The sequence below is a fragment of the Salmo trutta genome, chromosome 24 (genome assembly GCF_901001165.1).
Source record: "Salmo trutta chromosome 24, fSalTru1.1, whole genome shotgun sequence".
NCBI classification, from domain to species: domain Eukaryota; kingdom Metazoa; phylum Chordata; class Actinopteri; order Salmoniformes; family Salmonidae; genus Salmo; species Salmo trutta.
In genome coordinates, this window is record NC_042980.1 from 14,708,074 (window position 1) to 14,852,252 (window position 144,179).

General features: G+C 43.1%; 3 protein-coding genes across 14 annotated transcripts; all 3 read left to right on the forward strand.

Moving 5' to 3' along the window:
* Positions 1-9,511: 9,511 nt before the first annotated feature.
* Positions 9,512-60,776, forward strand: LOC115160763 (rap guanine nucleotide exchange factor 4-like). 9 transcript variants are annotated; one of them, XM_029711140.1, is made up of 31 exons: positions 9,512-9,708; positions 11,997-12,139; positions 12,240-12,328; positions 13,179-13,325; positions 32,173-32,248; positions 32,683-32,747; positions 38,557-38,607; positions 38,731-38,837; positions 38,976-39,097; positions 39,210-39,393; positions 39,569-39,653; positions 41,280-41,340; positions 41,574-41,650; positions 41,868-42,014; positions 45,079-45,182; positions 46,192-46,277; positions 50,014-50,092; positions 50,372-50,522; positions 50,803-50,891; positions 50,984-51,014; positions 51,178-51,256; positions 53,248-53,394; positions 55,423-55,520; positions 55,885-56,010; positions 56,412-56,590; positions 58,117-58,207; positions 58,368-58,418; positions 58,647-58,734; positions 59,595-59,659; positions 59,743-59,797; positions 59,917-60,776. In XM_029711140.1, the coding sequence occupies exons 1-31, from the start codon at positions 9,548-9,550 to the stop codon at positions 60,042-60,044; spliced, it is 3,162 nt and encodes a 1,053-aa protein (XP_029567000.1). In that variant the 5' UTR covers positions 9,512-9,547; the 3' UTR covers positions 60,045-60,776. The 9 variants fall into 9 exon arrangements, with proteins under 9 accessions (XP_029567000.1, XP_029567001.1, XP_029567003.1 ...); XM_029711142.1 differs by lacking the exon at positions 9,512-9,708 and adding an exon at positions 11,463-11,652; XM_029711141.1 differs by lacking the exon at positions 38,557-38,607.
* Positions 60,777-61,085: 309 nt separating this feature from the next.
* LOC115160765 (mitogen-activated protein kinase kinase kinase 20) lies at positions 61,086-114,748 on the forward strand. 4 transcript variants are annotated; one of them, XM_029711151.1, is made up of 20 exons: positions 61,086-61,298; positions 63,236-63,429; positions 66,327-66,414; positions 89,724-89,825; positions 90,225-90,290; positions 90,465-90,493; positions 90,620-90,757; positions 94,934-95,020; positions 95,469-95,543; positions 97,600-97,706; positions 101,062-101,197; positions 109,709-109,753; positions 109,866-109,896; positions 110,012-110,148; positions 110,286-110,348; positions 110,439-110,537; positions 112,573-112,689; positions 112,969-113,043; positions 113,301-113,454; positions 113,602-114,748. In XM_029711151.1, exons 2-20 carry the CDS (start codon positions 63,271-63,273, stop codon positions 114,291-114,293), a joined length of 2,400 nt encoding a protein of 799 aa, XP_029567011.1. In that variant the 5' UTR covers positions 61,086-61,298; positions 63,236-63,270; the 3' UTR covers positions 114,294-114,748. The 4 variants fall into 4 exon arrangements, with proteins under 4 accessions (XP_029567011.1, XP_029567010.1, XP_029567012.1 ...); XM_029711150.1 differs by having other exon boundaries at positions 61,087-61,298; positions 110,009-110,148; XM_029711152.1 differs by lacking the exons at positions 109,709-109,753; positions 109,866-109,896; positions 110,012-110,148; ... (4 more) ...; positions 113,301-113,454; positions 113,602-114,748 and adding an exon at positions 103,338-105,154 and having other exon boundaries at positions 61,101-61,298.
* Positions 114,749-115,094: 346 nt separating this feature from the next.
* LOC115160766 (cell division cycle-associated protein 7) lies at positions 115,095-118,706 on the forward strand. Its single transcript, XM_029711154.1, has 10 exons — positions 115,095-115,203; positions 115,929-116,060; positions 116,174-116,293; positions 116,403-116,615; positions 116,708-116,782; positions 116,929-117,117; positions 117,293-117,427; positions 117,524-117,673; positions 117,773-117,909; positions 118,006-118,706. The coding sequence occupies exons 1-10, from the start codon at positions 115,183-115,185 to the stop codon at positions 118,034-118,036; spliced, it is 1,203 nt and encodes a 400-aa protein (XP_029567014.1). The 5' UTR covers positions 115,095-115,182; the 3' UTR covers positions 118,037-118,706.
* The last annotated feature ends 25,473 nt before the right edge of the window (positions 118,707-144,179 follow it).

Below are 144,179 nucleotides of genomic sequence, written 5' to 3' on the forward strand. Positions count from 1 at the left end.
ATCTTCAAATCAACGGAAGACAGGACATTGTACAGGCAACAAAGCACTCTAAAGTTATACTACAAGGTGAACAGCTTACATGATATCACGAAGATGTTCAGTCCACTGAGGGGCCAGGAATCACAACAGATACGTTTGAATCATAGCACAGCTGCAACACATTTTTCACTAGGCCTATAAACTGCCAAAATAAACACCAACGTAACGTTTTTTAATAGGGAGTTGGGCTATCACAAGCCGCCAGAACAGCTTCAATGATTCTACAAGTGTCTGGAACTATATTGGAGGAATGCGACATCGCTCTTCCACAAGAAATTCCATAATTTGATGTTTTGTTGATGGTGGTGGAAAACTGTCTTTGGCAACACTCCAGAATCTCCTATAGGCTAAAGCCTTGTTCATACTGCAGGCATTAATGCTCAAATCCGTTTAGGACAACTGACTGCCCATACAGCAAATTATAAGTGACCAAATCGGATGTGAGTGTGTTCAGACAGCAGTCACTTTCTGACAAGGCTACGCTAGTTGTCATTGTAACAACGGGTACAGTTGAAGTTGGAAGTTTACATACATCTTGGCCAAATACATTTAAACTCAGATTTTCACAATTCCTGACATTTAATCCTAGTAAACATTCCCTGTTTTAGGTCAGTTAGGATCACCACTTTATTTTAAGAATGTGAAATGTTAGAATAATAGTAGAGAGAATGATTTATTTCAGCTTTTATTTCTTTCATCACATTCCTAGTGGGTCAGAAGTTTACATACACTCAATTAGTATTTGGTAGCATTGCCTTTAAATAGTTTAACTTGGGTCAAACGTTTTGGGTAGCCTTCCACAAGCTTCCCACAATAAGTTGGGTGAATTTTGGCCCATTCCTCCTGACAGAGCTGGTGTAACTAAGTCAGGTTTGTAGGCCTCCTTGCTCGCACACGCTTTTTCAGTTCTGCTCACAAATTTTCAAAAGGATTGAGGTCAGGGCTTTGTGATGGCCATTCCAATACCTTGACTTTGTTGCCCTTAAGCCATTTTGCCACAACCTTGGAAGTATGCTTGGGGTCATTGTCCATTTGGAAGACCCATTTGCTACCTAGCTTTAACTTCCTGACTGATGTCTTGAGATGTTGCTCCAATATATCCACATAATTTCCCTTTCTCATGATGCCATCTATTTTGTGAAGTGCACCAGTCCCTCCTGCAGCAAAGCACCCCCACAACAGGATGCTGCCACCCCCGTGCACGGTTAGGATGGTGTTCTTCGGGCTTGCAAGCCTCCCCCCTTTTCCTCCAAACATAACAATGGTCATTATGGCCAAACAGTTCTATTTTTATTTCATCAGACCAGAGGACATTTCTCCAAAAAGTAAAATCTTTGTCCGCATGTGCAGTTACAAACTGTAGTCTGGGTTTATTATGGCGGTTTTTGAGCAGTGGCTTCTTCCTTGCTGAGTGGCCTTTTAGGTTGTCGATATAAGACTCGTTTTACTGTGCATATAGATACTTTTATACCTGTTTCCTCCAGCATCTTCACAAGGTCCTTTGCTGTTGTTCTGGGATTGATTTGCACTTTTCGCACCAAAGTATGTTCATCTCTAGGAGACAGAACACATTTTCTTCCTGAGCAGTATGGCGGCCGGGTGGTCCCATGGTGTTTATACTTGCGTACTATTGTTTGTACAGATGAACGTGGTACCTTCAGGTGTTTGGAAATTGCTCCCAAGGATGAACCAGACTTGTGGAAGTCTACCATTTTTTTTCTGAGGTCTTGGCTGATTTATTTTGATTTTCCCATGATGTCAAGCAAAGAGGCACTGAGTTTGAAGGTAGGTCTTGAAATACATCCACAGGTACACCTCCAATTGACTCAAATTATGTCAATTAGCCTATCAGAAGCTTCTAAAGCCATGACATCATTTTCTGGAATTTTCCAAGCTGTTTAAAGGCACAGTCAACTTAGTGTATGTAAACTTCTGACCCACTGGAATTATGATACAGTGAATTATAAGTGAAATAATCTGTCTGTAAACAAATGTTGCAAAAATGACTTGTGTCATGCACAAAGTAGATGTCCTAACCGACTTGCCAAAACTATAGTTTGTTAACAAGAAATTTGTGGAGTAGTTGAAATACGAGTTTTAATGACTGCAACCTAAGTGTATGTAAACTTCCGACTTCAACTGTATGTGAGCAGCGGTGTAGGCTGATTGGTGGTGGTGCTCATGCTTCCTATCACTCAGAAGTTATGTAGCAAGGTAAGATGACAACAATACCTGCCATGGATGTTTCCCAGTTCAATCAATCAATCAAATGTATAATGCTCTTCTTACATCAGCTGATGTCAAAAAGTGCTGTACAGAAACCCAGCCTAAAACCCCAAACAGCAAGCAATGCAGATGTTGAAGCACGGTGGCTAGGAAAAACTCCCTTGAAAAGCCAGAACCTAGGAAGAAACCTCGAGAGGAAGCAGTCTATGAGGGGTGGCCAGTCCTCTTCTGGCTGTGCCGGGTGGAGATTATAACAGAACATGGCCAAGATGTTCAAATGTTCATAGATGACCAGCAGGGTCAAATAATAATAATCACAGTGATTGTAGAGGGTGCAACAGGTCAGCACCTCAGGAGTAAATGTCAGTTGGCTTTTCATAGCCGATCATTCAGAGTATCTCTACTGTTCCTGCTGTCTCTCGAGAGTTGAAAACAGCAGGTCTGGGACAAGGTAGCACATCCGGTGAACAGGTCAGGGTTACATAGCCGCAGGCAGAACAGTTGAAACTGGTGTAGCAGCACGACCAGGTGGACTGGGGACAGCAAGGAGTCATCAGGCCAGGTAGTCCTGAGGCATGGTACTAGGGCTCAGGTCCTCTGAGAGAAAGAAAGAAAGAGAATTAGAGAGAGCATACTTAAATTCACACAGGACACCGGATAAGACAGGAGAAATACTCCAGATATAACAGACTGACCCTAGCCCCCGACAGAAACTATTGCAGCATAAATACTGGAGGCTGAGACAGGAGGGGTCGGGAGACATTGTGGCCCCGTCCGACGATACCCCCGGACAGTGCCAAACATGCAGGATATAACCCCACCCACTTTGCCAAAGCACAGCCCCCACACCACTAGAGGGATATCTTCAACCACCAGCTTACCATCCTGAGACAAGGCCGAGTATAGCCCACGAAGATCTCCCCCACAGCACGAACTCAAGGGGGGGCGCCAACCCGGACAGGAAGATCACGTCAGTGACTCAACCCACTCAAGTGACGCACCCCTCCTAGGAACAGCATGGAAGAGCACCAGTAAGCCAGTGATTCAGCTCCTGTAATAGGGTTTGAGGCAGTGAATCCCAGTGGAGAGAGGGGAACCGGCCAGGCAGAGACCGCAATGGCGGTCCAGTGCTCCAGTGCCTTTCCGTTCACCTTCACACTCCTGGGCCAGACTACACTCAATCATAGGACCTACTGAAGAGATGAGTCTTCAATAAAGACTTAAAGGTCGAGACCGAGTCTGCGTCTCTCACATGGATAGGCAGACCATTCCATAAAAATGGAGCTCTATAGGAGAAAGCCCTGCCTCCAGCTGTTTGCTTAGAAATTCTTGGGACAGTAAGGAGGCCTGTGTCTTGTGACCGTAGCGTACGTGTAGGTATGTACGGAAGGACCAAATCGGAAAGATAGGTAGGAGCAAGCCCATGTAACGCTTTGTAGGTTAGCAGTAAAACCTTGAATGTTCAAAACAATAGTGTAAGAACACTTGTATAGCCTCTGAGAATAAGAGGATCCAACTTTCAAGTCATTTTGTCTAGCCACAGCAGTCAACTGGTTAGCTAGGTAGCAGTTTATCTTCATAACAAATTCACTAATGTGTTTGTAAACAATTAACAAGCTAGTTAGCTACCACAATTTTTGGTCAAACTGTCAACAGAGTAGCTAGTAGGCAACAAGATATGGCAAATAACAGTCTAAAAACCACTTGAGGGCAAAATAAATCAGATTTGTATTGGATTTCAAACCACCTTGTGGCTTGACCTATCCCATCCGTGCTTTTTGGCTGTTCAGACTGCAGGAAAAATAAGAGATTCTTATCGGATATGCAAATAAATAAGATTTGTGTCACTTCAAACTGCCAATGTGAACAGGGTTTTAGTGGTCAATTGGGTTGAGATCTGGTGACTGAGACGCACCCTTAAATTCCCCTATGCTCCTTTGAGATCCCTCTTTCAAAGTCAATGACAGTGTCTGAATACCCATACATACCGTTTGAGTATGTGGGAAAAAAATAACGTTTCATAGTATGTGACATTTCGAAAACCGAGTATACTTTAAATGCCCGGATGTCATACTCATTTTAGCTTTGACAGCAGCTAATAATCAGATATGGCGATGTGCTACCGATATTAACCAACAACGCAATCGTGCATGACGCATTCTCAGTATTGGAAAATATTTCAGGATTGGAAATGTAAAAAAAAATCTAGTATGGTTTAATTGCCAAGATGTTATACTCATTGATAGGCCCTAGTTCTCTTCAAGTAGCCAAACAACAAAACTAGGCTACTTAATTGGGAAGATACAGAATAGCAAAGCTTCTGCCGTGGTGTTCAAATGTAGACTAAGTCGTTTTTGATCACGAGTAGGCCTATTCCGTCGTAGTCTACATCTTTGAAAAAGTTTTTCTTACCCAAAGTAGATTTTTGTTTTCTCATTGAAAAGTGTTTCTTGTAATCTTGGCCTTCGTCAGAGCTTGTTAACATCATACAAACGGGGACAGCTTGGTCTGACGAGGAAATCACAACTATTGTGAAGTCCTTGCAGAGAAACCACATTATAAAAATCACATCCATTAATTTGTGTGAAATCAAAGAGGGTTGCAGTCCAAGTAAGCTTCAAACAGGGAGCTCACCCCGCAAAGCACATGGCAAGATCAGTGACATAACATCAAAACAGGAAAAAAAAGTTAAGGTTACATAATGCACTGTGTGAAATTGTGATGGAAATGTGCATACTATGTATTGGTGCATCAAAATACATGAAGTTGCCAATATTATGTTTCAATAGGCCAGCATGATGGAGTAGCTAAAGTGGAACAGTATTTTTTTTAAACATTTTATTTAACCTTTTTTTTAACTAGGCAAGTCAGTTAAGAACGTGAATTCAGAAAACGTGGGAGACTTTTTCCGTTGAAATCTTCTGTAACCTCTTCAGATATCGATCCAACATAGCCCAACTCATGATGCATTTCTGAAATCCTCAATGCTTCCTAATCAAACAAATTGAATTGTCATTGGGGTACAATTAGGACTATAATGGTGTCCCAGTTTATCTATCCTGCTGTCTACCAAATCCAAACTGAAAATATGTTTTTTACTCAGTGCACGCAAATGGGTGTGTCATGCCTCCTGTGAATATGATATCAACATTTGTTTTTGTGTGTGATTTAGGAAATATCTTGAGGATTTCAGAAATGTATATTTTTTGGGGATAATATGTTGGATAGATGTCAAAAGAGGTTACAGAAGATTGTCAATGTAAAAAGGGTCCCACTTAGTCTTAATACACCGTATTAGAGGAGGTGTCATAATGCCCATGAAACCTAGCGGTCAAACAGGGAAATGGTTCCAATTGTTTTTCCACCAATTATTTTTTCCATAGGGAATTTTAGAAATACTCAAATAAGGGCTGCTTTTCGTGTAGGCTTACCTTGGTGTGACGTTTTGATAACCATGCAAATCTCTCTTGGACAAGGTGACTTTTATCAATATATTAGTCTATTTACGCTCAGATTTGAAAATGCTAATTAGCATCAACTACAAATCCCTGCACGTCATCTCTAGCTTATACCTTTGTGTCAATTTAAAACTTGCACAAGACAGTTCACTACTAAATTTAACATTAGATAGTTAATCCAGAGACCCTTTTAAAATATATATATTTGTTGTTTATTTTGTTAAAAAAAATTGACAACTTTTCCTTCCCAATTTTGTGGTATCCAATTGGTAGTTACAGTCTTGTCCCATCGCTGCAACTCCCGTACGGACTCAGGAGAGGCGAAGGTCGAGAGCCGTGCGTCCCCCGAAACACAACCCAGCCAAGCCGCACTGCTTCTTGACACAATGCCTGCTTAACCCGGAAGCCAGCCGCACCAATGTGTCGGAGGAAACACCATTCGCCTGGCGACCGTGACAGCGTGCATTGCGGCCTTCCTGCCACAGGAGTCGCTAGTGCGCGATGGGACAAGAACATCCCTGTCGGCCAAACCCACCCCTAACCCAGACAACGCTGGGCCAATTGTGCGCCGCCCCATGGGTCGCCCGGTCGCGGCCGGCTATGAAAGATCCTGGACTCGAACCAGGATCTCTAGTAGCACAGCTTGCACTGCCTTAGACCACTGCGCCACTCGGGAGGCCAATAATGTACAGTCTTATGGCAAGAAAAGAAACCAGATATGCCTCAATCCATTTACACAGGCAGCCCAATTCTGATATTTTTTCAACTAATTGGTCTTTTGACCAATCACTTCAGATATTTTTCAGAGCTGATCTAATTGGTCAAAAGACAAATTAGTTTAAAAAAAATCACAATTGGACTGCCTGTGTAAACGCAGCCCATTGAGCAGAGGCCCTCTCGAGTGAACTACTTTCCATGCCAGCACCACAGATTTTTGAAATGGCCTGTTTTCTGTTAAAGTTCTTAGTCATGTTATACAAATCTCTGAGGTCTTCACAGATCAAATCTCTGAAGTGTTTACTGATTGTTTTCCTCAATGTTTCATATCTGCCAGAAATGATATTATATTCCATCAGTCAAACTTCACAGACCTCATCCAGATTTCCACTTTTGACTCCATGACTGGAAATATGTACCATATTGAGACTTTAATGTTACATTACATTAATCAAATCATATATTATATTAATTCTGAACACAGTATGTCCTCAGCAGTTCACTGTGTTATCAATGGGTTATTCATTAAGCCATTTTTTACATGATTTTGTCTATACTGTATTTTAAACATAATATATAATATGTAACAATGTGGATAAATGTCTTATTGAAAATAAAAACTTGTCGACAGTAGCCACTAATTCTTAGCCTATAGGGAGTGTGGCGTAGTGTTAATTGGCAGGGTGTGTCTTTCATATGGTGGCATGTTGCAGCTGGCGGTATGCAGTATTAGCGGAATGTGTGCTGTGTCCACGCTCTGCACGCCTGAGCAGGAGTAGCTCATATGACCCCATCCTCCTGACCAATTCCAAATTCCACCTCCAGAAGAGAGGGTGTAACTATGGTGATGGCAGCAGACTTCTCTTCAGATGATGGCAATTACAGTTTACAAACACAAACTGTGGTTTGTCACCACCGCAGATAGACCCAATCTCTATAACAGTGGATCAAACTTGACAGTGGTATGTGAGCTGTGGCCTGTGCGCAGTTGGATAAGTATACAGTATTCAAAAGTTGGAAATTAAAGGATGTCATGATGTTACTGGACAGGATGCACGCTGAATGCTGCCATCTTCTGACAGAAAAGTAAATGGCTGTGAACAAAAGGTGAGAGCAGACATTTTCCTAAATAAAATCAGCACTGTGATGATAATCGCATGTCAAAATAGTAGCTTTTAAACAATGTATACTGTGTTCCCCACATTGTTTTTATTCCCAATTCAGTGAGGTCATTATGGAGTAAAAGCAGTAATCGGATGGCACTTTCAAACATGAATTACAGTCTTGTTAACAAACACATAGTGGATTCAGGAAAATACTGCCACAGCTAGTGAGGCAAGATAAGATAGCCATTACTTTTACATTCCCATGTCTCAGTTTGTTACCAAGGCAACTCTAAAGGGAAAGACAAGAAACAATCTATGTAATAAAAGTTTAACTGTATTTGAACTGAAAAAAATACATTCTATGGCCAAAATAGCAGCCAAAGTGCACTAGAGCAGGCATAAGGGAATGTTATTCCCTGTCTGTCCTCGCTTCCTGCTACATGACTTCAACGCATGGAGCTTCAAATGTCACACTATACCCCTGCCTGCATAACATACTAATATCCTGCAGCACAGAATTCCCCTGATGTGCTGACTGGCCATTTAAATCATGCTGTTTGGCACATCTGTCTTCAGCAGCTGCTGCCTCTTGACTCCCTGGTTATAGCACACACACACACACACACACACACACACACACACACACACACACACACACACACACACACACACACACACACACCGTCTGGACTTCGGATATTGTATATGGGAGACGTGTGGAACGTTCCCCTGCTGCCAATCCATAGACCCAATTGGGCTTGAGTTGCTTTTTCGGTGTTGTAGTCAGTGTGTTGAATGAGAGTGACAGAGCCTGCAGCTAGCTACCGTAGGGCTCCTATGGCTCTTTTTCATCTGAATGTCTGAGCACAGAGTGCAAGAGGTTCTCCAAATCAATCAGAGAGATGGTTGGAAACCAGAGTACTCTGGTTCACTCAAATCAATGTTAATGAGTGATTTTTGCTAAATTACAAAAACAGAAATCTCTCTCGGGTTGCCAATTGAATAGCACCATAATTGTCCTGTGATCCACAGCTACCAGTGTGCAATTCCAACAGTGACTATTCCACTCCCATGGGCAGACTGCAGGTATTTTCTTACAGTGGATATAAAAGCATTTGACTGTTTCCTCCCAATCATTTTGCTGCAGTGCTGTCACTGTAGTGACTGGCCTTCACAGCTCCTGTGCTGTTTATCGCTTGTCTGCATTGCTTTGTATTTAGTGTGCTTGTATAATCTACTGCAATCGAACCTCCATAGTCATAATGGCTTTGTAGCCTATTCCAAAGTCTGCACATATCCGAGCTACAGTAGCTTCCTTTCCGGAGGAAATAGCTGCCTTTAGGTCTCAGGTAAGGTTATCCATCATCATTAAGGTGACAGACAACCCAGGACATTACCTCTGTTACATTCACCCTTCTATTCACCTTTGGTTGACCTCCTCCTCTCCCTATCAACACCAACAGCTGACTGATACCAGCTCTCTGGTGATAGGAGTCAAGGCACCACTGTAACCGATTTCCATCAAACCTTGGTCATCAGGCAAGGTTGCACACCACAAATGTCTGGATTTAAAATGTGGTCGTCCCCCATTACTTTTGGTTAACAGTTGAGGGGTGGTTCTGCAGATATATAAACATTCTCAAATTCATAGACAGAGCTTCAGATGCAAGGACTGACCATCTATCATATAAAAAAATTATAGTTCTAACCATGTTTTGATGCTATGGACTATACAGTGTTTGTTTACAAGCAAAAACTCCCAGGTCTGTATTGCTTTTGGAAACCTGCCAAATGTACAGTTGTAATTCATAGCCCAAAAAATATTATCGTATAAATATTTTGTTTTTAGAAAACACCTCCTAAATATCAGCTTTTTATATATATATAAAAAAAGATGCTTCAAAATGTTCCACTCAAGTAAACTATTGCGCTATAAAGATCACGAAAGGGCACCTTGCATGTTAGACTGACCGAGTGAACAGGGGACGGTTCAATTCAGCGATGCATCAGCACCTCTTTTTATTGGTCTATATGCCCCTTTCGCTCCTGTTCTTTAATGGAAGTCTTTATTTCACCAAGTCTATGATCTCGCCGAAAATGGTAGCAGCGCACACTGGCCATTCCTCTGCGTCTGCAGAATGGATTATTTGCCTTGATAAAAGGTAATTTCAAATTTCTTTCAAATGTTTTTTGGAAACCAACTTCTCACTTTTCACAATACTCAATTTATTTGTAGGCATTTCCTTCCAATGGGACCAGTGAAGGCTGTGTTTACTTGCATTACAAAACTAGGTTATCATCCACATTGCCATATGTTGCCGAACTAGTGAATTTTATACGTAGTCGTAATTTTATACGTAGTCGCTTGGTTTCTGCCTTTATAAATTGTCTTCACAAATATGTCGTCTGAAACACTGCTCTAGGCTCCGTTTTTATTTTATACTTCCAGCCCATTTATTCTTAAACAGATATGAACGGACTCAGCGTGGATGTTCATTCAGTTCTCATTAGCATATTACAGTACTAGCTGATGATTCTGAAATAAATAGTGGGCCAGTAGTTTACATCAAATGTCACAAGGAGATCGACAAGAACCAGTTTACAAACTGCTAAGGTCCCAACTGTTTGTGCACTCCGTGAAGTCAGTTGAGTGACTAGGGAGCGCCACTGGGTGAATGATTTAGATGGAAATATCAGTCATTGAGTGTTGAATGATCGTACTATATTTAGGACTGATACAGCAGGTTTCGCCATGATGGTCACTTGACCATGGGATCGTCCCTTTACAAATCAATGTTTCCTACTACTACTGCACTACTCTTCACGCAGATTATAACCTTTGGTCAGAAATACATGACTCATTTGATTCTTATAATCAAGTGAGATTTGTAAATGCAAGGGAATACCTCCTGGACTATGTAATGGAACAGCATTGTAAAGGTGAAGAACCTGTCAGGAAAATAGAAAGGATATGTATTGCATCAGCTATTAGGTGATACAGGTGAGAGGTTGTGCTGTTTCACTGTTGATTTGCTCTAGAGCTTTAAACTTGCCATTCTAGCTTTGCCCAGAGTAACATGATACAAAGCTACCTGTCTGAAAGATTATTTCTAACACAGAGAGATAAGGCGGGGGCAGACATGGTTGGCCCTCAGGCGGCTGCTCTGATTACTGAGCTGTGGATAAGGCTGCAGGAGACCGGAAGGAGAAGAGGCCCCAGCGCGCCAGGGAAACCTCCTCTGTGGTCTCTCCATTGGGCACTTTCACCTCCATGAGAGAGAGAGTGCATTAAGCCACACGGCCGTGTGACTCGCTTGCCAAATGTGTTTACACAGTAAATGTCCCTTTGTCACTGTAGAGCGTACTAGGCACATTAGGCAGCGCAGCTTAAACGAGTTGCTTTTGGTGTGGCTTATCGTCACCTGCAGGCAAACATGGCTCACCTGATGATGTAGATGTTTGACATTTACAGCGCAGACTTTTTGACTAAATTTTGGTTGGTTGTGTAATTGTAAATTCGTCTGTCACTTTCCACACCAAATGTACGCGCAAATACAATGTGAATGGCTAAATATAGCGTTTCATATTTTCATTGATCTACTCTTGCATTAACGTAACAGGAAGAAAAATGCCTATACCAACTACAAAGACAGGTAGTCTCACAAATATGTATTATGTGATACAATGGTTGGCTAGTAGGTTACAGAATAAGCAGCCATAATATGTCATGATGAAAAGTTTTAACTCACGTGATACAATTTGGCGCCGTTTCGGAAGGGAATGACAGGAAATGGGAATAGCTGAATATGCAACTGTGTCCTCACATTTAGGAAGTATCTTTCTGAATCTGCCTCCAGGCATCTTGTTACACTTTATCAGTGTGGGGAGAAGTTATCTCAACGTCAGAGAGTTGAAAGTGTGTCAGAATGTGGAAAATAGTTGTAGTGAACACGTTCTTATTTACAATGACGGCCTACACCGGCCAAACCCGGACGAGGCTTAGAGAACACGGGGACAACATATCACTACAGCCATCCTTAAATGAGCACCCTGAACAGGTTAAATGCCCAAACCCATCTGGGATATTCCAAAATGCACCTAAACAGGTAGGCCTATTTCATCAATTAACATGAATTTCTCACTTAATAATGCATCCCTTTCACTCGTTTCAATATCAATGGCCAATACATAATACATTTGAACATATCAGGGCATAAAGTCACTTTTAACGATACAGATATAGGAAAATGCTTGAAAACGTTAGCAACGTGAACAAACATTAGCAGACATTTGCAATCTGTTTTTTGGCACTAAACGAGAGGATATGAACGGAGTGGAATGTTTAAGGTGACAGGAGTTCGCCGGTGCTCAGCGTCACACAGGGTTATTTTCCTATTTCTCTAATGTTGTGCTGAATAACTGACTGATAGGACATTTCCTCTCCGTTCAGACCCGCTGAGCGCTCTGGGGAAGATGTGGACATCATACTGGCCAGGCTGAAACGTGTGAAGGCCTTTGAGCGGTTCCACCCTAGCCTCCTACAACAGATATGCCTGTGTGGATACTACGAATGTCTGGAGAGAGGCGTCACATGTAAGTCTTGCAATTATGTTCAAAGACCAGTATGTTAGCAAGACTCTTACTCTGTGCATATCTACAAATATGTTCTCACATCATGTATTTTCTTCTGTAGTATATCGTCAAGGAGATATTGGTACCAGCTGGTATGCTGTCCTCTCTGGCTCACTTGATGTCAAAGTGTCAGAGACAGTAAATCATCAGGTAAGAACAGTTGACTATTCCTGTAATTATACCCCTTTTAATGAAAAGCAATAGTATTTATTGAGTAGATGCCATAAACAGTCGATGGCGTAAAATATTGCAAATGAACAAGATTGCAAAACGAAATGGCATATTAAAACCACTTCCCTGACTTACTGTGAATTACTTTCCTGTAGAATATAAATCACTCGCCCCGTAGCCAATCGATTCGTTGGTTCCAAAAATAAATTGCCCTATAGCTAATCTTCATATTTTTTCATACAATCGTTAAATACCAAATAAAATAGGCATATCAGAGGTGTCCACTTTCCTGCAAAAAAATAATTGGTATTCCTTATGTATTTCCTGAGATTGGCGAAAATCTTTCCAATAAGCCTACCTTTAGTTGTATTAGTCTCCTCTTGCGTCAAAAAGGATGAACTGCTCTGTAGCATGTGCATGAGGAGATCAAGATGCACATTAACCCTGGAGCTCATCTGAAGAGCCAACTAGAAAGGGCACTTTACTTCACAATGATTTGAGATTGCTAACCTTGGGAACACCAGGAGTCTTTTCCTATCATTACCAGTGACCCGTATGTCCAAGTCTGCCTGGCCCTGTGTTGATTGGAGTGATTTTAGAAGCTCTTTGTCTAATGCAAGTGTTCAGTGCTGCTAGATTGCGCCCCACCGTTGGGTGTGATCTGATCACTGCCCGTACCTAGCACTTTGAGTGCCTCTCAATGAGGCCCATTTTTTAAGGGAATAAACACATTTGATTAGCGTAGTCCTCCCTACTTCTTCCCTGTCTCCTCCTATTGCAAACAACCAGGAACCATCCAAGAAGAGATGCTTTTTGGTGTCTCTTGTAGGATGCGGTTACGATTTGCACTCTGGGGATTGGGACAGCGTTTGGGGAGTCGATCCTGGATAACACCCCTCGGCACGCCACCATTGTCACCCGGGAATTCAGTGAACTCCTCCGCATCGACCAGAGGGAGTTCAAGTCTCTGTGGGAGGTAAGCACCTCTGCAGTACTCCTCGCTATTGTGGATTCATGCTTTCAATACACCATCCAGTATGACTTACCTAGATAGTAGCTGTAGTTAAGTATCAGTGGACTGATAATACCCACGCTGAAAATAATGAGGCTTTGTGGGGCTTCTATATTCTGGCATTTTCTTTGATCTTTGCAGAAGTGAGCGTGCAGAATTGTTGGTAAGTTGTTTACCCTTTGAGGTGTCTCTGAGGCATTGGTTTTTACTTGTGTTTATACACTGTGTATAGATCACATGAGCAGGACATGAATGCTTAAAGTAGACCACAAGAAATAGCCTTTTTTTTATATATATTTTAATTGGGATAGTATTTCTTTAGTGGTAGTTCACGAAGCGTCTGTTTTAAAGTTTCATTAGACCTTTTGACCACTAGGGGGAAGTGCAGTGTTATAGAGATTCTGTGCACTTCTTCATATTGTGTGGATACATTGAGGATTGTGGTTAGATCGCTCGCTTCATCATTTAAGTCAACATTTGGAGCCATTCTCCTCTTCAATTAGTCTAGGAAAAATAGTACCCCTGCGAAGATTCTTTGCCCATATCTGTGGAACATTGTTCCTTGTACTCAGGGCATAATAATTCCATGGGAAATTATTTTTTGAAGAGCAGTAATGATATCTGAATGTCTCCGCAGCAGGTTAGACAGTTATATCCCTTGCCACTGTGTCCCTTCCTGCCCCACTGAGCCCCCCCCCCCCCTCCAACCCCCCAGCAGTACAGGAAGGTACTATGCACTGAGTTGGCCGGGATGGAGGTGCCACACTGTCCAGAGGCCCCTGTCTGTCCTGGTGGAGCCACTACACTGGCTTCCTGAGTGAGAGAGCTGGTTTCCTCTGAGAGCAGAGGGCAGGCAGGGGGCTGTTAGTGTTAAAGCTATGGACTGTATGTCACTCGCTGGTCCTCCTCACTTGAACTGGAACCTGAGCCTTGTCTGGATGTAGCCTACTGTGTTTAGGCTGTGGACAACCACATGGAAATACTACTCTCTCTATCCAGAGAATAAGTTCTTCTGAAAGGTTGGTCTGAGGTGAGCCTACCGAAAAAGGCTTTTAACTGCCAGGCAGGAACATTATCATTTTACATTTGCTCATGCTTCATTGATTGGGCATGTTTTTGTTCTGTCTTCAGATAATATTTTCTACCCACGGTTGCAGTTAGCTTTTTAGAGCAGGAATAAAAGGAGTACTGAGTGATATAATGACCGACTATATAGTAGGCAGTTTGATTTGAAGATGGTTTCAGCTCAGGACTTTGGATGACTATGTCGTTATGTTAAAGGAATTTTCGTTTCAAACTATTTCCGCTTTACAATGATATCTACGGATGAATCTACTTGTTTGATGAGTTCAAACTTTTCAAATGGGAAGGAAGCTTGTGATGTTAGTGATGGTGAAACAACAGCGTGTCTCGGCATACAGCATTTTTGGCTGTTATCAAATCTGATTGGTCACATACACATATTTAGCTGACGTTATTGCCGGTATAGTGAAATGTTTGTGTTCCTAGCTCCAACAGTGCAGTAGTATCTAAGAATTCACAACAATACACACACATCTAAAAGTAAAAGAATGGAATTAAGATATATAAATATTAGGACGAGCAATGTCGGACATTCTTTACGAACATTCTTTAGTGTCTAGAGATGTCTGCATCTCCCCCGCTATGATGTAAATGTTTTGTTTCGTTGACTTTTTCCTATTACTAAAACAGCCTAGTCATTGGAGGTAGGAGCTCACAGCTCCATGCTTAAAGAGATGATCTGATACTTTTGTATACCTTTGAGCCAGTAATTCTGAAAGTAGTACTCATGAGCCATAAGTGGTCCCTCAAAATTGCGTACTATGTCACGTGCAGATATGTGCACCACGTCATTCCCCTCTCTCTTGCTCTCTCTCATCCCTCTCTCTCTCTCTCGTCCACTGAGCTGTTGGGCCCGGCCCTGCAACCTCATTGGATAACGCTGGGAGGCTTCTTGCTAGCTGTCACTAAAATGCGAGGGGCTTAAGCTCATTGGCTAGAACTCGACTTGAAGCTGTGCCACGCCATTTTCCCAAAATTTCCCGGGAAATGTAGGGAAAATGCCATGGCACAGCTTCAAGAAAACTATTTTGTGGCTACTTGAGGTAAGACAGTAATTCTGCTAATAGATTAATCATGTATGAACTACACATTGACACATCCAGCCCAAAGCTGGAGGTTTGAAAATACTTTCTTAGTCACCAAAGTACTGGAGCATGTCTTTAATTGCTGTAAATAGTGTTCAGTGATAGCAATCTCCTTTGCTCTAGCCACTCCAGCCAATGCCAATGACAGACCTTGGGTTCAGCAAAACAACACTCCATCATGACTTTGTTGCTTGACATGCTGAGTTAGCTATGTCACACAAGCTGTGAATGACTGAACGGCGATCAAAAGTGAACCCTGTGAGCTTTCCCGTTGACGAGCTTTAAATGAATTATGTTGTCAGCGTGTCTGTCGTATGGCCCTATACGACTTTGGGTCCTATACTGTATGCTGTCACTCAGCATTTTGCTCACGTTCACAGAACATAGATTGGAACCAGATTGAGTTCATCCCTTTCAGTTCTTTTGAGAATCTCCTCTCTCCTATGTGTCAAGGTGCTAGACACATCTTGTTATAGGAATATTCGGCCCTGCTTGTGCTTTCCTGTGGAGCCTTGGTTTGAGACGGTCCAGGGGTGCCTATTTATTTCTGTCAGACATGCCGCAATTCAGAAAGTGCTCCTGATATCCTCTTACTAGTAGCACAGGGCTGTATAAATTCTTAGTTTTCTTAGTTGTTTATACCCTGCCTGTTTACGATATCTCTCTTGTACTGTGCTGTAATTGATTGTAAATGCAGACTAACTACCAGCGGCATAGGCAACCTGACTTGACATTGTGTGTTTTTTGTTGTTGTGATTGAGTCAAACACAAAGCTCATTAAAAGGCAAATGGTCTCCCTCAAGCCATGACTTAAAAATGATTGAGCAGCGTATTATCTGTATTTAATGATTTGTCTGAAGAAACAAAGAGTAGTAGTTCCATTAGGAGTAGCTCCTTTGGGAGTTGATGAACAGACAGATATGTGTGTGAGAGAGAGAGAGAGGTCACGTTGAGGTGATGCTGACCGGAGTTGTCCTAACCCAAGGTCCATCCCCCGAGGAACAAGATGCTTAGGGTAAGGGAGGGCCTTGACACGCATGAACACACACACACACACAACTCCACCCACACATCTGAGATCACTCTCCCTGCAGAAAGCCTTGGCCTCAACACCCCTACAGACTGAGAACAGCACAGCCTGAATAGGCTGACTATTATTTATTCATGGCTGCCATGTTAAGTATTCAGAACACACTTTTCATCCAGTCTCTGAATTCAAAACATCACAAAAAAAAAGTCCAGGCAGTATGTGGATTTTCACTTCAAATACCTTTATACAAGTATTTCTACTGATGGCCTTTGCTCCCCGTTTGAACATTTTTGCTCCGTCAATCTTCTTCAAAAGCGTTGCATCCGTTCATGCTGAGGGGAATGGGACACAAACCATTTGTGATTATGGTTTGATATACTGTCCCGCTCAGCTTGACACTGAAGGTGGTGGCAGTCACAGAAATGTTGCTAGAACATGCAATGTTGGTTTTCTCTACTCCCCTGACTCCCGCCTTCAACAACAATGTCAACTGTCACTGCTATCAGGCATGGCTCCCGCTCTGCACATCCAAGTCTGGCTTATGTTATTGGGAGAGGCAGGCATGTGCTTGTTTATTTAACATATCAGACATGGGCTGTGCTCTGCACACACAGGAACACTGGCTGAGGCTCCAATGACCTGATCATCAATTTACCCTATACTTTTGTTCTCTGCTTCCGTCGGTCATCGAGAATGAAACAACACAATTGTGATTTGTGCTTTGCTTTCTTGCATGACAGCACGATCTAGATCAGTAGCCTCTAACCAGCAGATCCCTGTCTCTGTTCTGTGTGCTTGTGGTGCACATAGGATTCACTTTCATACCCAGGATTTTATTGTAGCCCACTTTTCTGTTATATTATACGCTGTACATCTGTGCTGAAGGGTAGTGGAGCGACAGTGTTCAAAGGCATGCCTAGTTAGCGTTTGTGCATGACGGGCAAGCCCATGCAGTGTTGAGGAGAGGCTCTGTTGGAGGCAGGACAGTGGGTGGGGTGGTGGGCGACCACTTTGAGCTCACTGGCTTTGGGTGCTGACCTGTAAAGTGTGGAGTCATCCGCATACATAGGCAGTGTAAGACCGGTGGCAAGTGTGTGTGTGTGTGTGTGTGTGTGTGTGTGCCCGCGCGCGCAAACACTCTTACTACATCTAAAGGCCAGCAGACCCAAGTCATTCCCAGAGAACAGTGCATATACACATAAGTAAAGAGCACTGAGATTATCGTATCAACAACACTTCTATTTATCTCCTTATCTGTTCTCGCAGTCGTTGTATAGTTATAAACGTTAGAACAATGATTTTCAACCTGGAAGAGAATCAGCTTTTCATGACTGATTTTGTTCAATCAGATGGAACCATAAGTGATCAAAGGGATTACATCATCTGTATATTCACCATCAGATGTGCACATTCATTGCGCTCACTCACTCTCTCACTCTCTCACTCACGCTCTCTCACACACACTCCAGTGGATGATGTGTAGAGAGGAGAATTGCTAAATCTGGCACTCTCTCAGTTTTCTTGGTTGCATTTCATTGTTTTTGCACTTAGTGGTGTAGTCGGGGCTATGTGAATTGAATATCCATGCACTGTTATTACATGAGGAGAATAGAAATGGAGGACATAGAATTACTAATTTAGTTTATTCACAATGGCCCATTATTCACTGCATTGTAGACTTCACAATTCCTCATGCACTATTTCAGTCTCTGAAAATGTGGATGTAACCCAACCTTATCTAATAAATTACTTTGTCACAAACAAAGTCTGTACAGAACTGTTCAAAATCGAGCTTTGTGTTCCCTGTCATGCCACGTTCCCAATCTTTTACAAACACATTATTGTAACCTCCCAGAGCGTTTGTCTAAAGCTGACTGAAAGTGTACTAAACCAATTTAGACAGGCCAGGCTTGGGTCACCGATCAAAGTGTGAATTTTGGCCCATTGAAAACCAAAAACAAGTTGTGATTTACAATTACATGATTATATATGTCATCTTTGTCCAATCAATTCAGGATTCTTCTGTTTCCCCAAAGCAGCCGTGACAGACCTGTGCGGCTCAGCGGCTGGATATGAGGTGTCCACATTTACCAGAGCTCCTCCACTAACACACATGCATCTGCACCTGCTCATCTCCTTGCCTCTCCCCCTGTTTCACTCCAAGCCAACTGACAGAGTGGCCATTTCACACAGACACTTCTCTCCAATTTGACTGTCTCTCTTTTAGCTGATTCAGGGTTAACTTGGCTGCAGTTGAGCAGTTATGCAACACTGGCAATACTGTTGACACCCTGGGGCTTTGGTCTGTTCTCCCAGTCACACCAATAAATTGACATTCGTTATTACTACCTCACTGCAGTAGTGGGGGGGGGATAGTCCATGTATCCAATTATTACTTTAATCTTTGATATATTTTTCTGCAGTGGTCAGCCCTCAGATACTAACATATTTACAACCTGGGTAAATCTAACCTTCCATACATATTTGCCCATTTTGTAGAAGTGCTGAATACACCTGAATGCCAAAACATTCAATGTGCTCAAAGTTGACCCATTTTGCATACCCCACCATAACATGAGACATCCATGTATTAATCTCTGGAAAAGAGAAACGGTTGATATCATTTTAAAAGCTTATAAACATGTGTCTCAACCGATGGTGGGCAGAACACAAAAACCTCAGCTAGAACTCATGCAAACATGAATGAAAATCGGCTTGCACATGTTTTTAGATAATTGACTTTAAAGTCGCAATCAGCAGTTGAAACAATAACAAAGTGTACTCCCCATGCCTGTTTCAGTAAAAAAGCTGAAGTGATAGGGCTGGAGATATGTAACCACTCTCAAATTCACGGACAGAGCTATGGATACATGGACTGACTATCCATGAAATCAAAATTAGCGTTTTAACCATGTTTTTTTAGGCTAAAATAGTTTTTGTACATTTAATTTGTTGATAAACATTGGAGTGAAACAAGCTTATATTTTGGGTTCTGATGACAGTTGAACAAAGCTCATGAGGCAATGGGTACATTTCATTCATTTGGAAGTCCAAAAATGGATGAAGCAACTGCCCCTTTAAAGGGAAAACAAAATCTGAATTATTATAAAATAGTTTGACAACCCTGTTTGTAATTTTTTTAAATATAATTAAACTCAACCATTTCTCTTTTCCAGTGATGAAGACATGGATGTCTCATGGTGTGGTGGGGTATGCAAAAAGAGTCAACTTTGGGCACCTTTATCTCTTGAATGTTTTGGCATTCAGGTCCAAAAAGTCACTTTCTGACCATTTCTTCCATGGGCAAACATGTATGGAAAGTTTTTTGTTTCAGTAAAAAAGGATGCAGTCAAAAAGTGATTGAATTCAAATGGATTTACCCACGTAACAATGTTGTCAAAAACACTTATTTGTCTGTTTGGCTACAAGGCCAGAGCTAAAAAGCTGGAGGCCTGTGTGGCTCTAATCAGTTGGAAGGTCAAAGATTCCATCTGCCTACTGACCTTGATGAAATGAAGAGAGGCTAAGAAATAGAACCCGGAGTACTGAATGTACAGAACATTTTAGGGTCAGAACTCACTAAATAAAGGAGAAAGTATTCAGGGCATCAAAAAGGATGTTTGTTTTATGGCTCCTCTGAAGAATCGGAGGCCAAGAGCGATTGGAGTCCAAAAAGCTATTACTCCAGTTGGCTTTCTGCTTTGTTCTGGATGTAATGTCACGTAATACCTTGCTATAGGCCCAGTGTGCCTGGACAATACAAGACTGGCAGATTCATTTCCTTCCAACTGTAGGTATGAACATGCAATTTTGAATAATTCATTTCATGAATGCCCTGCTTGGGAAATGGCGACATGGGTGCTGTTGAAGGTGTAACATTGAAGGGTAGGTAACTGCATGGAAGATGACACAAATTGTTGGTATCCTTTTGTAAAACTATGCTGAGTGTTCTCCCAAACCGTTGTTCCAGTGTTATGTATTAACTTTGTATTATTTTCAAGACAGGGGAGCACTTAAAATACATATCTGTGTTCTGTGTAAACACGACTTAATGGTTTAAATAATAGAGCAAAACCCCCCTATGTCCCTGCCTTTTGGGACCACATGAGCAAGTTCCAACTGTGTCTGCGTGTAGTGTAGTGTAGCTATGTGCCGCTGCAACGGAGAGAGCGTCCGCTCATGAGCGCATGGTGATTGGAGGAGTGGAGTGATCGCCTAGCAACTGCTTCATGGGGGAAATCAACTGGCTGGGAGGCAGGGACTCTACTGGGCACAGGCAGGCTGGGTTCATCTCACTCTGCTCTGAGAGAGGGATGAAGGCTGGGGCACCAGGACTGGACCACACTGACAACCAGGGGATGTGAGGGAATTCAGACCAGTTACTGACACAGGGACTCTGAAAGGTGGATTCTACTACTGGGAGTGTAGAATCATCTCATGAAGATAACTAGACTGGGAACACGTGTAGGTGAGTCTTGCTTTATCAAACCTTTGTTTAATGCTAATGTGGAGTTTAGAAATGGGATAAATCTCTAGGCAATTAATACATTTTTAATAAATGACACATTTTGAATGTGTCTTTTGACTTCTACAGAAACCTATCACAAGGATAAGCATGCTTAACTTATGACTATAACTTAAGCTATAATGTTTTGGAAAAGTTTGCATGAAATGTCTCTGTTTGCTGAAAGGCTTATGCTGCTTCCCCAAATAGTTTTCGAAGCAGCCTGAAGTCTGCCAGACAGTGGAGGGTATGGACTAGTTAAGGAAATGTCTTGAGAGCAGGCAGCAGTTTGTATGATGTATGTTATGTCATCTGGGATGAATTATTCAACATACAACATCCATGCATAATGATGCTCAGAGCGCACAATGTGCAGAGGAGCGAGAACATGAGCTGTGAATTTAGTAATGTGACAAGTTGTCATATTTTTGTATTTCAAGACTTTGATTTTAAAATCCAGTATTACTGTAGATCCCATGCTATACATATGATCACTGATATATGTTCAATGCATGTCAGCATTATTTTAGAAATGTTACTGTATGTTTTGACAAATGTATAATGTTATTTTAGAGTGTTTTAGTATATTTGTCATGCCCTGACCTGAGAGCTGTTTTATTTCTCTATTTTGTTAGGTCAGGGTGTGGGGTGGGCATTCTATGTGATGTATTTCTTTGTTTTGGCCGGGTATGGTTCCTAATCAGAGGCAGCTGTCTATCGTAGTCTCTGATTGGGATCATACTTAAACAGCCTTTTCCCACCTGTGTTTGTGGGTAGTTGTTTTCTGTTTAGGGATTTTGAGTAAGTGTATGTTAACTCTTCGTCACGGTTTGTTGTTTTTGTTCATTCAGTTTATTTTGTATGTATTGCATAGTTTCACAGTTCAATAAAATATGTGGAACGATAATCACGCTGCACTTTGGTCCGCTTCATCCTACGACAACCGTGACAGAATCTCCCACCACCAAAGGACCAAGCAGCGTGGTCAGCAGGACAAATGGACATGGGAGGAAATCCTGGACGGGAGAGGACCCTGGAGGCAGGCCAGGGAATATCGCCGGTCAAGGGAGCAGATGGAGGCTGCGAGAGATGAACGGCGAATATATGAGGCACTATCATGGCAACAATGGAAGCCCGAGAGGCAGCCCCAATAATGTTTTGGGGGGGGGGCACACGGGGAGATTGGCAGTTTTATTTCTCTATTTTGTTAGGTCAGCGTATGGGGTGGGCATTCTATGTGATGTATTTCTTTGTTTTGGCCGAGTATGGTTCCTAATCAGAGGCAGCTGTCTATCGTTGTCTCTGATTGGGAATCATACTTAGGCAGCCTTTTCCCACCTGTGTTTGTGGGTAGTTGTTTTCTGTTTAGTGATTTTGAGTAAGTGTATGTTAACTCTTCATCACGGTTTGTTGTTTTTGTTCATTCAGTTTATTTTGTATGTATTGCATAGTTTCACAGTTTAATAAAATATGTGGAACGATAATCACGCTGCACTTTGGTCCGCTTCATCCTACGACAACCGTGACAATATTAGAAGCATGCGTTTGTAGAATTAGTAACATAGAGAAGCCACAATGGTTGGAGAGGTGGAGCAGAGCCTGTGTGTGTGAACAACAGTGTGTATCAGAGTGGTTGAGGCAGATCAGATAGTAGCTGCCCTGACAGAGAGAAAGCGAATAGACACTGCTGTCATTGCGTTGATAAAGCCTCGGTTTGTATGATGGGATAAGTGATGTTTAGGATGAGTCACAGAGGAATAGTTGCACTCCTGTTATTATGAGTGTATTATTATATAGATATGGGGTGTTTTGGGCCTGTGTTTATACTTGGGTCTTTATTTAATTGCATAGAAGAGTTTTTGGCACTATATGATACAGTAGTAGCTTTTATTTATGTAATCCAGGTTTGTGCATTGGATTTTCTCCACCACAGTAATTCACGATTCTTCTTTCAGATTCAAATCCCAGGTAACTTCCTGATCTGGTCCTAACATGTCCTCCAGTTCAGAGAACAGAACACCAAAAAATCCCTGCGTATGCTTTTAAATCCTTCCATTCCACGCTAACAATGCTTCTTATCACAACCTCCCAAGATCACTGCTATAACGGGATCACAAACTTTTTCATTATCTGGTAAAAGTAATATCAGATAAAGAGTGAAGCGTTTGACTTAAGCTATTGTTTTGGCTGTTGCCTAGTTGTAAAACTGTCTTCAAGGACTTCTTGACAGGGATTATCTCCATAGACTGCCTTTACTTTGAACGGGGATTACCAATCCTGTTGACTCTGCTTTGTTGGGGGGGTGAAGGCGTCAGTGACTGTGACCCTTCTATGTTAACCCAATAGGAAACGTTTTATTTTTATTTACATTTGGCTATAGATAATTCAAACAAATGACCCTTTAATGTGGAAACAAGTTCTTAACATCTTCTGGATGATCTGCTGACGTTTGCACCAGTCTAACACTGTGGGATGGATAGGTTTTAGCATGTAGTCCTATATCTCCTCAATCTCATCTAGCCTTAATACTACTCCTAATGGACAGCGGGCAGGCAGCCTCTCTCAGTGAAGTGATACAGTAGGGCTGGCTAGGTAATCTGACATGGTGATTAGGACACTTCCTTTGATGCTGTGGTAGGTGTGTCAGGCAGGCCATCAATGAAGCTCTGTTGACCTGTCACATCACATTGCGTCAAATCTCTGCACACACACGGTTTGATGGTTGTGTAGTGCCTCCCATTTTCAAATGAGTCAAATTGATATCTATCTGGTGTGACTGAATGAGACTTGCGGTTAAAACAGAATAAAATCATTTTGAAAGGTGCATAACTTCCCACGTAATCGTTCAGTTGTTATGAAATATTGAAATACTGTTTTTCTTGAGCAGCCATGCCCTTTGTGACCGCTTTACCTGCAACAAATGCTACAGAGCTTTGACCATTGTGTTGTTTTTCCAACCCTGATCACTCTACAGTAACTGGTGTGTGTAAAAATGAGTCGATACTATACATATAATCGTGTGAGTGTTGAAAGTGCTCATTGTAATGACAGTGCTGAATCTCTGCTAATGGGATTTGGGCTAACTAATAAACTCAGCAAAAAAAGAAAAGTTTTTCAGGATCCTGTCTTTCAAAGATAATTCGTAAAAATCCAATTAACTTCACAGATCTTCATTGTAAAGGTTTTAAACAATGTTTCCCATGCTTGTTCAATGAACCATAATCAATTAATGAACATGCACCTGTGGAACGGTCGTTAAGACACTAACAGCTTACAGACGGTAGGCAATTAAGGTCACAGTTATGGAAACTTAGGACAGTAAAGAGGTCTTTCTACTGACTCTGAAAAATACCAAAAGAAAGATGCCCAGGGTCCCTGCTCATCTGCGTGAACGTGCCTTAGGCATGCTGCAAGGAGGCATGAGGACTGCAGATGTGGCCAATTGCAATGTCCGTACTGTGAGACGCCTAAGACAGCACTACAGGGAGACCGGACAGACAGCTGATCTTCCTCGCAGTGGCAGACCATGTGTAACAACACCTGCACAGGATCGGTACATCCGAACATCACACCTGCGGGACAGGTACAGGATGGGAACAACAACTGCCCGAGTTACACCAGGAATGCACAATCCCTCCATCAGTGCTGACTGTCCGCAATAGGATGAGAGAGGCTGGACTGAGGGCTTGTAGGCCTGTTGTAAGGCAGGTCCTCACCAGACATCACCAGCAACAACGTCGCCTATGGGCACAAACCCACCGTCGCTGGACCAGACAAGACTGACAAAAAGTGTTCTTCACTGACAAGTCGTGGTTTTGTCTCACCTGGGGTGATGGTCGGATTCGCGTTTATCATCGAAGGAATGAGCGTTACACCGAGGCCTGTACTCTGGAGCAGGATCGATTTGGAGGTGGAGGGTCCATCATGGTCTGGGGCGGTGTGTCACAGCATCATCTGACTGAGCTTGTTGTCATTGCAGGCAATCTCAACGCTGTGCGTTACAGGGAAGACATCCTCACTCATGTGGTACCTTCCTGCAGGCTCATCCTGACATGACCCTCCAGCATGACAATGCCACCAGCCATAGTGCTCGTTCTGTTTGTGATTTCCTGCAATACAGGAATATCAGTGTTCTGCCATGGCCAGCGACGAGCCTGGATCTCAATCCCATTGAGCATGTCTGGGACCTGTTGGATCGGAGGGTGAGGGCTAGGGCCATTCCCCCCCCAGAAATGTCCGGGAACTAGCAGGTGCCTTGGTGGAAGACTGGGGTAACATCTCACAGCAAGACCGGGCAAATCTAGTGCAGTCCATGAGGAGATGCACTGCAGTACTTAATGCAGCTGGTGGCCACACCAGATACTGACTGTTACTTTTGACCCCCCCCCCCCCCGTTTAGGGACACGTGATTCCATTTCTGTTAGTCACATGTCTGTAGAACTCGTTCAGTTTTCGTCTGTTGTTGAATCTTATGTTCATACAAATTTTTACACATGTTACGTTTGCTGAAAATAAACGCAGTTGACAGTGAGAGGACGTTTATTTTTTGCTGAGTTTAGAATGAAGGGGTTCACGTGACAAATTAGGGAAATGGACAAGAGTCGATTGCATTGTCGAGAACAGTCTATTTTTCAGTTGTCCCACAACTGTGTACTGTTGTAAGATGGGCTGATATCTATCTATATGTATGTATGTATGTATGTATGTATGTATGTATGTATGTATGTATGTATGTATGTATGTGTATATGGGTGTGTGTCTTAGTCAGCTGATTAATTGATTTTCACAGATGAAGAACAATCAAATATACATTATCATTCGAGCATATTTCAGGTAGACTATAATATGGCTGCCCTGGCAAAAGGAATCATTGATGTCTGATTGTTCCTCATCTGTATAGCTAGAGGCTTCCTATAGAAGCGGGTGCAGAGTACAGTAGGTCACAGAGGGGAGACTGTAGCGTTGTGAAAATGGAGTGTTTTCTGACACTCCTGCCATCAGCACTAATCCCCATCTAAAACAACACCCTTCTAAAACAACACCCCACCCTCCGTCTCTCCACACCCCACCCTCTCTCCTTCAGCCAGCCAGTCCCTCAGGGGAGAGACTTATTGGTTCAGTAGGGTCATTTAAGTGTTGGAGGCGTCTCCTGTGCACTGAATGCTCATTTGTTGCTCAGTTTAAGTGCTACTCTCAAGCCCAAGCCCTTTAATTGTCAACAAAGAAAGATGGGCATGTTTACAGTAACTGATCCTGAAGGCTTATTTCTGTGGTACTAATGTACATTGAATAATTAACCGAAAAAGCATGCTGTTATATAGATTGTTCCACGAAATGAGTGCCTTTTGCATCCCTTTGATATTTTAAGTAGAAATTGTGCAGAAATGTAGAATTTTAAAGCCTATCATATTAAACGAAGTGCCCTTTAATATAAACCACATGGAAAATTCTATAAATCAGATTTTTAATATGAATAAAGTCTTGCTAAAATGCCAAAAGTCAGCCTTTTGACATGTCCCTCTAAGCATCCTCTGTGACTTCTTAGGAAGATTTTAACCTACTAACGCCAGCATTTCTCCAAGCTTTCACCATTGTAAAGCCCTAGTTATTTTTTTGCTTTGACAATAATCTTCAGAAATGACTATCTATTTAATGTGATTAGTGACGAGTTTAAAAAAAAAACAACAACCTGTCCCTTATTTTAAGGTCGACCCTGTTACATGAACTTTAACTTTTTTTTCAAAAGAAACATTGAACGTCTGATAAATATCATAGTGTAAAAGCAGGTGAGCTGGTTCTACACTTTTTGACAATTTTCTGGTGTTTTGTGCTGGAAAACTGAGCGAGTCGAGTGTAACACGTCAACCCTGTTACCATTAGATAGGCTAGAAATGTAAATGTAAAAAAAAATTGTGAAGCTTGCATTCAAGTGAAGCTTGCACCCCTCCTTGTTGCACACAACAAGCTTCCCCCTGTCACAAGGGGATTATGGACGATTTAAGATGAAGTCGTCAACCCTGTTATGGTCAACTCTGTTATGGTCAACCCTGTTACAATCAACCCTGTTACTTTATTTGGCACCTAATAGGCACTTACTGTAGTCATTTTTTTATGTAACCTCTTGAGATGGGAAAACGTGTTTATCATGTAGTTGAACATGTGCTCTTTATGACAGAATGTACATTTTTTTTTTTTTTTTTTGCACTAGTCAAAAGGCACCTAATTGCTGGAATGACCTATTCTTTTTCAGACAAATGTGATGATTAAGGTAAGTTCTAAGATTGAATACACGCTGATACAGTATATAGTCTCATGGTTTATGATATCATTTTTGCTCATATTTCAGCAACACTCAGAGAGCACAGAGTCAATTAGCGTTTTGGACTACGTTAAGGGGAAATGCTTCTAAAATCAGAGGTCATTGAGCCATTTTCAAAAGGCTTCTTAATTGAGCGAAAAAGCGGTTTGCCTCTTATGGGATCATAAAGTGATTAGCTGTGGGTATAATTCAATTTAGAATTTGACCTCTGGGAGCAAATTGCCATCCGGTAACAAATGACTCTGTAGGTTGGGCTTTCATTAGGTCTGTAGTAATCAAAAGATTTAAAAAAGGATGCCAGGCAGCATCGATATGTTGCTAAATGCCCCACCCTTCATTTAGGCTCTTAGCCCATTGTATTATGCTTGTGTCCATTTACCTGTTTTTGGAAGCCCTGTAGCACATGCTGGTATAGGGTATTGATTTAACAGCAATCCATTTCAGGGATTTTGATGTGTTTGATTGATCACAATGGTTTTGTGACGTGCAGTATTGAGTAAGTAACTAGCCAATCCAGTTAATATTAGTGAATTTGCATAAAGTGTTGATCTAAATGACCCTCTTCTTGATTTTTTGTTGTTGTGCGGCTAAGGTCTAGTAAGGCACAGTACACGCCTATGAAAGATAGACACTCTGTTTGTTTTATTCTACCAGACAAGCATAGCTTTACTACACTCTCCTTGATATGGAAGCTCTTCACATAGAATTACACATGCAAATGGTTTCATACATGTTTGGATTATTGAAGTGATATTCCTGTTAATGTGCCCTTTGACCCCTACAGGCCCGTATTGCGTTGTCATGAGCTAAGAAACGGCATTTACATTGACATGGGTATAACGTTTGTTACGTAATGGTCATGCTGCAAGGCACAGCTGCAGTATAAGCCACTAATGGCCTTATTGTCATGCTCTGATTCCTCAGAGGATCGCTCTCTACATGTAGGATGGGTGCACTAATGCTCACAGACCGATATGGGTCGAGGCGATGCCCAGTAGTAGGAGTCTGGGGAGCATATAGAGAGAGGCCTAATCTACAGTGCACCAGAAAACCACAGGAACCCAGCTGTTCCTGTGCTCTGATGGGAGGGACTATGCAGTGTAAAGAGATCCAGACAAATTTTCAGAGGTTTGGATGCTTCCCTCTCGTGTGTGTGTGTGTGTGTGTGTGTGTGTGTGTGTGTGTGTGTCCTTACGAAAAAAACACGTCAAATTTCCACTTTCACATGTGAAATAGCTGTTTTCACACCTTGAGCTTAAATTTCACATGTGAAACCATATTTTCACATGTATTCAATTTAGAGTTCACATGTTAACACCACCTTTTCACGTGAGGAGAAAAAAAAACATTTCTCACCTCACTTGTGAATTGCGGTTGCACGTGAAATTTGCGGATTCACATGTTAAAATTGGATATGCACGTTCACATGTAAAAATCAAACACACGTGACAATCTAAATTGCAGTTTCACATGTTAGAAACATTCACATGTGAAAATCGAACTTTCACAGATGGAATTGCAAGTTCACATGTGGTGGTGAAATAGTGTTATTCTCCTCACGTGTGAAGGTGGTGTTAACATGTTGCAGCAATGATTCCACATATGGAATTGCAAATTCTGTAATGCCATTCTGTAAAAGGTAACTTAGCCTACCTGAGTATAATGATTCAAGTGTCTTAAAAATAAAGATGTATTATTTCTGAGCCATCCATTCAGAGTGTTACTGCTGGTGTTAACATGTGAACTCTAAATTTAATACACATGAAAATATGGTACATATCATAACGACTTAGTTTCACCATCAAACATTGTCCACTATCATCATTCAAAGCACTGACTTAAAAAAAAAATCATATTGTCTGAAAGCGTTGAAAATGCACTGAAAACATTCACATACATAATCTATCCAGCTAAAAATAACAATGCGATGTCAAAACAAGTTGACTTTGAGGTTAAAGAAAGTATGTTTAACAATTTACCTGATTTTGCTAACCTTTGGACAAAATCAAAACAGCAAATTATGAATTTGTGATTAATCACAACAAATCGTGCAATACATGGGTTTTTTTATGTTTCATTTATTCCCGTTAAAATGTGAAAATGCACATGTGAAAGTGTAGCGGACATGAGTCGGTCATGGTCACGTGATGAGGTAGTCCTGCTTGGGACTTCAAAATGTGTGTTTGCCCTCTTGGTCGAATGATCAAGACGTTGGCTTCTCCCATAGGAGTCCTGGGTTCTAATCCCGCCAGTTACAAAAGCATACATGTTAAACTTATAATATCACATGTGCGATGTTGGGAAACCACATGTGTCTCAGTCATGTGAAAATGTGAATCTTCACACGTCTAAAAACCACATGTCTGTTTTTCCCACGTGACATTTTTCCAAATGTATTTGTTCACGTGAAAAATGAATGTGAAATATCACAAGTGTCTGAAAACCATGTGTTCTTTTCACCTGTGATTTATATATACACTGCTCAAAAAATTAAAGGGAACACTTAAACAACACAATGTAACTCCAAGTCAATCACACTTCTGTGAAATCAAACTGTCCACTTAGGAAGCAACACTGATTGACAATAAATTTCACATGCTGTTGTGCAAATGGAATAGACAACAGGTGGAAATTATAGGAAATTAGCAAGACACCCCCAAAAAAGGAGTGGTTCTGCAGGTGGGGACCACAGACAACTTCTCAGTTCCTATGCTTCCTGACTGATGTTTTGGTCACTTTTAAATGCTGGCGGTGCTTTCACTCTAGTGGTAGCATGAGACGGAGTCTACAACCCAACAAGTGGCTCAGGTAGTGCAGCTCATCCAGGATGGCACATCAATGCGAGCTGTGGCAAGAAGGTTTGCTGTGTCTGTCAGCGTAGTGTCCAGAGCATTTCGGCGCTACCAGGAGACAGGCCAGTACACCAGGAGACATGGAGGAGGTCGTAGGAGGGCAACAACCCAGCAGCAGAACCGCTACCTCCGCCTTTGTGCAAGGAGGAGCAGGAGGAGCACTGCCAGAGCCCTGCAAAATGACCTCCAGTAGGCCACAAATGTGCATGTTTCTGCTCAAACGGTCAGAAACAGACTCCATGAGGGTGGTATGAGGGCCCGACGTCCACAGGTGGGGGTTGTGCTTACAGCCCAACACCGTGCAGGACGTTTGGCATTTGCCAGAGAACACCAAGATTGGCAAATTCGCCACTGGCGCCCTGTGCTCTTCACAGATGAAAGCAGGTTCACACTGAGCACATGTGACAGACATGACAGAGTCTGCCTGCAACATCCTCCAGCATGACCGGTTTGGCGGTGGGTCAGTCATGGTGTGGGGTGGCATTTCTTTGGGGGGCCACACAGCCCTCCATGTGCTCGCTAGAGGTAGCATGACTGGCATTAGGTACCGAGATGAGATCCTCAGACCCCTTGTGAGACCATATGCTGGTGCGGTTGGCCCTGGGTTCCTCCTAATGCAAGACAATGCTAGACCTCATGTGGCTGGAGTGTGTCAGCAGTTCCTGCAAGAGGAAGGCATTGATGCTATGGACTGGCCCGCCCGTTCCCCAGACCTGAATCCAATTGAGCACATCTGGGACATCATGTCTCGCTCCATCCACCAACACCACGTTGCACCACAGACTGTCCAGGAGTTGGCGAATGCTTTAGTCTAGGTCTGGGAGGAGATCTCTCAGGAGACCATCCGCCACCTCATCAGGAGCATGCCCAGGCGTTGTAGGGAGGTCATACAGGCACGTGGAGGCCACACACACTACTGAGCCTCATTTTGACTTGTTTTAAGGACATTACATCAAAGTTGGATCAGCCTGTAGTGTGGTTTTCCACTTTAATTTTGAGTGTGACTCCAAATCCAGACCTCCATGGGTTGATAAATTGGATTTCCATTGATTATTTTTGTGTGATTTTGTTGTCCGCACATTCAACTATGTAAAGAAAAAAGTATTTAATAAGATTATTTCTTTCATTCAGATCTAGGATGTGTTGTTTAAGTGTTCCCTTTATTTTTTTGAGCAGTGTATATATATATATATATATATATATATATATATATATATATATATATATATATATATATATATATATATATATATATATATTTGTAAGGGTGTGTCTTTGTTGATTCTTGGTATAATCTGTTGTAAATCCTTTTAATCTGTATAGACTACATATTAAGGGAATTTGATCAACTCTTGCCGCACTGACTGAATCTACTCATCTCCAATGATGCCATCATTAGTAAAATAGGGCATGAAAAGCATAGATACTGTAGTTGAACATTTGCCCATTTCCCACATCAATTCCTTACTATAGTTTTGGAAGCATGTTGTCCTGTATACACGTCTGCTACTGTGGCCTACAGCAATAGGCTTTTACTTCAAATGAAGCTACATGAAACGTGTATTTTGTTCCTGCCCTTTGAAATGCACTGGTTTGTGAGATGAAGGCTCATTTAAATGAGGCTGCAGCAGTTGTGACGCTTCTGAGTACTCATAACTGCCAGCTGGGAGTCTCAGCTGTGCATTTACATAGTCCTCAATAGACACGTTGATTAAGAGATGCGAGTATAGGGGAGAGACGCATAATACTACAATCCAAATGATTCCATGGGTTATCACCTGACATAAACAGGTGACCGTAGTTCACAATGAATTACATCGTTATCTTGAATTGAATTGCATCGACACACTGTATAATAAACCTTGTGGTGTTGAGGATTTGGCTTGTGGCTTGCTCCACCATGTCTAATAATAAGACTTCTCTTCTGTCTCTCTGTAGAAATATCGTCAGTGCATGGCTGGACTGCTAGCCCCATCTTATGGAGTTATGGAAAGTGGTGGACCCAGCCCTGACAGTGAGTACAAGACTATAGCTCCGTCAGTAATGTCCATCTACAATGCTCCTTACTGGCCTACCTCTCACCTTTTACTATGGAAAAAGTGATATCAGCAGTCTGAAAGTCATGTCTAAGAATTGGGGTAATTTCCCCTCCAGAAAAGGTTTTGAAGTGTAATAACTAATTGTGTTTTTCATGAGGGGAAAAAACATCACCCTCTTCTTACTGTAGAAATCTCCCTCGGCGATTGATGACGTTATGTCACTCCTCAAGGAGATTTTAGTTGACACATATCTACATTCAACATAGCATTGAGATGATGTATTAACCTCAAAGTATATTTGTGAAAATGCACCAATTGTTGCAGAGAAATAAGTAGTGATGTATTGGCTTTCAACTCGGTCTTAATGTTTTACCGATGACTGACTACATATTTAAACATTTTCATTCAGGAATGCCGGACAAAGAGAACATAAGCAACAACTCATTTGGATCCATCTCTAAACATCTGAGTAAGGTACAGTAGAACGTCCTGAACACAAAACGGAGACTTCATCATTACATATCAGAATGACTTAGTTTCACCATCAAACATTGATTTTTGGATGATGATAGTGGACATTCAAAACGCACTGTGACTATGGCAGTAACCATGTGATCTTGGCAACCCAGAGACAAAAGCTAACATAAATGACCAGCTACTCATCTGTGTACGAGAGATCAGTAACCACTTTATGTGAAGTGAATATCATCCAGATTGAACACTGTTGTGAATGGAAGCGTGACGGCGGGTGGTAAAGGGATGGTTATTTACTCCTATTTACATGCTGCTTGCGTGGGCCCTGATCTAACAACATCCTCTTTAGTTACCAGAAGCTCAAAATAAGTCTGGAATGTCGAGCTTGTTTAAAGTTTGACTAAATATAAACAGGCAGCTGAGACCTAGCTTCCGTTGGTGTGCAGCATGTCCTTAATAGTTCCCGTTCCACCTTAATTTGGTTGTGACTTCCTTTCCTCCGTACAGATAACATGGTGCTACTCTGGGGTTTCGTGATTTATTACGGCTTGGGCTTTGTTCCTGTTTTTGTTCTTCTCCAGACCAGCCAAAACATGTGCACTATAAATAACTACAATAAAAATTGTAATTTTGTTGTTCTTTAGCAAATCCCCCCTGCGGTTGAATTGTTGGTAAATATTTGCCTAACTCGAAGGCTCTACATATTGTAGTCACAACAACAACAAAAAATGCAGTGCCTTTGGAAAGTATACAGACCGCTTGACTTTTTCCACATTTTGTTAGGTTACAGCCTTATTCTGAAAATGATTAAGGCAAAAAAAAAATGTTTTAATAAATCTACACACAATACCCCATAATGACAAAGAAAAAAATGTTTTTTAGAAATGTTTGCTAATTAATATTTTTTTTACTGAAATCACATTTACATAAGTATTCAGACTCTTTACTCAGTACTTTGTTGAAGCACCTTTGGCAGCGATTACAGCCTCAAGTCTTTTTGGGTATGACACTACACACCTGTATTTGGGAAGATTCTCCCATTCTTCTCTGCAGATCCTCTCAAGCTGAAAGGTTGGATAGGGAGTGTTGCTGCACAGCTATTTTCAGGTCTCTCCAGAGATGTTCGATCTGGTTCAAGTCTGGGCTCTGGCTGGGCCACTCAAGACTCAAGGACATTCAGAGACTTGTCCCGAAGCCACTCCTGCGTTGTCTGGGCTGTGTGCATAGGGTAGTTGTCCTGTTGGAAGGTGAACTTTTGCCCTTTCATCAAGGATCTCTCTGTACTTTGCTCCGTTCATCTTTGCCTCAATCCTGACTAGTCTCCCCGGTCCCTGCTGCTGAAAAACATCCCCACAGCATGATGCTGTCACCACCATGCTTCACCGTAGGGCCAGGTTTCTTCCAAACGTGACGCTTGGCATTAAGGCCAAAGAGTTCAATCTTGGTTTCATCAGACCAGAGAAACTTATTTCTCATGGTCTGAGAGTGCTTAACATGCCTTTTGGCAAATTCCAAGCGGGCTGTCATTTGCCTTTTACTGGGGAGTGGCATCTGTCTGGCCACTCTACCATAAAGACCTGATTGGTGGAGTGCTACAGAGATGGTTGTCTTTCTGGAAGGTTCTCCCGTCTCCACAAAGGGACTCTAGAGGTCTGTCAGAGTGACCATCAGGTTCTTGGTCACCTCCCCGACAAGATCCTTCTCCCCCGACCGCTCAGTTCGGCCGGGCAGCCAGCTCTAGGAAGAGTCTTGGTGGTTCCAAACTTGTTCCATTTAAGAATGATGGAGGCCACTGTGTTTTTGGGGACCTTCAGTGCTGCAGGCACTTTTTTTTTTACCCTTCCCCAGATCTGTGCCTCGACACAATCCTGTCTCGGGGCTCTACGGACAATTCCTTCGACCTCACGGCTTGGTTTTGGCTCTGACATGCACTGCCAACTGTGGGACCTTATAGACAGGTGTGTGCCTTTCCAAATCATGTCCAATCAATTGAATGTGCCACAGGTGGACTCCAATCAAGTTGTAGAAACATCTCAAGGATGATCAGTGGAAACAGGATGCACTTGAGCTCAGTTATACCCAGATACAAATAGACTTCCAGTCACTGTGCTAATGCTAGTTAGCATTGGCTTGCGACACTATCTCTAACTTCCTTCATACTAGACATTATTTCCAAAATTCTGAAGTATCCCTTTAAGCATCTATGTAAGTATTGTTCTTGGCTGTGAGAGAAATTACGTTAGAAAGGAGGTGTTAGAGTTTGAACAGCCGTCGTCATGTCCGCTTTATAGTATAGAGTGCTGCTGTATGTATAGTTCAGTTTGAATCTTCTCTGCTGTAGAACTCATGAATATCACATCCATACATGACTTGTTCAAGGTGGGTTCTGTGCTGTGGGTCCAAGGGTTGGGATGTAAGCACAGACAGACACCAGCTGTTGATTTAACTTCCGATATAACAGGGCCCTGTTGACAGTGTTAGCATGGTTGTCAATTGAGTATGGCCCAACACCAACAATTTAAAATGGGCTACTGAAATCATTCCAATCCTGATTTTTAAAGGCAAATGCAGTTTAGCAGTATTAGCAGGCTGACTTTAGGACCATTGGAATGCCTGGGAGTGGGAGGGAAGGCTGTTTGTATGGCTGGCTGGCTTTTTGGAGAGCGCATCTGTACAGCTGTCATTTTGCCATACCCTAGGTTTATCTGAAATTACGCCCCTGGTTGATAGTGGTAAAGGCTACATCTTCACAAGGGCCTAATCTCTGTCATCATTGATAGGGAGGGATCTGTGGCCATTCACTGAAGTCTGTATCGTGTGTCATACAATCTCAAATGTTCTTATCATCCTTGTCCTTCACTTTGTGCTTTTATTTTGAAATCCATTTTTAGTTGTTTTATTTAACCAGGTAGGCCAGTTGAGAACAAGTTCTCATTTACAAGTGCGACCTGGCCAAGATCAAGCAAATCAGTGTGCGACAAAAACAACAGAGTTACACATGGGTTAAACAAACGTACACTCAATAACACAATAGAAAAATCTGTGTACAGTGTGTTCAAATGAAGTAAGGAGGGAAGGCAATAAATGGGCCATAGTGGCAATGTAATTACTATTTAGCAATTAACACCGGAGTGATAGACGTGCAGATGAGGATGTGCAAGTAGAAATACTGGTGTGCAAAAGAGCAGAAAAACAAACACATATGGGGATGAGGTAGGTAGATTAGATGGTGTAACGGTTGTCGTCGGGAATAGAGGACCAAAACGCAGCAGGAATGTGGATGCTCATCTTGATATTTATTTTAAAGAGAACACCAAAACGAAGAAAGCACGAACAACAAAACAGTCTTGTCATGCTCACACAGGCAAAACAAGAAACAATCTCCCACCAACACTTAACCAAACACATACCCATATATAGGACTCTCAATCAGAGGCAACTAGAAAACACCTGCCTCCAATTGAGAGTCCAACCCCAATAAACTAGACATAGAAATACAAAAGACTAGAGACCACATAGAAATACAAACCTAGAACATAACCCCAAAAACCCAGAACTAACTAAACCAACACCCTACTAAATAAATCACCACCCCGAACCACATAAACAAAATACCCTCTGCCACGTCCTGACCAAAGTACAATAACAAATAACCCTTATACTGGTCAGGACGTGACAGATGGGCTATTTACAGATGGGCTCTGTACAGCTGCAGCGATCAGTAAGCTGCTCTGACAGCTGATGCTTAAAGTTAGTGAGGGAGATACAAGTCTCCAACTTCAGTGATTTTTGCAATTCGTTCCAGTCATTGACAGCAAAGAACTAGAAGGAAAGGCGGCCAAAGGAGGTGTTGGCTTTGGGGATGACCAGTGAAATATACCTGCTGGAGCGTGTGCTATGGGTGGGTGTTGCTATGGTGACCAGTGAGCTGCGATGAGGCTGAGCTTTACGTAGCATAGACTTATGGATGACCTGGAGTCAGTGGGTTTGGCGACGAATATGTAGCGAGGACCAGCCAACGAGAGCATACAGGTCGCAGTGGTGGGTAGTATATGGGGCTTTGGTGACAAAACGGATGGAACTGTGATAGACTGCATCCAATTTGCTGAGTAGAGTGTTGGAGGCTATTTTGTAAATGACATCGCCGAAGGATCGATAGCAGTGGTTCTTAACCTTGTTGGAGGTACTGACCCCCACCAGTTTCATATGTGCATTCACCGAACCCTTCTTAATTGGAAAAATGGCTCTCTTCACCTTGAATTCAGCGAGCGTTGTGTTCTTGTATTGTTCATCTCCATGCAGCTTAAGGAAGTGTTCTCTTAGTTTTGCCGGTGCTAGACTAGAATTGCTCAACTTGGCATTGCAAATCATGCAGTTAGGACGCTGACTCTCATCACGTTCCGTTATACATGTGAATCCATATTGTACATATTCGTCCGAACACTTTCTTTTTTTGCTCGACATAGTATGAAGGGATTAAAATATTAAGAAAGAAATCACACGACGTACCATCACGACAGTCACAATTCGACTACTGAGCGCGCCAAATTCCCTGCAGCACAGATAGGCCAAGCGATGTTGCGTGATCACCTGCAGCCAATGATGGCCAAGCGGGGCGTGTCATCACGAATCATATGAGTCGGGTGTGTGTCTTGACCTCCGCCGAACCCCTGAGACTGACTCACCGAACCCCTGGGGTTCGATCGAACCCAGGTTAAGAACCACTGATCGATAGGATAGTCTGTTTTACAAGGGCATGTTTGGCAGCATGAGTGAACCAGGTGAGGCAGTCATTAGAGAAACCAAGGCTGTTGAGTCTGCCGATAAGAATACGGTGATTGACAGAGTCGAAAGCCTTGGCCAGGTCAATGAAGACTGCTGCACAGTACTGTCTTTATCAATGGCGGTTATGATATCGTTTAGGACCTTGAGCGTGGCTGGATTTGGGAGAAGCGGGGGTGGGCTTGGGCCAGTTGTTGCGGGGGGTGCAGAGCTGTTGACCGGGGTAGGGGTAGCCAGATGGAAAGCAAGGCCAGCCGTAGAGAAATGCTTATTGAAATTCTCGAGTATTGTGGATTTATCGGTGGTGACACTGTTTCCTAGCCTTAGTGCAGTGGGCAGCTGGGAGGAGGTGCTCTTATTCTCCATGGACTTTAGTGTCCCAAAACTTTTTGCAATTAGTGCTGCAGGATGGAAATTTCTGTTTGAAAAAGCTAGCCTTTGCTTTCCTAACTGACTGTGTATATTGGTTCCTGACTTCCCTGAAAAGTTGGCTCAGTTGGTAGAGCATGGTGTTTGCAACGCCAGCATGGTGTGTGCAACGCCAGGGTTGTGGGTTCGATTCCCACGGGGGCCCAGTACAAAAAAAAAAACGCATGAAATATATGCATTCACTACTGTAAGTCGCTGTGGATAAGAGCGTCTGCTAAATTACTAAAATGTAAAATGTAAAAGTTGCATATCGCGGGGACTACAACAGGGTGTTTTTGTGCTGGTTAAGGGCAGTCAAGTCTGGGGTGAACCAAGGGCTATATCTGTTCTTAGTTCAACATTTTTTGAAAGGGGCATGCTTATTTAAGATGGCGAGGAAAGCACTTTTAAAGAACAACCAGGCATCCTCTACTGACGGGATGAGGTCAATATCCTTCCAGGATACCGGGGCCAGGTCGATTTAGAAAGGCCTGCTCGCAGAAGTGTTTTAAGGAGTTTTTGAAATCCATGATGTTTCCGTATGTATGTATGTGTGTGTGTGTGTGTGTGTGTGTGTGCGTGCGTTTTCCAGTCATTGTCATGTCATTTTACTTTTCAGAAATCCTTCACAGAAAACCCAGCCAAACTCCATCCTAAATCCATTTCTCAGGTAGTAAAGACCATCACACCAATAGAGGCCATCTCATCTGTATCTGTCCATTGATCTCCTTTTCTCTCCTCTATTATAAGGCCTGGCCTCTCCTCTATTATAAGGCCCATTTTCTCCCCACAGGTCCCATCTGAGAAGATCATGCGAGCAGGGAAGGTTCTACGTGATGCCATCCTCTCCAGAGCTCCCCACATCATCCGAGACAGGAAGTACCACCTGAAGACATACAGGTGGGTTGGAATATCCCCTGTACCATGTACACCTGGTACACTCATATCACAGTACGTGTACATCTGTCTGTTTGTGCATTGGTTATGTTTGTTTTTTGCTGTATGTATTTCCTGATGTGATGTGTGTATCTCCTGCAGGCAATGCTGTGTGGGAACAGAGCTGGTTGACTGGCAGATGCAGCAGAGCTCCTGTGTTCACACTCGCATTCAAGCAGTGGGCATGTGGCAGGTGCTGCTGGAGGAAGGAGTTCTCAACCACGGTGAGCCAGAACAGTCCAGTAGACCATGCTAAGAGTAACCTCTCTGTCTGTGTGCATGTGAAAGCCGGTCCATTTCTAAACCCTCTGTGTTCTCTGTTTGTTGGGGTTGCAGTGGACCAGGAGCTGACCTTCCAGGACAAGTATCTGTTCTACCGTTTCTTGGATGATGAGCAGGAGGACGCTCCCCTGCCCACTGAGGAGGAGGCCAGGGAGAGCAATGAGGAGCTACAGGATACTCTCCTCCTCCTCTCCCAAATCGGCCCTGACGCACACATGCGCATGATCCTGAGGAAACAGTAAGATCACAGAGATCGCCACCTGCGGGTAGGATGTATGCAGGTCTGGAGAGTTTGGGTTAGGCAAGATGAATAAGATATGTAAGCAAAGTGCAAAGCTGATGCGAAGGTCCTGTTTAAAGTTAATACATTTAAAAATGATTTGTTTTATTGGTGCATGTTTCCCCTTCTCCAGGCCAGGACAGAGGACAGCGGATGATTTGGAGATAATTTATGAGGAGCTGCTCCATATAAAAGCCTTATCTCACCTATCCACCACTGTGAGTACAGATTCAGTTACATTCATAATTCATTGTCGGCCGTATACAGTGGCTTGCGAAAGTATTCACCCCCCCTGGCATTTTTCCTATTTTGTTGCCTTACAACCTGGAATTAAAATAGATTTGAGGGGTTTGTATCTTTTGATTTACACAACCTGACTACCACTTTGAAGATGTTTGTTTCACAATAAAACATATTTTACAAGACAAAAAAAACTGAAAACTTGAGCATGCATAACTATTCACCCCCCCCAAAGTCAATACTTTGTAGAGCCACTTTTTGCAGCAATTACAGCTGCATGTCTCTTGGGGTATGTCTCTATAAGCTTGGCACATCTAGCCACTGAAATTTTTGCCCATTCTTCAAGGCAAAACTGCTCCAGCTCCTTCAAGTTGGATGGGTTCCGCTGGTGTACAGCAATCTTTAAGTCATACCACAGATTCTCAATTGGATTGAGGTCTGGGCTTTGACTAGGCCATTCCAAGACATTTAAATGTTTCCCTTTAAACCCCCCGAGTGTTGCTATTGCAGTATGCTTAGGGTCATTGTCCTGCTGGAAGGTGAACCTCTGTCCCAGTCTCAAATCTCTGGAAGACTGAAACAGGTTTCCCTCAAGAATTTCCCTGTATTTAGCGCCATCCTTCAATTCTGACCAGTTTCCCAGTCCCTGCCGATGGAAAAACATCCCCACAGCATGATGCTGCCACCACCATGCTTCACTGTGGGGTTGGTGTTCTCGGGGTGATGAGAGCCGTTGGGTTTGCGCCAGACATAGCGTTTTCCTTTATGGCCAAAAAGCTCAATTTTAGTCTCATCTGAACAGAGTACCTTCTTCCATATGCCTTTTGGCGAACAACAAACATGTTTGCTTATTTTTTTCTTTAAGCAATGGCTTTTTTCTGGCCACTCTTCCGTAAGCCCAGCTCTGTGGAGTGTACGGCTTAAAGTGGACCTATGGACAGGTACTCCAATCTCCGCTGTGGAGCTTCAGGGTTATCTTTGGTCTCTCTGATTAATGCCCTCCTTGCTTGGTCCGTGAGTTTTGGTGTGCAGCCCTCTTTTGACAGGTTTGTTGTGGTGCCATATTCTTTCCATTTTTTAATAATGGATTTAATGGTGCTCCGTGGGATGTTCAAAGTTTCAGATATTTTTTTATAACCCAACCCTGATCTGTACTTCTCCACAACTTTGTCCCTGACCTGTTTGGAGAGCTCCTTGGTCTTCATAGTGCCACTTACTTGGTGGTGCCCCTTGCTTAGTGGTGTTGCAGACTCTGGGGCCTTTCAGAACAGGTGTATATATACTGAGATCATGTGACACTTAGATTGCACACAGGTGGACTTTATTTAACTAATTGTGTGACTTCTGAAGGTAATTGGTTGCACCAGATCTTATTTAGGGGCTTCATAGCCCACTTTTCAGTTTACATTTTTTTTTCTTTTCATTTCACCAATTTGGACAGTTTTGTGTATGTTCATTACATGAAATCCAAATGAAAATCCATTTCAATTACAGGTTGTAATGAAACAAAATAGGAAAAAGGCCAAGGGGGTGAATACTTTTGCAAGGCACTGTATGATGTCAACCCTGTAACCTAGCTGTGTTTTCCCCCCCTGCTTCTACAGGTAAAGAAGGAGTTAGCCGGAGTCCTGATCTTTGAGTCCCATGCCAAAGCAGGAACCGTGTGTAAGTAGTTTATCACTGCCTCCATGTCCAGAGTTCAACCCCTTTTAACTTGATCAACTTTGTACGCTATTCATTGATTTATAAGTGCATCATCTATATGGAGGCAGAAAGAAAATCCCGGATTAAATAGTAAATCCTTTGCGGTTGTTTCTGTAAGTTAATGCATTGAGATGCATTCTTGGAAATGTTTTGTTGGATAATATCCATTTTGATATGTTATCATTTTCACTTAGTGTTCAATCAAGGGGAGGAAGGCACATCGTGGTACATCATTCTAAAAGGCTCTGTAAACGTTGTCATTTATGGAAAGGTAAAAAAAAAAAGATTGTTCAAATGTTATTTGAATCTGGCATGTCATACGACTCATCCCCATTTGATCAGTATTCAGCTAATCACTATAGCCAATTATAGAAAATATGAGAGTGGATAAATTACATGCAGATGTAAAAGTATTGTATGCTTGTCATCTTATGCCCTTTAAGGCACAGCCGTTCTTTGTTTGCTTATTCTTGTCCTGTTTCACATAGGGGGTTGTTTGCACGCTGCATGAGGGAGATGACTTTGGGAAGCTTGCCCTGGTCAACGATGCCCCCCGCGCCGCCTCCATTGTTCTACGAGAGGATAACTGCCACTTCCTACGTGTGGATAAGGAGGACTTCAATCGGATCCTCAAAGTGAGTTATCTGGGGAAGTCCTGTTTGTCCTCACAGGAGATGGCATGGCCCCCTTCACCTCTGTCCACTAAGCTCAGTGAAATTCCACTTTATCTGTATTCAACGGTATAGTCTCCCTCTATTGTTTGAGATTCGGATTCAACATCGCAGAGGTGTAAACGTTCATTAGAATGATGCATACATTAACCAGTTGTACCAGTTAAGAGTCAAGTCCCCGTTTTCGTATATAATTGTTTTAATGATAGACTACTATCAACTTTGTGGTTCATTGGAGACAGTTGTCTATAGGAGAGGTACGGTATAAACGCTAAAGCCAAACTGTCAGCTGTCAGTCTCTTAGCCCACTGGCCGGCAGATGGCGATATTGAGTCGTTGCCATCTTACCGTCCAAACGCTTGTATGCAGCTGGCAATACACTCATATCCCCGTGGACCGGTTCGTACCTAAAACATTCTCCATTCAGGCTGCAAATGCATCAATTTGCTCCTGAACTAGATTTGACGGTGAGAAGGTGGGAAAAAACAGGGGAAATATGCATACTTTCTTTATGAAACACCATTTTCCACCACCATGCTAAAGTGGTTAATACCTAGGAAGGAATGCTAGTTCCGGATGTTGCCTATCGCGTTCAGCCAATCAGGCTGCAGCATTCTGCATGCAGGGCGCAACATCAGGAAGTAGCATTAGCCATAAAGAAAGCACACATATTTCCCCCTTTTTTTCCCCCTCGTCAATAAATCTAAACAAAAAAAGAAACGTCCTCTCACTGTCAACTGCGTTTATTTTCAGCAAACGTAACATGTGTAAATATTTGTATGAACATAACAAGATTCAACAACATAAACTGAACAAGTTCCACAGACATGTGACTAACAGAAATGGAATAATGTGTCCCTGAACAAAAGGGGGGGGTCAAAATCAAAAGTTACAGTTAGTATCTGGTGTGGCCACCAGCTGCATTAAGTACTGCAGTGCATCTCCTCCTCATGGACTGCACTAGATTTGCCAGTTCTTCTTACCCCACCCTTCCACCAAGGTACCTGCTAGTTTCCAGACATTTCTGGGGGGAATGGCCCTAGCCCTCACCCTCCGATCCAACAGGTCCCAGACGTGCTCAATGGGATTGAGATCCGGGCTCTTCGCTGGCCATGGCAGAACACTGACATTCTTGTCTTGCAGGAAATCACGCACAGAATGAGCAATATGGCTGGTGGCATTGTCATGCTGGAGGGTCATGTCAGGATGAGCCTGCAGGAAGGGTACCACATGAGTGAGGAGGATGTCTTCCCTGTAATGCACAGCATTGAGATTGCCTGCAATGACAACAAGCTCAGTCCGATGATGCTGTGACACACCGCCCCAGACCATGACGGAACCTCCACCTCCAAATCGATCCCGCTCCAGAGTACAGGCCTCGATGTAACGCTCATTCCATCGACGATAAACGCAAATCCGACCATCACCCCTGGTGAGACAAAACCGTCACTCGTCAGTGAAGAGCCCTTTTTGCCAGTCCTGTCTGGTCCAGCAATGATGGGTTTGTGCCCATAGGCGACGTTGTTGCCGGTGATGTCTGGTGAGGACCTGCCTTACAACAGGCCAACAAGCCCTCAGTCCAGCCTCTCTCATCCTATTGAGCACTGATGGAGGGATTGTGCGTTCCTGGTGTAACTCGGGCAGTTGTTGTTGCCATCCTGTACCTGTGTGATGTTCGGATGTACCGATCCTGTGCAGGTGTTACACGTGGTCTGCAACTGCGAGGACGATCAGCTGTCCGTCTTGCCTCCCTGTAGCGCTGCCTCCCTGTAGCGCTGTCTTAGGCGTCTCACAGTACGGACATTGCAATTTATTGCCCTGGCCACATCTGCAGTCCTCATGCCTCCTTGCAGCATGCCTAAAGCACATTCACGCAGATGAGCAGGGACCCTGGGCATCTTTCTTTTGGTGTTTTTCAGAGTCCGTAGAAAGGCTTCTTTAGTGTCCTAAGTTTTCATAACTGTGACCTTAATTGCCAACCGTCTGTAAGCTGTTAGTCTTAACGACCGTTCCACAGGTGCATGTTCATTAATTGATTATGGTTCATTGAACAAGCATGGGAAACAGTGTTTAAACTCTTTACATTGAAGATCTATTTGGATTTTTACGAATTATCTTTGAAAGACAGGGTCCTAAAAAAGGGACGTTTCTTTTTTTGCTGAGTTTAGTTCAGGAGGAAATCGATGCCTTTGCAGCCTGAGTGGAGAATGTTTTAGGTATGAACCGGTCCACAGGGGATACGAGTGTATTACCGGCTGCATACAATACGGTTGGATTGTAAGATGCAACCATCAATACTAGATCAATATCGACATCTGCCTGCGTTTGGGCTGTCAGTCTCTCTACATTCTCCCTCCACAGCCTATTGTTTAGCTCCGCCCACGTGCAGCTTGCGTTGGACTTTGATAGGACATCAGGGTCTTGATTGTGTCTACTGAAAAGCGGATGGATGATGGACATCTGTGTGATCCACAGAAGCAGACCCTTTGTATGCGGCTCATTGAGTCCTCCTCCTCTGTAAATCTCCTGTTGGCTTTGGACTGATGGGCTTCTGGGCCACATAGTCTGCTTCCCAAATGGCACCCTATTCCCTATAAAGTGCACATCCTGGTCAAAAGTAGTGCACTACAAAGACAATAGGGTGCCATTTGTGACTCCGCCTCAGTCAAAATGCTGACCGCCCAGTCTCCCTGTCAGTTGTACTAGCAAACTAATCCACCATGCTTACAGTACCATAGTTCTGATGGGATGATGTAATGTAGTGCAGCCTCCATGTTAACTACCAGATGCCACTAGAGTCGGAGAGAGAAGTCATCCCAGCAATTTTGATGGTCTACTCTGCAGGATTTGCTACAGCACTATTCGGTCGGGAATGTATTTATTCATTTTCAAAATCTTGTAATCCAGATAACAACCACTTGTAGTCATTAGGAATGGCATGGAATTTGATAATAAAACATAACTACAGTACAATGATATAATGATCAGTTGTGTGTGTGTGTGTGTGTGTGTGTGTGTGTGTGTCCAGGATGTGGAGGCCAACACGGTGCGTTTGAAAGAGCATTATCAGGATGTTCTGGTCCTGGAGAAGAGCCCCAGCAGCAACAGCACCACCTCCTCCTCACACTACAAGTACTGAGCTAACTCTATCTGTCTCACCCAGTCATCTCCTCACAATATGATTGAACTACTTTCTGTAGCAGCACTGTTCAATAGAGGTAGAGTTCTATAGGAAGTTAAAAAGGGGACCGTGGGTGTGTGAGATTCTCTCCTGTTGGGAGGGTCATGTGTGTGATAATGTCTCTTGACGTTAGATTCATAACAGAGAGTGAGGTTAGTGTGAGAGACTCTTGAAAATGTGCACAGAGTGAGTGTAAAAAGTGGGTGAGTTTGTGAGCTACCCTCGGCTAAAGAGTGTATAGTAGTGCGGATCTGGTGGCCCGGGGGTAGAAGTTCTAGTGTAAAGCCAAGACTGAGGCTACAAGGCTGCAGACGTCTGTTAGCTACTAGCTAGTCTTAATGGCAGCTGCTGTTAGTGACCGCGGCTGCAGTAATGGAGAGAGAGACATTAATGGTAATGACTGAGAGATGGGCTCCCGGGGAGAAGGCAGGCCCTGCGGGTCACAATCACTCCGCCAGGGTTGGCCTCTAATCAACCACAGCGCCAGTCACATGAAGAGTGTGAGGGTGTCAAGCTCCTCTCCTTCCCCCGTGGAGTGCCTGGCACACACCGCCTGCGTCCCAAACGGCATCCTTTTCCCTACTTTCTATTTACCAGGGCCCTATAGGGAATAGGGTCCCATTTGGGATAGACACGCCTCGTCCTCTGTCTCCCGTTAACTAGCCAATCACAACAAGCCTGGCTGTAGCGTGTTGATTCTTATGTTGAGTGGTGGTCTCTTCCTGTGTTTTACCTATGGAGAGGCTTCCACACCCTTTCTCACCCAGCCATCCCCCTAAAACCTACAGCAGTGGTCAGGACCTCTTTGACTGTTTGTGGATTATTATCTAATGTAGTAATCACAGCCAGGTATTCAGAGGACACAGGTAATTGAAGTGTGGCATAGGAACAGTAGTGAGCACTAGCAGTAAACTTGTCTTGATTAATGAAGTAGGTGATTGATTGACACTGCCATTCCAGATACACTGTGATGTCCGGGACACCGGAGAAGATTCTGGAGCACTTTCTGGAAATGATGCGACTGGACTCTCACCTCAACGAATCAGGTAGAGTAGTGCACTCTGTCACTCCAATAACATCTCTCGCCACTGTGGACCATTGTATTTCTGTGTAAGGACCATTAAAAAAAAAAATGTTTACCTTTATTGAACTAGGCAAGTCAGTTAAGAACAAATTCTTATTTTCAATGACAAATATTTCAACACTGATATTTTTTAAAATTTATATTATATATATATATATATATATATATATATATATTTTTTTTTTAAAGCTGCCGTCTTATCGGCTCTTAACCAACCATGCTATTTTGTTTGTTTTTTCGCGTTGTTCGTAACTCGTTTCGTACATAATATTGCTGCTACCATCTCTTATGACCAAAAAGTGCTTCTGGACATCAGAACAGCGATTACTCACCTCAAATTGGACGAGGAGTTCTTCTTCAATGAGTCAGACGAGAGGGATATACTACGGACACCCGACCAGGCCCAGATCCCCGTGATTCGCTGGAAAAGAAAACGTAGGTTTCGTGGAAAGAGATCAGGATGCCTTGTGAGGATCAGGCGATGAGTGGCTAATCTGCCCTTGCCTTCCGTTCCGCTAGTTAACGTTCAATCGCTGGAAAATAAATGGGACGAACTGAAAGCACATAGGTCCTACAAACGGGACATTTAAAAACTGTAATATCTTATGTTTCACCGAGTCGTGGCTGAATGACGACATTAATAACATACAACTGACGGGTTATACTCACTATCGGCAGGACAGAACAGCAGCCTCTGGTAAGACGCGTGGCCTATGCACATTTGTATACAACAGCTGGTGCACAATATCTAAGGAAGTCTCAGGGTTTTGCTCACCTGAGGTTGATGAGCTGTAGACCACACTATCTACCTAGAGTTTCATCTGTGTTTTTCGTAGCTGTCTACATACCACCACAGACCGAGGCTGGCACTAAAACCACACTCAATGAGCTGTATTCCGCCATAAGCAAACAGGAAATCGCTCATCCAGAGGCGGCGTTCCTAGTGGCCGGGGACTTTAATGCAGGGAAACTTAAATCAGTTTAACCTAATTTCTGTCAGCATGTTAAATGTGCAACCAGAGGGGGAAACAATTCTAGACCACTCCACACACAGAGACAATTACAAAGCTCTCCCTCGCCCTCCATTTGGCAAATCTGACCATAACTCTATCCTCCTGATTCCTGCTTACAAGCAAAGATTAAAGCAGGAAGCACCAGGGATTCGGTCTATAAAAAAGTGGTCAGATGAAGCAGATGCTAAACTACAGGACTGTTTTGCTAGCACAGACTGGAATATGTTCCAGTTCCGATGGCATTGAGGAGTACGCCACATCAGTCACTGGCTTTATCAATAAGTGCATTGAGGACGTCGTCCCCACAGTGACTACGTACATACCCCAACCAGAAGCCATTGATTAAAGGCAACATTCGCACTGAGCTAAAGAGTAGAGCTGCCGCTTTCAAGAAATCCCGCTATGCCCTCTGATGAACCATCAAATAGTGTTTGCAAACTATTACAGACCACAAAAGGAAGCACAGCCGAGAGCTGCCCAGTGACGAGCCTACCAGACGAGCTAAATAACTTTTATGCTTGCTTCGAGGCAAGCAACACTGAAACATGCATGAGAGGATCAGCTGTTCCGGACAACTGTGTGATAACGCTCTCCGCAGCCGATGTGAGTAAGACCTTTAAACAGGTCAACATTCACAAGGCCACTGGGCCAGATGGATTACCAGGACGTGTACTCCGAGCATGTTGACCAACTGGCAAGTGTCTTCACTGACATTTTCAACCTCTTCCTGTCCGAGTCTGTAATACCAACATGTTTCAAGCAGACCACCATAGTCCCTGTGCCCAAGAACACTAAGGTAACCTGCCTAAATGACTACTGACTCGTAGCACTCACGTCTGTAGCCATGAAATGCTTTGAAAGGCTGGTCATGGCTCACATCAACACCATTATCCCAGAAACCCTAGACCCACTCCAATCTGCATACTGCACCAACAGATCCACAGATGATGCAATCAGTATTGCACTCCACACTGCCCTTTCCCACCTGGACAAAAGGAACACCTATGTGAGAATGCTATTCATTAACTACAGCTCAGCGTTTAACACCATAGTGCCCTCAAAGCTCATCACTAAGCTAAGGACGCTGGGACGAAACACCTCCCTCTGCAACTGAATCCTGGACTTACTGACGGGCTGCCCCCCAGGTGGTAAGGGTAGGTAACAACACATCCGCCACGCTGATCCTCAACACGGGGGCCCCTCGGGTGCGTGCTCAGTCCCTCCTGTACTCCCTGTTCACTCAAGACAGCACAGCCAGGCACGACTCCAACACCATCATTAAGTTTGCTGATGACACAACAGTGGTAGGCCTAATCACCGACAACGATGAGACCGCCTATAGGGAGGAGGTCAGAGACCTGGCCGTGTGGTGCAAGGACAACAACTTCTCCCTCAACGTGATCAAGACAAAGGAGATGATTGTGGACTACAGGAAAAGGACTGAGCACGCCCACATTCTCATCAACGGGGCTGCAGTGAAGCAGGTTGAGAGCTTGGCATCCACATCACCAACAAACTAACACAGTCTAAGCACACCAAGACAGTCATGAAGAGGGCACGACAAAACCTATTCCCCCTCAGGAGACTGAAAAGATTTGGCATGAGTCCTCAGATCCTCAAAAGGTTGTACAGCTGCACCATCGAGAACATCCTGACTGGTTGCATCACTGCCTGTTATGGCAACTGCTCGGCCTCCGACCGCAAGGCGCTACAGAGGGTAGTGCGTACGGCCCAGTACATCACCAGTGCCAAGCTTCTTGCCATCCAGGACCTCTATACCAGGCGGTGTCAGAGGAAGGCCCTAAAAATTGTCAAAGACTCCAGCCACCCTAGTCATAGACTGTTCTCTCTGCTACCGCACAGCAAGCGGTACCGGAGCGCCAAGTCTAGGTCCAAGAGGTTTCTAAACATCTTCTACCCCCAAGCCATAAGACTCCTGAACAGCTAATCAAATGGCTACCCAGACTATTTGCATTGCCCCCCCCCCTCCCCCCTGCTGCTGCTACGCTGTTATTTTCTATGCATAGTCACTTTAATAACTCTACCTACATTTACATAATTACCTCGACACCGGTTTCCCTCCGCACATTGACTCTGTACCGGTACCCCCTGTATATAGCCCTGCTATTGTTATTTACTGCTGCCCTTTAATTATTTGTTATTCTTATCTCTTACTTTTTTAGGAATTTTCTTAAAACTGCATTGTTGGTTAAGGGCTTGTTAGTAAGTATTTCACTGTAAGGTCTACACCTGTTGTATTCGGCACATGTGACAAATAAGATTTGACTATAATGTAGATGGTTGTGTTCGTCATGGCTGTCGTGTTTAGATCGTCTCCTCTGTATCATCAGAGAGAGGGAGCGAGCGAGCATCCGGCCTCCATGCTGCTGCTGACCTGTTTGTTCATGTTTATAATTAGCAGCGCATCACAGGGCTGATCTAATTACGCTTGGACTCCAAGCTGCTTTCATGTCGCAGCCGTCTGCGGTGACAGAGCCAGCAGCCATGTGTGATCAGGCCTGTAGTACTGTCAGCCTGCTGGCCTGGTCTGGCATCCTTTCATCTGACATCACAGGTGCCCCTCTCTCTCTCTCTCTCTCTCTGTCTGTCTTCTGCTCTCTCTTTCTCTCACACTTTCTCTATCTCTCTTTCTCTGTCGCTCTCTCTCTGTCTCTGTCTGCCCAGATCCAGCTCTGGACGACTTTGTACTCATGCACTGCGTCTTCATCCCTAACAGTCAGCTGTGTCCGGTGCTCATGGCCCAATATCCTTTCAGTCACTGAAAATAGCAAATAATTACCGTATGTTTTTGTGTATTTCTACTGATTTAGTATCAGTATCCCTTCTATGTATTAAAAATTGCAGATCAGGATCTAGGATCCGGTCCGCCATGTCCAAAAAATCATATTCATTGTGACTTAAATTGCAAAACGGATCCTGAATCAGAACTTCTACTCTGAGACGCTTGCTACAAACAGCCCCTGGACTAGATGTGAGTCAGTGAAGATGTAGCGATGTGTTTCTGTCCTTAACTGCCCTGCACCTACCATGCTGAGGCGTCCCAGGGCTCCGAACAGGAGCGTCTGGACTATACCCTGAACAACAAGAGGAGGGTGATCAGGCTGGTGCTGCAGTGGGCCTCAGTACATGGTGATCACCTGCAGGAGGAGGATGCCTCCCTCGCCTTCCTAGAGGTCAGTGGATGCATACCAAGTACTACCCTATTCCCTATATAGGGCATAGGGCCCTAATCAAAATGAGTGCCCAATGAAGAGAATAGGTTGCCATTGCAGAATAGGTTGCCATAACCAGTGTCTTCCTCACAAACCTTTATTAATAGGCACACTTATTCAGCTTGTTGCTTAAACATGTACTGTTTGCTGTAATAGTATAGTATTAGTGATTTGTCATTTGATAATCCAAATTAGTTTGGGCTCATTAATCTCTCCTCATTGAGTGCGTTGTGTTTCGCAGGAGTTCTTTGTGTCTGTATCTGATGATGCCAGGGTGATTCCTGCTCTGAAATATCAACTCCCAGAGTTAGAGAAGATAGTTAAAAACACGTAAGTGTGTGAATGTATTGTTACTGCGTTGCACTTATCTTTAGCGTCCCCGGCTTTAGCATGATGTAATCTCATTTTGTTTACCTTCTCAGCTCTGATGACGCCAGATCCTCTCAACAAAAGGTATGTCACCCAGCTGTGACCCAAGCACTGCAGTCATATTCTGTGCTTTTGTTTTCGTTGTCAGCCCGAGCTACATTTCCCCAAGCTACATCCTACTCCCACCCATGGTTTTGTTGTCATGTTGTTGAACTAACACACTTCTGTCTGTCCTGTTCTGTTCTAGCACAAAGTCCTGTTGAGGCAGTTCAGCATGGGGGATGAGAAGCTGCAGAAACGACAGGCCATCAAGAGTAATGATGAGAGTAAGTATGGCATTGTGCAGGGATTTCCAACTGGCCAAAAATATATATCATATTTGACTAAAACAATAATTTCAAACCTTTTGATTATACACTGCTCAAAAAAATAAAGGGAACACTTAAACAACACAATGTAACTCCAAGTCAATCACACTTCTGTGAAATCAAACTGTCCACTTAGGAAGCAACACTGATTGACAATAAATTTCACATGCTGTTGTGCAAATGGAATAGACAACAGGTGGAAATTATAGGCAATTAGCAAGACACCCCCAATAAAGGAGTGGTTCTGCAGGTGGTGACCACAGACCACTTCTCAGTTCCTATGCTTCCTGACTGATGTTTTGGTCACTTTTGAATGCTGGCGGTGCTTTCACTCTAGTGGTAGCATGAGACGGAGTCTACAACCCACACAAGTGGCTCAGGTAGTGCAGCTCATCCAGGATGGCACATCAATGCGAGCTGTGGCAAGAAGGTTTGCTGTGTCTGTCAGCGTAGTGTCCAGAGCATGGAGGCGCTACCAGGAGACAGGCCAGTACATCAGGAGACGTGGAGGAGGCCGTAGGAGGACAACAACCCAGCAGCAGGACCGCTACCTCCGCCTTTGTGCAAGGAGGAGCAGGAGGAGCACTGCCAGAGCCCTGCAAAATGACCTCCAGCAGGCCACAAATGTACATGTGTCTGCTCAAACGGTCAGAAACAGACTCCATGAGGGTGGTATGAGGGCCCGACGTCCACAGGTGGGGGTTGTGCTTACAGCCCAACACCATGCAGGACGTTTGGCATTTGCCAGAGAACACCAAGATTGGCAAATTCGCCACTGGCGCCCTGTGCTCTTCACAGATGAAAGCAGGTTCACACTGAGCACATGTGACAGACATGACAGAGTCTGCCTGCAACATCCTCCAGCATGACCGGTTTGGCGGTGGGTCAGTCATGGTGTGGGGTGGCATTTCTTTGGGGGGCCACACAGCCCTCCATGTGCTCGCCAGAGGTAGCCTGACTGCCATTAGGTACCGAGATGAGATCCTCAGACCCCTTGTGAGACCATATGATGGTGCGGCTGGCCCTGGGTTCCTCCTAATGCAAGACAATGCTAGACCTCATGTGGCTGGAGTGTGTCAGCAGTTCCTGCAAGAGGAAGGCATTGATGCTATGGACTGGCCCGCCCGTTAACCAGACCTGAATCCAATTGAGCACATCTGGGACATCATGTCTCGCTCCATCCATGCTTTAGTCCAGGTCTGGGAGGAGATCCCTCAGGAGACCATCCGCCACCTCATCAGGAGCATGCCCAGGCGTTGTAGGGAGGTCATACAGGCACGTGGAGGCCACACACACTACTGAGCCTCATTTTGACTTGTTTTAAGGACATTACATCAAAGTTGGATCAGCCTGTAGTGTGGTTTTCCACTTTAATTTTGAGTGTGACTCCAAATCCAGACCTCCATGGGTTGATAAATTGGATTTCCATTGATTATTTTTGTGTGATTTTGTTGTCAGCACATTCAACTATGTAAAGTAAAAAGTATTTAATAAGATTATTTCATTCATTCAGATCTAGGATGTGTTATTTTAGTGTTCCCTTTATTTTTTGGAGCAGTGTATTTTTAGATGATCACGTGTCTCACATGGGAATACTTGCACAGATTTCCAAAATTAATATCACTTGGAGCTGATTTCCTGGTGTTTTTACAGTCTTTTATGTCCAGCAATGAAAATTAAAAAAAATATATATATAAAGTGTGTGTATGTGTGTGTGAAAGCATGCAGGATATGCGTTAGAAGAGAGCTAGCTATAAGCTATAGAAAAGCACAGTTTAGCAGTCATGAGCCTTTTGGCCTTGCAGCCAGGAGTGACTCAGTGTTTTCTAATCTGTTTTGAATCTCTACCATGGCAAGGCTGATGCACTTGGCCTCGGATCTGTCTTCCCAATAGCCATCCTTCAATCCTAAATGTTAAGGGACCTGCATTGTGCTCTCTCCCCATGCAGTCCTGTTCAAAGTGTACTGCAGCGACCACACCTACACCACCATCCGGGTCCCCATGGCCGCCTCGGTCAGAGAGGTCATCAGCGCAGTGGCCGACAAGCTGGGGTCAGCGGAGGACCTTCTCCTGGTCAACCTCAGTTCGGCCGGAGGTGAAAAGGGCCACAGCTATACGCTAATCAAACGATGGTGGTTGACAGTCTTTCCACACATGGCCTGCTATTTACAGATGCTATGATGCTCATTAATCAGGCCTGATTTACTAGAAATGATTGGGTGTTGGTGCTGGATTAGTCTGTTTCAGTTACCCGGTGTATGCTCAATATAGGGACAGGAGGGCCATGGCCTGCAGTAGAGCAGCATAGAGAAAAGGTCGGGGCAATATTGCTGCAAGCTTGCTTCAACTCATAAGATTCTACACCCGCATGTTGCCGCCATTGGCTGGGACTTGCTGTATGGATATTCCAGTGTCTCTGCCAGGGTTTACTAACCCACCTCTTTCTCTGGCCTATGTTTGACCTGCACTTCACCCGTACCAAGTAGTAAATGAAGCCAGAAGCACTGCTCCTTTTGTCTCTGAGATCCTAATCCTATTGCCCATAAATCTGTTATTTACTAGCATTTGTTTTGCTGCTAAGAATCTGGGCCCAATTCTCTGCTGAGTATTCAGAGGAAGATGGATGCCCCCGTCTGTCATGATCAATGCAATATTGCCAGTTCTAATGTTATCATAAATGCACCCTCTTCAAAGTATTTTTGACAACTTTCTTTGATGATGAAGTTAGAGGACGACTCTGGGTAAAACTGACTAGGCAATCAGGATTGAAAATTAACATAGTTGCAGCAGTGTATGTGAAGAGTGGGAAAGTGTGTGGGAAAGTGTGTGGGAAAGTGTGTGTGTGTGTGTGTGTGGCGTCAATATGCATATGTGTGTGTTTTGTGGGTAGAGTCCAGTGAGCGTGCGTAGAGTCAGTGCAAAAAAGGTTCAATGCAAATAGTCCGGGTAGCCATTTGATTAAATATTCAGCAGTATTATGGCTTGGGGGTAGAAGCTGTTCGGGAGCCTTTTGGCTCCATTACGGTCTTGTCGTTGTGGATGGGGGGGCGTGACCCCTGAGGTACCCCCGTGTTCATGGTCAACGTGGCGGCAGTGTTGTTAAATACAACCTCTCCCTCAACGTGATGAAGATAAAGGTGATGATTGTGGACTACAGGAAAAAGAGGACCGAGCACGCCCACATTCTCATCGACGGGGCTGCAGTGGAGCAGGTTGAGAGTTCCTTGGTGTCCACATCACCAACAAACTAACATGGTCCAAGCACACCAAGACAGTCGTGAAGAGGGAACGACAAAACCTATTCCCCCTCAGGAGACTGAAAAGATTTGGCATGGGTCCTCAGATCCTCAAAAGTTTCTACAGCTGCACCATCGAGAACATCCTGACTGGCTGCATCACTGCCTGGTATGGCAACTGCTCGGCCTCCGACCGCAAAGCACTACAGAGGGTAGTGCAAACGGCCCAGTACATCACTGGGGCCAAGCTTCCTGCCATCCAGGACCTCTATACCAGGCGGTGACAGAGGAGGGCCCTAAAAATTGTCAGACTCCTGCCACCCTAGTCATAGACTGTTCTCTCTGCTACCGCACAGCAAGCGGTACCGGAGCGCCAAATCTAGGTTCGAGAGGCTTCTAAACAGCTTCTACCCCCAAGCCATAAGACTCCTGAACAACTCCTGAACAAGACCCCCCCCCCCTTTACACCACTGCTGCTCTCTGTTACCATCTATGCATAGTCACTTTAATAACTCTACCTACATGTACATACTACCTCAACTAACCGGTGCCCCCGCCCATTGACTCTGTAGTCTCGCTATTGTTATTTTACTGCTGCTCTTTAATTACTTGTTACTTTTATCTCTTATTCTTATCCGTAGTTTTTTTAAACTGCGTTGTTGGTTAGGGGCTCGTAAGTAAGCTTTTCACTGTTGTATTCGGCACATGTGGCTAATAAGATTTGTTTTGAATTGGTCGGGAGCCTGTAAAACGGCCGATATCCACTGCAGCGCTATCTTTTCCTTACCCTTGTTATGCTTCTTCAGAACAGACCATAATAATATGCTAATGTCCTGTATTTAATATGATCATGTTTTAATTATCGCTCGTTTGTTGTTTTTCTTCAGATAAAGTGGTGCTAAAACCCAACGATATTTCCGTCTTCTCCACACTCAGCATCAACGGCCGTCTATTTGTCTGTCCCGGGGATCAACTGGATTCATTGGTGCGTAAATACCCCTCAGAAAAACATATTGCCCAACAAATTAACAATGAAGAAAAACAAGCATTCAGACCCACCCAACTAATTCCCAGAGGTTTTCCTACAAGCTACATCTCATGCAGCTGTTACTATGAAGCATGTTGCGTCTCATGTTGTGTTTCTCTAATGGAATATATTTGTTTTAATCGACTGACATATGTTCACTGGCCTGAGGCTACTGTTGCAATTCGACTTGTTATAGTTGTATAACTGTCATTGTAGCTATCAAAACAGTCCTGTATTTCATATCAGTGTTAATTGTATGATGAATAATGATATACAGACAACTGTAAATTATACAGTATATTACGTTTGCGCAATATTTCAGATGCCCTTACCAGAGCAGGAAGGACCCTCCACAGGCTCCCTGGGCAGCTTTGAGTTGATGAGCTCGAAAGACCTGGCCTACCAGATGACTCTCTACGACTGGGAACTCTTCCACTGTGTACATGAAGTGCGTCAGACCAATGACGAATGAGGAATTACTTGATTCTATGGCTGCGTCCTAAATGGCACCCTATTCCCTATACATGTTTCGTGCACTACTTTCGACCCCTGCCCTATGGGGAATAGTGTGCCATTCTGGGTGCAGGCTATGTCTTCCTACACTATTCGGCTGTACCCATAGGAGGTAGAACCCTTTTGGGTTCCATGTAGAACACTCTGTAGAAAGGATTTTGCATGGAATCCAAAACGATCTACCTGGAACCAAAAAGGTTTCTTCAGAAGGTTCTAGATGGCACCTTTTTTTTCCTAAGAGTGTATCAATCAACTATTATACCAATGTATTGATACATTATAATGGAAACTATCAGGGACACGGTCATTGACTTTCTCTCTTGCCCTGTTCTACAGCATGAGCTGATCTACTATACATTTGGGAGGCAGAACTTCAAGAAGACCACGGCCAACATGGACCTGTTCCTCAGGAGGTTCAATGAGATCCAGCTGTGGGTGATCACAGAGATCTGTCTGTGTGCTCAGCTCAGCAAGCGTGTTCAGCTGCTCAAGAAGTTCATCAAGATCGCTGCCCAGTGAGTGGCCCTTGCCTTGTCGCCCTCTCTCTCATGCACGCACACATGCACGTTTGCGCACACACTGTCTCCCCTGACTGCAGAGCTGTAGTAGTAGAATTGCATACCTGTGTCACTTAGCTGTAGGGTACAGTCAACCCTCCCAATCAATCCCTAAAGGAAAAGGTTTAAGTGTCAAGATTAACAAATGTGTGAATGGCTGAATGTGCGGTGCATTCGGTAAGTATTCAGACCCCTTGACTTTTTCCACGTTTTGTTACGTTACAGCCTTATTCTAAAGTTGATTAAATAGTTTTGTTTCCCCTTATCATTCTACACACAATACCACATAATGACAACACAAAAATAGGTTTTTAGAAATGTTTAGAAATGTTTGCAAATGTATCTTTTTTTTTATACTGAAATAAGTATTAAGACCCATGTTGGCCGTGGTCTTCACATTTTCATAAGTATTAAGACCCTTTACTCAGTACTTTATTGAAGCGCCTTTGGCAGTGATTACAGCCTCGAGTCTTCTTGGTTATGACGCTACAAGCTTGGCACACCTGTATTTGGGCAGTTTCTCCCATTCTTCTCTGCAGAACCTCTCAAACTCTGTCAGGTTGGATGGGGAGCGTTGCTGCTCAGCTATTTTCAGGTTTCTCCAGAGATAGGTTCAATGCAGGAGTGGCTTTGGGTTCAAGTCCGGGCTCTGACTGGAGGCTCAAGGACATTCAGACACTTGTCCCGAAGCCACTCTTGCATTGTCTTGAGATGTTTGTCCTTATGGAAGGTTCTCCAATCTCCACAGAGGAACTCTGGAGCTCTGTCAGAGTGACCATCTGGTTCTTGGTCACCTCCCTGACCAAGGCCCTTCTCCCCCAATTGCTCAGTTTAGCCAGGTGGCTAGCACTAGGAAGAGTCTTGGTGGTTCCAAACTTCTTCCATTTAAGAATGATGGAGGCCACCGTGTTCTTGGACCTTCAATGCTGCAGAAATGTTTTACTACCTTTCCACAGATGTGTGCCTCGACATAATCCTGTCTCAGAGCTCTACGGACAATTCTGTCGACCTCATGGCTTGGTGTTTGCGCTGACATGCGCTGTGAACTGTGGGACCTCATATAGACAGGTGTGTGCCTTTCCAAATCATGTCCAGTCAATTGAATTTACCACATGTGGACTCCAATCAAGTTGCAGAAACATCTCAAGGATGATCAATGGAAACAGGATGCACCTAATCTCAATTTTGAGTATCATAGCAAAGGGTCTTAATAACAACCAGTTTTCGCTTTGTAATTATGGGGTATTGTATGTAGATTGAGATGTATTTATTTTTTTATCAATTTGTAACGTAACATTTGCTGTAACGTAATAAAATGTGGAAAAAGGGAAGGGCTCTGAGTACTTTCCCGAATGCACTGTATATGTATCATTTTGGTAATGACAAGTGTTTCCTTCATGACCCCCTGTGATGACTTAAATTAGTCACATGTAACATGTTACCTTATACTGATAAATCTTTGGACTACTTTCTCTCTGTAACAGCTGTAAGGAGTATAAGAACCTCAACTCCTTCTTTGCTATTATCATGGGCATGAGCAACCCAGCCGTGAGCAGACTGAGTCAGACCTGGGAGGTGGGTGTCTCTGGCTGTCTTTCTGTCTCACTGTTTGTCCGTCTGTGTGTCTGTCTGACATTGTGCATCTGTCTGTCCAACAACACTCACATGTGTTTAGCACCTGCCCAAGAATATAATGATTTCAACTATCTGTTAACTTTCCCTGTTGTGTTGACAGAAACTACCCAGCAAATTTAAGAAGTTTTACAGCGAATTTGAAAGCTTAATGGTGAGTACTCTAAATTATTTTTAGTCCCATAACAACCATTCATCCACTCTCACAGTCTCTAGCCTTGCTTTCTAAAGCTTCAATTTATTCAAATATTGAATTGAAACGTCACATTCTTGCATGGTCATTTGTCATCTAACAATGTATGTGTTGAGCTTGGCTGTGACTGTGATGTGCCCACTTAACATGGTTGTGGCAGATCTCAGAACAGTGTGAGTGTTTCCACAGGACCCGTCCAGGAACCACCGGGCGTACCGGCTCACTGTGGCCAAGCTGGACCCGCCCATCATTCCCTTCATGCCGCTGCTGATCAAAGGTCAGTGCAGCCCAACACAGCTCTCTCCCACCGTCTACATGACCCACCATGTTGTTTTACCCAACACAGCTCTCTCCCACCGTCTACATGACCCACCATGTTGTTTTACCCAACACAGCTCTCTCCCACCGTCTACATGACCCACCATGTTGTTTTACCCAACACAGCTCTCTCCCACCGTCTACATGACCCACCATGTTGTTTTACCCAACACAGCTCTCTCCCACAGTCTACATGACCCACCATGTTGTTTTACCCAACACAGCTCTCTCCCACTGTCTACATGACCCACCATGTTGTTTTACCCAACACAGCTCTCTCCCACCGTCTACATGACCCACCATGTTGTTTTACCCAACACAGCTCTCTCCCACCGTCTACATGACCCTCCATGTTGTTTTACCCAACACAGCTCTCTCCCACCGTCTACATGACCCTCCATGTTGTTTTACCCAACACAGCTCTCTCCCACCGTCTACATGACCCTCCATGTTGTTTTACCCAACACAGCTCTCTCCCACCGTCTACATGACCCACCATGTTGTTTTACCCAACACAGCTCTCTCCCACCGTCTACATGACCCACCATGTTGTTTTACCCAACACAGCTCTCTCCCACCGTCTACATGACCCACCATGTTGTTTTACCCGTTATCTTACCTATTGATTGACTAATGAGAGGTTTATCCTCACTGCCTCTTGTGTGAAGAAGTTATTATCAGCAAGTTTTGATCTCTTTTTGGAGTGTCAGCCTGCGACACAGTGTAACTAGCTTCTATATTGTTTGCTCTTGTCAATTCCAATCCTTATTCTTTTGTCTATGTTCTATGTGTGCAATCATATTGCTATTATCTTTCCAGACATGACTTTCACTCATGATGGAAACAAGACGTTCATTGACAGTTTGGTCAATTTTGAGAAAATGGTAAGGCCCTCCCTCCCAGAGGATATTGATTTTGACATGATATTAGATTGGAAGTCTAAAGTTTTTTTTTTTTTTTTTTTCAGCGAATGATCGCTAATACAGTGAGAATAGTGAGACACTGCAGAAGTCTGCCATTCAGTAAGTAAACATAACTGTCTTTTAAAAGTCTTCACTTGGCTGGGAAGGTTTCTAAGTGCTTGGGCATACAGGATACTGTTATAATAAAGGTGGTATTTCTCTTTCATATCGTCTCTCAGGTGCAGAACCATCTCAAACCAGTAAGAACCACCCGGATGTGAGGAGCTATGTGCGCCAGCTGACTGTGATTGACAACCAGAGAACACTGTCTCAGTTCTCCCACAGACTGGAACCACGCAGGACCTGAAGCTTGGACGGACACTGGACCTGTCACATGCTGCTGCTCCACTGCCAACAATAAGCTTGCTTTATATGTTGTACCAGTACACACACATATCCACTTTGCTACATGGAACTTCACCTTATTATACATACAGTATAGTCAAGTAAGCTACAGCTGCAGAGTTCATCAGCTCCGCCTTCAACTGTATTTCAAATGTCAGTATCATTTCTGCTTCTTGTTTTCTTTTGGGTATTGTTTTCATTTTTTGTTATCAATGGGCAGCAGTCACACTTAAATTTCACCAAGTATTTTCAAATTCATCTCATTCTCATGTCCCTGAAGCTCTATTTGATTCTTTGAAGTCACCAGCCCCGTGAAAAGGACACAATCTATAAAGCGAATTATCTTTTGGAAATCATCCATTTGATTGTTGTACAATAATCTGTGAAGTTTATGTTAAACAGATGGGAACATTGGCTCTTACTTCACTCTCCAACCTCCTAAATTCCAAATCCTGATATTCAGATGTGGTTTCCGATCTATTTTCTAAATCAGATTTGATGCTTTTTATTACACATGTTGTACAATGTGTTCATATATGTATTATGACCTCAGCATGCAATGATTTCAGGTGTTGGGCTGGGATATAAAGTATGTGAGCACATTCCTCTTTGAAAGTCTAAGGTAACTGTTTTCTGCAAATATTTTAGCCATGTGTATTCTGTAAATATTAAAAATGAATTTGATGTATCTGCTGATGATGCTGTCCATTTGATTGTCCATTGATTATTTTGTTAATTAGTTAGTATAATAACTCATTATGAGCTGAGCAGAAAATATATTTACAGTAGCCTAAGATATTTCAAATACACTTTTATGCTGTCATAGTATGTCTTTTGATAACAGAAAAACGAATTCCATTCCCTATTATTGCAGGTGTTGGTTATAACATAGACTGCTACTTCAATTAATGGTGTCGTTGGTGTACCGGTTTTGCCCATTGAGTGGCGCTGTTGTCATCAGAATTTGTGAAGCTCTTTGAAAGATGTTGGGATACTTCCCTGGTTTTAATGTCTGGCTATTTCTCTATAGCGTTCAGCACTCAGCCTGACTCAAGGAAGAAGTTGTGTAACTAGAAATCCCGGTGTGGTGAAATCAGAAACGTCACGCCCGGTTTCCAGGAAAGTGCGTTCTTTACAGTAGTTCATCTGCAGAAGTTAAACTACCCATTGGATCTGTCAAACTGAATGTTTCTATTATTTGTTTAAAAATTCAAAGGTAGGCTATGCACTAATATCGCATTATGTTTCAGTGAGTAGGCCTACGCGCCATAACGTTTTCAATTACATACTTTTTTGAAAGTTGTGAATAACAAATTCCATTGTTTTACAGTTGTCTATGTTTGGCAAAAGCTTTGGTCTCATGCGTGTCATCTGTCATCGCAACATGCGTGTCATCGAGGATATTGGTACTCTTGCCTTCAACTCCTGTTGATCCTGAACTGCTGAAGTGTCATAATCTTGCTAAATTATATTTAACACAATTTACACTAGCCTATACATATTTTGTGTGGTGTATATATGCAGCATAAACAATAGACCATTCCCTGGTTGAATTATTTACTGTAAATGCCTGCAGGCATTTTGATTGTCAGTAACAGCAGTGGGACTTCTATTTAGTTTTGTTTCGGAGTGGTAGTTTAAACACCGCAGCTTCGCTGGACCTGAAGTTTGTACTTCCTGATGGGACACAGTATGTAATCATATCCGCCACCGGGATAATATGAATGGGTAAAACTGACGAGGTTAACTCAATACATTTGATTATTTCTGCTGCATTTTTACATTTTCATCTGTAGAGCTCTGGCAGGTATCCACTTGCCTGTATATGTTCACATGGGTATTGGTCCCTTATTTCAGTGTCTGGGGCAGAGTGTTTACTTTCCAGTGAGGACAGGCAAAAACGAGCTCCAATATCCCTGTAACCCTTCGGGGTTAAGTGTCGGAGCTGCTCGTGTACTGAAAAGATTGGTGTGAAGCTAAGTATAGCATCAATAGCCGTAAATCAGTAGAGAGAATTGGCACCCCTCTGTGACAATGGAGGCATTTCCTGCTGGGCTGGATAGCAATCCTGATTTAGGTCCAGGTAACAGCCTCTTAAAAGCCATAATTGCTGAGCAGTAAATGGGAAACTTCTGAACAATAACCCGAGCTACAATTTCCTGTAATGAAGGGATTCTTTCTGTACAAGATGCATTTAGGTTGATATTTAAAAACAAAGGGAAGTGTGCGTTAATTGTAGTCTGTGGGCAAAAAGTTTATGGTTTGGTGTTCCCTCTACCTATTATTGCACTTTCATTTATATACATTAGGAAGACCTAGTCCCTGTTCTTTGAATATAGAATTAGAGGTGTGTAGCACCTTTGGGTTTGTTTTTTAAAACAAGTGTGTAGTGATGGTGTGTCATGAAAAGTTTGCAGTGATTCATGCGAGACTAGAGGATGCAATCCCTTTAAGATCAAATCAAATCAAATGTATTTATATAGCCCTCCTTACATCAGCTGATACCTCAAAGTGCTGCACAGAAACCCAGCCTAAAACCCCAAACAGCAAGCAATGCGGGTGTAGAAGCACGGTGGCTAGGAAAAACTCCCTTTAAGACCTTTGTGTGTCTAGCTTTGCAGCCTTACATGTACTGTACAGACCACTCTACACTCTGCTGGAACAGTCGGTGACTTTGGCCGTGTGTATTTTGTGCAAAGTGATCACAGTAGAGGGAGAATGCATGCCAGGGATGCCATCCATAGTCCTTAAACAAGCAGAGGATCCTGGGAAACTCACTTAGTGCTTACTGGTACTGGTGACTGTGTGGCGTAGGTCTGGGACAGGCGGGCTCATGGAATGTCCCGTAAATCACTGGCTGAGATCAGGGATATCACGGTGCCACTCCGGGCAGACATAGCCAATGACACAGAGGCCTCCCTGGGGTACTGTTAGCAGCACATCCAGCTTCCCAGTCACACGCTCTAAGGGTGTGCTCAAGTGTACAGCTGCTCTCAGTTGTGTCACTGGTGCAGGACTTTTACTTTGAGGAATCAGAGGTTTTTTGGGGGGTGGGGGGACAAGTCTATGACAGATTCGGTTCTAAACTGCTTTTTAGTGAACTTCTGTGCTTATTTTTCCTCCTCCGCTATCTCCTTCCATGTGGTCCTCCAGACAGACGTTGAGTTGGGGCTGAGTGTTATTATGAGATGTTGCCTCTCAGTGCCTCCTTCGTGCAAATCAAGTTTGATGACATCCGCTTCTACGAGAACTGCGGCGGCGGCAGCTTCGGGAGCGTGTACCGAGCCAGGTGGATCTCTCAGGACAAAGAGGTGGCGGTGAAAAAGCTGCTCAAGATCGAAAATGAGGTAGGAGTCCTAATTGCTGAGGCTTTTCATATACTTTTTAATTGTCGGTATAGTAATCATTTTAATTGCTACCCCATTTAGTGGGTTGTGGTGACTTTTGGTACCCATCAGTCATAGTCATTATACTCCCCCTCGCTTTGTGCACAGAATGTCACATGCTGTATGCTTTAAAGAACGGCTATTGCCAAATGAGGAATCATATTAGGCCCAATTAAAGTATGGGTGATTCTGATTCTGGAGATTTCTTGTAAGTGACAAAAATACATCTGATATACACTACATGATCAAAAGTATGTGGACACCTGCTCGTCAAACATCTCATTCCAAAATCATGGGCATTAATAGGGAGTTGGTCCCCCCTTTGCTGCTATAACAGCCTCCACTCTTCTGGGAAGGCTTTCCACTAGATGTTGGAACATTGCTGTGGGGACTTGCTTCCATTCAGCCACAAGAGCATTAGTGAGGTTGGGCACTGATGTTGGGCGATTAGGCCTGGCTCACAGTCGGCGTTCCAATTCATCCCAAAGGTATTCGATGGGGTTGAGGTCAGGGCTCTGTGCAGGCCAGTCAAGTTCTTCCACACCGATCTCGACAAACCATTTCTGTATGGACCTCGCTTTGTGCACAGGAGCATTGTCATGCTGAAACAGGAAAGGGCCTTCCTCAAACTGTTGCCACAAAGTTGAAAGCACAGAATCGTCTAGAATGTCATTGTAAGCTGTAGCGTTAAGATTAAGGTGCCTAGACTGAACCATGAAAGACAGCCCCAGACATTATTCCTCCTCCACCAAACTTTACAGTTTTCACTATGTATTGGGCCAGGTAGCGTTGTCCTGGCATCCGCCAAACCCAGATGGTGAAGTGTGATTCATCACTCCAGAGAAGGCTTTCCACAGCTCCAGAGTCCAATGGCGTCGAGCTTCACTCCACTCCAGCCAATGCTTGGCATTGCGCATGGTGATCTTAGGCTTGTGTGGTGCTGCTCGGTCATGGAAACCCATTTCATGAAGCTTCTGACAAACAGTTCCTGTGCTGACATTGCTTCCAGAAGCAGTTTGGAACTCTGTAGTGAGTGATGCAACTGAGGACAGATGATTTTTATGCACTACGTGCTTCAGCCCTCATCGGTCTCATTCTGTGAGCTTGTGTGGCCTACCACTTTTCAGCTGAGCTGTTGTTGCTCCTAGACATTTCCTCTTCACAATAACAGCACCTACAATTGACGGGGCAGCTCTAGCAGGGCAGAAATTTGTCAAACTGACTTGTTGGTAAGGTGGCATCCTATGACTGTGCCACGTTGAAAGTCACTGAGCTCTTCAGTAAGGCCATTCTACTGCAAATGTTTGTCTATGGAGATTGCATGGCTCTGTGCTCGATTTTATACACCTGTCAGCAACGGGTGTGGCTGAAATAGCCGAATCCACTAATTTGAAGGGGTGTCCACATACCTTTGTATTTATGGTGTACCTTTTCATACATATTCTGTTTAATATGCCTATTTTGAGGCCTGCAGAAATATCTTCACTGATATCCTACACAATTCTACACAATTTAGACATCAGCTACAGTGCCTTCAGAAAGTATTCATACCCCTGTGATTTATTCCACATATTGTAATATTACAGCCTGAATTCAAAATTTATTAAATATTTTAAAAATTCACCCATCTACACACATTACCCCATAATGACAAAGTGAATACATGTTTTCAGACATGTTTGCAAATAAATTGAAAATGAAATACAAATAAATGTACATAAGTATTCACACACCTTAGTCAATACATGTTAGAATCACCTTTTGCAGTGATTACAGCTGTGAGTCTTTCTGGGTAAGTCTCTAAGAGTTTTTCACATCTGGATTGTCCAATATTTGCCCGTTATTCTTTTCAACATTCTTCAAGCTCTGTCAAATTGAATGGAGATCATTGCTAGACAAATATTTTCAAATCGCCATAGATTTTCAAACAGATTTTGAATCAAAACTGTAACTCGGCCAGTCAGCAACATTCACTGTCTTCTTGGTAAGCAACTCCAGTGTAGATTTGGCTTTGTGTTTTAGGTTATTGTCCTGCTAAAAGGTGAATTCCTCTCCCAGTGTCTGGTGGAAAGCAGACTGAACCAGGCTTTCCTGTAGGATTTTGCCTGTGCTTAGCTCCATTCCGTGTCTTTTTTTATCCTGAAAAACTCCCCAGTCCTTAACGATTACAAGCATACCCATAACATGATGCAGCCACCACAATGCTTGAAAATATGGAGATTGGTACTCGGTAATGTGTTGTAATGTTTGGGGCAAATCCAAAACACTTTGAATTCAGGACAAAAAGTGAATTGCTTCATTTTCTTTGCCACATTTTTTGCAGAATTACTTTAATGCCTTGTTGGGAACAGGATACATATTTTGGAATATTTTTATTCTGTACAGGCTTCCTTCTTATCACTCTGTCAATTACATTAATATTGTGGATTAACTACAATGTTGTTGATCCAGCCTCACATCCATTAAACTCTGTAACTGTTTTAAAGTCATCATTGGCCTCATGGTGAAATCTTTGAGCGGTTTCCTTTCTCTCCGGCAACTGAGTTAGGAAGGACACCTGTATCTTTGTAGTTACTGGGTGGATTGATACACCAATGAAAGTGAAATTAATAACTTCACCATGCTCAAAGGGATATTCAACGTCTGCTTTTTTATTTTTTTACCCATCTACCAATAAGTGCCCTTCTTTTTGAGGCATTGGAAAACATCCCTGCTCAATTTAATCTATTTTAAATTCAGGCTATAACACAACAACATTTGGAAAAAGTCAAGGGGTGTGAATCATTTCTGAAGGCATTGTAAATATTCAGTATATTTTGTTTGTGAATTCTACGTTTGCCTGTGTGTCCCCTGTTCAGGCTGAAATCCTCAGTGTACTGAGCCATCGGAACATCATTCAGTTCTATGGGGCGATCCTTGAAGCACCCAACTATGGAATTGTCACTGGTAAGTCTCTACAACCCTAATCTTGCTAGTTTGTCATGCAATAGTAACCACAGCTATTATCTCCCCAGCCGATTCAGACCACGTTTATATCTATTGTGTTAATGGAAAACCAACAAACACCATCTGTTCATACTTGTTTCACAGCTATTTTGTTTGCTTAGAACTGAATGGTGCTGTGGTCTATATTAACACATTAGTTATTAGATGGCTTTATGGTTCAGTAAGATTACATGTTGCTGGCTTTTTGTTAATGTTAGCGACTGAGATGTTTTTAAAAGTTCATACCGTGTGACAGTCCTCACCCTGTGGTATGGGGAAACCCCTCCCTGCCCATATTCTGAGTATCACATCACATGGCGGTCATTGGCAGACTCAATACTCCCATGGTTAGGATGTTAGCTATTCACTTTTCAGCCATTGAGTGGTGAACGACACTGCCGTTGATAGAAATAGTGCTCACTAGACATCTATTTACTGTATTGATTTCTACTTCATGGATTTTCACCTTTCATTTACTAATAGGAGTTTTACTGCTTAGTGTACGCCTCCATTTCCTCCCTTATCTCTTCCTTAGGGGTTTTTAAGCATGCAACTGCACTTATGAACTCTTGTCTGCAGCCTTGCCTTAGACATGATTCTTTCTTTGTTCTCTATAACTCATTTTTTTGGGCAAGCTTGAAGGACAATAACACTCAAGAACAATCTTTTGGTATTTGTTTCATTAATGAAGTTTTCAAGATATAGAACTTTCAAAATGCAGAAAGTGATGATGTGTCCAAACACCCTCTGTGTTTTGAAAGTTATATATCTTGAAAACTTGATTGCTGACATGAAAAACATGGTGGGACTGTATCAACAGTGGACTAATGAAACAAAGAAAAGTGGTATTTTCCTTTAAGTTTTTGCAGTTTGGCCTTAAAGTGACGTAAGCAATCAGGTTATTTTGGAAGTGTCCAACCACTACTTTTAGGATGATTTCCACAAATGACATTTAACTACATGTACTCTTTCCCATTCAATGTCAGACCTCCCACTCCCATGCATACTCCACCTGCTCCTGCTCTGCTCCCATAGATCGTGGAACGTTGTTGTGTGGAAACATGCAGCCCTAGTTTTAAAAAAAAAGGAAATCACATTGTATAAGCATTGTGAGACTTCATGGATTGAGGAATTGGAAAATATCTTTGTTAAAATCAGGTATTGCTCGGACAGGAAAGCAGATGCCTCTGATGTTTCCTCTGTCTGTTTATGTCTTATAATACAGTCATATTTGCCCTTTTGTCGCTACGAGGCAGTAATGTTCAAATCTTTCACAGTGTTCTCCGACATTACATTTCACTCCTCCAGCCAGTGTTACATGAGTGCAAGAGATGGGGTTGGCTCAGTGTTTCCGTTGTAGTCGTTTTGCTGTGCCTCTGCTCCATGGCAAAATCATTGCCTCCTCGCCAAAAAAACAAGGAACATGAAAAAATATTTCTGCCGAGGCGCCCTTTGAAGATAATAGAACAGTCCACATGTACTTTTCCTCTGCAAACAAAAGGAGTAATGAATAGAAAAATCAGACAACCCCATAGTAGAATAGTTGATCTATTTACCTTGTTGTTGTGTGTTCTATGCTAGATAAATATTAATCACGAGGTGCATTCAAGTTACGAGTGCCATATGGATGGAAACATGCATTCTGACAAGCAGTCAATGCACAACAATTCTTGCAATTTGCGAAAACAGCAGTTTTAATGGCCTTTATTAAAAGAGGGGGCTCCCAGCTTTCCATTCTTGATTGATTTATTTCTCAACCCCTAAATATGCTCCAACTGCACCATTTTAAACCCAGAGACTTTAGCAGCTGCATGGTTAAGCAGGTTACTTCTCTGCAATTCACTGTGAGTGCACAGGGGAGAGTGGGGCTATATGTAACAAATCAAAACACGGGTCAATTGTAGGGTAACTTTGGGTAAAATGCCACCCTACCTAAAATCATTTTCTTGGAGGGACTTAAAACATTGTGATGAGACAGATGACATTTTTTGTTGAGCAAGAGTAGTGGCAACCAGGGTGACATGATGTGGTTTCTGTAAAAAGTACAGGTGGGGGGGTTATACCAGTAGGCGTTATACCCCGTTATATTATATTCACTGTTTATGCAAGTTGTTTGGGACATAAAATCAATCAATAGGATGCTCGATGGGCTAAATGTAGATAGGTAACCTCATGCTTCAGCCTTTTTATTTATAGCCACTATGCTGCATCAGTTGGGCTACTGATGATAATGCTCATTGCTAATAGCATACCTGATAATATGCATGGTCCAATATGTTAAAATCATTTTACCAATATGTAATTGGGCTCATTTCTAGAGGTGGAAATTACATTTTACATGGTGTCAGCTTTGGATTAGAATGTTATTTTAAAAAGTCACCAGAACTGAGCTTTTCAGTTCTTATACACAACCCACCCCCCCACCCACCCACAATATCCAAATGAAACACTGGGTCGGCTGGTTGTCAAGGAGCTGCTGTCTCTATTTATCAAAGCAGAATCTAATTAGCACCAGATAAAGGAAAGTGTTTTATGACAATGCTGATCATACATTTCTCCTGTCTGCTCATATATCAGGGGCTGGAGTCTCAGCTATCTAACAAACAACGTCTATCAGGAAATGACATTTGTCTCGGCTGACCCACGTGGCATCGTGTTTGTCAATAACTACCTACATTTACTGGAGGAAAGCACACTTTTTTATGTCATAACACCTTATATCGTTATTTCTTTGAGTTTATGATTCATACTCACTTTGAGGGGGCTATACTGTGATGGACAGCAAAACGTTGTATGATAAAAGCAGTTCAGGAAGTTGTATTATCTATTAAATTTGCCACTCTTAGAAAAAAGGGTTCCAAAATGGTTCTTCGGCTGTTCGCATAAGTTCACTCTTTTTGGTTCCAGGTAGAACCCTTTTGAGGTTATACCTGGAAAGGTTGTAGGTTTGAGGTTTCCCTCTTTGGATAGGGTTGTATATGGAACCCATAAGGGTTCTACCTGGAGCAAAAAGGGTTCTGCCTGGAACCAAAAAGGGTTCTTCAAAGGATTCTCCTCTGGGGACAGCTGAAGAACCCTTTTAGGTTCTAGATAGGCCATTTTTTGAAGAGTGTAGTATACTTTTTATACAGTACCCAAGACAAATCTGTGAGTTAATTTGACCTTTGGATAAAAAGCTACTGCTTATATACTGCAATGTGGGTTGGATTGAATTGAGCCGCTGATCTTCATTTTCAAGGTGATGATTGCACTTTTCTTCCCAACCCAATACCGCAATAAATGTGAGTCCACATTTCAAAGATTTATTTTGCGCTCCATGGGGGATACGAACTTACACTGCAAGTGCAACACAACCTCACACTCAATTCGTGCAAATATATACAAAAAGTATTTCAGCAGATTTTGTGCGTTTTTAATTCCTTTGAAAATACACACATTTTTGTGCGACTTAATTCATAGGAAAATACGCAACTCTTTGTGCGACTACATTCATAGGGAAATACTTTTTTGGGGGGCAAACTTCGGAACAATATTTTGAAAGTTATTGGAGCTGTCTTTTTTTGTATCCCAAATGTATTTATATAAAAAAACTATTTCACAACCCAATATTGTTAATAAGCCAGGTTGTCACCGAAATACTTATAATAAGCCTTAATTTTTCATTTTTATTAATGCCAATGCTGTTTTCTATGCTTTTTTTCGCTTAATAGTTTGGGATACTGGTGCTATGTCGGCTCTTATGAGGGTTGCCAGATTAGAGTAAAAAGCTGTGTTTGTCTGTTTTAATTTTTTGGTGGTATCGATGAAGGTATTTGATTTGGGAATGGGGATACATTTTCACGATGGGAAATGAATGAATCAATAAATGTGGGCAAACAGAAGACCTGCAAAAAAAAATCAGTTTGGTTTAAATTCCCCTGTTGCAACTGCATGGGATTTGCAACTATAACGAGTCTGGACTATGATTAATTAAGCCATATCAATGCAGTTAAACAGGTTAATGTAAAATAATGAATTATGTTGACTTACACTTATGGCACGTCATGATGATAATTACGGTCGTGTCAATCATGTTATATACGTAGGCTATTGTAACAGGACATATGCCAGCATTGTAGGCCTACTGCCTCTGCCCAGAGGACTATTAGGCTTTCATGGCAACGTCCGTGAGAGCTCACTTTGCCATGTATGAGCCCTGGTTAGAGTCCCTGTTGCGGCTTTCACTTTCTTCCGCCACATTGGTGGCAGTGTTGGGAGCACGTCCAGCTTACGTCAAGTTATGTGATCTAGTAGTGGGAAGCATTCTGTTCCTGACAGAGCTGGTGTAACTGAGTCAGGTATATAGGCCTCCTTGCTCGTACACGCTTTTTCAGTTCTGCCCACAAATTTTCTATAGGATTGAGGTCAGGGCTTTGTGATGGTCACTCCAATACCTTGACTTTGTTGTCTTTAAGCCATTTTGCCACTACTTTGGAAGTATGCTTGGGGTCATTGTCCATTTGGAAGACCCATTTGCGACCAAGCTTTAACTTCCTGACTGATGTCTTGAGATGTTGCTTCAATATATCCACATCATTTTCCTCCCTCATGATGCCTTCTAGTTTGTGAAGTGCACCAGTCTCTCCTGCAGCAAAGCACCCCCATAACATGATGCTGCCACCCCCATGCTTCACGGTTGGGATGGTGTTCTTCGGCTTGCAAGCCTTCCCCTTTTTCCTCCAAACATAACGATGGTAATTATGGCCAAACAGTTCTATTTGTGTTTCATCAGACCAGAGGACATTTCTCCAAAAAGTACGACCTTTGTCCATATTTTGCAGTTGCAAACCGTAGTCTGGTTTTTTTATGGCAGTTTTGGAGCAGTGGCTTCTTCCTTGCTGAGCAGCCTTTCAGGTTATGTCGATATAGGACTCGTTTTACTGTGGATATAGATACTTTTGTACCTATTTCCTCCAGCATCTTCACAAGGTCCTTTACTGTTGTTCTGGGATTGATTTGCACTTTTCGCACCAAAGTACATTCATCTCTAGGAGACAGAACGCGTCTCCTTCCTGAGCGGTATGACGGCTGCGTGGTCCCATGGTGTTATACTTGCGTATTATTGTTTATCATTTATTATTTATTTATTTACTAATGGACCAAAAAAATATTTTTCTTCCAAAATCAAGGACATTTCTAAGTGACTGCAAACTTTTGAACGGTAGTTTATATATTCTCCAATCTGGAAACCCTCATAAAATTCAACATAGCCTTGTATAAAATGCATTATGAAAGAAATGGTGTAATGTACACAAAAAGTGTAGCCTTGTATTAAATGCAATATGAAGAAAATGGTATAATGTAGGCTCCAGAAAATATGAAATGCGTTATGAAGAAAATCGTGTAGGCCTACTGTTGCCTACATGAAAAAAGGGCCTCTCTGACTGCAAGTGTACCAGTATCCCAAAGTGTTAAACAAAAAACAAGCATAGAAAACAGTATTGGCATTAATGAAAAATAAATAAAAAAACGTAAAGCTACTATTATAGTGTAGAACACCATTGCCCATCATGCATTGCTCTAATAATGTTCAAAAGATTGTTCCGAAGTTTGCCCCCAAACATTTTTTTTCCTACGAATTAAGTCAAACAAAAATGTGTCTTTTCACACGAATTAAGCCACACAAAAATGCATTAAACACACAAATTCTGCTGAAATACTTCTTGTACATATTTGCACGAATTAAGTGTGAGATTGTGTTGGCAAGTGGCAATAGATGTCAGGAACTTAGTGCCTTACCTGTCATGGATCCCTCCGGAACTGTCATTACGCACACCTGGTCCCTATTCCCTTTGATTAGTAATTGTATAAGTGTGCCCTTTGGAACAATAATCGACAGGACAATGGTGAACAATGTCCATTGGTTCGTGTGAGTACCTGTGCTATGTTGTTTTGGCTTTCTTGCAACGTATATTGTGCAGATAATTACAGGTCGCGTCTCATGTGATAATCATTGTGCAATTGTGTATTTATTCGATGTATTCCTCACTCTTTTGTTTGGGTTTCTACCCTATGTTTTGTACAGTGAGAGAAAAAAGTATTTGATCCCCTGCTGATTTTGTACGTTTGCCCACTGACAAAGAAATGATCAGTCTATAATTTTAATGGTAGGTTTATTTGAACAGTGAGATACAGAATAACAACAAAAAAATAAAGAAAATCGCATGTCAAAAATGTTATAAATTGATTTGCATTTTAATGAGGGAAATAAGTATTTGACCCCTCTGCAAAACATGACTTAGTACCTGGTGGCAATACCCTTGTTGGCAATCACAGAGGTCAGACGTTTCTTGTAGTTGGCCACCAGGTTTGCACACATCTCAGGAGGGATTTTGTCCCACTCTTTGCAGATCTTCTCCAAGTCATTAAGGTTTTGAGGCTGACGTTTGGCAACTCGAACCTTCAGCTCCCTCCACAGATTTTCTATGGGATTAAGGTCTGGAGACTGGTTAGGCCACTCCAGGACCTTAATGTGCTTCTTCTTGAGCCACTCATTTGTTGCCTTGGCCGTGTGTTTTGGGTCATTGTCATGCTGGAATACCCATCCACGAACCATTTTAATGCCCTGGCTGAGGGAAGGAGGTTCTCACCCAAGATTTGACGGTACATGGCCCCGTCCATCTTCCCTTTGATGCGGTGAAGTTGTCCTGTCCCCTTAGCAGAAAAACACCCCCAAAGCATGTTTCCACCTCCATGTTTGACGGTGGGGATGGTGTTCTTGGGGTCATAGGCAGCATTCCTCCTCCTCCAAACACGGCGAGTTGAGTTGATGCCAAAGAGCTCCATTTTTGTCTCATCTGACCACAACACTTTCACCCAGTTGTCCTCTGAATCATTCAGATGTTAATTGGCAAACTTCAGACAGGCATGTATATGTGCTTTCTTGAGCACGGGGACCTTGCGGGCGCTGCAGGATTTCAGTCCTTCACGGCGTAGTGTGTTACCAATTGTTTTCTTGGTGACTATGGTCCCAGCTGCCTTGAGATCATTGACAAGATCCTCCCGTGTAGTTCTGGGCTGATTCCTCACCGTTCTCATGATCATTGCAACTCCACGAGGTGAAATCTTGCATGGAGCCCCAGGCCGAGGGAGATTGACAGTTCTTTTGTGTTTCTTCCATTTGCGAATAATCGCACCAACTGTTGTCACCTTCTCACCAAGCTGCTTGGCGATGGTCTTGTAGCCCATTCCAGCCTTGTGTAGGTCTACAATCTTGTCCCTGACATCCTTGGAGAGCTCTTTGGTCTTGGCCATGGTGGAGAGTTTGGAATCTGATTGATTGCTTCTGTGGACAGGTGTCTTTTATACAGGTAACAAACTGAGATTAGGAGCACTCCCTTTAAGAGTGTGCTCCTAATCTCAGCTCGTTACCTGTATAAAAGACAACTGGGAGCCAGAAATCTTTCTGATTGAGAGGGGGTCAAATACTTATTTCCCTCATTAAAATGCAAATCAATTTCTAACATTTTTGACATGTGTTTTTCTAGATTTTTTTGTTGTTATTCTGTCTCCCACTGTTCAAATAAACATACCATTAAAATTATAGACTGATCATTTCTTTGTCAGTGGGCAAACGTACAAAATCAGCAGGGGATCAAATACTTTTTTCCCTCATTGTATACATGTTTGTTTGGTCTTCGACCCCTGGGCCTTTACACGGCACGCTGTAATTTGGGAGATACAAAACCCTATTACGCATCCCTGCGCCTGTCTCCCGATCTCTTCATACCGACGTGACATTACCACTGTGAGCTAACTGTCCAGAGCCACATTTGCTAACGATGCACATACTGTAGTGTTATTATCAGAGTGCCAGTGGACTTCTGGTAAGTATGCTTTAGTGAGGAAGTGTTGGGATCAGGTACAACTACGTTTACCCACCCCCAAAATGTATATTTATGAGCAATTCACACCTGAATACGTTATTATAATTTTTTTTTAAGGGGTTGGGCAAAGGCTGAAATTGGGGTTGAGAGTAACCCTTAAGACCACAGTGAAATCTGTAGGAGATCTTGGTGTTTGTATCTAGACCACATAATGTAAATTATTAGATCTATAACCTACATCCTTCCTGGATTTATATTAGGGCATAATATGGTCAGGTCAATTCATATAATTAATTACAAGTACAGGCCTGGTTCCTTCCCTCAACCGTGATTCTTGTTTGCACTATTATCTGTGGTGAGATAGGAATGTATGTTGTGCAAACATCAGACTCCCACTAGTCTAGTTGATATCAGATAATGTCAATGTTAGCCATCTGTCTTTGTCAGGTGAGGCCACTCTATAGTTCATGGAGCGACAGGAGAGCTGTGTGTCTGCCTGTCTCTGTGTCTCCCCGGTACTGAAGTGTCTCAGTGATTTAACAATGATTATTGGCAGTGCTTGTGGCCTTTTTATAAGGAGGTGTTGCATGGACTATCAAAGCACATGACGCTTTTGTTATTGCTATGTTAGTGTGTTTCCCTTCACTACTGGTCTGGGGAAAGTATGAATTAGAGTAATATGATGGGTCTTATCCTTCTTGAACATTATAGAAAAATAGTTTTACAGGGATATAGTTTTGACATTGATAGTTTAAAGGGTGACTGGACTTCCTGATTTGGCCTTGTTTTCCATCAATGTTCATTAAGAAATGCTAGAGGTCATGAGTGTGTGAGGGTCTGATGAGGGTGTTTCTTGGGTGTGTCTTTGCCATTCAATCACAACAAGGCCAGTAGTGAGTACAGTGAGGTAAGCTAAGCTAGCTTTGCTATGAGATCGAAGTTCAGGACTTCTCCTCTCCTGGAGAATTCAGTTCTATGTGTAGGCTAAAACCTGCGCTGACCTTGTGTTTTATCAGGCTGATAAAACAGCTAGCTAGCATAGCACTACTATTATTCTGACATTTCACATTCTTAAAATAAAGTGGTGATCCTAACTGACCTAAGACGGCATTTTTACAGGGATTAAATGTCAGGAATTGTGGAAAACTGAGTTTAAATGTATTTGGCTAAGGTGTATGTAAACTTCCGACTTCAACTGTATATATATATAAAATCCCAGTAATTTATTGGGTTGTTTTACCCAATAAATTACTGGGAGTTTATATATACACTGCTCAAAAAAATAAAGGGAACACTAAAATAACACATCCTAGATCTGAATGAATGAAATAATCTTATTAAATACTTTTTTCTTTACATAGTTGAATGTGCTGACAACAAAATCACACAAAAATAATCAATGGAAATCCAATTTATCAACCCATGGAGGTCTGGATTTAGAGTCACACTCAAAATTAAAGTGGAAAACCACACTACAGGCTGATCCAACTTTGATGTAATGTCCTTAAAACAAGTCAAAATGAGGCTCAGTAGTGTGTGTGGCCTCCACGTGCCTGTATGACGTCCCTACAACGCCTGGGCATGCTCCTGATGAGGTGGCGGATGGTCTCCTGAGGGATCTCCTCCCAGACCTGGACTAAAGCATCCGCCAACTCCTGGACAGTCTGTGGTGCAACGTGGTGTTGGTGGATGGAGCGAGACATGATGTCCCAGATGTGCTCAATTGGATTCAGGTCTGGGGAACGGGCGGGCCAGTCCATAGCATCAATGCCTTCCTCTTGCAGGAACTGCTGACACACTCCAGCCACATGAGGTCTAGCATTGTCTTGCATTAGGAGGAACCCAGGGCCAACCGCACCAGCATATGGTCTCACAAGGGGTCTGAGGATCTCATCTCGGTACCTAATGGCAGTCAGGCTACCTCTGGCGAGCACATGGAGGGCTGTGCTCGCCAGCGGTAGCCTGCCACCCCACACCATGACTGACCCACCGCCAAACCGGTCATGCTGGAGGATGTTGCAGGCAGCAGAACGTTCTCCACGGCGTCTCCAGACTCTGTCACGTCTGTCACGTGCTCAGTGTGAACCTGCTTTCATCTGTGAAGAGCACAGGGCACCAGTGGCGAATTTGCCAATCTTGGTGTTCTCTGGCAAATGCCAAACGTCCTGCACGGTGTTGGGCTGTAAGAACAACCCCCACCTGTGGACGTCGGGCCCTCATACCACCCTCTGTTTCTGACCGTTTGAGCAGACACATGCACATTGTGGCCTGCTGAAGGTCATTTTGCAGGGCTCTGGCAGTGCTCCTCCTGCTCCTCCTTGCACAAAGGCGGAGGTAGCGGTCCTGCTGCTGGGTTGTTGCCCTCCTACGGCCTCCTCCACGTCTCCTGATGTACTGGCCTGTCTCCTGGTAGCACCTCCATACTCTGGACACTACGCTGACAGACACAGCAAACCTTCTTGCCACAGCTCGCATTGATGTGCCATCCTGGATGAGCTGCACTACCTGAGCCACTTGTGTGGGTTGTAGACTCCGTCTCATGCTACCACAAGAGTGAAAGCACCGCCAGCATTCAAAAGTGACCAAAACATCAGCCAGGAAGCATAGGAACTGAGAAGTGGTCTGTGGTCACCACCTGCAGAACCACTCCTTTATTGGGGGTGTCTTGCTAATTGCCTATAATTTCCACCTGTTGTCTATTCCATTTGCACAACAGCATGTGAAATGTATTGTCAATCAGTGTTGCTTCCTAAGTGGACAGTTTGATTTCACAGAAGTGTGATTGACTTGGAGTTACATTGTGTTGTTTAAGTGTTCCCTTTATTTTTTTGAGCAGTGTGTGTATATATATATATATATATATATATATATATATATATACACAGTTGAAGTCGGAAGTTTACATACGTACCCCATAATGTAAAAGTGGAATTATGTTCTTAGAAATGTTAATAATTAATAAAAAATTAAAAGCTGAAATGTCTTAAGTCGATAAGTATTCAGCACCTTTGTTATGGCAAGCCTAAATAAGTTCAAGAGTATAAATGTGCTTAACAAGTCACATAATAAGTTGCATGAACTCACTCTGTGTGCAATAATAGTGTTTAACATGTTTTTTAAATGACTTCCTCATCTCTGTACCCCACACATACAATTATATGTAAGGTTCCTCTGTCGAACAGTGAATTTCAAACACAGATTCAACCACAAAGATCAGGGAGCTTTTCCAATGCCTCGCAAAGAAAGGCACCTATTGGTAAATGGGTAAAACAGGCCTATGTTGAATATCCCTTTGAGCATGGTGAAGTTATTAATTACGCTTTGGATAGTATATCAATACACCTAGTCACTACAAAGATACAGCTGTCCTTCCTTACTCAGTTGCCAGAGAGGAAAGAAACCACTCAGGGATTTCACAATGAGGCCAATGGTGACTTTAAAACAGTTACAGAGTTTAATGGCTGTGATAGAAGAAAACTGAGGATGGATCAACAACATTGTAGTTACTCCACAATACTAACCTAAATGACAGAGTGAAAAGAAGGAAGCCTGTACAGAATAAAGATATTCCAAAACATGCATCCTATTTGCAATAAGGCCCTGAAGTAAAACTGAAAACAGATTTCACAAAGAAATTAACTTTATGTCCTGAAGACAAAGTGTTATGTTTGGGGAAAATCCAACACAACACACAACTCTTCATATTTTCAAGCATGGTGGTGGCTGCATCATGTTATGGGTATGCTTGTCTTTAGCAAGGACTAGGGAGTTTTTTTGGGATAAAAAGAAACGGATTAGAGCTAAGCACAGGCAAAATCCTAGAGGAAAACCTGGTTCAGTCTGCTTTCCAACAGACACTGGGAGACAAATTCACCGTTCAGCAGGACAATAACCTAAAACACAAGGCCAAATATACACTGGAGTTGCTTACCAAGACAACATTGAATGTTCCTGAGTGGCCTAGTTACAGTTTTCACTTAAATCGGTTTGAAAGTCTATGGCAAGACTTGAAAATGTCTAGCAACCAACTTTACAGAGCTTGAAAAAATGTTTAAAGAATAAAGTGCAAATATTGTACAATCCAGGTGTGCAAAGCTCTTAGACTTACCAAGAAAGAAAGGGGATTCTAACATGTATTGACTCAGGGGTGTGAATACTTATGTAAATTAGATATTTCTGTATTTCATTTTCAAAACAATTGCAAACATTTCTAAAACACATGTTTTCACTTTGTCATTATGTGTAGATTGGGCAAGATTTTTTATTAAATCAATTTTGAATTCAGGCTGTAACACAACAAAATGTTTTTAACTTTTTTTGTACATAATGTTGCTGCTACCATCTCTTATGACCGAAAAGAGCATCTGGACATCAGAACAGTGATTACTCACCTCAAATTGGACAAATCATTTTTCTTTAATGAGTCAGATGAGAAGGATATACTCCAAAAGCCCGAACAGGCCCTCATCCCCGTCATTCGCTGGAGAAAGAAACAGGGATTTTGCGGAAAGAGATCAGGATGCCTTGTGAGGATCAGGCGACGAGTGGCTAATCTGCCTCTGCCATCCGTACTGTTAGCTAACATTCAATCGCTGGAAAATAAATGGGATGAACTGAAAGCACATATATCCCACCAATGGGACATTAAAAACTGTAATATATTGTGTTTTACAGAGTCGTGGCTGAACGACAACATTAATAACATACAGCTGGCGGGTTATACACTGTATCGGCAGGATAAAACGGCAGCCTCTGGTAAGACATGGGGCGGGGGTCTATGCATATTTGTAAACAACAGCTGGTGCACGATATCTAAGGAAGTCTCAAGGTTTTGCTCTCCTGAGTTAGAGTACCTCATGATAAGCTGTAGACCACACTATCTACCTAGAGAGTTTTCATCTGTATTTTTCGTAGCTGTCTACATACCACCGCAGACCGTTGCTGGCACTAAAACTGCACTCAATGAGCTGTATACCACCATAAGCAAACAGGAAATCGCTCATCCAGAGGCGGCACTCCTAGTGGCCGGGGACTTTAATGCAGGGAAACTTAAATCAGTTTTACCTAATTTCTATCAGCATGTTAAATGTGCAACCAGAGGGAAAAAACTCTAGACCACCTTTACTCCACACACAGAGGCATGTAAAAAGCTCTCCCTCGCCCTCCATTTGGCAAATCTGACCATAATTCTATCCTCCTGATTCCTGCTTACAAAGTGGTCAGATGAAGCAGATGCTAAACTACAGTACTGTTTTGCTAGCACAGACTGGAATATGTTCCGGGATTCTTCCGATGGTATTGAGGAGTATACCACATCAGTCGCTGGCTTCATCAATAAGTGCATCGACGACGTCGTCCCCACAGTGACTGTACGTACATAGTCCAACCAGAAGCCATGGATTACAGGCAACATTCGCACTGAGCTAAAGGGTTGAGCTGCCGCTTTCAAGGAGCGGGACTCTAACCCGGAAGCCTATAAGAAATCCCCCTACGCCCTCCGACATCAATTAACAATCAAACAGGCAAAGCGTCAATACAGAACAAAGATCGAATTGTACTACACCGGCTCCGATGCTCGTCGGATGTGTCAGGGCTTGCAAACTATAACAGACTACAAAGGGAAGCACTGCCGAGAGCTGCCCAGTGACACGAGCCTACCAGACGAGCTAAATAACGTCTATGCTCGATTCGAGGCAAGTAACACTGAAACATGCATGAGAGCATCAACTGTTCCGGACGACTGTGTGATAACGCACTCCGCAGCCGATGTGAGTAAGACCTTTAAACAGGTCAACATTCACAAAGCCGCAGGACCATACAGATTACCAGGACGTGTACTCCGAGCATGCGCTGACCAACTGGCAAGTGTCTTCACTGACATTTTCAACCTCTCCCTGTCTGAGTCTGTAATACCAACATGTTTCAAACAGACCACCAAAGTCCCGTGCCCAAGAACACTAAAGTAACCTGCCTAAATGACTACTGACCCGTAGCACTCACGTCTGTAGCCATGAAATGCTTTGAAAGGCTGGTCATGGCTCACATCAACACCATTATCCCAGAAACCCTAGACCCACTCCAATATGCATAACGCCCCAACAGATCCACAGATGATGCAATCAGTATTGCACTCCACACTGCCCTTTCTCACCTGGACAAAAGGAACACCTACGTGAGAATGCTATTCATTGACTACAGTTCAGCGTTCAACACCATCGTGCTGTCAAAGCTCATCACTAAGCTAAGGACCCTGGGACTAAACACCTCCCTCTGCAACTGGATCCTGGACTTCCTGAGGGGCCACCCCCAGCAGGTAAGGGTAGGTAACAACACATCTGCCATTCTGATCCTCAACATGGGGGCACCTCAGGGGTGCGTGCTCAGTCCCCTCCTGTACTCCCTGTTCACTCATGACTGCACAGCCAGGCACGACTCCAACACCATCATTAAGTTTGCCGGTGACACAACAGTGGTAGGTCTGATCATCAACAACGATGAGACAGCCTACAGGGAGGAGGTCAGAGACCTGACAATGCGGTGCAAGGACAACAACCTCTCCCTCAACATAATCAAGACAAAGGAGATGATTGTGGACTACAGGAAAAGGAGCACTGAGCACGCCCCCATTCTCATCGACGGAGCTGTAGTGGCGCAGTTTGAGAGCTTCAAGTTCCTTGGCGACTCAGCCCCCGTAATAGGGTCAAAGGCAGATAATCCCAATAGAGAGAGGGGAACAATCCAGGCTGAGACAGCAAGGGCGGTTTGTCGTTCCAGTCCCTTACTGTTCACCTTCGCACCCCTGGGCCAGACTACACTCAATCATAGGACATAAAGACTTAAAGGTCGAGACCGAGTCTGCATCTCTCACATGGACAGGCAGACCATTCCATAAAAATTGAGCTCTATAGGAGAAAGCTTCCAGCTGTTTGCTTCAAAATTCTAGGGACAATTAGGAGGCCCGCATCTTGTTACCATAGCATACGTGTATGTATGTACAGCAGGACAAAATTGGAGAGATAGGTAGGAGCAAGCCCATGTAATGCTTTGTAGGTTAGCAGTGAAATCTTGAATTCAGCCCTAGCCTTAACAGGAAGCCAGTGTAGAGAGGCTAGCACTGGTGTAATATGATCAGATGTTTTGGTTCTAGTAAAGATTCTAGCAGCCATGTTTAGCACTAACTGAAGCTTATTTAGTGCTTTATCCGGGTAGCCGGAGAGTAGAGCATTGCAGTAGTCTAATCTAGAAGTGACAAAAGCATGGATTAGTTTTTCTGCATCATTTTTTAACAAAAAGTTTCAGATTTTTCATCTCTGTTTTGTGCGAGGTTATAAGTAAAACATTTGCCACCATCCACTTCCTTAAATGTGAAAGTTAACATTGCGTTTCTGAATGACATCACCAAGAGGTAAAATATATAGTGAAAACAATAGTGGTCCTAAAGTGGAACCTTGAAGAACACCGAAACTTACAATTGATTTGTCACAGGACAAATCATCCACAGAGACGAACTGATATCTTTCCGACAGATAAGATCTAAACCAGGCAAGAACTTATCCGTGTAGACCAATTAAGGTTTCCAATCTCTCCAAAAGAATGTGGTGATCGATGGTGTCAAAAGCAACACTAAGGTCTAGTAGTATGAGGACAGATGGAGAGCCTTGGTCTGACGCCATTAAAAGTTAATTTACCATCTTCACGAGTGCAGTCTCAGTGCTATGATGGGTCTAAAACCAGACTGAAGCATTTCGTATACATTATTTGTTTTCAGGAAGGTAGTGAGTTGCTGTGCAACAGCTTTTTCAAAAAAAGTTGAGAGGAATGGGAGATTCACCATAGACTGAGAGGTTTTAACATTTTCTGGGTCAAGGTTTGGCTTTTTCAAGAGAGGCTTTATTACTGCCACTTTTAGTGAGTTTGGTACACATCCAGTGGATAGGGAGCCATTTATTATGTTCAACATGGGAGGGCCAAGCACAGCAAGTAGCTCTTTCAGTAGTTTATTTCGAATATGGTCCAGTATGCAGCTTGAAGGTTTAGAGGCCATGACCATTTTCATGAATGTGTCAAGATCACATCACCAACAAACTATATCATGGTCCAAACACACCAAGACAGTCGTGAAGAGGGCATGACCTGTTGTATTCAGCGGATGTGACAAATACAATTTAGGATAAAAAAACTTGAGCATCTCTATTGATCCTAGGTCCTGGCTGTTTTGTGCAAACTCAGGACAACTGAGCTTTGGAGAAATACGCAGATTCAACGAGGAGTCTGTAATTGGCTTTCTAATGATCATGATCATGAAGTTCATGAATTCATCACTGCTGAAGTGAAAGGCATCCTCTCTTGGAGAATGCTGCTTTTTAGTTAGCTTTGCGACAGTATCAAAAATACATTTTGGATTGTTCTTATTCTCCTCAATTAGGTTGGAAAAATAGGATGATCAAGCAGCAGTGAGGGCTCTTTGATATTGCACGGTACTGTCTTTCCAAGCTAGTATGAAGACTTCCAGTTTGGTGTAGCACCATTTCCGTTCCAATTTTCTGGAAGCTTGCTTCGGGGCTTGGGTATTTTCTGTATACCAGGGAGGAAGCTAGTTTCTTGTGACAATTTTTGTTTTGTTTTTAAGGGTGCGACTGCATCTAAGGTATTACACAATGTTAAATTTAGATCCTCAGTTAGGTGGTTAACTGATTTTTGTACTCCGACGTCCTTGGGTAGGTGGAGGGAGTCTGGAAGGGCATCTAGGAATCTTTGGGTTGCGATGATCTTTGGTTGGGATCTGAGCAGATTATTTGTTGCTATTGCAAACGTAATAAAATGGTGGTCTGAGAGTCCAGGATTATGAGGAAAAAACTTTTAGTCATTTTTGTTGTTGTAAATCGACATTTGCTATCGTAAATGTTAGCAATACCTCCGCCTTTGCGGGATGCGCGGATATGCGGATATGGTCACTAGTGTAACCAGGAGGAGAGGTCTCATTTAACACAGTAAATTCATCAGGCTTAAGCCATGTTTCAGTCAGGCCAATCACATCAAGATTATGATCAGTGAAGTCAGGCTCCTTCATGACTTGTATCTGTGATGAGAGAGGCCTGGAGCAAACAGGTCAGGGAACACCATACACCCTACAGGAAGGTATAATATTTGCACATTGTTATATTAGCAGAACACTCCTAATATACTTAAGGGACAATGGTTACGTGAGGGATCTAACGTTAAGTTGCCCTATTTTGAAAAAAGTGTTTTGATAACTTTCAAGTGTAACAGTTCCATGTAGAAAAAAAGCATACTTCACATAATACTTAAGAAACCATTGTACCTTAAGTATATTAGGAGTGTTCTGCTAATATAACAATGTGCAAATATTATACCTTCCTGTAGGGTGTATGGTGTTCCCTGACCTGTTTGCTCCAGGCCTCTCTCATCACAGATACTAGTCATGAAGGAGCCTGGCTTCGGTTCCTATATCCGACACAGCTCCTGTTTCACAGAGGGAGAGGGAGAGAAAGACTGTCGCGTACAGTCATGGAAGCCAACAGTAACTATACGGTTGAACATAGCCAGTCAGAGTTCCTGATTCTCTGCTAATTCACAAGGGACACATGCCAGCATGGCACTGACTGGTTGGCATTACTCACTCTGGCTCAGGAGTAGTCCATTGGCACATTGGAAATGGGCACCACCTGATAACATACAAGACACAGGTGGTTAGGTGAATTCCAGGACATAGTAATTTGACAATTGACCAGATCAAATGTGACCAATCTGATTCAAGTGTCCTCCATTACTCTGAAGCGGGACTGGTATCTAGCCACTGCCTCAGCCTTCTGTAACAATTCCTGATATGGTAGGGGGGTTCCCATGACGCTGCTGAACAACAAATCCATCAGGTTTTGTACTTAGCCTGTGAAGGAAATAAAATATAATCACACAATAAACATATAGCGAGAAAATATAATTTAAAAAAGTACTTTTTATGCTAAAACAGGCACTGCAACTACACAATAGATTCAGGCTGGTGACGCTGATGCTGTTACTATGCAACCAGCTGTGTACGTTCCTGAATGCTTGCTGATACGTTTTGCTATGCTGCCAGAGCCACAGCTATATACACTGCTCAAAAAAATAAAGGGAACACTTAAACAACACAATGTAACTCCAAGTCAATCACACTTCTGTGAAATCAAACTGTCCACTTAGGAAGCAACACTGATTGACAATACATTTCACATGCTGTTGTGCAAATGGAATAAACAACAGGTGGAAATTATAGGCAATTAGCAAGACACCCCCAATAAAGGAGTGGTTCTGCAGGTGGGGACCACAGACCACTTCTCAGTTCCTATGCTTCCTGGCTGATGTTTTGGTCACTTTTGAATGCTGGCGGTGCTTTCACTCTAGTGGTAGCATGAGACGGAGTCTACAACCCACACAAGTGGCTCAGGTAGTGCAGCTCATCCAAGATGGCACATCAATGCGAGCTGTGGCAAGAAGGTTTGCTGTGTCTGTCAGCGTAGTGTCCAGAGCATGGAGGCGCTACCAGGAGACAGGCCAGTACATCAGGAGACGTGGAGGAGGCCGTAGGAGGGCAACAACCCAGCAGCAGGACCGCTACCTCCGCCTTTGTGCAAGGAGGAGCAGGAGGAGCACTGCCAGAGCCCTGCAAAATGACCTCCAGCAGGCCACAAATGTGCATGTGTCTGCTCAAACGGTCAGAAACAGACTCCATGAGGGTGGTATGAGGGCCCGACGTCCACAGGTGGGGGTTGTGCTTACAGCCCAACACCGTGCAGGATGTTTGGCATTTGCCAGAGAACACCAAGATTGGCAAATTCGCCACTGGCGCCCTGTGCTCTTCACAGATGAAAGCAGGTTCACACTGAGCACGTGACAGACGTGACAGAGTCTGGAGACGCTGTGGAGAATGTTCTGCTGCCTGCAACATCCTCCAGCATGACCGGTTTGGCGGTGGGTCAGTCATGGTGTGGGGTGGCATTTCTTTAGGGGGCCGCACAGCCCTCCATGTGCTCGCCAGAGGTAGCCTGACTGCCATTAGGTACCGAGATGAGATCCTCAGACCCCTTGTGAGACCATATGCTGGTGCGGTTGGCCCTGGGTTCCTCCTAATGCAAGACAATGCTAGACCTCATGTGGCTGGAGTGTGTCAGCAGTTCCTGCAAGAGGAAGGCATTGATGCTATGGACTGGCCCGCCCGTTCCCCAGACCTGAATCCAATTGAGCACATCTGGGACATCATGTCTCGCTCCATCCACCAACGCCACGTTGCACCACAGACTGTCCAGGAGTTGGCGGATGCTTTAGTCCAGGTCTGGGAGGAGATCCCTCAGGAGACCATCCGCCACCTCATCAGGAGCATGCCCAGGCGTTGTAGGGAGGTCATACAGGCACTTGGGGGCCACACACACTACTGAGCCTCATTTTGACTTGTTTTAAGGACATTACATCAAAGTTGGATCAGCCTGTAGTGTGGTTTTCCACTTTAATTTTGAGTGTGACTCCAAATCCAGACCTCCATGGGTTGATAAATTGGATTTCCATTGATTATTTTTGTGTGATTTTGTTGTCAGCACATTCAACTATGTAAAGAAAAAAGTATTTAAGAAGATTATTTCTTTCATTCAGATCTAGGATGTGTTGTTTAAGTGTTCCCTTTATTTTTTTGAGCAGTGTATTTAGTAGATAAGTTTGTGTATTTTCTAGGGCAAAAATAAATGAAGAATGGCCTTCATTTATTTTTGCCCTAGAAAATACACAAACTTTTATAAGAACAGGCATGTTGTTTTTGGTTAGCAAACGAAGGCCCCGAATGCTAGCTAGCTACCTAGCTTGCAAATCCCGGTTAGTTATCATATTTTTGTCTGAGTTTAAATTAGTTGGCTATTTAGCTAACTTTACCTAGCCAGTTCAAGTTGAACATTATTGAAAGCAAGCTGGCTACATCCTATGATTAGCTAGCTAGCAAGTGCCTGCCCTGTATAGGCCTTTCTCTCGCACAAGGGGGGGTCAAATTGCAGGGGACTTTCTGGAAATGACTGTTTCCGTTTTTTTGCTGCTGCTGTACACTACATGTGCATACAAATACATTTTCCTGAAGATAATAAACATCAGTCTTTCTTGTAAACTAAGCTAGAGCTGGTTTTACTGGAAAACAATGTATTGCCTACACTAGATTCTTTGGCCACTGTCACTTAGGAAACCAGGAGGCTGAGACCGGTAGCTAGCTACCTAAACTAACGTAGGGAGCTAAATATTATAATAGGTTTAACTTGCTGCCAAAAATCTTGCTAAGACTATGTAAAGTGCCTTCAGAAAGTATTCATACCCCTTGCCTTATTCCACATTTTGTTGTGATTTTTACACAATACCCCATAACAGGTTTTTTGATTTTTTTGCAAATTTATTGAAAATACAATACAGAAATATCTAATTTACATAAGTATTCACACCCCTGAGTCAGTACTTTGTAGAAGCACCTTTGGCAGCGATTACAGCTGTGAGTCTCTTTCTCTAAGAGCTTTCCACATCTGGATTGTGCAACACTTGCCCATTTAATATTTTCAAAATTCTTCAAGCTCTGTCAAATTGGTTGTTGATCATTGCTACACTTACAAAGAAAGGTGCTATCTAGAACCTAAAAAGGTTATTTGGCTGTCCCAATAGGAGAACCCTTTTTGGATCCAGGTAGAACACTATTGGGTTCCATGCAGAACCCTTTCCCCAGAGGGTTCTACATGGAACCCCAAAAAGTTCTGCCTGGAACTAAAAAGGGTTCTCCTATGATGACAGCTAAAGAACCCTTTTGGAACCCTTTTTTCTAAGAGTGTAGATAACCATTTTCAGGTCTTGCCATAGATTTTCAAGTAGATTTAAGTTGAAACTGTTACTCGGTTACTCGAACATTCATTGTCTTCTTGGTAAGCAACTCCAGTGTAGATTTGGCCTTGTGTTTTAGATTATTGTCCTGCTGAAAGGTGAATTCATCTACCAGTGTCTGGTAGAAAGCAGACTGAACCAGGTTTTCCTCTAGGATTTTGTCTTGTGCTTAGCTCCATTCCGTTTCTTTTTTAACCTGAAAAACTCTCCAGTCCATAACATGATGCACCCACCACTATGCTTAAAAATATGGAGAGTGGTACTCAGTAATGTGCGTGTATTGGATTTGCCCCAAACATAAGACTTTGTATTCAGAACAAAAAGTGAATTGCTTTGCCACATTTTTTGCAGTATTACTTTAGTACCTTGTTACTTTTTATTCTGTACAGGCTTCCTTCTTTTCACTCTGTCAATCATTTAGGCTTGCCGTAAAACAAAGGGGTTGAATACTTATTAACTCCAAGACAGTTTTTTTATACATTTTCAAAAAACGTAATTCCACTTTGACATTATGGGGTATTTATCCATTTTAAATTCAGGCTGTAACACAGCAACATTTGGAAAAAGTAAATGGGTGTGAATACTTTCTGAAGGCACTGTATATAATGTACAGTATAAACAATCAAATAAATTTATACTGAACATAAATATAAACACAACATGTAAAGTGTTGGTACCATGTTTCATGAGCTGAAATAAAAGATCCCAGAAATGTTCCATATGCACAAAAAGCTTATTTTGCTCAAATTCTGTACACAAATGTGTTTACATCCCTGTTAGTAAGCATTTCTCCTTTGCCAAGATAATCCATCCACCTGGCAGGTGTGGCATATCAAGAAGTTGATTTAAAATGATCATTACACAGGTGCACCTTGTGCCGGGGATAATAAAAGGCCACTCTAAAATGTGTAGTTTTGTCACAACACAATGTCACAGATGTCTCAAGTTTTGAGAGAGCGTGCAATTGGCATGCTGACTGCAGGAATGTCCACCAGAGCTGTTGCCAGAGAATTGAATGTTAATTTCTCTACCATAAGCTTCCTCCAACGTTGTTGTAGAGAATTTGGCAGTACGTTCAAAGGTCCTCACAACCGCAGACCACGTGTCACCACGCCAGCCCAGGACTTCCACATCCGATTTCTTCACCTGCGGGATGATCTGAGATGAGCCACCCAGACAGCTGATTAAACTGTGGGATAGAACAACTAAAGGATTTCTGCACAAACTGTCAGAAACCGTTTCAAGGAAGCTCATCTGCATGCTCGTCATCCTCACCAGGGTCTTGACCTGACTGCAGTTCAGTGTTGTAACAGATTTCAGAAGGCAAACGCTCACCTTCGATGGCCACTGGTACACTGGAGAAGTGTGCTATTCACGGATGAATCCCGGTTTCAACTGTACCGGGCAGATGGCAGACAGCGTGTATGGTGTCGTATGGGCGAGCGGTTTGCTGATGTCAACATTGTGAACAGAGTGCCCCATGGTGGCAGTGGGGTTATGTTATGGGCAGGCATAAGATGCACACAACGAACACAATTGTATTTTATTGATGGCAATTTGAATGCACAGAGATAGAGTGACAAAATCCTGAGGCCCATTGTCGTGCCATTCATCCGCCGCCATCACCTCATGTTTCAGCATGATGACGCACGGTCCCATGTCGCAAAGATCTGTACACAATTCCTGGATGCTGAAAATGTCCCAGTTCTTCCATGGCCTGCATACTCCCAGACATGTCACCCATTGTGCATGTTTGGGATGCTCTAGATTAATCTGTACGGCAGCGTGTTCCAGTTCCTGCCAATATCCAGCAACTTCGCACAGCCTTTGAAGAGGAGTGGGACAACATTCTACAGGTCACAATCAACAGCCTGATCAACTCTATGCATAGGAAATGTGCCGCATGAGGCAAATGGTGGTCACACCAGATACTGACTGGTTTTCTGATCCACGCCCCTACCTTATTTTTAAGGTATCTGTGACCAACAGATGCATATCTGTTTATATTTTTGTTCAGTTTATATGGTGGTTGGCAACCAACTTTAAGGTGAATTACCGCCACAAACTGGGCTGGAGCGTGGACCTTGTTCATCTTTCAATCACCCAATGAGTAGATGGGAGGGGCGGGACTTGCAGCACATCAAGCATCTAAACTAGAACCAAGTTATATTTTAGCGCCTGGTTACGCAGACGCAAGGTGGCCGGTTTGGTCTAAAAGAACAGCTAGTTTTCAGTTTTCCCCTCCCCACTCAGACCACTCCTAGACAGTCCTAGCAGAATTCTTGCTTGAGTAATTGCTCTTTGCTGAGAAGCTATTTTTGTTTCTTTTTGATCATTTTAATTGAAAACAATCACAGTAAGGTACTTAATTGTTACCCAGAAATGATTTGATATTGAGATGAAAACGGCTGCATTGGACCTTTAACTATAGTATAAAGACATATTTGATAGTGCAGAGCAATGTAAATGCTATTTTGGGAGGCTTATAATGGTGTGTTTTCACCACAGATTATGCCAGTGGAGGGTCCCTGTATGACTACCTGTCCAGTGCAGAGAGTGAGGAGATGGACCAGGAACAAGTCATGACTTGGGCCATGGAGATTGCCAAAGGTACAGTCATGATTCATTGTCTTAGCTCCTTTAAACCAGGCAAGGGTACATGTTCTTGTGGAATTTTTGCAAAGCCATTTGACTAAACTAAAACACTGACTGAGATTCCACATTTGTTTCAGCTCATTAGCAACTCAGCAGTAGCATATATTTCAGATATGTCCGCTCAGGGTCTATTCCAACTCATTGAGAACAATACGGTCTCATTGACAACAAGTGAAGTCAAAACACGAAGGCCTACATGTGATTAATCTCTGTCCTTAGTTTACATAAGTAATGGGCATTGTGAGGAAGGCATGGATGAGGCATATAGGAGAGCACAGATGAACACAGACTTGTTTATATCAGCCTGGTTGCCCGTTGATTGGTCAGAGGAAATGTGCTTTATTTCCCCATCAGGCATGCACTATTTACACTCAGAGGCACCGGTCAAGGTTATCCACAGAGACCTGAAGTCCAGGAATGGTAAGATTTCAGATTCACCTTCATCATCTAGCCTTCTGTTATGTGTCTGAGTCTATACAAAAGACACCTCTGGTCTAACGGATGTAGCCAGAGGCAAATATTACATAAGCTGAATTAGAAGAAACCTGAATATACATATTTTTCATGACTTGAAAGACGTGTTTTCTATTGCAGTGGTTGTGACGGCAGACAAAGTTCTTAAGGTACATTTGTTTGCACATTCCTGAATACATGGGATCTTACGTTTGCATACTGGTTTTACCCAAAACCTTTTTCTCCCAACCCTTGCTAAAACCCGGGCCTTCACCAGTACCTGTTTCCCTTTGTAGATCTGTGATTTTGGGGCGTCCCGGTTCCACTCCCACACCACACACATGTCCCTGGTAGGCACGTTCCCCTGGATGGCCCCGGAGGTTATCCAGAGCCTGCCAGTGTCTGAGACCTGTGACACCTATTCCTACGGCGTGGTGAGTGACCAACACATAGGACACACACTGACCACAGATCAGCTGTTGATACTCAATCCAATAGTTACTGAGACTGAGCTATTTTTCTCCAGCTAATTCTGCTTGTGATGTTCATATGTATCGGCTCATACATAGACTTTTATTTACTAAGTACAGAAACCCTCAGAGAGAGACTTGTTTGACTTGGGACTGAATCAGCTTGGTAAGGAAGTTGCTTAGTTTGTAGAGGAAGCCAAAGAACAAGTATGGTTAAGAAAAAGCTCTAATGTCACCGTTACAACTGCATGGCTGAGAGAGTAAACTGTCAATCAACCAGTACCTAGCACTTGAAAGAACAGACTTTTCAGAGATGACATTTTCATGCCTTCATTACTGCCACTGGAAAAGTAGTCGTCATTATTGACCTTTTGTAGAAGTGCTAGCAGCAGTTCCATACGTTTTCTGCCTCATTTCTATCATCTTTCATCCCTGAGTAGAGAGTTTGAAGCCTGGGCATATTTCAGTGTGTGTCTGTGTGTCTGTGCATGGCCGTGCGTGGCTGTTTGTGTATCTGCCTGTCTGTGTGTGTGACTGCTCGCTACATTCCTGTATGGCGATGGAGAAGGTGTGAAGTGTAGAGTGACAGAGCATATAGGGGGCGCTCTGAGTCACCCAGCCAGTCAAGGGCCTGACTCCTGAGTGCCATAAACAGTCAGTGTACAAAGAGCAGGGCCTGAGGTCAGGCCGGCCACCGTCTGGGTCAACACACTGTTCTCTATCGCAATCCACCTGGCTTTCACTAAAACTGGGGTGTATTTACCCCACACAATGTCATTTACTGTATTGTTATATATAAATGTGTATTATGTGTAGTGATTTGAATGATTTGCCAATTTGCCCTTCATTCAAGGTTTTTTTACTCTCCGAATATGGTAACTAATGTATAACTAAAGTCTTAGTCTGTGTTGTATCTCAGTTCAGTGGAAGACTCTGACCAGACCATGCATTCTGTGGTGTAGATGGGTCTTTCTATAAATAATGGGGCCGATGTGTGACATTGGATAAACATTTCAGAATGGTTTGAAACAAAAATAAAAAGGACTTTCGTGCATTCCACATGTGCACTTAGAGGAATACAAGTGAATATATGCAAATTGGCCCATATCTCCACCTATAGTATTCAACAACATTGGCGTAGGACTATACATCCTTTAAGCAGGGTTCATACAGACATTGGCAAGTCAAATTCAAAGACTTTCAGGGACTTTTTCAAGCACTTAATTGTAATTTTCAATGACCGCAATGTTACACAACTGTAAAATTGTAGTAATTGTACATAATAGAGCCTGATATAGAAACCCACTCCCACCAGAAAGTGTCAAAAAGGTAGGCCATTACCACTTTAAGAATAATGCATTTTTTAGGCCTTGCCAATAAATTGGTATTTCAATTATTACTATATTCTAAAATACAGTATGTGAGAATAATGTTGACATTGCCTGACTAAATCGATTGGATACATGGTGATTTTTCTGTATCCTATGTGGTCGACGCAGGCACACATGAATAGCGGTAGCATTAATCTCACCATATGAATCTCACCATCGCTGTTTTTATAATGACAAAGTGGCCTAAAACCAGGTTTCTTTTTTGATGGAAGGATTTGTATGGAAAGCCAAGTTGAAGCCAACATTAGATGTTAGCCTCATAATAACCGCACATGGTTTTTACCGCAACAGCGTGGCGCAACACCCTTCATTTGAAGCTGCGGAAAAAGAAACTGGCCACATCTCTCACAAAAACTGATTTTTTTATCACAGATAATTATAAGGGAGCAGGAGAATTTATAAATTGCCTACAATAATTAGAATAACTTTTCAAGCATCAAATTGAGAACATGTCTGATTTTCAAGGTAGGCCTATTCCAGGAGCCTACTTGAAGAGCTCCAAAACCAAATTCAATAAGACTCCTTCAAGCCCCTTGTATTGTTTAAAAATGCAGGTCTAACATCGAAAACAAAATGTATTTGTCATGTTATTTCATTACCAGATTATATTGTACAGGCTATGTACAGTAATTTGTCATTATATCCAGAATATTGAACATATTCTATTGAACTGGACATTCCTCGCAAACACCTTTTTTTTCATCACTTGGGCTGTTGTCGCATCACATGCGCTATCACAACAGCTGTTCACCACTTGACTGTCATTCAGAAAATTACTTTCTGGGCCAGATGATGATGTGTGAAAATATTAAGGCACAGCTGGACACCAAATGAAATCCAACGAGTATTATGCATAATTATCGAAGAACCACGTTAATGACAGTACCGATTTAGGATTTAAGTATTAAGGTGAGCTGACTCTTTCGGTTCGAAGCATTCGATTTTCCAATGCATTTGGATATGTGTGCCGATGAAATCTGTTTTCACCCTATAACATAAGGAAATGTTATGTAGTTACACTGCATTTGTGAGATCTCTATATAAAAAACTTTCTGAGACTTAAGATCCAGGATTCTTACAGAGTTCAAGTTCAATGTCTATTTTAACTGATGAATGATTAATATATGATATAACAACAATTTACACTGCCATAAATGCAAGGACAGAAAAGTTATGTTTTATGTTGCAGGATTTTGAACACATTTGTCAAGACACCAACCATAATAAAGCATAAAACATTTCAATGAACTCTTGAATTTGATTGAAAATAGCTATTATCCCTCAGAGGACCATCCTCCTCAGTGAATTTCATAAAAATAAAAATAGTGAAACATTAATAAAGTTATCCTTTTTAGATAAAACTATACAAAATATGTTTACATGTCACCAAAAAATTTATTTAAACTCACTGTTTGAGGAGGACGGCCTTCAACTTATCAGAATTCTTGCAGCGTGAACTGAGATGTTGTCCACTCAATCAAAGGATCAGAGAATGAATCCAGTACTGAAACCATAAGCTACAGCTAGCTAGCACTTCAGTGCATAAGATGAGGTGAGTAGTTGACTCAAAGAGAGAGAAAGAGAATAGTTAAACAATTTTGAACAAATTAATTTCTTCAAAAATGATGGAGAAGCAAGAGAGAGAGATTTCCTTGTATTTTTTTCACTTTCCCTTACTTAGCTAGTGAATGCAGCTAGCTAGTTTAGCCTACTCAAACACCCGGAGAGGGATGCTACATTATGTTAGCTAGCTGGCTTTGGCTATCCAACACTGGAATTCTTCCAAGTCAAGGTAAGCTAAACTGCTTGCTGACTGTACACTGTACTGCATGATTGTAGAAAGTTTATTAATGCGTTAGTTCTATTAGCTATTTTTACTATAACGTTAGCTAACATGACAACGGTGTAGGCTGTGTGTAGAGGTTAGCGGTTATGATATGAAGGTGGCTTGGAAAGTTTTTTCGCCTGGTCACAGACAGCTGATGTGTTGTGCACTGAAGTCCACAAGCGAAGGGAAAAGTTGAGAGGACAGGGCATACTGTATATATGAGAAGGAATTATACAACGTGCAAAGTGATAATGCTGTTTGTATGTGGCTACTATGAAAGTGAACTGTGTTTGCATGTGATCAGGGGTGTCTTCATGCTACCGATTTTGTTGAAATAGTTTATTAAACAGAAGCAAATGGAACGAAATAGGGATAAACATTCCTGAATTTGTCTAATAGAAACTCTTGTTTGCAACTGTTGGACTAATGATTACACCCTAGATCAGCGAAATGCAGGCAATAGTGTGCAAGGTGGTATTGAATGTGTCACTGTCTGTCACCTTGATTACTCAAATTTATCTCGAACTGTGCACCTACAAAAATGTAATTCATAAGCTAGGTTGAAGCAACCTCATGATGGGAATAGGGAAAATTTGAGTATCATGAAGTAGCCTATACCTATCGATGGTACATTGAGCTGGGTGAATGGAATATGAATGACTGTCAACCAATATGCTGTAATAGAAATAAGGCCATGCGCATAAAAAAAAGAATCGTCCTCCCTCATCTTAAACGGCACCGACCGCCACTGATCTTATTGTAATGACATGAAGAAAATTGGCAGATTATTATCAATGACTTATCATCAGCTGTAACAAGTTATCCAGTGTAGGAAATCCTCACTGGTACCCTAGTTTATAGAAAGACCTAGATGCATTTGCTCGTTGACTGACCATGACCCCTCTCGTTTCCCTGTGTCAGGTTCTGTGGGAGATGCTCACCCGGGAGATTCCCTTTAAAGGCTTGGAGGGTTTACAAGTCGCCTGGCTAGTGGTGGAGAAGAGTGAGGTACAGCTGCACTTCCTTTTTCCTCATTATGCAGTCTTCTAGGAACAGATTGACTGTAGATGTACTGTAGCTTCCTCTATCTATGCTAATAGATTTTGTGAAGAGACAGATTCCTGACAGTTTTTCTTAATGAGCCAGTGTATCTTTACAGGAATCATTTCAGTCATCACACACCAGTATAGCTAGTTGGGGGAACGTCATATGGGCCAAAGCCAATTGATCCCAGTCATGCAATATCCGCATTCTCAGAGCGGAGGTGATACGCTTGTTGACGATATGGACATCTCTTGCATGTCTCACTCACCAGGTCTCCAGTCACATAAGTCATCCGTATATTTAACCTGCCTCCTGACATGCTCTAAATTCATATTCTGACCTCAGAACTGAAAGCTGAGACTACTGCAATCCTTTTAGTGATTGTGTGTGTGACTGTGTCTGTCTGTTCTAGAGGTTAACCATTCCCAGTAGCTGCCCAGACAGTTTCGCTGAGCTGATGAGGAAGTGCTGGCTGACTGATCACAAGGTACGACGTCCTCACACATACCCACATCGTCACGCACACAGAGATCCTATTAAATTATATGTAATTCTATGCTAACGCACACATACAGTTGAAGTCGGAAATGTACATACACCTTAGCCAAATACATTTCAACTCAGTTTTTCACAATTCCTGACATTTAATCCTAGTAAAAATTCCCTGTCTTAGGTCAGTTAGGATCACCACTTTATTTTAAGAATGTGAAATGTCAGAATAATAGTAGAGAGAATGATTTATTTCAGCTTTTATTTCTTTCATCACATTCCCAGTGGGTCAGAAGTTTACATACAATCAATTAGTATTTGGTAGCATTGCCTTTAAATTGTTTAACTTGGGTCAAACGTTTTGGGTAGCCTTCCACAACCCACAATAAGTTGGGTGAATTTTAGCCCATTCCTCCTGACAGAGCTGGTGTAACTGAGTCAGGTTTGTAGGCCTCCTTGGTCGCGCACACTTTTTTTTTGCCCACACATTTTCTGTAGGATTGAGGTCGGGCTTTGTGATGGCCACTCCAAAATATAAAATACAACATGCAACAATTTCAAAGATTTTACTGAGTTACAGTTCATATAACAAAATCAGTCAATTTAAATAAATTCATTAGGCCCTAATCTATGGATTCCACATGACTGGAAATACAGGTATGCATCGCTTTGTGATGGCCACTCCAATACCTTGACTTTGTTGTCCTTAAGCCATTTTTCCACAACTTTGGAAGTATGCTTGGGGTCATTGTCCATTTGGAAGACCCATTTGCGACCAATCTTCAACTTCCTGACTGATGTAATGAGCTGTTGCTTCAATATAACCACATCATTTTCCTTTCTCATGATGCCATCTATTTTGTGAAGTGCACCAGTCCTTCCTGCAGCGACGCACCCCCACAACATAATGCCACCACCCCCGTGCTTCACGGTTGGGATGGTATTCTTCGGCTTGCAAGGCTCCCCCTTTTTCCTCCAAACATAACGATGGTCATTATGGCCAAAAAGTTATATTTTTGTTTCATCAGACCAGAGGACATTTCTCCAAAAAGTACGATCTTTGTCCCCATGTGCAGTTGCAAACCGTAGTCTGGCTTTTTTATGGCGGTTTTGGAGCAGTGACTTCTTTCTTGCTGAGTTGCCTTTTAGGCTATGTCGATATGGGACTCGTTTTACTGTGGATATAGATACTTTTGTATCTGTTTCCTCCAGCATTTTCACAAGGTCCTTGTTCTGTTGTTCTGGGATTGATTTGCACTTTTCGCACCAAAGTACGTTCATCTCTAGGAGACAGAACGCGTCTCCTTCCTGAGTGGTATGATGGCTGCGTGGTCCCATGGTGTTTATACTTGCGTGCTGTTGTTTGTACAGATGAACGTGGTACCTTCAGGCGTTTGGAAATTGCTTCCAAGGATGAACCAGACTTGTGGAGGTCTACAATTTTTTTCTGAGGTCTTGGCTGATTTCTTTTGATTTTCCCATGATGTCAAGCAAAGAGGCACTGAGTTTGAAGGTAGGCCTTGAAATACATCCACAGGTACACCTCCAATTGACTCAAATGATGTCAATTAGCCTATCAGAAGCTTCTAAAGCCATGACATCATTTTATGGAATTTTCCAAGCCATTTAAAGGCACAGTCAACTTAGTGTATGTAAACTTCTGACCCTCTGGAATTGTGATACAGTGAATTATAAGTGAAATAATCTGTTTGTAAACAATTGTTGGAAAATTGACTTGTGTCATGCACAAAGTAGATGTCCTAAATTACTTGCCAAAACTAGAGTTTGTTAACAAGAAATTTGTGGAGTGGTTGAAAAACAAGTTTTAATGACTGCAACCTAAGTGTATGTAAACTTCCGACTTCAACTGTGCATACTCTCACACAGCCACTGTGCACAGTAGACTCAGCACACAAGTCAGTACTACAATGGATAATACTAAAGAGTAATGTTATGTTACATACAGTTACGAGGCCAGTCCAATAGTCTTGAGTAGATAGACATACGACATGTCTTCTTATGAGTATCACACTTTTTGTTTCATTTCCACCTAGGAAAGACCAGTGTTCAAACTTATCCTTGCAACCTTGGAGTCCATGTCCAATGACAGCAAGCTTCCCGAGCAGTGCAACTCTTTCCTACACAACAAGGCAGAATGGAGGTACTGAGATCATACTGTACGACTGCAATCCTCTCCATCTCTCCTAGACCAACACCGCTAGATTCTAAGGATATGCCAGAACTGTTTCAAATCAATAGGCCCATCTATGCGCAAGTGCTGCTTTTGTGGGCCACTAAATGTCTGAAGGGATTTTTGGGAGTGTGCATACAGATCTTTTATAATTGCACTGATAACATAAAGGCATCAAATATCTAAAGAATCCCCCATCTGGATCTCCTTCCTCTCTATACCCGTAAGGTCTAAAAAATAATCAACATCTTTTTCAAGTCCAAGTGTTTAATTGGCCTGTATGAGCAGCTGGAGGATTAGTGATGTTCAGCACAGCCTTGGTGTCAGCTGCTACTGCTCTCTCTTTGGGCTTTTCTACGCTCACAACTCTTCATAGAGACGTGTCCAAGCAGGCATCTGCGAGTGAGCAGCTCGGTAGTGAGAGCCGATCAAGAACAGGTGCGTTAGAGTGAGGGAAATGTTGCACACTGAGTACAGTCGTGGTAGCTAGCTAGTAAGAAACGGGAGAAGAGTGGAGTGGTAAGGCCTGAGCTCCTCTTGCGACAGAGGCAAACAGGTTGCAGGAGCGGTGTGTTATAGTTTCTCAGGGTGGCAGGTAGCCTAGCAGTTAGAGCGTTGGGCCAGAACCGAAAGGTCACTTGTTCGAATCCCAGAGCCGAGAAGATAAAAAAATCTGTCGACGTGCCCTTGAGCAAGGCACTTAACCCTAATTGCTCCAGTGTTGCCATTGGTATTGGTTGACCCTGGTCGTGACCCCACTCTTCCAATTCACACATGTGTACAATACAAACTTGCACATATATAAGCACCCAACAAATTATTAGTATTATAATAAGAAAGTGTCCCACTGATGAAGGCTCAATGGTATTGTCAATTCTGACACTTGAAAAAAAGTAAAACTAGGAGTAGGTCTCCTGTATTTGCATCACAGGAGGTTGGTGGCACCTTAATTGGAGAGAACGGGCTCGTGGTAATGACTGGAGCGGAATCAGTGGAATGGTATCAAATACATCAAACACATGGTTTCCAGGTGTTTGATGCCATTCCATTTGCTCTATTCTGGCCATTATTATGAGCCGTTCTCCCCTCAGTAGCCTCCGCTGACAAATGGCTCCTGGTGTTGGCTATATTAAATCTGGCCTCATGCTATGTTTCTTCTCTCTTATCAGACTGTTAGTCCAGTGAACAGTGGCTGTCTGTCTCATTAGCTATCAATGCACTCATTTGTGTAATAGTGTCAGTTAGAAGCTGCTCACTGCTCTGTAACGATGGCTCAGAGGGCTCTTGTTGCAGTCTGTATTAAGGCAGTTTGCACATGGTCCAGTAGAGCATAAAGAGACTCCTCTTTTCGCTGTTTCTCTGGCACCTGTCTAGATCAGGGAGGAGGGGCAGGGAGGGGGAGTGAGTTGGGGAGGTAGAGAAAAGGGGTAGTTAGAGTGCTGGGGGAGGAAATGTGAGAGGTATTAGAAAAAGTGTATATGAGCAGCGTAGGACTAGAAATACCGAGAGTGTTTGTCAGGAAAGCTACAAGCAAGAGAATCAATTATGAGGGAAGTTTCAAGTATTAGTGGAAAGTCTTTGAGGGGATGGGAGGGGGAGTGGGAGGATGCAGGAACAGGGCAGGAGTTCCTGTCTGTGTCACATGCCTGTTTATAAATAGTTACTTTGGGAGCTGATTGTCTTGGCCTCTGACTCAGCATGGCTACCCATGGTGCACCGCACAGCCCCACCTGCTGGGCAAAGCAGACCCGACCACTCAGTGGGTGAGCCGCATTAGCAAACACACTGGAAGGTAAGTGTTCCTCTACTGTCTGTGGCCTTAGAGCTGTCACTAAAAAGGCACAATCCAAACTTGAGAAACACATGCAGAACTTTGAACTTTTGTGCATATTGCATGGATGTCAGGGAGAGATATGAGTTGGAATCTGAGTTAAGCACAAGTACCTCAAATCAACAGTTTAACACCAGTATAATAAGTGTTGTGATGAGGTGGATGATGTTGGTTACTAAACACATCAGGGGTGTCATACCCTAGCTCAAGACCAAAAATATAAAGTAGGCAACAACAGCAAAAAAGTAGACTAAAATCCCGATTAAGACGCAATGGCTGTTTAGCGTATTGGGTGGCTGGAGGGCTTTAGAACCATGCAGAACATCACTCGGAGAGCAGCTGCCAGCCTGCAGGCTTTTCTCTCACTTTTAGAAAGCAGAGAGTGTGAGTTATCTTTGCCTGTCAGCCGTTTAGGCAGTGCGCTGATTGGTTTGAATTTAATGTCGGCATTTGAACTCGTGCTTCTAAACCTTGCTGTAATCTGATAACCAGGGATTATTTGAATTGGGAATTGAGAGTTGAGGGAGCCCTCCTTTTTGGTGATCATCCGCAACCAAAACCTATACTGAACAAAAATATAAATGCAACATGCAACAATTTCAAAGATTTTACTGAGTTACAGTTCATATAACGAAATCAGTCAATTTAAATAAATTCATTAGGCCCTAATCTATGGATTCCACATGACTGGAAATACAGATATGCATCGGTTTGTCACAGATACCTTTTTAAAAAAGTATGGGAGACATCTGTGGCATTGTGTTGTGTGACAAAACTGCACATTTTAGAGTGGCCTTTTATTGTTCCCAGCACAAGGTGCACCTGTGTAATGATCATGCTGTTTAATCAGCTTCTTGATATGCCACATCTGTCAGGTGGATGGATTGTCTTGGCAAAGGAGAAATGCTCACTAACATGGATGTAAACTAATTTCTGCATAAAATGTTATAGAAATAAGCTTTTTGTGCGTATGCAACATTTCTGGGATCCTTTATTTCAGCTCATGAAACATGGGACCAACACTTTACACGTTGCATTTTATATTTTTGTTCAGTGTATATTATTGATATTAAAATATAGGTTGTGATAGCTCTAGGCCTAATTGATATTTTCATTCATTTGCCCAGTAGGCTAGTGCAATTTTGCTTTCATGTATGAAAATAGACATAATTGAACAACTTGCTATTTAGAGCATTTGCCCAAAATACATGTCCTGTTTTTGCCTTAAATTTGTCAATTAATGATGAGTTGAATAGTGGTTGACATTGTACATGCCGTTCCACAAACCTTTAAACCTAATATTGCGGATAATAATTCATTGATGAGGTCATTTTGTTTTTGCTGTTCTCCAAATAGCATTTGACAGATTTTTAAATTCTGTAGAAATGCAACAAATGAGCTTCAACTTCGCACACCCCACCTCACTTTTCCATACCCTAGGTTTAACTAAACTGACGCCACTTGAAACGCATCCCTATGTTGTCTGTGCTGTAGCTGTGAGATCGAGGCCACACTGGAGAGACTGAAGAAGTTGGAGAGGGATCTGAGCAGCAAAGAGCAGGAACTGAAGGAGAGAGAACGTCGCCTGAAGATGTGGGAGCGCAAGCTCATCGAGCAGTCCAACACCCCGGTAAGTTCCTCAAGCTCATCGAGCAGTCCAACACCCCGGTAAGTTCCTCAAGCTCATCGAGCAGTCCAACACCCCGGTAAGTTCCTCAAGCTCATTGAGCAGTCCAACACCCCGGTAAGTTCCTCAAGCTCATCGAGCAGTCCAACACCCCGGTAAGTTCCTCAAGCTCATCGAGCAGTCCAACACCCCGGTAAGTTCCTCAAGCTCATTGAGCAGTCCAACACCCCGGTAAGTTCCTCAAGCTCATCGAGCAGTCCAACACCCCGGTAAGTTCCTCAAGCTCATCGAGCAGTCCAACACCCCGGTAAGTTCCTCAAGCTCATCGAGCAGTCCAACACCCCCGTAAGTTCCTCAAGCTCATCGAGCAGTCCAACACCCCGGTAAGTTCCTCAAGCTCATCGAGCAGTCCAACACCCCGGTAAGTTCCTCAAGCTCATCGAGCAGTCCAACACCCCGGTAAGTTCCTCAAGCTCATCGAGCAGTCCAACACCCCGGTAAGTTCCTCAAGCTCATCGAGCAGTCCAACACCCCGGTAAGTTCCTCAAGCTCATCGAGCAGTCCAACACCCCGGTAAGTTCCTCAAGCTCATCGAGCAGTCCAACACCCCGGTAAGTTCCTCAGGAGCCCACTGCACCCCACACCACCCACACCCTCAGCACCACCCCCACACCACCCACACCCTCAGCACCACCCCCACTCCACCCACACCCTCAGCACAACCCCCACACCACCCACACCCTCAGCACCACCCCCACCCACACCCTCAGCACCACCCCCACACCCTCAGCACAACCCCCACACCACCCACACCCTCAGCACAACCCCCACACCACCCACACCCCCAGCACCACCCCCACACCACCCACACCCTCAGCACCATCCCCACACCACCCACACCCTCAGCACAACCCCCACACCACCCACACCCTCAGCACAACCCCCACACCACCCACACCCCCAGCACAACCCCCACACCACCCACACCCTCAGCACCACCCCCACACCACCCACACCCTCATCACAACCCCCACACCACCCACACCCCCAGCACAACCCCCACACCACCCACACCCTCAGCACCACCCCCACATCACCCACACCCTCAGCACCACCCCCACACCACCCACACCCTCAGCACCACCCCCACACCACCCACACCCTCAGCACAACCCCTACACACTGTCTAGTCCCTGAACATGAACAGCGCCCCAGCTTAGCATCACCTTCACTGTGTTGGTCCATGTGTTCTTGTCCACATTGTCACAAGGGGAAGCAAAGAGACCGAGGTCTGTCTGGAATGAAGGGAACATATAAAAATAAGGCTCTGGCTAGGCTTACTGAGTCTCACCTATGGGCTGTTGTGTTGAGTAGAGGTATTAGCTCATCGTGCTAATCTGTGTGGGACCATGTCACTGAGCTCCCATTGGCCATCAGTTATAATTAGAGCTCAGTGTGATTGTAACGTTGGTAATGCCAATGTTGTCACGCTGATATATTGTAGTCTTCGCTGCTTGTGTGTATTTGCCTATACTACCCTTTCTATGTGAAGCTTTCAAAGGGACACCCCACTAGGCCTTGGCCTCCTGTTTGTGTTATTGCTTTGGCATGCAACACATTTAACCTAAATATTACCTTTCTTGTTGGATGTATTGGTTGGATTTGTTTTCCGCACTTCCACATTGTAGCACTAATGCTTTGTTTTGTCCATTTGTATAATTGCATTCTACAGCCATGCATTGGGAATGTCTTACAGTGCTTTGCCTTGGTATCAATTTGACATTAGTTTAAATTGATACATGCGCTGATGTATTGGGTAAGAATCAGTACGGTCATCCTGAGAGATGTTACCATGGTAGCTTTCTCCCTTTCTCCTACCTTAATCTGTCCTGTAGACTCCAATCGTTTCAGTCCAACCTTCTCTGGTAATCCAATTTACTCTTATCTCTCAACTCTACTCTTCTAGTGTTTGACAGTCACCTTTTTATAATGGGTATAAAAACAAATCACATTTAATCATTCGTCTTGGTGTACAGTGTGTGTGTGGTCTAAGACTGATTTCCTTCCTTCCTTTTCTTTCCCGTCCTCTTTTCCTCCGTCTTCTTCCCTCCCTATCCTCTCTCCCCCATCTTTCCCCTCTCTGCTGTTCCTACCCGTGGCGGCTCAGATTAGCGCTGAGTCGTTCTATGAGTCTAAGACGGAGGAGTCGAACAGTTCGGAGACGACATGTCAGATCACATCCTCCAGTAACGGGGAGGTGGAGGGGATGAGTCTGCAGGCCATGATGAAGGGCTTTGGGGGCATGTTTGCCTTGGACATGGGGGGCCCCGTCCTGCACTCTGGCATGCAGGTCAACATGCAGGCCAAGCAGAATTCTTCCAAGTCCAGCAGTGTCAGAGAGGGCCGCAAAATCAACATGGCCTTGGGGATGTCAGACGACAGTGATTAGAGCAACCCGATTGGTAGCATCCGTAACATCTGTCAATCAATCACTTTGGCCTGTGTCTAAACTGTGGTCTCGCAGCAAGCGCCCATGCATATTCCTTTTCACATGGCTGGTGTTATGGACGCCGTCTTCGTACATTAGATCATTCACTACTAATAGCTTTTTATTCCTTGACAGTTTTTTTGTTGTTGTTGGAACAATCCATTTTCTTTTGAAAAACAATAAAGCATATCCAAAGATACAATACTTGTTGTAGCACAGAGATGTTCTTCTCGCCGTATGAACACAATGTATTGGAAACCTTCCTTCTACATGGCTCACATGGATGTCATTAATGCCTAATGTACTGGATGTATAGTGCCGTGCTGTAAAGAGAGAGTCATGTGAGCAACTTGCATTGAGGAGTCAAAGCTTTTATGACATTTTGCTGACATTAAGATTGGCCAATTTGTTCTGAATGGGGTGGAGTGCAGTTGCTCTGATTGAGTCTCTCACCAGGACGAGAAAGTACATGTTGTGTCCCTCAGCTGACCCTGACTCGTGTCAGCACGAGAGAGAGAAAAAGTTCCCTGATAGCCATGTTAAACTACAGACTTCCTATGCCCTTTTTCTGTATATACAGTGTTTGGAATATTTGGATTTCAGGCCCGCATACCATGGCTTATTGGTGTAAAGTGCACTACGGGTGTTTGTGTCGTCTCGCTTCGTGTGCTGGTTGACAGCTGCATGTTATAGATGCATATAATCAGGATGTTTGAGCAGTAGCATAGACCTTAGACTACAACACCTTGACAGGGGTAAGTTCTCATAGACAAAAGGCAGCTATTAAGGACCTTTATTCCACTAACTCTGTTATTCAGTGGTAGGTTGGCCTTTCATTCAATGATTTAGGAAGTAATAACAGTATTTCTTTGGAGAGATGATATGAAATACTCTTTAGATAGCTACTCTAAGCTAATGATTATCTATCAGCTAAACATGTTTGCATCTGCACCAACAGTTTTGACCACAGACCAAAGTGTGTTTAACGACCCCCAAAGTGAGCCTATTGAAGCTCGCCTAACAAGTGCCATCACCAAATGCCCTGTAAATTCTGCTATGTATGGTCATATGGGACCTCATCTCTTCTAAACATATCCAATATGGAGGATATTTCTGTCTGACTCTGGCCCTGCAGGTTTCACCTATTTCTACTGTATTTGTATTCTGTTGTGTAGTTATTAAACCTAGTCACGCCGAAGCCCATCCATTGACATAGACAATAACCAACCGATACACTTCCTGATGTGAAAGTCAACCACTTTGTAAGGTATTTAAGACATCGAATACCCAGAGTTGCGATATGATCGATGCAAACTTCAGCACCTTGGATTAGTCCAATTCCTTGGATTATTCCGATAGTGTCTCTTTAATGGTGTACCATAACTCTATTAGACCGACTGCTTTTTGATATGAACATATTTTGCTGCAACCTCTACTGTTCCTTGTTTTTCAATAAACATTTTCTCATTAAACTTCCTGCTTTGGTTCTTTTTACTCTCCCTGTTTTCTTACATTTCCTTCTTCTTCGGTGAGGTTTAACGGCGGTTGGCATTCAATAAATGTTGCATTACCGCCACCAACTATACTTATACTTTGCTTGAAAAAGTCAAATACATTTCAAATACCCTACCATCTAACCCTACACTCATTAAAAACCAACCACCCTACTCCACTATTTAAATTTTTCTAGTCCTACCTCAGGCCAACAGCCTGAAAGGACGGTACACCACCGCTCAACAAACCCTTTAATCCGGTAACTTACTCTTACTGAAGCTTATATCATATTTTGGCCTATCCCTCTGTACTGATACAGATCTACTACTCACACGAATCCTCTCAGGATCCCTCCCCCTTGACCCATCTTCCTCAACTTTCTTCACTGCCTCAGCATACGACACCCTCTGCTCTACTCTGACCCTGGTAACCTCAATCTGCCTGTCTTGCACCGGACATTTCTGATATCCCCAGCCCCATAAGCACCCCTACAATCAACACTTCTTTCCCCAATGTTACACATTCCTTTGTCTCATGCCCTTCTGCACACTTCTCACACCTAGGACACTCCCTCCTACACACTGCTGCCACATCCCCATAAACTTGACACCTGTAACAACATAAGCTTTTACGAGAACTGAAATATCCTAACATCACTTTGTCGGGCAGAGACTAAGGAACAGCCAATGGCTCTTTTGTTTCTCCATTCACGCCACCCTGTCTGCGTTGCACCAAACGACGAGCATCACAAACACCGGGAATCTTCCCCTTCAGTTGGTCAACCTTCACATTTACTGCTACCCCAGTAATCACTCCTTTCAATGGCGCCCTTTTCTTGAGAGCAATTCTAGTCACATCTCTTGTCCCAATCTGTTTGGTGCGAAGCCCTTGCTCCCTCTGACCAGCAGAAACACTAACAATTATCACAAGACCACTTTGGGTTACCTTCACCGATTCCACAGCACCCAACTCCTTTTTCACACACTGAAACCACAAATGGATCAGCCAAAAGGCAGGGGTCCACTTCCTCCAAAAATGTCACCCCTACAGTCACAGACTCGTCTTTATCCTGACCATCAGGGCAAGCCTCAGGCTCCCAGGACTTCACCAAACCTGCCACCTCCGATAATTCGCACTCACTCACTTCCATTTCTCCTCCTGTCTTCAGTCTGGCGTAGGTCTCACACTGCTTACACTTTCTGCCATTCTTCGACAAACCATCTCCCTTCTTTCCAAAATGTTTACCCGACTCAAGCTCACCCTCTTCCTCCATGTCTCTCTTCGACCTCCTCTGCCTCTCTTTTTCCCTCCATTCCTCCTCCGTTGATGTATATGTCTCGTTATGGTAATATTGTACTTCTCCTAACATTCATCTCATTCTTGCCCTCTTAAGGGACGCCATTCTCCCACTCTATCATCCTCAACCTTTGTCTTCTCACATTTCCTCTTGGTTTTCCCAGTTTTTTTTTTAACCTTGTATCTAACAACTAATTCATTAACGTTACAATAACGTCACAACAAAGGTTTGTTAGCCACAAAATTCCAAATGTGGCCAAGAAAATAAGATACACATTTTGTGCTGGGAGAAAATGAACAAAATGTGACTGGTGTTAGAAATATAACTTCAGATGAGGTCTGGAATAACTATGTTTTAACATGTAAGACCTGAAACCAGTCATATTACATTAATTGATTTGCATTAGACCCATGTTCACTGTAGTCTTCAAGGCTTCAAAAAAATATATTGTCAATGGTGGGATTTCTATCATTAGCTAACTGGGCACCACTCATACTTGGCGCAGAACATCAATTTGAATTGTATATGTTACACTTACAGACAATGCCTGCTTAATTGCCCCTGCGGGGATTGACAAAGTCGTGTTGAATTTGTGGTGTAGCCACTAGCCAACAGGTTTCCAATGCTTGTCCGCCTCTATAGTGTAATCAACTTACTACAGTATACTCCCATTCCACATGGGGGCAGAGTTGTGTGAACTACTGAACTCCTCTTCCCTGCCAAAGGAATCCCAAAGGCAGAGCAATTTCTACTGATGTCCCCCCCATCCTTCCCCTCCTGTCATCAATTAAGATCTGTTTCCGTTTGTCAACAGTATGCTTAGGATTTTATTAAACGATTTGAAGTAATTTGTGAAATACAATATGGCTCCTGTAATCGCGATATTATGTCACTTTAATTAGGCAAAATCTGTCATGGAAGTGTGGCAGTAGGGGTGGTGGTGTTTTTTTATGTGATTACTTCCGAACCATACCACTGGAGTAGACGAAAAATGCAGCTGGGGGTGAGGGACTTTAGAAGGAGGCTGCAAAGAAGTGTATCGCGCTAATTCTAAAACGGCCCTCTTTGAATGCGATCTGTTGAGATTGCCATTCATCTCAGGCTCTGGGCTGTTATACGATTCCGTGGGAAGCAAATAGAGAATGCTCTGATTAGTCATTAATTTAGTCATCTTCCCGTCAATTCTCCCGGTGCATCGTTTCTGCCACCACATAGCAGCCTCATGATCATAATGATAAAATGTGTATTTTGTCTGGCTACTTTCTGCCTGTTTACACTTAATGAACAGTAAATGATTTATCATTAAAATGCATCATGAAAGACCAGTCAGATGGGCATTGGACACATTTTAGTTTGATATAGACATTAAGGACCCAGTAATCTTGATTGCAGAACAATAGCTGCAAAAACCATTGCTATAAGACATGGTAAACGTGTCTTGGAATGAAGTTTTATTTATTTTTTATTTCACCTTTATTTAACCAGGCTGGCTAGTTGAGAACAAGTTCTCATTTGCAACTGTGACCTGGCCAAGATAAAGCATAGCAATTCGACACATACAACAACAGAGTTACACATGGAATAAACAAAACATGGTCAATAATACAGTAGAACAAAAGAAAACAAAAAGTCTATATACAGTGAGTGCAAATGAGGTAAGTTAAGGCAATAAATAGGCCATGGTGGCGAAGTAATTACAATATAGCAATTAAACACGGGAATGGTAGATGTGCAGAAGATGAATGTGCAATTAGAGATACTGGGGTGCAAAGGAGCAGGATAAATAAATACAGTATGGGGATGACGTAGGTAGATAGATGGGCTGTTTACAGATGGGCTATGTACTGGTGCAGTGATCTGTGAGCTCCTCTGACAGCTGGTGCTTAAAGCTAGTGATGGAGATATGAGTCTCCAGCTTCAGAGATTTTTGCAGTTCGTTCCAGTCATTGGCAGCAGAGAACTGGAAGGAAAGGCGGCCAAAGGAGGAATTGGCTTTGGGGGTGACCAGTGAGATATACCTGCTGGAGCGCATGCTACGAGTGGGTGCTGCTATGATGACCAGTGAGCTGAGATAAGGCGGGGCTTTACCTAGCAGAGACTTGTAGATAACCTGTAGCCAGTGGGTTTGGCGACGAGTATGAAGCGAGGGCCAACCAACGAGAGCGTACAGGTCGCAATGGTGGGTAGTGTATGGGGCTTTGGTGACAAAACGGATGGCACTGTGATAGACTGCATCCAGTTTGTTGAGTAGGGTGTTGGAGGCTATTTTATTTACATTTTATAGATGACATCACCGAAGTCAAGGATCGGTAGGATGGTCAGTTTTACGAGGGTGTGTTTGGCAGCATGAGTGAAGGATGCTTTGTTGCGATATAGGAAGCTAATTCTAGATTGAATTTTGGATTGGAGATGCTTAATGTGAGTCTGGAAGGAGAGTTTACAGTCTAACCAGACACCCAGGTATTTGTAGTTGTCCACGTATTCTAAGTCAGAGCCGTCCAGATTAGTGATGCTGGACAGGCGGGCAGTGATCGATTGAATAGCATGCATTTAGTTTTACCTGCTTTTAAGAGCAGCTGGAGGCCACGGAAGGAGAGTTGTATGGCATTGAAGCTCATCTGGAGGTTAGTTAACACAGTGTCCAAAGAGGGGCCAGAAGTATACAGAATGGTGTCGTCTGCGTAGAGGTGGATCAGAGAATCACCAGCAGCAAGAGCAACATCACTGATGTATACAGAGAAGAGAGTCGGCCCGAGAATTGAACCCTGTGGCACACCCATAGAGACTGCCAGAGGTCCGGACAACAGGCCCTCCGATTTGACACACTGAACTCTATCAGAGAAGTAGTTGGTAAACCAGGCGAGGCAATCATTTGAGAAACCAAGGCTGTCGAGTTTGCCAATAAGAATGTGGTGATTGACAGAGTCGAAAGCCCTGGCCAGGTCGATGAATACGGCTGCACAGTAATGTCTCTTATCGATAGCGGTTATGATGTATGTTGTTTAGGACCTTGAGTGTGGCTGAAGTAAGCCTATATGTAATGTATACTGTATGTAATGCACTGATGTTCATAATTATTTACTTGCACACATGAATGCTAAATGCAAAATCGGTGTTAAGAGTCCAAACATAAAGAATAGGCAGCATTTCTTTCTTTGAGCTGTGCCCATTTGGATTACGTGACCATTAAAGCAGTATTCCCTAGTACTAATTCAGTTCTGTCTTTTTCTCGCAGCTCCTTCCCAACCTTCATATTCATTCCTGGACAGAGGAACATGTGGTCAGTATCAACACATATCAATCGATTACTTATTTTGTTTAATTAACCATTAATAACCATTATGCCTCCATTGATTATGAATAATAATGCTTTTCCAATTCCATCCCCACAGTACTTTTGGATGCAGCAGATATTTGGGGCGGGTATGTTCAAAGTCACCATATAGATTTCTTATACTGTAGTTATGTTCAAATGAATAAACCCATCATTTTGGTGTGTATGTGTTTAATTTGCATTTGTTTTCCATGTTCTCAGAAGAGGGGGCATATGGCATGCAGCTGTATGGTGACCTGTTTAAGGAAAACCACATCACTGGCAAGAGGCTGCTGCTGCTCACGGAAACAGACATGCGAGACCTGGGGGTTAGGTCCAAAGGTCACATCATGCACCTCAAGGTACCATATTATGTTTGAAACTAGCATGAAATAGCCAGCCATTTCACAATGTGTCCATATGGTATAATTATTGAAATTGAGCAATATGCTCATACAAATTATTTTGAAGTCTATGTATAACATGCTTTCTCCAACAGAGTGAAATTGAAAAGCTAACCAATGACTACATTGGGCTCTTCCACTTCCCTCCACTAATGAAGGTACTGTATGTCCTTTATCTTTAATGTTATGAAATGGTTGGCATTGTTTACTGTTACAATATGTTCAGTCTGGAAATCTCTGTTCCACAGGATGAGTGGGCGGAGGAGGAGGAGGAGGAGGAGAGGAGGAAGATCGTTAATCTGGAGCTGGTGTTTGGGCACCACTGGAAAGCAGGAACAGGTCACTCAGTAGGTTTTCAATGGACACTGAAAATATTCTATGACAAATATCCAAGATGTCTTGGTACTTTTTTAGATATTTTGTCCCTGCATTTTCAAATGCGTCTGTAAAATAATTTAGTCTCAGTTTGGTTCAAATGCATATAGTAATAGCTAACTTGTTGTCAGATAAGATTGAAACTGGTATGTCAAGATGGAAATGCTCATCTTCAAGATACTGTTTCCCTAGGTAAAGATGCCCATATGTTCCCCATCAAACTCAAGCAAACACTGACCACTGTTTCACTGAGCTTGCTTTGCCTTCAAGACATATCCTTACAAGAGAAACAGATGAATAAATATTTCATATAAAGCCATGCATCCCATCCACCCCCACTTGCTCATCGTCCTTTGTTAGGGTCTCAAACGCTGGAGAGAGGCTGCTTCTCCACTTGCTTTTTGAATTTCATAAAAAAATAGCCCATTTAGCCAGAAGTCATTTTCTTTTTAAAAGGCAAATGTTATTTAATCTTTCAGCTGTTCATTGTCCCATCATAAATAGTCCCCTTTCAGTGAGTTCGGCGGGGCTGAAACGAGCCTGCTAATTGCCTCCCATTTCTTCTGACATGTGGTGCTTTAGTGGGTAGAAAACACAGCAGGGAGAAGGAAACAGGAGGCTGAGAAAATGAGAGCTAATTATTTTCCCCTGCCTGGTGTCAGGTTCTGTGTCAGCCTTGTTTTTACAAACTGGAAGGTTTTTTTGCACTAAATAAAACAAACCCGCACTGCTTTTTTCCCCGCCTCTCTTTGCTGGCGGTGTCATGGTAGCAGCTGCACTTCTCAAAGACAAAATGAGGGCCTGCGATTGTGCGGCCACCATCTGACAACCACTGAGGGTCCCCTACTAATGAGGATATCACCGCGCAGCCAAGAGAAAGGTGCTGAATTATGTATGAGTTGTCATTAGAGCAGACGCACTCCGGTCTTGGGCATCATTATCAGACATTGTTTCTGCTGGAGTGATTAGACCAGCGTGGACCTGGGGGCCCTGGTGCGACTGGCCAGGGCCGACACAGGGCCGCTGCCTGGTGTGTCTCGGAGCCAGAGCCTTCCTCACACTTGCTCCCCCTTTGAGCCCCGGCCAGTCCCTGGGGACGGTGCAGGAGTGGGCTGAGGCTCCTCAGACGAGTGTGTTAGTGGCACTTCTTTGATGTCTTCTTCTGTGATCCTCCACACAATAGATTGGTCCACACCGTGAACCCTGTGTGGTTAAGCAGTGACCTGTGGCTTTATGGCTGGCTTTTGGGGATGGCAAAATCATTACTGCTTTGTCAGCATGCAATATTCAGAAGGAGTATGGCGTTGGGGTTTGCTCAGATTTGTATTTCCTAGTGAGGATTTGATCCCTATGTCCATTGAGCAGAAAATATTGAAATACTGAGTTTATTTTCAGCTAACTGGAATAACATTAGCATTACACTCTATATTTTTTCACAAAAAATAGCACCATGTGTCAAGATTCTGCAAACCATATCCACTGCAGGAAATAATACTAGGTATTCACCATAGCAACTTATGTTTACCCCTGAAGTAAAATAAATGTCTTTGCAAGCATAGGTTGTTAATATTCTCATTATTATTATTCATGTTTGACCACTTGTTATGTCATCCTTCATGCTATGATCATTCAAGAGACATGCTATCCTCTGCGATTCTGAGAGCACATCAAAAAAAGTGGGGGGAAAGCACTCAATCTTCAAACATGTGTCTTAATTGAACGCAACTCACACTGGATACTAGGTGAAAGCAGAATTCAAATCTAAAAGTACAACATAACTTGTGCTGCTGTCAAATTTGATCAGAATTTCATATTCATTCACATTACAGAAATGTTCAATTCTAAGGAACTACCTCTAGGCTGTGCTGTTGGTTTAGGAAAAAATGAAGTTAGGTTCTCAATTGATAGCAGTTATATTGAATATTTTTTTTGCGGAAAGCAACATAGTTTGGAGCCAGCCAGGGATAAATAAATATACTGTAAGACCTACAATCTCTCTTTTTTTAGGACTGCAAATGGAAAATGTACATGGAACTTGACGGAGATGAAGTTGCAATAACGTACATTAAGGATGTGACCTTTGATGCCAACAGACAAGATGTGGATGTCCTGAAGATGACCAAGGTGTGATCATAAGCATTACGCCATGCCATGTGCTGAAAGGGCATCCGGACTTAAAATCAACAGTCACTTGTCCTTTACATTTCTTTGTTGATGGGTTTTTATGACCATTGAAGGAGCGTACCCTTTTGCTAAATGTTATGACATTTAAAATCCCTCATTGTATTTCCAGATAAATGTAATTATTCCTTGAATTGATGTCATTGCAGTGTTGAAGATGCACAGTGCTAGCTAGCTTATGCATGATGATTAATTACCATTTATCAAACTATTTCCTTGCAGCCCCCATTTGTGATGGACAAATGGGTAGTTGGACTACGGGACAATCAGGTTGTTGACTGCATTGTTAATTATGAGGTTAGTCATTCAAAACATATCCTATAGGGAGACAGTCCTACAATGACCTAACCATTGCACTACATAGGCCTACACTACACCACCTTTAGGCTAGTCATGACCAATAATACAATTCTACAGTAAAATGTAGGTTCACAGTGTACTGTATGGTACGTCTTAAAAAATGAAACGCATTGTGAATTTAATTTGACGTGTAAATGTGATCTGATGTTTAAAATCGCCTACAGTGATTGTTGTGTCCCTACACTTGCCACTAGAATGATGTGAGATCACCAAGGTCTACGAGGTATAGCCATGCAGTGATGTGGAACCCCATCGGTGGACGAGATGAGATCAAGACTGTGGAGCTGCTGATAGAAACAACCCAGTTGAACATAGAAGGGAACCCCAGAAGCAGATCAGATTCAAAAGGTCAACTTTCCTTTGGTGCTTTGGATGCAGATTTCATTGCATCCAAAGCGTGGTCCATTTTTAAAGCTGTCTTAAATACAGAACGAACAAATGTATGAACACTTCTATGTAGCCAATCCTACCAGTGGATGTTCTTTCATGTTCCAGATGTGGATCCCAGATGGATGTACAACTTGAGACAGAGGCAGCTGAAGAACCAGTCAGCAGCAGAGCAGCATGGTGCCCGGACCCCCACCGGTGGCTCAGAGACCTGCACCCTGTCTCAGTTCCTGTCTGCGTATGGAGACCAAGCCTCTTCCTACGCTGCAGCAGTGCGGAGGTCTCCCAACCGCAGCTCCCTCTCTCCCTGGTGCTCCCGCAGCTCATCCCCCACCACCGGCCTGTCCACCATGCTCTCCCCCCTCTACCTGGGGTCAAAGGGCAGCAGCCCCTCCAGCACCACCTCAGAGAGCGCATTGGAGCGTGAACGCCCGCTCAGTGCTGGGGCAGTGCAAGGTTACCGCAGGCACAGCAGCTACTTTAAAAACTCATTGACAGGGGGCCACAACAGAGGTGCATGGTCCAATACAAGGGGCAACTTCACACAGAATAAGTCTAGCAGAACCTCACAGCAAACAGGGAGGCCTCGGTCCCATAGTTACAGTGTAGTAGCTCAGAACCGCCCCAGGGTGATACCGGGAATATCACCAGCGGTGGAAAACCCCAGTACAGAGCAAGAGGGGGCTAAAGTCAGTGAGGGGGGATGGATCAAAGTGGAGCGCCAGAAAAGGTTACCGCGACAGGACAATAAACAGGTCAGAGGAAGACCGAGGAGAGGGGGTAGAGGTGGTCGAAGCTGAGGATCATTCGCTGTTTGAAACTGTTTACATGTCTGAATAGACTGGACAGCAGGTTTACTTTGAACATTATCCTTCACACTACTTCAAAAATATACATTTTTAAACGTTCTCTCTTGAGGGATCTTTTTAGGAGGCATTTGAGCTAGGGAGAATTGTGATTTAGGGAATGCACACAATTCAGTCTTTTAGGGCTGAATTCTGAATTGTACTGTGTGCACTCAAATATCTTTTCTATTTAACATGTAAGGCTACATATCATTTGTAGTTGTATATGTGAACTGTTTTATATAAGGCTATTGTAAATTGTATTGACTACATTGTTGTAATATTTCTATTTATGAGAGATAATTGTGCCTTTTACAATATAGAAAAGTTAATGTACGTATTGATGTTTTATATAGGTTGTAACTATATGTAGAGTAAAAAAAAAGAAAGATAAACATACATGAAGACCATACGATTCTCTCATTATCCAACACGACCACCACACCTGGTGGCAAGGACGCGGGAGTTTTTCTATAAACCCGCCCCTTTATGCACAGTTCTACGCTATGATTTCGCGCCAGGGCGTAGTACTTGAAAGGTTACAAGTTGGTGGATCAGTATATGATATAATATTTTCAAATATTTGTAAAACAAAAAATGTTTCTCACAGCAGTATTTTAAAAAATATATGTTTTCTTATTTGTTGTGTCGCAGATTTGTGTGTTCCATTTTCTTTTTAGCTCGTATTTAAAAAAAAGTTTATATACCTTTTAGGACACTTTCCTGGCGCGGGAAATTTCTCAGTTCCATCTGCAAGTCTTTCTCTGCATTCATTAAAGGACTGCAGAAACGTCTACACGAGTTTTGAGTGACTTTCTTTGCAGAAAACTTTCAAGAAAACAAAATGACTCCATCTCGCTCTAAGGTAAGGAATGTATAATTACATATTTATTTGAATAACTGTATCAAAATGTTACAGGGTACTTCTAGATAGCTGCAGAGAATGATAGCTACCTACAAATCTGCTGTGGTAAACTTGTGGCTAGCTAACGTCAACTCTTCTATTTTCGTGCTCACATTTTAGTCAAGCTGTTGCATACTTCCCGCAAAAGTTGCTGCAGACTGCCTATGCAACCGTTGCTTTACCTTTGCTTCAAGTCAAGTATCCTGCTTAGCTAACTAGCTACCATGTGTGAATCTAGACAGTTTAAAAAAAAAGATATATTAAGTAACGTTAACTAGGTAGGTTTTTAATCAACCATTTCAGTGGCTACTAACTAGTTACACCACAGTTTTTGGCTACTCAGATTCATATTTTATCCTGACAAGTTTTGTCTTTTCGAATGTTGGTTGTATCCTAAATCAAAGTTAGTGAATCTTACTTGGCTACTGTAGCTAGCTTCAAAGACCTTGTAAGATCCATTTGTGTTAGCTAATGTACAGCTATATCATGGCTAACTTACCTTGTGGTGTCCGGAATGGATCTTGCAGTCACACCCCTACCGCCATAGGTATTGCTGCTTCTCTCCCTGTCTAGGAGGGCAGCAGTGTGCAGGCAGTTTCTAAAACAAATAGTACTCACTGTGTTTGTCTATGGTCTGAGCTTCTATGCATTCAGTTTTTCCTAACTTTTTCCGCTTGTCTCTCCAGCTCCAGCAGGCCCCCCAGCCTCCTTCCATCAGGATGAGTTTGCGGAGCTTCCGTAACGTGCCCATGGAGACATCCTCTTCCTCAGATGACAGCTGTGATAGTTTTGGCTCGGATGGTGGCTTTGCCAACACGGTTAGCCGAATTGTTACGTTTCCATCCAGCTAGAATTCATGTTTTACCATATTCACTCATTTTAATGAGTTTGTTGATAATGAAACTGAAGGTTGTGGTTTCACTTTGTGCAGAAAAGTAGCTTCAGAGAAGCTAAGAAGGTGGCGGAGCGAGCCAAGGTGTTTGAGGCTAGCTCGGAGGAAGAGTCTCTCACTGGGTTCGAGAATGCTTTCAGCAGTGAAATGAGTGCCATGGTGATTATTTGTCATTTTTTTGGTCTTGATATTACCAGCTTAATTTTATTACACAATGGTGGCTACTATAAACAATAACCTTTCAGAATGTTGCTCATGTGTGTTTCAGAGAGTGGACTCTGACTCGGAGGAGTCAGTGGGGCCTCGGAGGAAGGGCCGTCGGTCCCGGACTCTGAAGGTGGCCATGAAGTTCCCCACCAGGAGGGCCACCCAGAAGACTACTGCAGCAGAGCCCTCTAAACAGCCCAAAAAAGAGTCTGACTCCAAGGAGGGAGGCTTCATGGACAAGAGGGCGCTTAACATTAAAGAGAACAAAGCAATGGTAGGACGGGCTCATTCACAGGAGTCATTCTGGCAGTTGCCTGCTGAGTGACATTTGAGTGCTCATTTTTCTTTTTCAATTATTTTGTTTAGCTTGCAAAGCTGATGGCAGAACTCAACAAAATACCTGCCTTCCCCAGAAGCACATCCCTGCCTATGATGAATACGGTAAGTGGGACAAGATGGAGGATGAGGCTGTACTATAAAACGCATATCAGAAAACCCGAAGATTTTACTATTGATGTCTAGCTACCATTTTTGTTTTGTTTTTTGTTGACTGTATTTGATTGGGTATGTTTCAATTTCCTCTCTAGCCTCGCCGTGCCCCCCGCCAGTCTCTGGGAGCCTTAGGACCCCGTAGGAAGAACCCTGAACGCACCTCTCGGCCCCATACTCGTTCCCGCACCCTGGTGGACGGCCCCCCCAGCCCCTCTCTAGAGGAAGAGGAGGACAAGTTCAACCTGGTGCGCAGGAGCCCCTACTATGAGGAGGTGGATGAGGCGGTGAGTGGCACACCCATACCCTTGTTGACACTCATCGTCACCTGTTTGGTTGGTGACGATGAGTGTCAAGTAAAGTTAAATATTTTGAAGTTTCCTGATCTGGCCGTTCAACAATAGTGAATCTGAACTCCAGGAATTGTCAGTTTGGTTGATATATTTGTGAATGTGTTCATAGAAGGCGCCCCGTCGGCGCAACTACAACGGGGTGCTAGCTATTCCTCATGTGGTGCGGCCTGTGGAGGACATCTCCCAGATGGAGCTGGACCTTATCGCCAACAGCGTGCGGGAGAAGGTGTACAACAGCTTCACTGTAAGTTCCCATTCTCCTACAGTGGTTCTCAAAAGCAAGGTTTCACATTCGTACTGCCGTGTTCAGCAAATTCACCCCTCTGATTTCTTGACCTAGGGATCCACTTGCCACCAGTGCCGCCAGAAGACGATCGACACCAAGACCAACTGCCGTAACCCGGAGTGTGTAGGGGTGAGGGGTCAGTTCTGTGGCCCGTGTCTCCGTAACCGCTACGGAGAGGAGGTCCGAGATGCCCTGCTGGATCCTGTAAGTACTGCACCGTTCTACTCCCAAGCCATCACGAAACGGTGACTCATTCTTTGACTGTTGTGCAGCCTTGGTTGAACTCGCCTCGGTATGTTGCAGGAGTGGGAGTGTCCGACATGCAGAGGGATCTGTAACTGCAGCTTCTGTAGAGCCAGAGAGGGTCGCTGTGCCACTGGAGTCCTGGTCTACCTGGCTAAATACCACGGCTATGACAACGTCCATGCCTACTTAAAAAGGTGCATGCTCTTTCTACTGAAGCACTTCAATCGTATTAGTACTGTGATTGCTACTGTGCTGGGAACTCAAACATGGCTCTTTCTCTCTCTCTGCAGCCTTAAAAAGGAAATGGACGAGAGCCAGTAAACCACGGAGGCCGTCACCTGATTCTGGACCTGACTGACAGCGTTATGTTAAATATCTCTATATTCTGTAATGCAAAACAGTGAATTCTTCTATTGCTCCTGATTCTGTTTTTTTTTTTTCTTACATTGTTTTAAATGTATAAAGTTTTAACATCAATTACATGACGTAATTTGATATGAGTTTTCCTCACTGTTTATACTGTTATGATGAATTTCTTCAATGTTTATAGTTACGTTTGCTTGTGACGTTCTCACTTTTAACCTGCAAGTTCTGATTAAACCCAATATATCAAATGTGTAAAGGTTAGTTGGGCTCTACGGTAATTGTACTCGAGATTCATCTGTTTTTCTGTAAGAAAATTAGCTTTTAACTTCATTAAGGCTTGTCTGCTGTTTTAGTCTCAGCTGTTGGAAAGTTTTTAAAAAAACGGTCACGGTTACTCTTGACTATTTAGTAGTCCGTCATTGTCCAACCATGCCCCTGAGGTGGAGAGGGCACAGTGAGCCGTTGACCCCCCCCCCCGGGGCTGAGAGGGACTGTGTGATATCCTGCAGTGCCTGGTTATATCCTTCATTAGATAACTGTCACTAATGGTGTGGAAACAATTAGCACTGTCTAATGGGAATCTCATACCTGTAAATCAATTCTATTAAAGCACTTTCTCGCTCTGCTCTTTCTCCTTTCATTTTCCAGCTATGTTTTACAGTGCAAATAGTAATGTTCTCAGGTGTCACTCAAGTAGCAAGGAAGTTATTGCCTGTATTTTCTGTTCAGTATTGTGGCACCACGCAGGAAATGTGAGGTGAATCTTTGGTGGTTCATTGCTATTAATCCTTTGAAAATGTACTACATTTGACCTGCGCCATTTCCAGTGAGCATGCTCTCATTAACACTGACACTTACCTTTTGAAATTACAGTCAACACTTGAGTGTGTTTGGCGTAAGACTTATTACAGGAGTAGCTACTTTAATTCACAGTGCGCTGCCGGGTTTACAAAAGGATACATATTTGGTCACAAGTTTGTAGTAGTCCGTTGCCTTCTGTCACATGCAGTAGAAAATGGCTTGAATTGACATTGGAAAAATATTGGAGACTGTTTCAAATAAACTGATCAAGGTACGCCACAGATTTGGTCTGAATAGCATCCTCAGTTTCTAAAAGTAGACATCTGGAGATGTGCAAAGAAAGAAGCAAGTTCTACTGCTTTAAACAGCTGTTCTCCACAAATCCATACAGTGATGCTGTGTTTAGGTTGTCATCTCTGTTCCCTACATCATTTACATCACACTTCAATATTTTTTGGATCATCTTTTTCTCCCCCAGAAACAAATCTTTAAAAATCTATTATTAGCATAATAAAGATGCACTTGAAAATACTGGTATTAAATACCAATGATCATCCACTTTGAGGTGATGAATATTTAGGGAAATAATTGTTTACGACGTGCAAGCATTGAGCTGATCTGGTAATCAGGCTATGAAATACAATATTTATTCATTAGAGCGGATTTAATGAGGCCTTGCGGCGCTAATTATGAAAACCAGTGTAGCAGTAAATGAGTAGCGCACGGTGGTGGGCTGTCGGGTACCTGTAAGGAGGGAATGGGGGTTGAAGTGCCCTGAGTGCCATGCCACATTGAGCAACACAGAGCCACAGCCCTTCCTTGGTCCTGTCTGTCCAGCCCCCAGCACTACATCACTTTATCTGAAGACCGCACACAGATGGGCCCTCAGCCCCCACAATGCCCTTTTCTGCCAGGGCTGGAGGAATTAGAGTAGTAATGATGACAATCATGTTACATGAATAATGATAGTGATATTGTGCTGGTTGAACTGCATAGCTATTATCATGCAGGTTTTCAGATTACATAGAAGGATTTTTCATGCAGGTTTTTTTTCTTCTCCAGTTTAATTGATTGATATTTTCATTATGGCTGCAGGGTTGCAAAATTGCTTTTACTTTCCTAGTGTCCTGCAGGTGTCTAGTGATTGTTGTGAAGCCAGAGGAATAACAGCTGAATAAATGGAACACACAATTCATGATCACAATGGGATCTGTAGGTCAAAATCAACAGATGAATTACAATGTAGAATACATCTGTCAGACCTCCGCAATAAACACCCTTTTCAGTTCACTGCCATGGAACGACATAACTGGATTGTCATGTCGTTCCATGTTAGGAGCTACTGTAAGGCCCGGATCACACAAGCACCAAAAGAACGCCAGGAGAGGCCATTCAGGGGGACTAAGATGTCTTCAGTTCTCTCTTCTCTGTGCAGGTGGACAGAAGTTTCTAGATAATATTCCTTTCCCCCAGACCTCTGTGTCCTGTAGACTGCGAGAGAGTGTGCTGCTGTTGAGGAACAGCAGCGAGTGACTCTTGGTGGCAGGAGACTTATGACATGTATCTTACCACCGACTTCAGACTGTGAGCAAATGGAAACAGCAGTTTGGTCCAGGTGTCAGGGACATTATCCAAGAAAAAAGGCTGCCTGCAGTTGCTCCATCTCTGAAGAAATTGCCAACTCACCCTAACAAAGGAAGGCATAAGTGCACTCGCTGCCGCCTTCAAAGAACGCGTGACAAAATGACGTTATAAATACAGAATTCTTCACAGAGGGGGGAAAAACACATCATGCAACTGAACTTGTCAATTCTGTTATTTTTGCATGCTTCCTTAAAGCTAACTTGTTGGGGAGCATTTAAAGCATATTTTCAGTATCATAAATAGTCGAATTGTCTGATTATTTGGATATTTCAGGTATAAGTGATACATCTGAAAGGGAATTTCTGAGGAGTAACAAGGTTATTAATCTCCCATAGCTAGGCTATGATTCAATGCACTACCTCTACTAAACTCAGCAAAAAATGAAACGTCCTCTCACTGTCAACTGCGTTTATTTTCCGCAAACTTAACATGTGTAAATATTTGTATGAACATAAGATTCAACAACTGAGACATAAAATGAACAAGTTCCACAGACATGTGACTAACAGAAATGGAATAATGTGCACTTTTTGCCAGTCCTGTCTGGTCCAGCGACGGTGGGTTTGTGCCCATAGGCGACGTTGTTGCCGGTCATGTCTGGTGAGGACCTGCCATACAACAGGCCTACAAGCACTCAGTCCAGCCTCTCAACCTATTGCGGACCGTCTGAGCACTGATGGAAGGATTGTGTGTTCCTGGTGTAACTTGGGCAGTTGTTGTTGCCATCCTGTACCTGTCCCGCAGGTGTGATGTTCGGATGTACCGATCCTGTGCAGGTGTTGTTATACGTGGTCTGCCACTGCAAGGACAATCAGCTGTCTGTCCGGTCTCCCTGTAGTGCTGTCTTAGGCGTCTCACAGTACGGACATTGCAATTAGCCACATCTGCAGTCCTCATGCCTCCTTGCAGCATGCCTAAGGCACGCTCACGCAGATGAGCAGGGATCCTGGGCATCTTTCTTTTGGTGTTTTTCAGAGTCAGTAGAAAGGCCTCTTTAGTGTCCTAAGTTTTCATAACTGTGACCTTAATTGCCTACCGTCTGTAAGCTGTTAGTGTCTTAATGACCATTCCACAGGTGCATGTTCATTAATTGTTTATGGTTCATTGAACAAGCATGGTAAACAGTGTTTAAACCCTTTACAATGGGGTTTAAACATGGTTATTATTATCTTTGAAAGACAGGGTCCTGAAAAAGGGGTTTCTTTTTTTGCTGAGTTTATAAGTGATACATCTGAAAGGGAATTTCTGAGGAGTAGCAAGGTTATTAATCTCCCATAGCTAGGCTATGACACAATGCACTACCTCTACTACAGTCACCTTTGACCCTCTCCTCACCACAGCAACCCTAATTGCTCTGTGATCACACATGCACCACCGTAGTCAAACACAAATGATCATTGGTGGTCAGTGCTGCATGCTCCACACTCTTAACCATACATACATACCTGATTTTGAGCAGTTTGGACAGACATAGCATGGCTTCTCACACCATCACCAGATTTTGAATGCTTGTTTTCTATCTTATCACCTCATCTGACGGAAGATACCCAATACGCTGTTCCTGAAGGGGGAGCTCCAATACAGGCAACTCTGTACACTGCCTCATCTTGACAGCTGCAACTTTCAGTGACTCTTCCACAGAGTTGGTGGAGAAACAGAAGCATCTTATCAATGAGGCTGTGGTAATGATTTAATGACTACAGGAAATTGACAGATACATTTGTCTTTAGTCAACGAGAGTAGTACTTTCACAGACGTGTCGCCAATCCATGTAAGCTAAGTACATACTGTAGCTAGCATAGTGCTTAATTTAGAGTACCATTTCATTACTGTAGCTTATTGCCCCAAGAGACTGATTTAGGAGGGACTTGATGAGAACAAGAGAGCTGAGGAGGAGGAGGACTAGTCTGGGTTCTTTGTCCCTCACTCTGTCCCACTAGTGAGGGCTTCACACAGGCAGGGCCTAGAGCTGGGGACTGAGAGGGTGATGACATTGTCAGTGTGCACAGCCTTGTGAAAGTTCTCATTAAATTTGTGAGTAGCAATAGGGAGATGAGGGGAGTCCAGCATGCCACTATGTCCCTAGCAGAGGGAGGGGCTAATTATGATGTAGGGAAGTACTGGGCCGTAATGTGTAAATCTAATCTTACCTTAAATGAGAACTGGTACATTGGATTGATTGAATTGAGATCATACATTACGAAAGGAGCTTACTGCCGTGAGTTGGTGGTGCTCACGTGCTTCATTAATTTACTTAATTAACTGTCTCCTCCAGAGCCTACAACACACAATTCATTGCTGGTCATGAATCCAGAGCACTGGCAAAATGGACAGCAGTATCAGATACATTTGAAGTCGGAAGTTTACATACACCTTAGCCAAATACATTTAAACTCAGTTTTTCCCAATTCCTGACATTTAATCCTAGTAAAAATGTCCTGTTTTAGGTCAGTTAGGATCAGCACTTTATTTTAAGAATGTGAAATGTCAGAATAATAGTAGAGAGAATGATTTATTTCAGCTTTTATTTCTTTCATCACATTCCCAGTGGGTCAGAAGCTGTCTGTAAACAATTGTTGGAAAAATGACTTGTGTCATGCACAAAGTAGATGTCCTAAACGACTTGCCAAAACTATAGTTTGTTAACAAGAAATGTGTGGAGTGGTTGAAAAACGAGTTTTAATGACTCCAACCTAAGTGCATGTAAACTTCAGACTTCAACTGTACATACAAGACAATGCAATAGATACACTAACACAGTCTAAATAAATCAAACACATGCAAAATACAGAACCTCAGAGGCATTTGGTATTTATGAGTTCGGTCACTACATTTGATCTTACTACACATTTGGAAAACATGTCTGAAAAACAAATCATTCTTTACTCTAGCTAGTTAAATGAAGCATTTAAATGAAACTGCAGAAATGATATAATGATGTCTCAAATAAATCCCATTGTGAAAGCTCCTTTATATCCGCAGTGCTGTGAGGACCCGAAAACAAAAGCTAAGAAACAATTCCAGGACTTGTCTGGGGACTGAAGTTAAGCATAAATGCTGTCTGGAATTGATATCCAGAGGAATTTACTGTACGTTTGTTCTGTGGAGGTTAAAATGGATCAAAAGTCATTTTCCATGTTTTCAAAAGTTAAACACTTTGATAATTGGCAGAGGAGTCTGCATGTTTGTGAACTACGTTACGTCACGATGACGCTACATCAATAAATTGCGGACCCATGTTCCCACCTCAAAACATTTCATCATAGACATTCCCGTCAAAAGGCCCTCTTGCCTTGACCGAGAAAAAGCAGTACATTAATGAATGAATCACGTATGAACCCCTGTTTATTCAACGTTGTGGACGCGCAGAGCTGAAAGACACACAAAGTCAAGTATCTCATGAGCTCTCTTGGTTTACTCTTCTGTTTCTAAAACATCTATTGACATCTAGCGGTCCCTTTTCCCTCAGCAAGGATTTCAATCATTGCCATGGCACCTCCTACTATTCAATGGGCCATTTGTTTAATATTATAGTCTTATAGTCTTAAACCCAACAATATCAATCAATCATGAAAGCACCTGCATGCTTCTTTGCCCTGTAATATCTACTGTCTCTATTAACCCATGGTGGTTGACTATACTGGTTTACAGCGGAGAGGACATGGGTGCAGGCGGGGCAGCAATAGGGGGTGACTTTCAAATTCACCCGGACGTGACCTTGTAGATCGACCGCTAAGTACAACAGCTGGACATACAAGTCTTACTAGTGTTGGATCTGACGCTTGACTTGGTATACGGTCTAATACTGGAGGATGAGGAAAGGGTCAGACTCTAAATAAGGTGCGGTAGTAAAAGTAGCAAATATAAAGCATTGGCTGTCTGTAGACTTCTGGAGAGACAGTACAGGCTTCTAAAATTTCTCCCGCCTTGAAGAACATCATGTGAACATCTGTTTCACCACACATGCTGAAATAATGGATCTGTCGTAGTTGTTCACCAACTTTCAAACAATATCTCCACAAAGCTATCAGTCGACAAAAGAAACAGCGAAAACATTTGAGGTAGTCAGTCTAAAGATGAGAGAAAGAAAAGAGCTCTTAGATAATTAGCACCAGAAGCCACTCAATAATCTTAAAAATCATTCTCACCACCTAAAATCAGCACAGATGGTTTGTATTATTGTGGTGAAACAGAATGAACAACACTCGACTGGATCTGATCCCCTAAATGTGCTTTTCCTTTAACATGTTTTTCTTCTGTTCCTTAATATCAGTGTTGATCTGACCCAGCTGGCCTAACCACTGTGTCAACATTCCCCAGTTAGTCTATTGCAACATCCAAGGATTGTTCCCAAGAACAAGCGGGAGAGATTTGTTTTCCGCATAACATGTCGTAACCTTGCTTATCTCCAAAACAACACACCTCTCATTGATCAGATCAGGTAGTACATGTTTCGAAGCTATGAGTCAGTGAGTTAAACATTCACTTTCCCTCAGAGATTCACTGTTACACGTCCATCTGTTTTGTACCACATGCTGCAACAACAAGAGAGGCTTTAGCACCATAACAAGGGTCTTTCTCCAACACAAACGTCAAAATAAATGAATAATTCAATTGACAGGATTATGCATCCATTAGCCAGTAGCCTATATGCCACTGATTCACATATTGACAGTTTAAGCTACCTAATATAACATCCTGGAAGCATGATCCCTGAAACATCCCAAAGCTATGATCATTTAAATAATGCATTACATTTTTGTTCGAAAAAATAAACCCTGTAATTGCAAAATATGAAATTTAACCCTGGAGCATGGTTGCTTAACCAAACATGCTTTGTCTGGTTAGGCTTCATCGCTGAGGAAATGTCTGGCTCACAGATTAAATTTGTTCTCTCTAGAGTCAAAGGCAAGAAAACAATTAAGTGTCTGCAACACATTTCACTGTATGCCACTTAACACAGTTTTCACATCATTGGGGCAATTGTCTGCAGAGGGCTATGAGACAAAGTCATTATTTCCAATGTCTCGGAAAGATGGCATTGTCATTTTCCTGATTTTGAAACATTTCAATTAAGCTGCTGATGGTGATAATAAACATAATGGTGTGAGACTTCCAGTTTTGTCTTTTGTCCTGTCATGTCCCTGCCAGGAATCAGGAGGGTAACTGCTGTTGGGCCAGAGGTGGGAGGCATCGCTGGCACCCAAGGGGCTTGTGTGTGTCTCCACCCTTGAGGGCCCCCCCCCCCTCCCTCCCCCCAACCTTCCCCTTTCATTCAGCGTCTAGCCCTTTCAAAACAAGGTGAAGTTCAGCAAAGTTTCTCTGCAGCGATGATCAAACAGAGTCACATCACTTATGGAGCTGGGTGACGAGGGCAGTGAATACAGATCAGCTTTAATTGTAGCAGGTCTTACTGCCACTGTCTGTCAATCAGAGCCTTTGAATTGGGGGAAATTTGCTCTGTTCATTCTGTTAAATGATGTATCCAATTAAATGCGTTAGAATTCATGATCTTCAGTCAAGGTTAAATGAAAGCAGTTACTCCTGTCAGTAAGGTGATTAAACGCTGCCCACATCAGGCACATTTTGTTCAAAATTCAAATTTTGGTCTAAAGCATGAATCTTTATTAATTATCTTGCAGTCCTGCTATATAAATGCCTGGCACATTTGCTCTTAATCATCATGTTCATTTTAAATCTTTGCTTTAGTCTCTTTATTAAAAGGGATCTCAATCCACAAATTATAGTGTTTTACATATTCAGTGAGGAATTGTGGCCAGGTCGATTGATGTTCAAAGACATCTTTCAACAGGAAAGATGAATATTTTACTTGAGTTAATGCCTATAGGCTTAGTTTACTTACTTGGTAGTAAAAAAAGGTACTAAATACATTAGTAGACAAAAATATGATTTGTTTAAAAGTAATGTTTCATGGATAATTACACTGAACAAAAATATAAACGCAACAATTTCAAAGATTTTACTGAGTTACAGTTCATATAAGGAAATCAGTCAATTTAAATACATTCATTAGGCCCTAATCTATGGATTTCACATGACTGGGAATGCAGATATGCATCTGTTGGTCACAGATACCTTAAAAAAAGGTAGAGGCGTGAATTAGAAAACCTGTCAGTATCTTGTGTGGCCACCATTTGCCTCATGCAGCGCAAAACACATCTCAGGCTGTTGATTGTGTCCTGTGGAATGTTGTACCACTCCTCTTCAATGGCTGTGCGAAGTTGCTGGATATTGGTGGGAACTGGAACACACTGTCGTACACGACGATCCAGAGCATCCAAAACACGCTCAATGGGTGACATGTCTGGTGAGTATGCAGGCTATGGAAGAACTGGGACATTTTCTGCTTCCAGGAATTGTGTACAGATCCTTGCGACATGGGACTATGCATTACCATGCTGAAACAAGAGGTGATGGCAGTGGATTGCCATCGATAAAATGCAATTCCGCTCATTGTCCGTAACTTATGCCTGCCCATACCATAACCGCACCACCACAATGGGCACTCTGTTCACAACATTTTATCTGCCATCTGCCCGGTACAGTTGAAACCGAGATTCTTTCGTGAAGAGCACACTACTCCAGCGTGCCAGTGGCAATCGAAGGTGAGCATTTGCCCACTGAAGTTGGTTACAACGCTGAACTGCAGTCAGGTCAAGACCCTGGTGAGGACGATGAACACGCAGACGAGCTTCCCTAAGATGGTTTCTGACAGTTTGTTCAGAAATTCTTTGGACGTGCAAACCAATCGTTTCATCAGCTGTCCGAGTGGCTGTTATCAGACGATCGCACAGCTGAAGAAGCCGGATGTGGAGGTCCTGGGCTGGCGTGGTTACACGTGGTCTGCGGTTGTGAGGACCTTTGAACGTACTGCCAAATTCTCTCAAACAACGTTGGAGGCAGCTTATGGTAGAGAAATGAACATGAAATTCTCTGGCAACAGCTCTGGTGGACATTCCTGGAGTCAGCATGCCAATTGCACGCTCTCTCAAAACTTGAGACATCTGTGGCATTGTGTTGTGTGACAAAACTGCACACTTTAGAGGTGCACCTGTGTAATGATCATGCTGTTTAATCAGCTTCTTGATATGCCACACCTGTCAGGTGGATGGATTATCTTGGCAAAGGAGAAATGCTCGCTAACAGGAATGTAAACTAATTTGTGCACAACATTTGAGAGAAATAAACATTTTGTACATATGGAACATTTCTGGGATATTTTATTTCAGCTCATGAAACATGGGACCAATTTAATGATGACATCATTGTTGTGAATAGACCTTTGAAATCTGGTGGCAAGGTAGGAACACAAAATATTGGGCAAAATCAAAAGTCAAGTGACAAAAATGAACAATTATGCAATGGGAGAGAAGATCATTTTGCTTTTGTAAGATTAATTGTGTGTAGTGTTATTAACATGCATACAGTGCCTTCAGAAAGTATTCACAATTCTTGACTTTATCCACATTTTGTTGTGTGGGATTCAAATGGATTTAAATGTCCTTTTTTTAACGATCTACACAAAATACTCTGTAATGTCAAAATGGAAGAAATATTCTAACATTTGTAAAATATTTATGAAAAATAAAACACTAATACTAATTGATTACATAAGTATTCAACCCCCTGAGTTAATACATGTTAGAATCCCCTTTGGCAGTGATTACAGCGTCAAGTCTTTCTGGGTAAGTCTCTAAGAGCTTTGCACACCTGGATTGCACATTATTCTTTAAAAAATTCCTCAAGCTCTGTCAAGTTGGTTGTTGATCATTGATAGAGAGCGATTTTCAAGTCTTGCCATAGATTTTCCAGACGATTTAAGTCAAAACTGTAACTAGGCTACTCAGGAACATTCAATGTCGTCTTGGTAATCAACTTTAGTGTATATTTTTGTTGTAGGTTATTGTCCTGCTGAAAGGTGAATTTGTCTCCCACAGTCTGTTGGAAAGCAGACTGAACCAGGTTTTCTTCTAGGATTATGCCTGTGCTTAGCTCTATTCCATTTATTTTTATCCTGAAAAATTCTTGCCAGTGACAAGCATACCCATAACATGATGCAGCCACCACCATGCTTGAAAATATGAAAAGTGTTTTCTCAGTGATGTGTTGTGTTGGACTTTCCCCAAACATAACACTTTGAATTCAGGTCATAAAATTGATTTCTTTGCCACATTTTTTTGCAAAATACACCGTCTACACGTTGTTCCTACGACAGGCGTTGTTCGGTCCCCCTAGCAAGCCTTGTTCCTCACAATGGCTACTGCTATCCCATCCCAGGATGAGCCTAGCCCAGCACTCTAACCCCCACGTTCTTGTGCTTGTGGTTCCATGATTGCAGGGAACGATTCCCACCCTCTATGCATCAATTGCTTTGCTAAGGTACATGCCCTAGAGGCGCTCGAGGACCCTGAGTTCTGTGAGCACTGCAGACTGCTGATGAGGGCAGGTCTGAAGAGGAGGCTTATACATGCTTCTATCTCGATAGCCCCTCTTGCCTCAGAGCCAACAGCGAAAGCTGAGGCTCAGCTCTCCGCAACCGAATCCAATTGGGTCGAGGTCATGGATAGCCTCGACTCCCTCCCCTCACTGTCTGACGATGTAGTGTCAGGGGAAGGCGAGTTAGGGATGACAAGAGTGATGTTGGGATTAATCTCATGGATATCTTCAAAATAGGACAAGAGATGGGGACTGACTACCCCGTTCTCCCACCCTCTCAGGCCTGCAGGCCTGGCAGCCCAGAGAACATGGGGAGCTGCCCCTCCTCCAGTGGAGTTTGGGCTCCCTAATGTATGCAAACGGGCCATGGCTAGACTCGGTATCAAGTGGCCGTCTCCTGTAGGGGCTCAGAGCCTGTCAAGAGACCTATATGACGGGAAAATACTCCCGTCCCATACAGCGCCGTTTTAGGAACTACTCCCAGCAGTACCAGCTTGCCTCAGGGAAGATCGGATCTTGTGGGAAAAAACCCTCACTAGAAAGATTCTTACCACCTCAGCCCCTTGTACCATTTTGCTAATGACACCAGTGCCTCAATCCCTGGGAAGGTGAAGCACTTTACTGCCTCCGTTTTTTCAGAAGATGTACAAGGACTCAGCCCAAGCAATTAGAGTTCTGAATGTGACCTCTTTATTGTTGCCGTATCAGGCTGAGTTACTGGAGGTGGTGGGGAAGCAAATGAACTTCGACACCCTAGACCCAGATGCTTAGGAGATCTGTGGGATTACAGACCTGAACCTCCATGCCTCCCGTAATGTCATCCAAGGATGTGGACGTACCATGAGCGTACTGCGAGTGGGAGAAAGGGCACTTTGGATGAGCTCATCCAGCTTAACAGACAAAGAAAAAGTGGACCTCCTGGATGCTCCAGTGACACTCAAGTTGTTCGGCTAGAAGGGTCAGCTAACCTAGCGGCTGAGGAGAATAGTGTGTAGGGCCTCCGGCTCTCTCCCCTACATTCTGTTTTCAGGTTTAACGTTTGCTACTCCTGGAGGAGATGCACTTTTGTGTTCCCTCAGAATGCCTCCCTCCCTCAGCCTCTCCCCTTAGGTTTTGAGTCAGGTGCAGAAGTCAGCATGTTAGCCCTCCCTCTGGTCTCACAGCCACATGGAGCAGGACGGCAATCTGTCTTTCGCCATCCGGTGTGGCCCATTTTCCCAGTGTCTATGGCCTTTTGATTCTGACTGCTACGGCGGAAGCTATCACAGTCAAGCAAGTTCTTGTGTGCTCCACTCCGGTTTTCCTGCCAGAGGGCACTGCTTCTTTATACAACAAGGCAGGGGAAACATAACCATTCCGCTCCCCTGTTCTACTGGAGGACAGGTTTCCAGGGCTCACTCTGAAACCCCCTCAGCTCTTTTTAGGATTCTGAGTGGCGGAACTTGGCTCTGTTCTTGAGAACACTCTCCATTCAGCTAGAGATCAGTAAGTATAGTAATTCCCTAATCAGGTATCAGAGCGCTCTGAGTACCCTATCTGGTACTCCTGAGTCCACAAAGCTTTGGTTTTCCTCATCCCATGTTTTACTGCGATTGGTTCACTTAGGCAGACCACTGCCTTGCTCTGCCTCCCCATGGAGGAGCGAGTGGGTGAGGAACTATCTCTGCTCTTGACAGCCGTCCTCCACGGAGCAGGACCAAGACATACCAGTTAGGTAGCTGTCCTACTGCTCAGGATTAGGAATACTGCTGTCCTGTATTGCCTGACGTCTGACGTCATGGCGCTGGCTGCTCTGTCCCGAGACAGCCCGCTTCCCGCATCTATCCAGACTGACTTGCTGCAGCCTGGTAGAAGCGACAACCCTATGAGGGCTCAAAACACAGGGACCATGCATTTTGGGGTGGACGAGCTGACACACCAAGGGAAATTTTGGTGATGCCGTATGCTTTCCCTCCTCATCTTCGAGCCCCTCGATGACCAGTGATTTTTCAGTCAACCCTGCTTACGACCAGTCCTGGCAGCTATCGTCATGCAGAGCTTATACCCTAGCGAACGAAGCAACTCTCTATCCTCACCTGGATGCTTTAGCCTTCGGGGCATAGCCAGTAAGAGAGAAAGAAAAAAGAAAGAGACAAGACCACGACTCTTGGAAAAGAGTGCCAGCCCATTATGTACACTCTGTTTTAGTTGGTGAGTCTTTTTGTGGAAAAGTGGTGTGACTATGTTTTTACACTTCTTCCTCCACTTTTTCCATGGTCCTATGCTCCTTGCAGGATCTTTTGGACGGAGAGAAGGTTCATTGTTGTTCAGTGGCTGTTAGAGCACAGTCCACACATACGCTTAGGGACGACAAGGGCTGTAGCAAAGCGAAATATCAAGCAATATTACCTTTCCACGCTTTTCAGCAGCTAGTAGCTGCTGTGAAAAGATCTTAAGCACCATAGACACATCCCAGGACGACCTAACAACAATGAACCTTGTCTCCATTCAAAAGATCCTGCAAGGTGCATAGGACCAGACAGTGATACAGTTTACCCATAACTGTTGTGTTGTTTCTTAAGGGGGCACAACAGTTACGGGTAAACCATATTACTGTCTGGGGCATTGCTGGCCGAAAAAGCGGCTAAAGGACCTTAACAGTCTTTAAGCCAGGGATCATCATCTAGATTCAAACACGGGCCGATTTTTTCTTGAGCAGAAGGTTGGGGGGCCGGAACATGATACCAAATAATTTGTAGACTACAAATTGATCGCAAGAAGCCCAAACAGACATCATATTTGACTAAAACATAGTAATTTCAAACCTTTTTTACATTTCTATACGATCACGTATACCGCCAGTTGGGGAACCCTGCTCTAGGCCTTTAGCTCGTCCTGGAACTTGTCTATTGTGCTTAAGATCTTTTCACAGCAGCTACTAGCCCCTGACAAGTGGGAACATGTTAAATTCCTTGATCTTTCACTTTGCTACTGCCCTTGGCGTCCCTAAGTTTATGTGTGGACTGTGCTCTACCAACCACTGGTCACGCCCACAGTCTGCCCTGGTTGTTTATTTTCAGGTTAATGTACCTAACCCAATCTTTGGCCCGAGTCAACTTTTTCCTATTGTCCCACCTTGGAGCCTAAGGCTTTTCAGCTGTCACCTTCCCTAGAAGGCTGTCGTTGTCAAGTACGCGCAGTGCGCATCTACTTGGATTGTAGGCGTGTTCGGGAAAGGGTATTATGCTCTTCGATCATTGGGCAACCACCCTCGGAAGAGGGTGGCCTTTCTCTTTTTGACGTTATCCTGCCGGATCATTGGGACTATTGTATTGATTTATAATGGTGAGAGAGTGATAGCCTTCGGAGGTGACTGGAAGGGCCCAATCCTACAGAGGAGTTTACCTCTTGGGCACTGTTTTTGGGACATATCTCATTAAACTAAGATTGTGTGCACCTTGTATTGGGCTTCCCCTCACTTTGTAATGAGGTGTTTTCCGATGGGTTGTCTCTGAACCTTTTTGATGCATACTCCCTTAGTTTCGGGACCTCTAAGGGATGTTGATGTTGGGACTACCCTGGCTTCAGAGAGCATGTCTTGTGATACGGGAGTTGGCCATATCCCCCCATGTGAGATATCAAAACGTAAAATTGAAAGACAACTTAAGCTTACTTGCGTAACCCCAGTTCTCTGATATTGTGAGTGAGGTATCTCTCAGCATTCCCCTGCTCACAAGAGCATGAAGAAGATAGGCATGCTTGATGATGAACAGAGGGCGGGAGAGTTGTCCTTTTAACTTAAACATGAAGTCCTTTTTGGGGGACTAGTTCCGACTAAAAGGTTTGTGTGAATGGAGCAACGTCAATTGCCGTGCACTCCGTGACAGCTCTGATCGCTTCGCAAGCCGTTCTCATCTAAAATGCAGTATGGAAAATCGTACACTTCATTTGCATAAGGAGCGACACGTCACATTTTCTGCATTTTAGATGAAAGATCGACCTTCCCTGGCTGTCAATCTCAAGAAATGCTCTGTCATCAGTTATATGAAATGGTGCCAATTTTGTTCTGTCGATAAGTATGATCATATTTATTTTACAGTTATAAGACAGGTGAAATATTATAGTAAGTAGTTTATGATTTGATAGTTACTATATTTAGAAAGCATTTAAATCATTTCAAGTCGTATTCCCCCACTTTTGTTGCAGATCTTTCATATTTTCATCATTTTATCATATTTGTACGGTGTACTTGAGCTTGTGTCCTCAAAAGAGACTACACCGCAGAACTTTTGCTAACTATATTTACCAGAAAGGTGAGATTTTAACATTTCTGGCAGTATAAGCATTACTGGGTATTGTTTATGGATCTCTTATGATAAATCTTTACTTTTGGGTATGTCTATTTAGGCGGAAATCAACATTTTTTACATTACTTTTTACAGGTTTGGAAAGTGAGGGTCTCACCTTATTCGCCACTCACCACTCTACCTGTCTGTATCCAACAGACTCTTTTGATAGGTACGGCGGCCGGTAGCCTGGTGGTTAGAGCGTTGGGCCAGTAACAGAAAGGTTGCTGGATTGAATCCCCGAGCTGACAAGGTAAAAATCTGTCATTCTGCCCCTGAGCATGCCAGTTAACCCACTGTTCCCCGGGTGCCGAAGACGTGGATGTCGATTAAGGCAGCCCTCCGCATCTCTCTGATTCAGAGGGGTTGGGTTAAACGCAGAAGACACATTTCAGTTGAATGCATTCAGTTGTACAACTGACTAGGTATCACCTTTCCCCTTCCGAGAGAGTAGGTGGTCCTAGCGAACCTCCATATCTCACTCACAATATCAGAGAACCGGGGTTACGCAAGTAATCTTACATTCTGTCTGAAACCACAGAGGGCAGCCATACCAACCAGGCCAGGAGGAGATGGATGGGGCTCAGCGTTGTCCTAGAAAGGAGAATAATGCCAACAATATATCAACATAAAGGACGAAGAGGAGAACAACTCACCTCTGTGTATTCTTGACAAAAGTTCCACACAACTTTGAAATTTAGAGGTATAGAGGGTCAGACAGATCAAATATAGGACCTAATGGTTTCAACACCTCATATCACTTCATACAGCAGCTATATGGGACATTTGGCAATGGCCTTACTATCTTTGAATGATTGCCAAATGCTTGAGATAGTCTTTCTCAGGGGTCCAACATGAATAAATAACACTTTGGATTCCACTGAGCCTGTGCTCTAGCCACTGCTACCCACCAATCCCAGTGTAGAGACCCTTTAGACTCTAGAAGGGACCAAACAGCAGCAGTTGGTCTCATTTAAACAAGTCTAAGAAAAGTAGAAAATAAATAAAGCCCCTGGCGCTCTCCTTTAATGTATTCAATTAACTGGGGTCCCTCTAGAGAACTCCAGCGCACACTTGGATAAAGAGAGAGGATATCGCCTGGAGATGAATACGGTGAATGCACTCATTCTGAAGACCATGATTGGAAATCTTCCTCAACAGGTTCTTACTTAATTAAACTTCCCTTCATCTGACTTTCTGACGCTTTCAAAGGAAAATTGGGAGGCATATTCAAAAGCAGTGAAAAACATTGTATAATATGGCATTTTGTTTACAGATTCATTCAGAAACGTGTATAGGCTGTAATAATTTCCACTGGTATTGTGTAAGGGAAAGTGAGCTTATATGAACTGTATATAACATTTCCCACCCATTCATAGTCAATTATCAGATGGAATGAAAGGAATCCTACAGCCTTCAACACTGTGAGTGGGTGAGATAATTACCTGACAGTCATCAGCATATCCATAATAGCAGTATGATATATTCATATGGGAACATTTTCAACTGTTCTCTCAAGAAAAATATGTGTTAAAAAATAATAAACCCAAGGACATCTGGAAAATACGATGAAATATGTTGAAAAAGTACACCTGAAAGCATAACTCAGTCAGCAGCCCTGTTTATACCTGCCGTTAACATGTATCCATTGTCCTGATCTTGACCTGATTTTGTCTGTTTACACTTATTAGATATGATCACAATCAGGTCACAATGCATCTTTTGATTCTCTACACTTGTCTAAAAATGTGGGCACAATCAGAATGAGGACAAGATCAGGACAAAGGCCACATGTTAGAACCAGGTATAAACAGAGCTAGAGTGTGTTCAGCTAAATGAGAGATGATATTCATTTTTGTAATTATCTTAAATATGTCTGGTAAGAATTAATTTAGCATCCCTTTGTACCCTACACTAATTTCCCCTCCAGTCCCATTGTGTTTCAAAGCCCTACAGAATTTGCTATCTATTAAAATGAATCTCTTATTACATCGCCTACATCCACCCTTTGCTACTTCATTTTTTCCAGTAACAAATCAACTTAATCAAGCTCATTAAGTGTCATTACTAGCCATTTATTGTTATCTTTCCCAATGCACTCCTGACAGGCATACCACGCCCACCCGTGTCCCCCTGACACCGGGCCCTCACTTGTCCCCAGCACCTCACACACGCCACCCGCCACTGCCACGACACCAGCTTCTAATTGGCCCTCATTGTGTTGGGCTCTCATCAGAGAAAATAAATATGACATCGCTCAGCTCAGGAAGTTTTACTTGTACTTCTCACCAAAACTAACACACTTTATCACATGCACTACTCTTAGATTAAATATCAGGCCTTTACACGTGCCAACATCCTGTGGAATAAAAACGAACAACAAAACATCACAACACCTTCCCGAATATTTTAAATGCTGGAGAATCCGTTGCCAAAACTCTTAAATTGGACACATGCATAGTTACCCCAAGGGCAGAGTTTGAATTATAGGTTCCTTTTGTGCTTAAAGTGCTGTTGAACACAGCGGATGCTTTTAAATACTGCTTGGCGAATGTATTTCCACAGCTGTCAAAATGATGGACAGGGAGGTTGGGAATTCCACAGTAGCAGCATGCTCCTACCTGCACACAATAGCCCTGCGGGGACTCACTAGTGTGTGTGGAGCTGGCTGAGGGAGGAGGGAAGGGGGAGGTGAAGTTTGTCCCATTGCAGGAGCTATTAAGTTTGTCTCTAGGACACACTTGGTTTCACCAGGGTGCTCGTCCCTCATTCATAATAGATGCTAATCTGTTCAGGGCTGACTGATGACAGAGCTTCCTGCCCTTCACAGAATTAGTCCTCAGCTTTATCAAAGGACCCAAAACTGCCTGCTAATTAGACTCATTTCCCCGTCATGAATTATTTATTTCCATTGTAACTGATCGTATATATGGGCGATGGTAACGCATCCTGCTGCTGCACCCAGGTTCACACAGATGCATGCACATGCCAACACATGTTCATAAACTCTCTGCATGCCTCGGAGTTCACTATGCATGATATGGGAAAGGGAACCAGAGGGAGCTATGTTTTAGAACCTGAGTATGGAACGCCGTTTGGGTCTTTGCGTGTCAAAAAAGAAACACGTCAAATAACACTATTTGATGCGTCAAATAAGCTTGCTGACCAATGAGGACCTGAATATGACTGGACGTCACATAACAATTTAACAGGTTCATTCATGTTTTACGTCGTTATTACACATTGATTACACTCTCACTCGTATTTCATATGTCACAACGATTCACCGATACATATGCTTATGATGCTGGTCAAGTTTTGTCTCGCGCACCTACCGCAGCCGCACGAGCGCAGACACACTTCCCCAAACTGTGGACAGTGCTGGTTATTAAACAAGCTAGCAAGTTGATGGATGCAAACAATGTTCTTTCCCAAAAACATAGCAAAACGACATAATCTGATTCAGTAGCTATAGTTAGCAAGCTTAATATATAGCTAGGTGTCATCATCTAAAATACCCCTAATTTATAAGACAGTTCTTATTCGATTAACGGTGGAAGGACTCACCTACATAAAGCTAGCCACAATAAGGATTAGCCACACTAGTGGAATTTGCGGTTTGCCTTCAAAATAAAAGTCTGTCATTGACAGTGAAGCAAATTAATACAAATAGTGGAATTATGCCATAATTTACTAGATCATGCTAAACGAGGTTGGAATGCTGTTATATCAATTCAACAAAAGACAATAATTTTGTTAATTTGACAAAAATCTGTTGAAATCACACTGGATTGTGGCGCAGCGGTTTAAGGCACTGCATCTCAGTGCTAGAGGCATCACTACAGACCCTGGTTGAATTCAAGGCTGTATCACAACCGGTCGTGATTGGGACTTCCAGCACAATTGGGCTAGTGTTGTCCGGGTTAGGGTTTGGTAGGCAATCATTGTAAATAAGAATTTGTTCTTAACTGACTTGCCTAGTTAAATGAATAAAAAATCAAATGTATTAGACTTTAGAATTGTATTGGGGGCATATTGTCACATCGGCATAAATGATTCGGGAGACAGGTGCAGGAATGCGTATAGTTTTTTTTATTGAACCCAAATTACTACGTGCCGTGTATAGGCACGGGGACGAAGACCAGCAGTGCAATGACACCGGCATCGAGGACGATCACAGGAACGCAGTGCAGGTCAATCAGGACCCGATGCAGCTGCCGAAGTTGCGTCGTGGTCGGACCGGCCTGTTGCCGCTGCCGCAACGGACCAGTAGCAGTGTCGACGGACGGGCCAGTTGTGGCTGCTGAAGTGGCGGCTCGTACGGCCCAGTTGCAGCTGCCGAAATTGTGGCGGCGCCGGACGGACCAGTCGCAGCATCATCGGACGGGCCATTCCCGCTGTCTCCCTTAATGGTCAATTATTCTGTCACGTCGGCATAAATGATTCAGTCTAGTCAGTGACACCCAGAGAACATTTATTGTACAAGTCAACCTTCTATGTGTATTGAACACTATTCCAGGGGGAAAACAATACAACGTGGATGTTTTGGAGTCTGATAACTCTGAGGAGGACGTTGGGAGAAAAGCACTTGGGTACTGAGTAGAATTATACCCCCATTTCATTAATCTCCAATCCTTAGGTAAGGCTGTACAGTGCTGTATGATTGTCAGTACACACAATAGGCTGACAGGGCAGGTGATTTCCCTCAGTCAAAGTCCCTGATAAGAGCTACGATGCCAATATTTGCGTAAACCCTTCACAGTTGTGTTCTGTGGGTGTCACCAAGCAGTAGATTGATACCCCATTTCATTGCTCCACATTACAACCCTCCAAACTTGTTTAACATTATTTAGTCTAAATATTGCATGATTCCACCAATTGTAATGTTCTGCGTCACTTTCAAAGGCTCCGAGTGGCGCAGCGCTCTACAGCACTGCATCTCAGTGCTAGAGGTGTCACTACAGACCCTGGTTTGATTCCAGGGTGTATCACAACCAGCCGTGATTGGGAGTCCCATAGGGCGACGCACAATTGGCCCAGCGTCGTCCGGGTTAGGGTTTGGCCAGGGTAGGCCGTCATTGTAAATAAGAGTTTGTTCTTAACTGACTTGCCTAGTTAAATAAAAGTTACATAAATAAATAAACAAAGAGGGACTTTGAAGGCCAATCTCAAATTCTACTATTGTGGCTATTCCTTTTTGTGGCTAGCTTCACAACACATAACCGGTCTGGTCAATCCTCACTAGCCAGAGGAAGATATCCAGCTGCTTATAATGTTAGCTTTGGGCAACAGGGTTAAGTAGCTAGCTAGCTAGTTAATTTCATGAACTGAAGTTCAACAATAAGTGGCTACCTAGCTAATACTTACTCACATGGATTCCTAATCCTTGCTAAGAATATTGAAAATGACTGCAGTTTCTACTGCTCATTGTTTTCAGGCTGGTTGCATTGGTGCTAGCTAGGTACAAAGCTAAAGCTAGCTAGCTACCGCAAAAGTTGCTAATAACATCTGTATCAAAGATATTTGCATTTTTGATCCTGATCTTATTTCAAATGCTCATACAGAAGTTTTACCATTCGGTCGAAAAAATAATGCCTTATTACCAACACGGTATTGTAAACACATCGTTCGTGGCCGGTGTGTGCTTGTTTGCAGACTTTTATTTTTTGTACAGCTTTGACAGTGCAACTGATCCTAGTGGTGGAGCTTGGCTTGCACATGCAAATTCAGCACACACAACATTCTATAATAAATCAAATCAAATTTTATTTGTCACATAAGCCGAATACAAATGCTTACTTACAAGCCCTTAACCAACAGTGCAGTTTTAAGAAAAATAAGTGTTAAGTAAAAAATAGATATGTAAAAAATAACAAATAATTAAAGAGCAGCAGTAAAATAACAGTAGCGAGGCAATATACAGGGGGTACTGGTACAGAGTCAATGTGCTAATTGAGGTAATATGTACTGTACATGTAGGTAGTGTTAAAGTGACTATGCATTGATAATAAACAGAGAATAGAAGCAGCGTAAGGGGGGGGGCGACAATGCAAATAGTCTGGGTAGCCATTTGATAAGTTGTTCAGGTGTCTTAGGGCTTGGGGGTAGAAGCTGTTAAGAAGCCTTTGGGACCTAGACTTGGTGCTCCAGTACCGCTTACCGTGCGGTAGCAGAGAGAACAGTCTATGACTAGGGAGGTTGGAGTCTTCAACAATTTTTAGGGCCTTTCTCTGACACCGCCTGGTATAGAGGTCCTGGATGGCAGGAAGCTTGGCCCCAGTGATGTACTGGGCCGTTCGCACTACCCTCTGTAATGCCTTGCGGTCGGAGGACGAGCAGTTGCCATACCAGGCAGTGATGCAACCAGTCAGGATGTTCTCAGAGGTGCAGCTGTATAACTTTTTGAGGATCTGAAGACCCATGCCAAATCTTTTCAGTCTCCTCAGGGGGAATTGTCTTTGTCATGCCCTCTTCACGACTGTCTTGGTGTATTTGGACCATGATAGTTTGTTGGTGATGTGGACACCAAGGAACTTGAAGCTCTCAACCTGCTCCACTACAGCTCCGTCGATGAGAATGGGGTCATGCTCTGGCCTCCTTTTCCTGTAGTCCACAATCATCTCCTTTGTTTTGATCACATTGAGGGAGAGGTTGTTTTCCTGGCACCACACGGCCAGGTCTCTGACCTCCTCCCTATAGCCTGTCTCAGGCCTACCACTGTTTTGTGTCATCTGCAAACGTAATGATGGTGTTGGAGTCGTGCCTGGCCATGCAATCATGAGTGAACAGGGAGTACAGGAGGGGACTGAGCACGCACCCCTGAGGGGCCCCCGTGTTGAGAATCAGCGTGGCAGATGTGTTGTTACCTACCCTTACCTCCTGGGGGTGGCCCATCAGGAAGTCCAGGATCCAGTTGCAGAGGGAGGTGTTTAGTCCCAGGGTCCTTAGCTTAGTGATGGGCTTTGAGGGCACTATGGTGTTGAACACTGAGCTGTAGTCAATGAATAGCATTTTCACATAGGTGTTATTTTTGTCCAGGTGGGAAAGGGCAGTGTGGAGTGCAATAGAGATTGCATCATCTGTGGATCTGTTGGGGCACTATGCAAATTGGAGTGTGTCTATGGTTTCTGGGATAATGGTGTTGATGTGAGCCATGACCAGCCTTTCAAAGCACTTCATGGCTACAGACGTGAGTGCTACGGGTCAGTAGCCATTTAGGCAGGTTACCTTAGTGTTCTTGGGCACAGGGACTATGGTGGTCTGCTTGAAACATGTGAGTATTACAGACTCGGTCAGGGACAGGTTGAAAATGTCAGTGAAGACACTTGCCAGTTGGTCAGCGCATGCTCAGAGTACACGTCCTGGTAATCTGTCTGGCCCTGCGGCCTTGTGAATGATGACCTGTTTCAAGGTCTTACTCACATCAGCTACGGGGAGAGTGATCGCACAGCTGATGCTCTCATGCATGCTTCAGTGTTGCTTGTCTCAAAGCGAGCATCGAAGTAATTTAGCTCGTCTGGTAGACTCGTGTCACTGGGCAGCTCGCGGCTGGGCTTCCCTTTGTAGTCTGTAATAATTTGCAAGCCCTGCCACATCCAAATAGCATCGGAGCTGGTGTAGTATGATTCAATCTTAGTCCTGTATTGAGGCTTTGCCTGTTTGATGGTTCATCGGAGGGCATAGTGGGATTTCTGATAAGCTTCCGGGTTAGAGTCCCGCTCCTTGAAAGCGGCACCTCTACACTTTAGCTCAGTGCGGATGTTGCCCGTAATCCATGGCTTCTGGTTGGGGTATGTACGTACATTCACTGTGGGGACAAAGTCATCGATGCACTTATTGATGAAGCCAGTGACTGATGTGGTGTACTCCTCAATGCCATCGCGGAACATATTCCAGTCCTGTAGCTTAGCAGCTGCGTCATCTGACCACTTCTTTATTGACCGAGTCACTGGTGCTTCGTGCTTTAGTTTTTGCTTGTAAACAAGAATTATGAGGATATAATTATGGCCAGATTTGCCAAATGGAGGGTGAGGGAGAGCATGGTATGCGTTGTGTGTGGAGTAAAACTGGTCTACAGTTTTTTTCCCTCTGGTTGCACATTTAACATGCTGGTAGAAATGAGGTAAAAGGGATTTAAGTTTCCCTGCATTAATATTATTGTATTATTTGACGTGTCAAATGAAAATCTTATTTGACATGTCAAATAGTGTTATTTGACATGTATAGTTTTTGACACACAAAGACCCAAACGGCGTTCCATACCTGAGTGAATTGTTTGCTCATTGAGTATTCCCACTTGTACAAAACACAAAAACACTCCATGCAATAACTGGTGTGGTTTGGTCACTAGTGTCTAACAACAGCATTAACATTGAGTAGCTGTTTTGGTTCTGGGTGCTGAGATTGGGTCACGACACAATGTTAATTAAACAATAGAAAACAATGCAGTCTATGCTATCACATAACTAGTTATCTTCTTGTCAACCAACCATTTTGAAATGGTATACCATATGCTGTGGGGTATTTTGTGACAAGCCAGGAGGTTGACTCTCAAACAGGAATTCACATTTAGTGGACAACAGAGTTATCCCACATTCACTCAGAATTTCTCAAGCTGGTGTGAAACTGAAAAATGTCTCCAAATCCATATAAACAGGGTGTCCATAACCTTATGCATTATACTAACATACAATACATTTTTACGGGATTAAAGAACAAATTGCGAAACAAAAGATAGCTTTTTTCTAATGTGGAGATTCTACACTATAGAGGTTTATGGCTATATTCTTTAAGTTATGTTCCCCTCATCACTGCATGTACTTCGTAATTACATCTACTTAAGCAATTTTGTTGGGAGAATTTTTTTTTGTGCCTAATTGCATTACTATCTGGAAGGCAGAAATATGCAGAGCGAAACAACGTATAGCAACGTGAGGAAATTGCTAATTAGACTGATATTTCTTTGGCATTACTAACTAGCACAGTCCAACCAAAACAGATAGCAGCATGCTGAAGAGTTTGGGCTGCATATATTTCCTGTCAACAAATGAAACTAAGACAAACACAGATGTACAGACAAACACCTCGAGCGGTTAATTGCCTCTTAGAATCCAGGTTATATTTGGAAGTCTAAAGTATATCTCATTATGAGAGTATCAGCAGCAGTTTAAGGCCTACACTGAGTTCTTCCTGCGATCAATATAGAATATATGGAGATTGTAGTTAGCTAGGTCAGTGTTGTCTATCCTAAACACCAAAGATACAAAGGATTTAAAGCTATCAAAGGATAGCTATGGCACCATGAGACGCAACAAATTGAAATATTCATGAGCTTGTACAGTACAATATTTCAAAAGCTTATATTTACAAATCAGCCCAATAGAAAAGGTGCTCAAGAAGCCTGCCACTTTCTCTCTCAGCAAGGGTCAGTGCATAATTTGCTCACAATTTGCTCACAATTTGAAAGTTTAATCAGACTTTCAAAGCTGCAATGTGAAAGTGTCTTAAACAGAGGTCCTGCTCTCCACAATAACACTTAAAACTGTTCTTTTGTGTGGCTTTTTTTTACACGAACAATAGCAAATTATGTCAGCGTAAAAAATATTTTATAATGAATCCCACATTTGCTGATTGCAAATAATTGCGTAAAGCGGCTTGGGTCGCTGAGGGTGACTGCAGTGTAACTAATATGAGGATCTGATCCCTCACCCTCGCTGATGAGGCCTATTCACAGCTCCACTGACCTGTGCCCCCTCCCGGCTCCCCACACTTCACTGTGATGAGGAGTGTGTTTGTCAAAGTTTTCAAACGAGGTGTGATTATTCCAGAGCCCCCCTTCTCCTCAACCCTTCTCAACCCCCCCCCCCCCCCCCCCCCCCCCCCATACCTGGAGATGGCTTTACAGAGTGCTAAGAAGTAATGATTAGGCACTGCTGCTTCTGGCCATCGGTGTGGAGGAGGACGGTGGTACTTGTAGACTTTGTGTAGGGGGCTGTAGTACCAGGCTGGTCTCATAGACTAGATGCAACATAGAAAACGAAAATTCGGGACACTGAAATTAGTATGATACACTATATATACAAAAGTATGTGGACACCCCTTCAAATTAGTGGATTCGGCTATTTCAGCCACACCCATCATTGCTGACAAGTGTATAAAATTGAGCACACAGCCATGCAATCTCCATAGACAAAAATTGGCAGTAGAATGGACAGCTCAGTGACTTTCAACGTAGCACCGTCATAAGATGCCACCTTTCCAACAAGTCAGTTCGTCAAATGTATGCCCTGCTAGAGCTGCCCGGTCAACTGTAAGTGCTGTTATTGTGAAGTGGAAATGTCTAGGAGCAACAACGGCTCAGCCGCGAAGTGGTAGGCCAAACAAGCTCACAGAACCAGACTACCGAGTGCTGAAGCGCGTAGCCGAGTGCTGAGGCGCCCCCTTGGGCTCATGCGGTGGAGGAGATCTTCATGGGCTATACTCAGCCTTATCTCAAGGTAGAAAGTTGGTGGTCTGTTGATATCCCTCTAGTGGTGTGGGGGCTGTGCTTTGGCAAAGTGGGTGGGGTTCTATCCTGCCTGGTTGGACCTGTCTGGTTGGCCCTATCCGGGGGTATCGTCGGACGCACTAGGACCATGCCTCAGGACTACCTGGCCTGATGACTCCTGGTTGTCCCCAGTCCACCTGGTCATGCTGCTGATCCAGTTTCCGCTGTTTTGCATGTGGCTATGGCAGTAGCGACCTTTCATTCAGGACAGGTTGGGCAGAGACCCCTGTTTTGCATATTATTATGGCATTAATGCATGTCACATATCAGTTTGCAAACAATGTCAAAAATAATAATAATTGAGTTAATAAAGCCGCATACAAAC

Bases quoted from the DNA above. Each gene is read 5' to 3' on its own strand.
- LOC115160765 (XM_029711150.1), top strand. From the start codon at position 63,271: ATGTTGCCTCTCAGTGCCTCCTTCGTGCAAATCAAGTTTGATGACATC. The intron at 66,415-89,723 runs GTAAGTCTCTAC...TTTTCACCACAG, and splicing joins CAACTATGGAATTGTCACTG to ATTATGCCAGTGGAGGGTCC. The intron at 109,754-109,865 runs GTCAGTATCAAC...CCATCCCCACAG, and splicing joins CCTGGACAGAGGAACATGTG to TACTTTTGGATGCAGCAGAT.
- LOC115160763 (XM_029711140.1), top strand. From the start codon at position 9,548: ATGCATCAGCACCTCTTTTTATTGGTCTATATGCCCCTTTCGCTCCTG. The intron at 9,709-11,996 runs GTAATTTCAAAT...CTCTCCGTTCAG, and splicing joins ATTATTTGCCTTGATAAAAG to ACCCGCTGAGCGCTCTGGGG. The intron at 55,521-55,884 runs GTGCGTAAATAC...GCAATATTTCAG, and splicing joins GGGATCAACTGGATTCATTG to ATGCCCTTACCAGAGCAGGA.
- LOC115160766 (XM_029711154.1), top strand. From the start codon at position 115,183: ATGACTCCATCTCGCTCTAAG. The intron at 115,204-115,928 runs GTAAGGAATGTA...TTGTCTCTCCAG, and splicing joins TGACTCCATCTCGCTCTAAG to CTCCAGCAGGCCCCCCAGCC. The intron at 117,428-117,523 runs GTAAGTTCCCAT...TTCTTGACCTAG, and splicing joins AGGTGTACAACAGCTTCACT to GGATCCACTTGCCACCAGTG.